At 41.9% G+C, this 144,179-nt stretch overlaps 4 protein-coding genes across 4 annotated transcripts; 2 read left to right on the plus strand and 2 right to left on the minus strand.

Annotated features, from left to right (window-relative positions):
• Window positions 1-3,161: 3,161 nt before the first annotated feature.
• On the plus strand, window positions 3,162-119,919 carry ank1b (ankyrin 1, erythrocytic b; the record flags this gene model as incomplete). Its single annotated transcript, XM_084047218.1, has 42 exons — window positions 3,162-3,287; window positions 52,914-53,015; window positions 56,541-56,639; window positions 57,174-57,272; window positions 58,091-58,189; window positions 59,268-59,453; window positions 60,730-60,828; window positions 61,425-61,523; window positions 61,976-62,074; window positions 63,694-63,891; window positions 64,330-64,428; window positions 66,165-66,263; window positions 66,646-66,744; window positions 67,106-67,303; window positions 67,881-67,979; window positions 68,786-68,884; window positions 71,031-71,228; window positions 71,639-71,737; window positions 72,798-72,896; window positions 74,107-74,205; window positions 76,559-76,651; window positions 77,500-77,572; window positions 78,616-78,636; window positions 81,150-81,273; window positions 81,745-81,808; window positions 82,406-82,518; window positions 86,628-86,852; window positions 87,788-87,942; window positions 88,413-88,624; window positions 92,695-92,899; window positions 94,146-94,242; window positions 94,812-95,040; window positions 96,526-96,654; window positions 100,794-100,913; window positions 101,681-101,765; window positions 104,483-104,557; window positions 105,160-105,291; window positions 106,279-106,425; window positions 107,572-107,643; window positions 115,699-116,380; window positions 116,638-116,953; window positions 119,851-119,919. 42 exons carry the CDS (start codon window positions 3,162-3,164, stop codon window positions 119,917-119,919), a joined length of 5,832 nt encoding a protein of 1,943 aa, XP_083903344.1.
• Window positions 119,920-127,303: 7,384 nt separating this feature from the next.
• Window positions 127,304-132,063, plus strand: LOC311037615 (eukaryotic translation initiation factor 4E-binding protein 2-like). Its single transcript, XM_084046849.1, has 3 exons — window positions 127,304-127,632; window positions 130,041-130,223; window positions 131,631-132,063. Exons 1-3 carry the CDS (start codon window positions 127,491-127,493, stop codon window positions 131,654-131,656), a joined length of 351 nt encoding a protein of 116 aa, XP_083902975.1. The 5' UTR covers window positions 127,304-127,490; the 3' UTR covers window positions 131,657-132,063.
• Window positions 132,064-134,026: 1,963 nt separating this feature from the next.
• LOC311037923 (nodal homolog 2-A-like) lies at window positions 134,027-135,760 on the minus strand (the record flags this gene model as incomplete). Its single annotated transcript, XM_084047219.1, has 3 exons — window positions 134,027-134,179; window positions 134,309-135,063; window positions 135,442-135,760. The coding sequence occupies 3 exons, from the start codon at window positions 135,758-135,760 to the stop codon at window positions 134,027-134,029; spliced, it is 1,227 nt and encodes a 408-aa protein (XP_083903345.1).
• Window positions 135,761-137,889: 2,129 nt separating this feature from the next.
• On the minus strand, window positions 137,890-139,569 carry LOC311037924 (nodal homolog 2-A-like; the record flags this gene model as incomplete). The annotated part of the gene is made up of 3 exons (XM_084047220.1): window positions 137,890-138,042; window positions 138,171-138,934; window positions 139,251-139,569. The coding sequence occupies 3 exons, from the start codon at window positions 139,567-139,569 to the stop codon at window positions 137,890-137,892; spliced, it is 1,236 nt and encodes a 411-aa protein (XP_083903346.1).
• Window positions 139,570-144,179: the final 4,610 nt, after the last annotated feature.

Consider the following 144,179-nt stretch of genomic DNA (forward strand, 5'->3'; position numbering starts at 1 on the left):
TTATCAGAAAACTCTTAGGATTTAGAACAGTGGTTCTCAAAAATAGCAGATATGCAAGCTCACAGCGCGTCACTTCGTGCCGCACTGCGAGCTTGCACATCAGCTATTTTTTTTACATTTTTGAAAATTCTTTTTTTTTCTTATTTAGAGTAGCGAATTATGTTTTTACCCCCGTCCCCAATTTAGTCGTTATGTCAATGAATTCCTCTTTATGTGTTGCCACTGCTGTTGTATCCTACTGACTCATCTGCCAGTGAGGAGCCCCACTGGGAAGACATAGGGCCTTCGTCTTACTCCTCCTGCCCAACACTCCCCGCTGACAGGTGCCGCCCCAGCCTGTAGGATTACATGCAGTGACACATATCACCCTCCCTGCCCGGCTTCCCTCCCGGAACACCCACAACCTCCGTGGTGGTGGGCAGGAACTTTACCACTGCGCCACCCAAGCGCCTAATTTTGCATTTTTTTTAACACAAATCTTCTCTTTTGGGCGTCCCTGACTCCCTGGCAGAAAACATTTTCAGATGGGGGGTCCGTGGCCAAATACATATCATTTTGTGGGTGCTTAATTGGCACGAAAAAGTTTGAGAATTTGTAGAATCGACCTCAGGTCTTAAAGGGCTAGTGGTTAACCACTTTGAACCTGGCATTCATGATTTGGGCATTTAGGGACAAATCTAAGCAATGTTGAAAAATGGTGAAAGTACAGTAGAAGATGTACAAGCTCACAATGCGTCGCCAATGAGTTGTGGGCTGTTAGATCGACTATTTTCTCTATATTTGAAAAACATTTGAAAGTATAAATTGCTGAAGTATTTGGTCTGTTTTGGCCATATTACATCATATTCTGATTATTGGTACCGGACATTATCAGTAATTTCTTTGTATATTTCAGTAATAGAATTTGTATATAATATAACGTTATGGTGTCAGACTGGCAGTCATATCTGCCATGTGCAATGCTTGTGTACAAAGCCTGAAGGCAAACAGAAATGCATTGCTTTTATTCACATGTTCCAATGTTCAATGATCTAATTAAATTAATTGCTATTATTTGTTGACAGTTAATCATCAACTAAAATGTAATGATCGTGACAGCCTTAATCATATTTTGACACAGGTTCCTTTCATGTCCGACGCTGACACAGAGGACAGCCTGCCGCGTACCATGTTGACGTGGACTGATCCTAAACAATTCCCACCCATATCGGTAAGCAAAGCAGACAATGCTGGATCGACAGCTCAATCTAACAGGTCTTCCTCAGCCTCGACGCTGGGGGGGGGGGGGATTATTTGGATGGAAGGTAGATGTTTGTTTTCCCATGTAGGTTTGAATCCGTGGTACATGAGCGGTATAGAACCCTCGGACACTGATTGCACACAGCATGGAAGGAGAAAGTGACAGTGGACAGTGAAATACCAAAAATATTAGGCTAATATTTGCTGAGCAATGACTGAACCTCAAATGTTTTTGTTTTGTTGTCTGGTTTTCCAGACAAACAATATTGTTTAGTAAATTTCACTACAGTGGGGAACTACATATATACAAAATATATTAAATATACCAAATTATAAAAGAAAAACTGTATAATGTACTGTGAAGTGTGTACAAATGTAACCAAACGGACCGGGTCCATTTGGTTCCATTTGTACACATCTTGTAGTTAAATGAACACCAAGGATGTTGTATGTGTATTCTTGTCCATGTTCTGTTCCCTATATTACCAGCGTACAGTACCAGATTGGTAAATGGTCTGAATTTCTATAAAATGCTGCACCAAACACCCATTCATGCTCTCCTCTCGTGGTCTGATGTGAAGGGTTAGAGGGAGAGTGATGGAAAGGGAGAAAAAGAGAGAGAGAGAGAGAGAGAAGGGGGGTTGGATGGCGAGAGAGAGAGATGGAGAGAGATGGAGGGAGGGGGGTGTGGCGGGGAGGGGCATGCAGTTTTTATGAAGCATTCATGTTTGTGATGATGTATTCCTCCTCCTCCTGGCTTGTGACAGTAAAACGTGAGGGAAGCAGGCTGGTGGTTAGGTGGACAGGACATTAACTTGCATGGCCACGTCTCTCCACAATCGTTCTCTGACGACCACAGAAATAACCCGGTGTGGTATGCTAAGATTAGATGCTGCATGTTAGTTAAGATAATAGTCCTCTATTTCTACCAGACACTATTTCTACCCCCTCCATCTCTCCTCTCCCTCTCTCTCTCTCTCTCTCTCTTTTGAGGTTGGGTGGGGTGGGGTAGGGCGCTGAGCCGCGAAAAGAAGCATGCTCGGAAGGGGGGAGAGGGCGTGCAAAAAATAGGCAGTCTGCAGGTGGCTTCATCGATTGGATTGTACTCATATACCAGCTAGCGTTCTGTCGCTCTGACAGCAAGAGGGACCGAGAAGCCAAGAAGGAACGCCGGGGTGCAGAGGACGAGGCACAGAAGCAGGCAGAGAGAGAGAGAGAGAGAGAGAGGGGTATCTCTGCAGCAGGATCCCCCCTGTGCTGAGCACAGGACTGCGTGACTGGTGGGTGTGTGTGTGTGTGTGTGTGTGTGTGTGTGTGTACGTGTGTGTGTGTACGTGTGTGTGTGTGTGTGTGTGTGTGTGTGTGTGTGTGTGTGTGTGTGTGTGTGTGTGTGTGTGTGTGTGTGTGTGTGTGTGTGTGTGTGTGTGTGTGTGTGTGTGTGTGTGTGTGCAGGGAAAGGGAGGAGGAAAGAGGAGAGGGAGGGTGGCAGAAAAGGGGGAGGGGAGGCGGTGCAGCGCGAGCTGACTGGAGGAGTATCATCGGCGGCAGGCAGCGCAGCATCAGGACCATTAGTACCGTAGCATCTCTGTGTAGCTGCCGAGCACTCAGTCACTGTACCGCGTAGCATCCTGCTAATCTAGCTCCCTCTCTCTCTCCCCCCCCCCCCCCCCCACTCCCCCACTCTCTCTTTCCCTCTCACGCACTCACACGCGCGCACCCTCTGCTGCCGTCACCCTCCCTCGCGTGCACTCAAGCAGTGGTGGCCACCAAGGCTAGAGGTGCTACGGCGTTGGTTGGGGGGGTTCCCAGGGAAACAGGAGGGACAGCGAGGGGACCGGCTGGTGCTGTAGGGCCAACAGGAGGCGGGAGGCTGGAGCTACGGCGACCGCAGCAGCAGCAGCAGAGGCAGCAGCAGCGGCATCATGGCGCAAGCTGCCAAGCAGCTCCGCAAGAACCAAGACCTTAAAGAGGCCGCCGCCAAGGAGCAGAGGGACAAGGATGAGGCGAAGGAGAAGAGGAGGAATAAATCCCGGGATCGCAGGCGCAAGGTATGGCTGGCTGCCTCACGGAAGCAGGGGGGGTGTATTTCTTCCATTTGCCTCTATCACGCTTACGCACACACGCGAGCGTTTGTGCCCACACGCGCATGCACACACACACGCACGCACGCATGCACGCACACACACACCTACTGTCCCTTCCAGTCTTTCGCCCTCCATCTGTTGTGGAAGATTTTGGTTAGGCTGCATTCACACAATTATATAGATGAATTTGCAGCTATAGTCTGCGTATGTATGCATTTTGTGTGTGTGTGTGTGTGTGTGTGTGTGTGTGAGAGAGAAACCAATCGTGCACTTATGATCTGGTACAGGTTGTGTTCGCTTGGTCAGACATTTAGCTCTAGGGGAATGATAAGGATGCTCGCGATGACTATGCTTGTGGTGGTGGTGTGGGGGAATCTTAGATGTCCTTTTATGAAGGATTTGTGGCCAGTTTTTGGGGGGGATTTTATCTTTTCTTTATTGTTGTAATTTTTGGGACGTACCACTCACATCCGTCTTGTACGGAGATGTGAGCACTCCCTGCTATTTTCGAATGCCATCCTTGCATTCCAATGACATCCTTGCTAGCATGACCCACACGTTTTTTCCTTCCCCTGGAGGGCATCTTTCTCTTTGCTCTGGTCTTCCCCCTATATGGTGGAGGGGGGGCTGAGGGGGGGTGCAAGGAGAGGTGCACGATTAAAATGGAGGTGTCCATTTCTTCACGTCTGTGTGTTTAGTAGTTTGGAAACCTGGGGAAATCTTTGTATTGCCTTTCTCTCAACAGAACGTGATGATGTTAAATGGAAACTTCGCAGATTTTGAACCTAATTCCCATTGTTTTGATGTGAGATCATGTGTGTGTGTATATATATATATATATATATATATAAGTATGGGGAAAAATACCCTATGTCTGCTGTATTTCTCCTGCAAAATGCGGAAGTGTACGCCCTTTGACGCAAAACAACTCATTTGACGTCATGGGCTAAGGATTATGTCAATGTTAGTGTTAAGAACGTGTTGCATTGATGTTGCTTTGAAAATCAACACGCAGACAATGATGAAAATGCTCCCGGTTATGAGTGCAGTAAGGCAGGGGGACCTGTCATCGTTACAAACATTAAATTCCCTCCTTCTTTCTCCTCCTCTTTTTCGTCATTCTTCATGACAAAGCCAATACCACTCACTGTAAAATATTCTCTTTGTAGTGTATGTATGCCTAAAATGGATGTGTAGACTAAGGAGTATGCTATAGCTACAGCAGTGCATGTACATATGTATACTGTATCTGATGTTGGGAGCTTTAGCTGGTGTCATAATTGACTGGCAGCACTGTCTTTCTGCTATAATATTAATAAGTGATGCACATATTTACATCTTTACAACATGTGTGTGTGTGCGTGCACGCCTGTGTGTGATAAAGAGGGAGAAAGGGACGGGAAGGAGCTACCCAGAAAGAGAGGGAATGTGTGAGAGGGGAACCTAGTTAGAGTTAGTGAGAGCTTCCCTCTAAGTCAATCTCACATGCTTTTCTATTGAGACCTGCTGTTTTGATAACACCAGTCATCTAGAGAATAAAACAATGCATCCAGAAAGATCTGATAAAGACAAATACCTTGGTTCAATACGGTCTGGATCGTATTTTCTGTTTGTTTTACTTGTGTACTTATTTTTTGTGATGACTGCTTTCCCTAACAAGCTGTCTTTGTCTAACGTACAGTATTAGATAGAGACTGTGCAGCTTGGGGGTTAGTATTCATCATTGTAAGAATGATTCATTCACTGTAGTGAATAGGGTGTGGAGTGTGTTTCTTTTCACTGCAAGCCGCAGGCGGGACAATAGATTATGTTTTCACACCTGTCTGTCTGTTTGTGTGTGTGTGTGCGTGATTCCGGAGCTAATATTTATTAGTATTGTCCCAAGGGGGACAATACTGAAGATGTTAAAGGGACACTTTGGCGATTTTGGATTGCCATTTCACGTCATGTGTACGGAATGTACGCAATTAGAAACATTTTACTCCATTGATGCAATTATCTGCATACTGGAATTTACTCTTGGTCTCACAGAGCAAAACTCATGAGTGAAGCCCTACTGTTAGTAGAGTAATCTAGATTTATGGAGGGAAGCAATAGTGTAGGAAAGGCCCGGGTGGAAGTATTCAACCTTAATATAGAAATTTGCTAGGGTCGGTCCTCAAATGTAGCGGCATCAAAAGATGGAGGGTTTTATATTATGATTTTATTCTGTAAGACAGTTGAGGCATTAGAAACAAATACAAATATTTTGTATTTAACAACAGATGGCACTGGCTAACCATAATGATTGACTAATGATGAATCTCCAAGTCTATGAATGGACTATTACATTTGCCTCAGAAACTCAGATTGGAACATTTACATCTTTCTCAAAAGGGGGGCATTCATTTTCTGCCTTTTAAAAAGGGGGCATTTAAAATCCGGTCATTAAGCTATTTCCTCATGAAAAACATGGGTTTCTGTGTCCCATCATGCATCTGCCTCAGCATAGTAAGAATAGGATAATAGCAGACTGAGGAACTGGGACACAGGCACATGTCTGACTGTTTGCAGTGAGAGTGAGTGTCGTGCATTTGTGTTTCAACAATTGGCGAGTCATGGCCACATTGACTATACTGTCTTACTGATTTGCACACCACTGTCCGAGGTTGGTAAATCCACTTCCAATAATGGTCAACCCATTTTCAACATGATGGGGATGTAGCAGCTTCCCATGGAAATTGATTGATGATACTTTATTGTCAGATTTTATTTATCTGAAATTTGTTGTGCATCATCAGTAGCACCATTTGCAACACCGAAGACAAAATGAACCAAACAAAATGCACACATGCATGCCCTTCAACATACCTTTGGTCTGGAATTACGCTCCATATTTAAATGTGACAAATAAAGAAACATTTAGAAAAACCTTGGAACATATAGAATTCTCTTTTATTACATGCCCAAGTTAGGAATGCCAGGTTGTAAGTGGTTAAGCATGAAAGACTGATCTCACAAATGAGGACACTGAAAAAGGCAAGACAAAAATACTGTGCCTGTGACCGCCATGTTTTCACCTCAACAACTACCAGAGACCACCTGTTCTCACTTACCTCTATAAGAAAAGGTTCAGGATGAAATGTATTGTATTTAAAGACACTATACACTGTAAATATAACATTTGTGACAATGACATGTACAATCAAGGGACTTTCATGGGTCCTTTTTTTTTTACTCTTAAAGTTAAACAAACACTCCAGAATTTTACAGTATACATACATTATTTCAGTAGCACAATAGTGCAGTGTACAACACCGGCAGCATTTGTCATTTCCATTATGTTTACTAGTTAAAGCCATGTCTCAGGAGGCCATGTTGAAAAATATTTTTTGGGAACTATTCTGCTTCCCCTTTCTGCTTCATTGATTCTGCCTCCATCTCCCTGTGTGTCTTGGTCCTATCTGTCTGTTTGTATTGTCTCCGACACACTTTCTAGAGATAGAGAGGAGGAGAGGGAGAGGCCATAATGTTCTGGTGATGTTAATTAGCTCCTTTGGATGTAAATCAAACTGTGCTGCACGGCATATCTACAACTCCCTCCTCTCGCTCAAAGGTCATCTACTGCATTTCCAACCGAGATGCTGTCATCACTTCTAGATAGCCCGGAGATTAGGGGGGAGGTATTCTGAAATAGCCTATAAAGAATGATGAATGAGAAGAGCACTCTGTCATGTGTGCATTCTATTTTGTAAAGTTTCACACCAATTATTCAGCTTTGCCCGACAGACACACACACGAATGGATGGACAGAGGCGAAAACATAGTCTCCGGCATTCGGCTGTCCGCCAACGACGAACTGGCCTGGCAGAGACGAGTAATTATGTCGTAAGCGTTGTACTCTCGCCGACTTTCCTTGGAGACCTGATAATGCTTATTGCTACCATAACCAAGTTGTCTTCACATGGAACAAATACTTCATAGAGGCCAATCAAACCAGGCAATGGAGTGACTCATGGCTCACTCAGTTTACACTTGCATTTACACTCAAAGGACCAATGGAAATAAGCTCTCAAGCTTTTTTTGGTCTTATCCCCTTAGTTCATGTATGCATTTTTGGCAATCAAAGTGTCAATCAATCAATCAATAGTGACCACATAACCACATAAGCTCTATTTACTTCATTGTATGGCCAACGGATATTGAAAATGGCCAAACAAATAGTTTACACATTGTCAACAAATATTGACAATCTTTGACACTGTTCATCTATAACAGCATGCCCAAAATAGGGACACCAGGTTGAAAGTGGTCGTATTCAGATTTAGTCTTAGTTGACAAAACATAGATGTGCGGCCTCTGAAACAACATCACTGACATTTCAGAGGCCTAGAATAAGAGTGTGGGAAACATTAACCCTGTTTGGCCAATACATGGCGACCAAAGTGCTCATAGACACAACACAGATAATCAATGAAACGGATACAGTAGCTGATGGTCAGTCAACGCCGCGGTTAAACCTTAACCACAACCTTAACCCTAGTGACCCTATTCTGGGCATGTCATAATAGACGGACATTTGGAAAAGTCATTCGAAAACAGCAGATCTACAAGCTTACAGACCTGCTGTTTTCGCTATTTGATGTTCACCGAAGTACATGCAGGGTTTACTGGTAAGTGGTTAACATGACTCAGTCAGTATCAGTTTCTGTTTTCTCTGTCCTCTGAGACGGGGTAGCAAGGCTGTGGGGAAAGAAATATATATTTATTTTTCGCAATACTTCAACATGAAGCTTTATAGGCATGTACAGTACATTTGCACAGTTTCCTCCAGGCGTGCACTTAATTCAATAGATTCTGAGACCCGCTAATGCATGGCGTGTGTGTGTGTTTGTGTGTGTGTGTGTGTGTGTGTGTGTGCGTGTGCGTGCGTGCGAGAAATAGCATGGCTCCAGGGTATCTCATTCCTCTTTTATGTAACCTCATGGATGGTGACCTCTAATAATGTACTCATTTCAGCACACGAGTGCTGAGGGCTCTTGTATGTTTGCCTCTGTCTGTCTGTCTCTTTACATTTTCTCTCTTTCAGTCTCAATATAGATCAGGGGTTCCCTGCCAAGATGTGGATTTCACGATCCACATGGGAACGTTGTGGCTCAAAAATCATCATGTATGTCTATGCCATATCTATGACTTATGACTCCAAATTTGTTCGTACAAATTAAACAAACATGATGTGAAAAAAACAGTGGTTTACGAGATTAGTTCCACACACAGACATGCAGACACACAGACAGACCCTTATAGATGGCTAGACTCCTGCAGAGCCACACCGTAATAGATAGCTAGATCAGGAAGTGTCACCGCTGTGTGTGTGTGTGTGTGTGTGTGTGTGTGTGTGTGTGTGTGTGTGTGTGTGTGTGTGTGTGTGTGTGTGTGTGTGTGTGTGTGTGTGTGTGTGCGTGTGTGCGCGCGTGTGTGTGTTTTCCCTGTCATCATCAGTGTGCTGCATGAATGAATACAGTGAATTTGAGAAAAATTGCTCTGATGTTTTCGTTGATGTGAGATCCCACTGTTTTCACTGAAACACGCACAGCTGATTAGAGCAGCGAGCTGCAGTGACTGTGAGTGATCACGTGACGTCAAGTACAAGTCCGACTCAAACTAGAAAGATGCGTTCACTTCCCTGGTCTCATGACAAGTACTGTACATCTTTCCCTTTTTTCTTTTTTTTCTTTTTTGAGTAGCCAATTATTTTTACCGCTTTTTTCGTCGTTGTGCCAAATATTTCCTCCCACTGCTTGCCACTGCTGTTGTACTGTACTGTCTCACCTGCCAGCAGTGGTGGAAAGTAACTAAGTACATGTTCTTGTACAATTTTGAGTTACTTTTGACTTTACTAGAGTATTTCCAATTTTCAATACTTTTACTTCTACTCCACTACATCTCAGAGGCAAATATTGTACTTTTACTCCACTACAATTATTTGAAAACTTTAGTTACTAGTTACTTTGTAGATATAAATTACTATTATCATTATAAAACCACTTAAGCCGAAAGCTCACAACGCGTCGCATCGCGACACGTTGTGAGCTTGTAGATCTGCTATTTTCAAACATTTGTACTTGGTACTTTAAGTACATTTTGATGCCAATACGTTTGTACTTTTACAAAAGTAACATTTTGAACACAGGCGTTTAACTTGTAAAAGAGTATTTTTTACATTGTGGTATTGCTACTTTTACTAAAGGAAAATATCTGAGTAGTTCTTCCACCACTGCCTGCCAGTGAGGAGCCCCCACCTGGAGGACGCAGTGCTGATCCGTCCTACTCCTCCCACTCAACATTCCCCACTGACAGGCCACACCCCAGCCCATAGAAGTGCGTGCAGTGACAAAGGTCACCCTCCCCACGCAGCTTCCCTCCCTGAACAGGGCCAATTTTGTTGGTGTAGCACGCTCTGCAAGCTTGATGCACCGCACAGTGATTTGAACCCTTAGCAGTGGTGTACAAAGTACTTATATGTTTTACTTAAGTAAAAGTATCAATACTGCAATATAAAATTACAAATGTATTGGCATCAAAATATATTTAAAGTACCAAAAGTAAAAGTACTCATTATGCAGAATGTCCCATTTCAAGTTTTCAAATGTAGAAATATCATTTGAAAATAGCAGATCTACAAGCTCACAATGTGTCCGCCTCGCGACGCATTGTGAGCTTGTAGATCGGCTATTTTCAAATGGCCTAAATGTATGTAGGGCTGAAGTGGTTAATGTATGTTTTGTAATGATAATCAAAATCTTCAAAGTAACTAGTAACTAGTTTTCAAATAATTGTAGTGGAGTAAAAGTACAATATTTGCCTCTGATATTCAGAGGAGTAGAAGTAAAAATATTGGAAATTGGAAATACGCAAGTAAAGTACAAATACTTGAAAATTGTATTTAAGTACAGTACTTAAATAAATGTACTTAGTTACTTTCCACCACTGACCCGTAGCACTTTACTCCTGTACCCCCGGGGGCGCCTAAGTACATCTTTCCCAAGCCGTTCTTTATTCACCAACTTGTAACAGTGAGCGGTGTTGTTAGCTCTCGTGGGAGTTAACGACGCTCACATGCGCATGTTCATTATTTGCAAACGCTCACTGTTCACAATACATTGTGTACATGTATATTAATGTATAGCACTTTACAATATTTATTGTATTATGCGATTGTATGATGACTCTATTGTGTTGTTCTGCTGACTAATTAGTTACGTGATCTGTGTGTGTCTGTGGGTGTGATACAGTTTGACCTAGCCTTTGTTCGAAACTTTGTCATTCACAATTTACAATTTACTGTAGGCATTTAGCAGAGCGACTTACAGTAGGCAAGATAAACACGATCAAATGCATAGAAATAGTAATCTAGGATAATAGGTAAACCAAGAACCTTTATATCATCAGTCTAAACAATATAATATCAAAAAATAAATAATCTGTACATTAAAAACCCTCTACACGTAAAAAGAGCGAACTAGGTTCGCTCTTTTTCTTCCCTCTGCACCATATCTCCTCACCAAAAATAGCCAATCTACAAGCTCACAACACATTGCATTGCGATGGGTTGTGAGGTACTATTTTCGGCGAATGTTCTCACTAGAATAGGGACGCTAGGGTTCAAGAGGTTAACAGTTATTGGAGCATGTGAGTGTGCCAACACTTGTTATGACAAGATTAAGAGGTCTGCAGATGCTTACAGAAACCACTCGTTGGCGCCTCAGATTTTTGCTATTTAGCTGCTACCCACAAGCAGACAAAATCTTACGCAAGAGAAGGTGAAGCAGTTCAAGTGTGGTCCAGTGAGGAGAAATCCACAGCCTGCCAGACTGTTTGGCCTGCACAGACTGGCAGGTTTTCACCCAGACCAGGACCATTCTCTTGAACAGTCCATCACAGTAGTGACTCCATATGCATCCAATATTGTGAGAGTATGCTAACAAAGACTGTTAAGCGTTGCTCAAACAACAAACCACAGCAATTAGCAATCCAGGCTAAGCACAGAGCCTTCACTTTTTGGCACAGAGTGGAGGAGAGAGCCTCGCAAACAGTATTGAAGAGGGAGATAGCCTAGGCCAAAGGATGCTACAAGGAACAAGTGGAGGCCAACATGAGGCAGGCCTGGCAAGGCCTCTCTGTCTTCACAGGGAAAGCCCCAGCTAAGAGATCCACAGAATGGAAGGAAGGAGAGGAGGGAGCATTTGTCACCGACCTTTTAATTTGACTGTTCTAGGCTAGGCCTACTAGTTTTGCTGTCGCCTTTCCCATTTCTAGAGGGATTATGTTATGCTAGTGCTTATGCTAGCACTTATGTGAGTGCTTATGCTTTTTCCTGTTAAAGTAGCGTAACATGATTGTTCTATTTCACACTTTCATATTTTTGTTATGCTACAAAATGCCTGTTTTTCAAATAGTATTAAGTAATACAACATGCATTTTATATTCTGTAGATAGATAGACCTTTATTCTTTCTATTTCAGGGAAATTCAGGTTCAATGAAAAATCTGCGATCTCTCAGGTAGTCATTTTGATATAGATTAAAAACGATCAATTTATGAAATTTAATTTTAACTTCAAGAATGTAAATATTTGGGCACATTTTTACACTGTCAGAGTTAAATTAACACATTTTACTGTGAAGGAATGCATGAGCTGGTATAGGTACCCAGACCCGTTGTATCCCTCACTTCTAAAACTGTACAAGCATTCCGTGTGCAAAACCCAACCATCGCAGCTCCGACCATGGTGAGCTGTGTGCGTGTGACAGACAGAACCATACATTTGCTGCGTGGCAGTGAGGCCTTGCGGGCATAGAGTGCAGCACTGATTAAAGACATGTATTAATCTCCAAAGAGTACAATCTATGAGGTTCAGTTCCTATTAACAATGAACCGGATGTCAGACTTAAGCAAGTCATTATTGTGCACAGGGTAGTGTGGTCCCAATGTGTGTAAATATCTTGCCCTAGATTCAGAGGAGGGATGAAACAATTGCCTTGTTTCTGTACGTGAGAAGGAGGAAGCGAGGGAATGAGAGAGAGAGCGAGAGTGTGTGAGTGTTTATTTGAGAGGAGACTCTAAAAGAAGTGTCCCAGATTTCAAAGGACCTGTGTGTGTGTGTGTGTGTGTGTGTGTGTGTGTGTGTGTGTGTGTGTGTGTGTGTGTGTGTGTGTGTGTGTGTGTGTGTGTGTGTGTGTGTGTGTGTGTGTGTGTGTGTGTGTGTGTGTGTGTGTGTGTGTGTGTGTGTGTGCGCACGCTGACACGGATGTGCGACAGTATGTCTCTGGGTACACTAGTGTGTTTGAGTGCATACACATGAGTGCACACACAAGCAAGTGTGTGTGTGTGCATATACAGTAGTATCCATGTTTCTGTCTTGTGTGAGTGAATCAAGCATCAATGTGCTTGTAGTATGAGTGTACTTGTATGATTGTGTTTATCATGTTCAATACCTCTGTCTGTGTCACCTCTGCTCAATAAATGACCTTGTGACCTCGTAAATACCTTGTAATTTTGCTACTTTCTGCTGATTGATTTAAACCATGAATATTTACGTGGCGGTTGAATGAGGTTTAGGGGTCCCATGGTATCCAAATGGCCCCGTTGTATCATTTCAAATCAGGTGTGCGTCACTTAAAAGCAGTGGTTCTCAAAGTGATGTCCAGGGACCCCCAGGTTTCTAGGGGGGTAGTGAGCTTGTAGTGCTGCTATTTTTGAAACTATTGGAAAAATCTTGAAGAATTGTGAAAAATTGTTAAACTTTATAACAACACAAGCATTCTCTTATGGGGGTCCCTGGCCCAACATCCTTTCAGATGGAAATGAAAATGTTTGAGAACTACTGCTACTGCTTAATGAAAACATCCATCCCTCTCTAAACACCTTCAAATGCATTTTTGGAGATACACACAAGGAAGTAGCGCAATATCCTGCAATGGCAGCACTTGTTCATCTTTAAGGAGGAGAAAGACGGGCGGTAGAAGGAAGGATGGGCCAAGGTCGAGCAGAGCTGTAAGGTCTACCCGGCCCAGCACTGAGCAGCCACAAGCTATATTTACCACCTAGCATAGGGTTACACTGCATCCCGAGACCAGTGCTTCAGTACCACCCATCTATCTACACGTTGCTGCAGCATGCCAACCGAGCACCTGCTGATACTGTATATCTATCTGCCCCGGATCTGCGCTCGCTGTGCGTACACACAGAACAATTTATTCTGGGGACACTGATGCTTATCAGCTACTGTACCTCTGAGTACTGATCTAGGACTGATCTATGATCTGAAGAACATTGTGATTTTAGGTCAGGGAGGCCTTTGATAAAATTCAGCCAAGGCATTGTACACTCAGAGGATGCAATGGCCAACAGCTACCACTAGAAGCAGTACTGTACAAGCAAGAGAGCGGGTGTGTGCGTCCGTGCGTGCGTCCGTCCGTGCGTGCGTGCGTGCGTGCGAGCGAGTGATGAAATATGTCAGAGAAGGTTCAGATGTCAGAATGATTATGAATGGGCTGGACAGGCGATTGTGAAAAAAGTCACCCCAGAATCCTTGCTGTTGTGTTGTTTAATCTGCAGCTGGCGATAGATCTGTTCCGATTTGAACGCATTCACTTGTTTCTATCTCATTATAGGCCCAGTGTATCTGCGTGCATGCCTTGTGCCGTGTGTGTGTGTGTGTGTGTGTGTGTGTGTGTGTGTGTGTGTGTGTGTGTGTGTGTGTGTGTGTGTGTGTGTGTGTGTGTGTGTGTGTGTGTGTGTGTGTGTGTGTGTGTGTGTGTGTGTGTGTGTGTGTGTGTGCATGTGTGTAATACTTGTAGGCTTGTGTAGGTGTGATTGTATGTTTTCTTTGTATCCAAAGGAAACATTTGTGCATCCTTGTCAGTCACCGTACACATTCTGACTCTGCCTTTCTGTTTATAAATACCAAAAGATGTCCTGGACTAGATAGACACAAGACAGACATGCAGATTACTTATCTAAACACCACTAACACTATCAAGCCATTCATTGAGCTCATCAAATAGCTTCAAAAGAGATGACTTCTGAAATGTGGACACATTTGATTGGAGATGATACATGATACATCCCTTAGGCTTTGTTGAGATTGCAGGAAAATCTGATTTGTGTCTTAAATCTACTCTTTAGTATTGACTGTCCACACTATTATTTGCAAGTGATTAGATCAGATTTGTGTATTCAGACATCGTCCAACTATCTGCATTGGTTGCTGTGGTAACAATATAACAACGTAGGCTACAGAATCTTTCACTTGTACTCTGTTTTACGATGGTGTCACTCGCCAAAAATAGCAGATCTGCAATCTTCTGCGAGCGACACCGTCGTACGACAAAGTATAGAGCAGGCACAGACACAACTGCCCGTGTTCGTGGGTGTGAAGCTGGTAGTGGATTGTGTTCTTTGTCACTGCAGTAGTCACTCCTTTTGGCTGGTCAGGGAACCTGTTCTGCTTCTGCAGGGTGATGATCTGGGGGAGATAGCGTTACGCTCTGCTGGTGAAACTCCTCACTGTCAGGGGAGAAGAAGTGGCTGGTTGTCTCTATCTATATATGTTTAGGAGACGCGTGGTTACACCCTCCCTATACAGTACCGGCAGTGACAGCATTGGCAGCATTCATTCTCCCTGGAGGACGAAGTCGATTGATCTCGGTGACGCCATGACTTCCTCTAGCGTCACCCATAGGTGACAAAAGGTATCTCAAAATGTAACGGGCAGATAACTATGAAACCTGCCGAACATATTCACACTCCTCTGAGGATGAAACCTGACCATTTGGCCTGACTTTGCTGTTGTGCCAAAATGGCAACACTGCCCACAAGGTGTCCCATAAGTCATTACCTTAACAGGCACACTCTACTGATTTTGGTAACCTCATCAACCCTTTGGAAACCCTTCAAAATGAAGGGCTGGGAAAGTTTTACACACATACAGTATACATACATATGTTAAATACAATGAATACTATTAGACAAAAATACTGGTTTTGTATGTGATACAGTTATCACCCACTGTCTCTCATATTATGACATTTACATCATCTGCACATTTTTACTTGGTTTCTTTCCATAATTTACAGTTGCAGACAGTTGTTGGTACTGTACAGCAAACGTATTAAAGTGTTAAATGAACACTGAGGATTTTCCTGTGTGGAATGTAGCCATGTCACCAGACCTGAGAAGTCATTCAGCCAATGGCCCATCTGAGAGATGCCCTGTCACTGAGACCCACACCAATCAAAGCCCTTCTGTCAGCCTGTGCCCCATTCATCAGCCAATCCATCATCTTCGTTAGTGAGGCCAGCGATTCGAGAAGCCCTGGCAAGCAGTGAGAAGTATAACCGCTGTAAATCTAACGGAAGAAATTATTCAGCCCCCAGGTTCATGTGGCAGGTGGTCTGATGACTGATGTTGCCGTGGTGATTACACTGTGACACCATACTGTACGTGCACGGGAGCTCAAGTATGGCAGAGGTGCTGTGTTTCTCAAACAATGGTTCGAGACCCAGTTTTGGTTAGAGTTTTGTGAACCAGTTTTTATGGGTCCCGAGTAAATAAGTGCTTTGTTTTTTGTTTTTGTAAAAACTAATAAATACATAAATCCACACATTTTCACCAAACATTGCATTGCTTGCAACGCATTGTGGGCTTGTTCTTAGCTATAGATCAGCTATTTTAGCAATTTTTTGAGACAGAGTTGCAATGAACCTTAAATTGGCATTCAGGATTTGCACTGCACACCAAGATTCAAAGACTTCTCTCGATGGTGAGCCAGTTTTCGGACATCAGCAAAAAAAAGGGGGAAAGGCACGTCAGAAAACAGTGACAAAATATGAAATTTGAATCTTATTATTGACAGGGTTTCACTGCTCAAGATTCACACTTAAAATCATCTGTTTTGTCGATTTGCCAAGTCTTTGTTGGTCACAGTGGAGGTCGGCTAGATCAGTGTAAAATCCTGATTTGGTTACATTTGTACACCCCCAGAGTGGATTTTATTTCTATTGTACCAGATGAGATCCATGTACAGATGTTATTTAATCCATTGTAATTGTATACACCTGCACACTACATCACAACGGCAAACAAAACTGTGTGTGTGTGTCTGCGTGTGGGTGTCACACACATCTTTACCAAATGCACCTTTATACCCTACCTTGCATAATGCATATCTGACAGAAAAGTTAATTGCAATAGGAAAACATGACTAGAAATTCCCTGTTGCTCTGTGTTAGACTATACCCTTTAATCAGACCATTATGTGTTGATGTATTCGCACAGCTGGTATATATTCCCACCTCGTGTTTGTATCACTGGCTGTCTGTAATGAGACCTGTTCTTCACTACAGTAGCTACCAGCTATACTAACACATTGGCTCATTAACAGGGAGAGAGAGAGGCGGAGAGAGAAAAAGCCAAGGCATGGTGGCACATGTGCGCTTGCTTGCATGCACGCGCGGAGTGCGCACGCACACACAGTCTGGTGTTATGTAATGTAGAATGAGAGCTCCGCAAGGTCTGCCTGTATCATGTGACCACTAATAGAGGAGTCCACTAATGTGCCGAAGCAGCCACCATTGGGCGAGCCCCTTGCCCCCATCATTTTCCTGCTGTAGAATTTACTGCATGTATGTGGCGTGGATGTCTCTGACCTGTAAGTGGTGCATGTTGAGCATGTCTGGTGCTGGTCTTTCGTTCCTCAAACATGGCAGGGGATAATGTACTGTCGGGAGGTCATTATTGGCAAATAAACCCCAACAGGGAGACGCATGACCGATGCCGAGAGTACGTCCTGTTTCTTCCTGGAGGGGGTCATTACGCAGCTTATGAACAAAGTCAATAATTTGACATGCAATACGGATTTATTACTAGAGCATACAAGCTTCACAATCCAAGAGCCAAAGAAACAGCTGCTGTGTTGACCACTAATTTCAGTTTCAAGTAGTTAAACCACTGGAACAGACAAAGTATCACATCTAACAAGAACACCTGCCAAGAACAGCAGCTATTCTTCAGCTCTATTACTTCACATACGGTACTGTATAGAGCCCAACTGATTTTGGCAAAAAGTTGCAAAATCTGCTAATGAATTTGAAAGATGTGATTACTTTCATTATAGAAGTTTTCACACATTTAAAAAGGAAATTCTAAGACTTTATTGAGCGTTTATACGTTGTGAGCTTGTAGATCTGCTATATTTGAAAATGTTTGAATAGGGATTAATTATAAAATCGGGACACAACGGCTACAACATCGGCTACAACTGCCGATACCAATGTCATCAAAAAAGTGAAATAATAACCAATATATTGGCCAGAGCGATATATCGTTGCAACGCAATGCATTTGTAACTTATGTTTTATTTATAGAGCACCTTTCACTGACACAACAGTCACAAAGTGCTTCACGGGTTTAAAAACAAAAGCATTTCAATAAAAAAGTCAATTTCTTTTCGCCAAATGTTTGCCCCAGAATAGGGACACTAGGGTTCATCTGGTTAAGGATTTCCACACATCTCCTAGCAGCGTATAGGCTAGGTGTAATGCGAGCAATCATGTGTAGTGTACTGTATGTCATTATGCCTGCTGTAGTGCATTAACAGCAAGCCTAAAGATACAGGCCAGCAATTCCCTTTACATCCTCAGTACAAAAGGAACCTCCGTCCCCTGCCATCTCTACTATGAGGCACTGAATTGGAAAATCCACACGGCACTCATATAAATTCTTCATTGCCAATTCAATTTTTAACTGCAGATCTGAGAATAAAGTAGAGCAACTGTTTAGTTTTTTTTTCTTTCCTCCATGCCCCCTGCCTCTCTCCATCATCAGCTATCTCTCTCTATCTCTTCCTCCCTTTTCATACTCATTCACCCTCCCACTTTAAAGTCACCTCAGCTATTGTCCGGTGTGAATGCTTGATGTGTTGTTTTTGTTTGTTGTGTCAATTATGCTTCGTCCTGTCGGGGCAGCCTGGATAGTGGTCACACGCCAGCCAGTAGGGCTGGGCAATTTATCAATATATCAATATAGTGATATTGTGAGACTACATATCGTCTGGGATCTTGAAATCGTAATGTTGTGACATGGCATAAGACTTTTGCCATGATGTCTTATCCTGGTTTTAATCACTTTTAATCCATTTTCTCCCTCCAAAAAATGGCATAAAGCTCACGATGCATCATGACATTGCTTTTTTTTGCGATTTTAGAATATAAAAAAGAAAGTCACAATATGATATTAACATCACAATATCAATATGGTGGTACAGTATTTGATCAAAGATATGGGATATTTGACTGTGTCCATATTGCCCAGCCCTACTGTACATGAACACTTTTCCATTAACAATGAGGATTTTACTGTGCAGCACCAACAGTCTGCAGCTGTCAGGTAAAAATAGCATGTGAAAAGAAACCAAGTGAAAAACCATGCAGATGAAGTAAACCTCCGCCTTTTATTGGGAGAGAACAAGGGGCCCTTCATGTTCACAGGACTTTATGTAACCACCTGTCAATATGAGAGTGGGTGATAACTGTATCACATACAAAACCAGTCTTTTTGTATTATCTATTGTATTTACAGTAACATACTATATATTAATGTCATAACCTACTGTATGCTTGCCATATTTTATTAATTCAAAAATAGCAGAAATAGCAACTCTTCACGCTCACAAGGCTACAAGCTCACAATGTAGGTTGGCTATTTTGGACATTTTAGAACATGTTTGACAGATCAAAAAGGAAATTATTAGTTATCGCCACAATACGATATTATCGTCACAATATCAATATTGGTATTTGGTCCGAAATATTGTGACATTCGATTTTGTCCATGTCGCCTATAGCCCTACGAGCCAGAATACGAGTCTTATTCCTCCAGTTCCACCCTGCAGCAGCGCAGCTCCTCTGCGGTCATGAGACCAGCAGTGTCCCTCTTGATCTGGTCTACGTAGGTCAGCCTCCTCCCCTTTGAGGAAGTGCTCCTCTTGTGCTGGTGTGTGTGTGTGTGTGTGGTGCACACACACACACACACACACACACACACACACACACACACACACACACACACACACACACACACACACACACACATGTGCGTGTGTGAGTGTATCAAGAATACCCAAGAAATTAGGGGTTTATTTGTCACTCCCTCATACAGGTATAAGCAGCAAAATATAGGTACAAGCAGCACAACAAACGTGTGTGTGTGTGTGTGTGTGTGTGTGTGTGTGTGTGCGTGTGTGTGTGTGTGTGTGTGTGTGTGTTTGTTGACTGCTAAGCATGCAGCAGCACGTGCATCTCACCATTCCATGTACTGACTGTGTTAATTTCCTGGTTGGTGTGCACATTCTGCCTCATTAACTTGTCATTGACATTTCCTCAGTGTAGAAGTGCACATTACCTGACTACCCCCCCCCCCCCCCCCACCTTATTCTGCTTGACTGACCCCGCCCACCCCAACCCCCCAACCATAACCCTCCCACCCCACCTTCCAATAACGATACTGACCATGGCCCACTGAACCCGCTTAATTGAACGTAATGATTACCTAATTTCCTGCGTGTTTGGTAAACTCCAAAACCTTACATATTTTCATTGACTGAGCTATTTACCCTCCCAATTTTTCCATGGGAAATAGTGTGTAGGGCTGCAACTATCGATCATCGCATCTCGACACGTTGTGAGCTTGTAGATCTGCTATTTTCTCTACTACTACTACTTTGAAAATGTATTATTCTACTTTAGTAACTGTTGCATCCCTAGAGAGAGAGAGTGTGTGTGTGTGTGTGTGTGTGTGTGTGTGTGTGTGTGTGTGTGTGTGTGTGTGTGTGTGTGTGTGTGTGTGTGTGTGTGTGTGTGTGTGTGTGTGTGTGTGTGTGTGTGTGTGTGTGTGTGTGTGTTTATCTATATTTCCTTCACCTTGGGATGTCACTCTGCTTAATCACCCAGCCTCATGTCATTTGAGAAAATTAACACCATAGGCCCCTGTCACCAATTTGAAGGACAGCATGCTCCTACTGTGTGTACTCGCTGGCAGCAACCATTCATTTTCTGTGGTGAGGGAATTATCGCCCAGTGTTCATCACATTCTCCTCTTTTTCTCATTTGATGCCATAATGACTGCACAGCTGAATTTTAGATTGTGTCATCCGTCAGCAGTCAGTCACTTAACCAGTATTGCTAGAAGTTCCACTTTTTGCTGCAATGCCATTACTGAAACTGCTGGTGTTTGACTGTGGTCAAATGGGCCTTGGCGGGTGCTTCATTACTTCAGCCACTGCGTGGGCTAAGACTGCAAACCACTCTGCTGAATAGGCCTTGGTTATCCATCCTGCAGCTAGATAGATTCTTTAGTCCTTACGGCAATTACTTTTGCACCATGCAGCCATCAGGACACAGAAAACACAGAGAGACAGTCAATACATGTTGCACAGTACACATCCATTACAAAAAGCAGGCGACTAGAAAACTATCATGGATAAGCAGCTCATCATTTATGTGCAGAACAGATGTTTTTTTCAGAAGTTGGGACAAAATTATCTGAGCCAGCTAGCATGCAGTTAAATTGGCAAAATGGTGTTATTTCAACTTAAGAGATGAGTTAAGTAAACATACACAGCAACATCTGGAGTGAATGGATGGTTGAAGCCCTAGTGACTAGGCAGCCCAAACTAGTCATTGTCAACCGTGTTTGCTAGCCATCTGAGCGCAGTTAGCGGCTGTACGAGACACTCCGTCACTCACTTTGTGATTTGCCAGAAGGACAAATTTATTCACTTGTGACTCCATCCGCCTTCGCTTAGGCAGTCATAGGCTACCTACACACACACACACACGCATGCATGCATATACAGTATACTACTACAGTGTACGTGTGTACACACACACAAGCTGTGATTTACATGTAAAAAATGCTTTATCATACATAATGAACCAGGAAGTCTGACTTGGCTGTTTTTGAGACGGTGTGGCACAGTGAGAGGTGATGACAGGGAGTGTGTTGCACAGTGGGGGGGGTGGGGGGTGTGTGACTGGGTGTGCGTTCTGCTAGCTTTGACATCGAGGGAGCCCAGTGGAGGGCAAGGTGAAAGGAAGATCATATGCATGCATCAGTGTATGCACGAGTACACAGTACTGTACACACACACACACACACACACACACACACACACACACACACACACACACACACACACACACACACACACACACACACACACACACACACACACACACACACACACACACACACACACACACACAGACACGCACACTACTGTATATGGCTGTCTTTCTCTTCTTTCTTTCACGCATATACTGGAGTGCACTCACAGTCAATGATATTGAAGCGTTCGTGGTTAGAAAATAGACTCCAAAAATGACAGTTTGGCCTTCAGCCCTTCCACATAAGGCGGGACTTACTTCAGTCCAAAGATGGGGTAAATTGGCAGAAAGCAGGAGACTTAAACCCTGACAAAATATTTATAATGTGCGGACAGATTAGCTCTGCTTCGCTTTTCTTGTGATATCTTTTCTGCTGTATTCTCTTCTCTGTCACTTTGTCATTCATCTACTGTATAACGTCAGTACTATGACATCAGTCATCAGTCCATATCTATGCAAAAACTGAGACAGACAGGTTACAAAAACCAAAAAGACAGAGAGGCAGTATGTTCTTAATATGATGGTCCTCCTCTGCCTTAGGTAGGCGTTACATTTTCAACATGTCTGATGCTTTGCTTCGCTAGTGTGTGGACCAGTTACACAACATCCTTGGGCCGGAGGCATCTGAAGACATTGCCCAATATATTTGATCTATTGATAATGCTGATTAGATTGTGGAGTATGTGGGAGAACTTCTCCAGGGAACTGATGGGAAAAATAGGGAATTTATAGATGAGCTCCTGAATCGATTGCAGAGAACTCAAGGCTGCAGATAACCAAGGCCTTTTCCTGTCTAGAGAGTCTAGGCATGGACCAGATTCTTTTGACACTACCAAGGACTCCCAGAAGTCGAAGCGCAAGCGCACAAGGTTATGTCATTAAACCAAGCAGAACCTGAGCTAGAAGTAATCAAAAAACGCCATTGACCTGAAGAAGGCCCAAGAAACGAATACTTCCTCTTCAGCGAAGAAGACTTTTATTTTTGTCAATCCTTATGCTAAAGAGGGACAGGACAAGCTGGCTATAATACTGCCTGGACGCCACTTCTGTGATTGTCTGGCCCAGAAGCAGAGTCTCGTCAATAATTGCCTCAGTTGTGGTCGCATCGTGTGTGAACATGAAGGCTCTGGCCCCTGCCTATTTTGCGGAAGCCTGGTTTGCACCAAAGAGGAGCAAGAGATCCTGCAGCGAGACTCTAATAAAAGCCAGAAACTGCGAAAGAAGCTGATGGGAGAATGCTCATAATAGAGATTATCTCTCACACCAAGAGGCAAGACAAACTGCTAGAATGTGACAAGAATAGTGACATAGAGTACTCAGGTCCTGGATGATGAGTCAGACTACTTTGGCACTGATTCCAATAAATCCAATCAATGGTTGTCGCCCTGTGAGCGTGAAACTCTGAGAGACTGGAGAAGCTCAACATCATTTTAGGACATTTTGCCTGACTCTATGGGCAGAGAGTTGGTTGAGATCATTAGGCAATTCCCATCAAACAAATCTGATTTGAGGTTACTGTAAAGTATGGGTTATGGCCCGCTAAGATACTGTACATTGTGATTATTATTTAAGGCTATAATAGAATATTATTATTTAAGGCTATAATAGAAGGAATCTTTTTATGTCAAGGACCCCCAAATTAATAAGTGTTAGGTCGCAGACCCCCATCTGAAAATGTTTTGTTCCGGGGACCCCCATACAAAATTTGTGACGACCTTCCCCCATCCTGCCCATTTTGTTCTTGTTGGGTCCCTGTCTGTGTTGCGGGATTGGCAGGGTTGGAGCTAGGGAGGATCATCGGGGAGAATGGGGCACACCTAGGCTATAAATATGTATCTGCCTTCATGAATTCTCCTTCACTGCAGGTTATGGTTTATACTTTACAGCAATAATGTTGCACACTCATTTAGCGTAGCATTAGTTCATGTAGGCACAGAAGGCAGGAGGTTACATGCTAGCTCTCTCTCCCCGGACCCCCCCCCCCCCCCCCCCCATTCATTCTAACAAGTTAATTCATACATATTCCCACAAGTCAGTATGTCTCTCCACGTTCAACCTCTCTTCATTCTCATTCGCTACAAGCTATCTGACACACGCCCTCATTCCCTCACTGCAACTCTGGCGGTCCTTTTAAGCAGCTCTCTGTATTCATTCTTAGCTGTCTCAGCTGGTCTTACAGCTGTCAGTGTCCAATTTCCTCCACCTCCCCGGCCTCCTCCCTGTGGCATTTCATTTAATTTTGTTAATGGGATGATCCTGTGTATTGTACTGTGGTTCTATGGATTGTACTATGATATGTGGTAGTTTAAATGAAGGTTCAATGTTATGTTCATGTAATAACTGTATCTTATGCTCTGCTCTGGGGGGGGTTGTGATCTCAGATTCTGTGTCATGCTTGCGCAGGTATTCTGTAATATCACATGTGCAGAGTCATGAGCTGAAGTGTCTAAATTAACTTCAGTTGTGTTGTCTCTATTCAGTATCTGTTGTTAGCGAGTACTGTTTGATGTCAGAGTACTTAGTGCAGTAGCAGTTATCAGAGTACTTGGAGGTCAGTCTACGATGTCATAATGATGAGTCACTCCATATAGTATAGAGTTTTACTCGCTACTGATTGGGTGCAGGTTCTCTCAAAGGGATGTGGTGATGCTAAGAACGTCACATGTTCACGAGCGGTTGACGAGGCTTAGAGACCTCCGTCAGGGTGCGGTGGCTCTGATGTGATTGAATACGTGTGTGTGTGTGTGTGTGTGTGTGTGTGTGTGTGTGTGTGTGTGTGTGTGTGTGTGTGTGTGTGTGTGTGTGTGTGTGTGTGTGTGTGTGTGTGTGTGTGTGTGTGTGTACGTACTGTCTTGTGGTAGCCCGAATATGAGGTGTACATATCACCATGTCACGGATTGGAAAAACATTTGGAAATTGAGTTCCTTGACCCTACTGGCAGCACACACACAAAGTTTGACACTGATCGACACTTGTAATTTGTGAGATTAGCTACACACACACACACACACACACACACACACACACACACACACACACACACACACACACACACACACACACACACGCACAGGGCTGAAGACATAACCGCCTTATAGGTCTGGGTGGAGATAACACTTCCATAAGGCAACCCCCTCTACAGGTGGCGCCCGAGATTGCCTATGCTTATAAATGCCCTTGTCCAAGAGGGAGATTATATAGTCGGGGGTAACAAATGGATTTGTGCACAGGCCTAGGTTAAAAGGGTTGCTGCAGCTTGGAGGTGCAGTTCTAGTGGTTCACTGGCCAACACGTAACCTGCTTTCTTGCTATGCAACCACTGTCACCGGTGCTGATTCTAGTCAGGCCCCCAGGGGTTGGTATGGTTTGTTAACTGTTGCAGTTGCGTACGTGTATACTATGCACTTCCACTAGCACACGAACGCTACATCTTCCCTTGAAGGATTACTATTTAGTTTAACTTGACCCATGTGAAAGCCCAAATGGCCACCAGCACAAAACGGGTAATCCTTTTCATCGTTACTAGGCAGAAATTGGTTGGCACTAACAGCCAAGCTTCCATATCATTGTTTAGCTACTGTCATTCCAATGTTCCTATTGTAACTCTTGTCTTGTTTTGACAATCATTACAGCTACGTGCACTTATATACTGTTATGTACAGTTTCCAACTCATGTCCTGTCGCGAGAAGTGTGCGTAGCACGTGCATGTGCATTCGTGATTCTCAGTGCCATTATCATCATGTTAATGTCCTCTTTGACCCCGGGGTGTTTGGGTGTTTTCACCACCATGTTAATGAGTTTGGCTCATGTAGTATCTCTGTCTCTCTCTCTCCCTCTCTGTACTATGGTGACTCATTTCCGTAATCCCCGCTTTATGCAGAGATGTGTTCCAATCCCTCGAGGGAGACACCGCTTGCCGCAGCCTCAAATTGACATAAAGTGGCATTAACTCCTATTGGACCTTCAGCCTGCGGTCAAACCCTGACATCAGCACTTTATCCCTGTGATGAATGTCTCTTCCTGGGTTAAAACACCCTCCATGAATGCCGTGGAGGGGCAGAATGCTGAATCATAAGGAGCTGGCCTTATTGACATGCCTCAGGGAGTGGTCAATCTCATTAAGTCCAGCAGAGTGACGGAGATGATTCGCGGTGCTGGGTAATACCATAATAATGCTGTTAGGCTGATGTTGATCGTTATCTGCCATATGGTCCATGTATCATCATTGTGGTTGCATTTCTATATCTTCTGTAGACACTTTTGATTTCATCTTTTCAAATTATATTTTTTGAATAAACAAAGAGAGGGATATTTTCTGATAAGTGGAAACAGATGGGCTACGTCGTTAAACCTCATTCCTTTCTATGCAAGAAAGTCCTCCGTTTGTTAATACATTGTTACTGGTCTCCTTGTTCTGTTTATAACCTCCACAAGGCTGAAGGCAACGGGGGGATTATGTTTTTGTTTTTATTTTCATCATAATTGATGCTGGAAGAATTGACTGGGAAAAGACAAAGTAGAAAAAGCAGTCAAAATTTCAAATCAATGGAGGACAAAGTACAGTACTTAATTTCTTTTTATTGGCACACGCCAATAAACGAACGCTTACGTGCTTCGACTATGAGCCTGCAAGCGTTCGTTTAATGGTGTGTGGCAATAAAAAAAAGTGGAAATGTGAGTACTTTGTCCTCCATTGATTTGAAATTGTGGATGTGCTACCTTTTGGGGATTTTTTCAATTCCTACTTTTTATATGTATACTGGATTTGGGGTCTAGCACTCCACTGAGAAAACCCATTGTAACCTCTTTTTCGTATTTAGATAAAGAAGTCCTCTGATCTTGTCCTCTGGGATCATCTTGATCACATCATTGTCCTCTGGGGTCATGGTTTGTCCTCTGTGTCGTTCCCCTCCTCATCCTCAACCCCCCCCGCCCCCCACCCCCACTTCCTTTATCTCCCGGCGTGGTGCTGAGCTGCATCCCACTGAGTGATCAGTGACAACCTGCTGGTACCAACACAGGCGAGAACAGTGTGACCCACTGAAAGCATGCATGACAGGAACATGGACGTGCACAGCACCCCTCTACACACACACACACACAGTGGTGGAAAAAGTTCTCCCATTTTTTACTTAAGTTAAAGTATCAATACTGCAATGCAGAAATACTCTGTTACAAGTAAATGTCCGGAATTCTAAATTTACTTGAGTAAAAGTACAAAGGTATTGGTATCAAAATGTACTTAAAGTAACAAAAGTAGAAAGTACTCATTATGCAGAAGTTTTCAAATGTATAAAATGTATACAAATCCTTTGAAAACAGCAGATCTACAAGCTCACAATGCGTCGCATTTTTCAAATGGCCGAAATCTATATAGTGCTGAAGTGGTTAATTTATGTTTTGTAATAATAATCCAAATCTACAAAGTAACTTGTAACAAAAGTTTTCAAATAATTGTTGTGGAGTAAAAGTACAATATTTGAGATGTATTCTGAGATGTACAGTAGTGGAGTTGAAGTGAAAGTAAAGAAAATTGAAAAAACAAAAATTGTTGCCACATACTGTATGCAGGACATTGAGTGAACCAAAATGAGCACTCCCAAGCTAATTCCGGTGGGAATCGCTTATACGCCTTCTGCCGCCCTCTGTTTCTCCCCCTCTTGCTATCTCTCCTCTCTATCTCTTCACACCCTGCCCTGGTTGAGGATTATCTCTCACTTTTCTGTGATCCTTTCTCAGGAAGAGGTGTGTACCTTGTGTCCCTTGTTTGTGAAGCTGTGAACAAGGCTATTCCTCATCTCGACCTTGGCTGAAAAAGGCTCCCCAAAGGGTCCATTTGGTCCCATTTGCACACTCAAGAGATAAACACTCAGGATTTCACAGTGAAGTGTATAGGGGTGGGTAGGAAGGGGTGAGATGATGACACATCATCGTTGGGTGTGCTGTAGTGCACTCCATCCTGCAGTGCAGAACATATGTCATGTTCTGTACCCGCCTGTTGACAGCATGGCCTGAGATGATGTAGAATGAACGTGCACTGATCATTGGTGTGATACAGTATGTGTGCACGACTCGTGACTTGTGCAAGTACACGTGTGTGTATGTGTAGTATGTGTCGGGGTGGGTTTTGCATGCATGTGTTCATCCTTGGACATACCGTGTGCGTGTGCGTGTGCGTGTGTGTGTGTGTGTGTCTTTGTCTGCAGAGATTGACGTTAAGGCTGAGATCTTTGGGCATGGGGTACAGTATGTGTCCATTTAAAACCAAGCCCCTGTTCCCCCTGTTCTATGTGTGTGACTCACTGTTGCGCGTCCACACATTTGTGTACTCTTGTGTGTGTGTGTGTGTGTGTGTGTGTGTGTGTGTGTGTGTGTGTGTGCATGCATTTGCGCATGTGTGCATTGTAGATCGTGCATCTGTCAACTCTAGCACACTCTGCAGTCCTGATTCCTGACAGGGTTGGTTTGGTCGTCAGTCAGTCAACATCAGTATGATGCAACACAGCTCTCTCTCTCTCTCTCTCTCTCTCTCTCTCTCTCTCTCTCTCTCTCTCTCTCTCTCTCCCTTGCTCTCTCTCTCTCTCTCTCTCTCTCTCTCTGTACATGTAACCAAATGGACCCGGAAGGGTCACTGAGGATGTTGGTGCGTACTGTCTGACCGTGACCTCACCTCACCAACAGTCGTAGGCTTGCCCTGACTGCAGTGTCTTGTTGACTTCCTTGTTGGTTTGCGTTGTCACGTAGGTTCTGCTGCAAAATCCAAGGTGTGGATTTTATCATTCTTACTTCAGAGTTTGATATGTTTTTTTTGTTGGTATTGGTGTTACATAATTATGCAGTCAGACTCGTACTGGAATGCAGCTAATTTATTTCACATTGCTATATAAGACGTTCTCAGTCATGCGTTTCTGTTACTGTGCAAAGTGACTCCTACGGTCTGGGGCAATGCCTGTCAGCAGGGGGTGTTAAACAGGAGTAGAATGGAGGCACTACTACACCCTCCTGGCTGGGGCTTCTCACTGGCAGATGAGCCAGTATAGGCTACCTATACCTATGCCAAGTATACATTGCATACTATATGGAGTTATGCAATATGCACACACTCTCACATACAGAACAAGTCAAATCTACCAGCGATTTGGCAGCTTCAGCATAAGGTGAATGGTTGTACAGTTTGTTTTCTTGTTTGTTGGTGAGATGTGGACCATAATGACATCTGAATTTCCCTTGTGGGATCAATACAGGTCTATCTATCTACTACATTGCTATCTCTTGTCCTATGTTTGCCACTGTGACGGGCTGTATCTATTCTCTCTCTCCTCCTGTCCTACACATTGGTCTAATTGTCTGATTGCTGGTGACTAAAGTGTGTCTGTTTTCCCAGCTGTGTCCAGTTTGGGGCCCGTCAAGGAGATATACAGATACAGATATTCGATATGTGACGAGGGTACACCTCCATGGCTTGGTAGGTCACCGGCTTTGGATGCTGTCAATGCACTGAATGGGACATTATCACGTTTAATCGGGCTATTGATTGGTCTATTGGTAGGTGAGATACTAACATAACCACAGGGCTCAGTAGGTGTTTTGTCGTTATTCTGTGGGTTGATTAAAGTTGGGTCACCCCCAAAACATGATTTACGATTCTGTGCCTTTCGGTACATAACTCGGACGGCACTGAGTCTGCTCAAGCGAACTTCGCAACGTTTGGCATGGCAACTCGCTCGCTTTAGCTCACTCGGTGGAGCCTCTTGTGGCTCAAGTTAGCTTGAGACGGCGCCTCCGACGCAGTCCAAAACTATACTTTATACAAAACACCTACTGAGCCCTGTCGGTAGGTCAGTATCTCTTGATTAGACCAATCAATAGTCTGATTCAATGTGGGTAGGTCAGTATCTCACCTACTTAGACCAATCAATAGTCTGATTAAACGTGATAATGTCCCATTCAGTGCATTGAAGGCATCCGAAATGGGTGGGTAGGTCACCAAATGGGGGCCTGGCCTAGTCCATGGGCTTTATTAGACGTGTGTTTCAATATCCCACCACTGCAGTGCAGGAAGACTAGGGGTGAGTTAGTAAGATTTTGAAAAAATATGGGAACTACGGGTTTAAATAACATTAGGAAGCAAGCCCAAATAAGCAATTACACTTTAAAACAAGCCCAAAGTCACTTATTATAAGCACACATGGCAACGCTGGTAAACAGGAAACTCATTTATATGGGCTCCCCACCCCCCCTACTCCCCTACCTGACCACGCCCATGGTGGGTGTGGTCAGGAATAAGGTGAATAAACGTTGAACTTGAGAAGTTAAAATTGGAGCGTTATAAGTTGGATTTGATGAAGGATGGTAAGTTCCAGAGTGAGTCAGCGACAGTGCCATAAGAGAATTCTGGCCAGTTCACAGTTTGATGTCTCTAGTTACTTGCACTTGATTCCTAATTTTTCAGAGAAGGAGAAGGAAACCTTTTTTGTGTTGGAGAGGCTGGCTAAAAGCAGGAAGTGTAGTGATGCTGAGCAGACACTCCTGGTACAGTGTGTGCTAACTGGGAAGGCTCAGGAGGCCTGCGCTTCTTTGCCTATTAGCAAACAGTGCAAACTATGGTAAAGTAAAGGCTGTTCTTTTAAAGGCATATAAGCTTGTACCAGGGGATTATAGGCAGAAATTCAGGGGTGCAAGGAAACATGAGAGGCAGACTTATGTTGAGTTTGCACTTGAGTTGTCTACTCTCTTTGGTCGGTGGCGGTTATAGCCGATGAGATAAAAACTGTTGACTTGTGTCAACTTCTTTTGTTGGAGCAATGCAAAGAAACACTCCCCGAGCAAGTAACTACATATTTGGATGAGAGGAATCCTAAGGTTTTGACTGAAGCAGCTGTCATAGCCGACGATCTATACCTAACTCACAAAGTACGGGATGCCTATGGATGCAGGGATAGTGATGGTGGTCAACAGGAAAGCTCAGGAAGTGAGGGTGTTCTTTTTGAACCAGAGAGACTGGTGGCAAGTTCGACACAGGTCAGACGTGTAACTATTGCCTTGGTAAAGGCCATTGGAAAGCTGACAGTCCAGTTCTGAGATCAAAACAAAACTCTGAGACCGGCAACTGGCCTGTAAAACCTGTGACCCTCTCTGCTCCTGTACTTTCCAGGTTTTGCCTGGAAAATGCTCATGCGGCAATCAGCACATGCTGTTTGACCAAAGAGGTTGATCCAGGTTATAAGCCGTATGTCACCAGTGGGTTTGTCTCTTTAGCAGGGAGTAATAAAAAAGTTGAGATTTTAATAGACATTGGAGCATTGGATTATTTTATCTTGTCATCAGTTATGCCAGTTTTGTCTGACACCAATACTGGAGGTTTCTGGTTGGCTAGAGGGATGGGCACGACTGTTTTCCCTGTTCCCTTGCATAATGTAGTTATAGATTCAGATCTGGTTAAAGGGGAGGTTGTTTTGGGAGTGCGGCCTGCTTTACCAGTTGATGGGGAGCAGGTAATTCTGGGAAATAATTTGGTTCATGGCAGGGCAGATGGATTACTTCCAGCATTTACCTGCTGTATTAACTCATTTAGTGTCATTAAAAACATCATCTAGTTGCCACAGTGCCAGCGATTCTTTTGTGTTTTCACTCACCTAATATTTTTCTTCCCAGTAATCGACCCACCAATCCTAAAAGATGCACAGGGTCTCATGCACTCGGAGAAAAAAAAATACCTTTATGTTCGAGGCCACCACCCTCCATAGGCTGTTGAAACCAACTGTTCATTTACTTGGTTGACTTGGTTCATTTTTTCATTCTCTTAAATTGCTCAAGGTACCAATAGTTGCTGAGTGGGAATGGTTGGATTGGATGGTGTGACGGGTAAATGGGTGGTTATGGTAACAGACTAAAACTATCTTGACAGTTCTTCGAGTGACACAATATCGGGAATTGTATTTGATTAATGTGAGGATCCTTTCGGCCCTCATCTCTGTGGGAGGGGGTATGAAGGGCCTCTATCTGTCTCCATTCTCTCTCTCTCTCTCTCTCCTCCTATCCTACACATTGAGGTCTGATTGCTGGTGACTAAAGTTTGTCTATTTTACCAGCAGCGTCCAGTTTTGGGCTCGTCTGGGAGATGGGTGCCATCTGAGGAGGGAGTGGCTTTCTGGCCTCCTCCTCTATTTAACCGGCTGCCATTTAATTCTCTCCTTTGTTGCAAGCATTGAGCCATGCATGATCACCACCAACACCATAACCATATTGTATGCATTTTGACCAGTGTGTGAGTTCCCTAAGGCAACGCATTTCAAATCCCCAGCGGCTCAGATGACAAGGCCATTAGCTTTGGTCTATAGATCGTCTAAAAATGGATGAATGACTCATACAGATTCGCCGGATAATGGGGTGATGACCTCGAAAGAGAAGTAATTCAAGAATGTGTTGTCTATGACAGACAGCCTTGCAGAAAAGCTGTGTACAAGTGTTTCTTGTGTATGTGTGTGTGTGCTCGCGCGTGTGTGAGATAGATGCATAAGATTCTGTTAGAAGGTGTGTCGGCAGGTGTTTGTCTGCTTTATTGCAAATTAATTGAGCAGTACAAAAAAATGACTGTTGCGACGACACTGCAGTTATTGATGGTCTGGCATCAAGTGTAGTTTTTCAGCCAACAATTAACTAGATTCAGAAACCAAAGTCGATAACTACTCTAGAGAGATAGATGATTGCACCATCGGGTGGCAATCTGTTGACTAATTGGAGATACAGTACAACCCCCTGCAACGTTCCTTGTCATAGAGACATCCAATCCTTGTATCAGGCATGGACAGTTCTGCACAAACCAGTGGTTCCTTGCCTCTCCTAGTCTGCCCCTATCACTGCATCTCTCTCCCACATCCACACTTGCACCTGACCTCTAAATTCTCCACCGCTGTGGCCCCATAGCTCCTCACTTCCTGTCTGTCATCTTCAGCCCCTCCCATTCTTCCCTCCCCGCCCAATCAGCTCTCTTCTATCGCCCAACCCTCTCTCCCTGTCTGCCCGCACCCCACCCCACCATTGCGCTCCTCTTATTGACTATTCCCCTCAACATTTAACTTTGTTGTCAGACCACAGGTTTAAAAAAAAGTGGGTGAAATTCTTTCCCATCAACCTCCCATCATTTGCCGTTTTCAGGAAGGGGGTAAAGAATAGAGATAGATAGAACACAAGGAAAACTAATATGAGTAGAGTGAATATATAAGGTGCATGGCTAAAAAATGACAATGGGATGAGGCAGTTGAAATAGAAGCAGATATAATAACTGATATATACATAGTTGCATAGATTCCATCTCAGATTCCATCTCCTACTATTCTAATCCCTCTACTTTTCATTTCTTCTCTCTCTCTCGCTTTCCTTGTCTTGCTGTCCTGCTCAATCTCTCTTCTTCACTCTCATTTTCTTTCGCGCATGCTGTCAATGCCCTTGCCTTCTCTCACTCTCCATCTCTCTTTGTCCTCCCATCCTCCCTCATTCCCACCCTCCCGTCATGTGTTGGCCACTCACCCCCTCATGGTGATAGTATATTGTCCCAGAGGGAGTTGGTGGAGTCATTGACTATGCAGCTGAGTGCTTTGTTTTTAGTCGTGCACGCGCGACTCTCAGACACGTCGGCTCCTATCACCTCTATAACCCCCTCCCCCACTCTACCCCTCTCTACCCTCCTCTCTAAAGCATTCAACTTTTTCATAGATTTCAGTCATAGCTTCATAGAATTGTTTGACAGCACTATTGTCCCTCTACAGTCTACATCAAACTACTTTGCCAAAAATAGCCGATCTACAAGCTCACAACGCCTCGCGCTGTGCTTGGAGATCCACTATTTATGTTCTGTTGTATCGTATAACGGTGTCATGCGCCGGAAAAAGACGATCTACAAGCTCACAAGGCGTCGCATCCGTGGCGCCTTGTGAGCTTGTAGATCGGCCATTTAAAATAAAGTGACAAAGTTTAAATCACTTTCTTATTCACCGCAGTAATGGAAACATGAAACCCTTGTAGACACCCTAATTTCTGTCCCCTTTCCACACGATGCTACTGTATAAGACAGCTTCTGATTCGAAGGGAAGAGGAAATAAGCAGACCAAGAGCTCTATGGTGTAAATGTCTCACGTTTGCCCATAAAAATGTATATGTGCGAACCGGAAAAATAATTTACAAGCACAGTAAAGATTACAATTTGCTGGAATCTTTTCAGTTTAGTTTGAAACAATTCAAACATTTTTGGTAGCTGAATCCTATAGTACATAAGTTCTATTATTCTGTATGGACAAATTCACTGCTTAGAGACGCGGGTCAGTTTGTGTGTTCTTGCTGTTGAAGTTGCGCTCTTTCTCTGTGAATCAGTATTCCTTTGGATGTAAATGTTCTGACAGCTTTATTTGGGGTGTGTGTGTGTGTGTGTGTGTGTGTGTGTGTGTGTGTGTGTGTGTGTGTGTGTGTGTGTGTGTGTGTGTGTGTGTGTGTGTGTGTGTGTGTGTGTGTGTGTGTGTGTGTGTGTGTGTACGCGTGCGTGCGTGCGCGTGTAGTCTATTGTTACTTCCTGTATGTCCCTATTTATTTCATCAGTGACATTTTGTGCATTCTTTGCACTTTTCATGAAGTGATCTTCTGTGTTGTCTAAAGTCTGTATTACATAATCTTTTAATATATTTTTGATAATGTTTTGATCACGTAAAAATCCTGCACTAATACACAGTGTATACAGTAACATACAGTAGCATCCTTTTCTCCTTTTTTCTACTTCATATTTGGTTTTCTAATTGCTACTTATTTGATTGTGTTCTTTGATTGGACATAGTGAGTGCCACTTCACAAGTTAACTTGCTCATACTTGACCAATGAGTGATTATTTTTCATTTCAAGGACCCTCAGTTTGATATGCAATAGAATAGAATAGATTTGATATGATTTCTATCTCCGGGACTTCAATCTGCACTGTAAAATCCTCACTCTCATAGTTTCAGAGGACCCCTCAGGGCCCCAGACCCCACGTTGAGAACCAGTGGTGCATGTATGTCCGACCGGGAGGAGACCTGTAGTTCTCAAACTTTTTCATGTCAAGGACCCCCGAAATTATATGTATTTGGCTGACAACATACATTAACCACTTCAGCCCTATACAGTATATATTTCGGCCATATGAGACTTGTAGATCTGCTATTTTCAAAAGATACTTATGAAATGGGACATTCTGCATAATGAGTAGGCTACTTTCTACTTTTGGTACTTTAAGTACATTTTGATACCAACACTTTTGTACTTTTACTCAAGTAAATTTTGAATATTTCTAAATTGCAGTATTGATACTTTTACCTTTAAGTAAAAAAAAATAGTATCCACCACTGACATACATACAGTACATGGGGCATACATGGATTAGGAGGCACGACTTTCCCCACACAATCTGGCAGCTGCGATGACGAGCGACGCTCCAGTGAACAGCTGAGCAGCAGCCAATGAGGTATCCACGTTCATATATCTATGGGCGAGGGAGCTCGGCATAGAGTATCATGTCGGCATGGAGTGATGATGTCACAGGGCCAGCTCTACCCAGCATGCTCCTTGAGTACACTTCTGCAGTGCTCATGAATATTAAAAGGGAGAGAGGGAGAGATGGTGAGGTTGAAAGAAGGGAGAGCAAAGGGAGTGGAGCGGAGGACAGAAGCTGCCTACCTTTGTGAAAACATGAGTCAAGGTCTACAGCACTTCAATCATTCCCATTGTGTCTCCACCATCCTCTCGGAATATCCTGCTTTTCAAAGCAGAAATATCCGCCAATGTACACTCGAGACGCGAGAAGAAGATAAGGTACATTATGGGAAGTCGCAAGGGACATTTACATTGTCAAACATGGAATAGGATTGTCAATCCATGAGGACCTCCATGACATAATTGCTAATAATAATAATAATAATAATAATAATTATTGTTATTATTATAATTATTATATTTATATGTTCCCCGCTCCTTTGGGGTATTTCTTGTCACTGTACATTTGCACATGACACGTGAAATGTGTCCTCTGCATTTAACCCATCCTAACTACAGTATAAGGAGTAGTGGGTGCTATTAACCCATTAAGACCGGGAACACATCTGTGTGGCATTTTTAAATTTCTTTGGCTATTCAAAAATAGCAAATCTTAAAATGACAAATGATGCGTCCCCGGTCTTAAAGGGTTAATACAGTGACTGGAGAGAAGTGACCGGAGAGAAGTGTCCCTGAACAAGTAAGTGTCTTGCTCATGGACACTTTGACACATAGACCGGGGCCGGGGACCTTCTGTTTCACAGACAGCCTCTCTACCCATTCAGCCATGGCGGCCCCGGGTTCATATGAATAATGGGTTGGTTATGGTATCCATAGCAATAAGGATCCATCGCAATAAAGATCATCATACATAAAATGCTGTAAATGGAAGGAATTTTACTGTGGCACCTGCAAAGTTTACGAGGCTTTGAACATGGTAGGGGAGTGTTTATGGCTTATACAATAAATAGAGTCTAGATTAAGTGAAAGGACAGGAAAGATTGAGAAATGATACATATTTTTGCCTGGAAATAGTGTTTTAATTGATGTATGCTTCATATTTAACACACACACACACACACACACACACACACACACACACACACACACACACACACACACACACACACACACAGCACTGTATATACAGTATATAGTGCATAGTGTATGTATAAAAGGTAACTAGTGAGTCTGTGCCCACCAGGGTGCTGCAAACAAGGGAATGACTCATGCACACAAGGTGTGTGTGTGTGTGTGTGTGTGTGTGTGTGTGTGTGTGTGTGTGTGTGTGTGTGTGTGTGTGTGTGTGTGTGTGTGTGTGTGTGTGTGTGTGTGTGTGTGTGTGTGTGTGTGTGGGTGGTGGTGGGGGTGGGTGGGTGGGTGGGTGGGTGGGTGGTGGTGTGTGTGTGTGTGTGTGTGTGTGTGTGGATTTTGTGTGCTGGTGTGCATTTACTTATGCAGTACTTTCATGTATACCCAATCTCCAAGTCCCCAAATTTCTCTGCACTGAAGTACAGTACTGTAGGTGTATGTTTTTATGTGTTCATTATGATTAGACGGAGAGATTGTGCACATGTGGGTGAGCTGGCTGCAGGCAGTTAGACTGCCAGAGATAAAAGTAAGGGAATAAAGTACAGCTTTGATTGTAATGGATTTCAGAGGCAGTGGCCTGACATAAAGTATAAATATTTCAGATGCTCCATTTTAGCACAGGGGCAAGACAACAGGAAGATCCTCATTTTGATGTGTGTCATAATTTTTTCATGGAGGAATTTGGCGCACTGGAAGAAAAAAAAGAATAAGGAATTATATATCACACACACACACACACACACACACACACACACACACACACACACACACACACACACACACACACACACACACACACACACACACACACACGCGCACGCTCTACAAAACTGTGGATATTGCATTCTGGCTATTGATGCCTTCCTCTTCTTCGGAGTCACGTTTGTCCTGGACTGACATGGATTTCTCTGTACTGCATGCGTGGGACTGCGAGAGTGCTTATCCATGGCCACAGGGAATACTCCATTCTGAATGGCCGGAGGATGTGCATTATTTTCAGATAACCGCACATATGTGGTCTCACTGTTGTAAATTAATAAACACCAAATTGCTTTCTTTGCACCCTACTTAAGTGACCGTTTAGCCTGTCGTTTGTTGACTAGGGTTCATGCCATTTACTCTGATTGCACAGTTAAATGCCTAAATTGCATATTGCACTTTATTCACGGTTATTTAAGCAAACATTTAGCCACAAGCTTTCCTTAAAAACACCATGGATTTCAATAGAACTTTAAACCACTTCTTACATACTGTAATACTCACATTTGTTTGTATGTATCTTGCTGTGTATCTTGCTGTGTGAGTGTGTGAACATGCCCCCCCCCCACACCCACGCACACGCGCGCGCGCACACGCACACACGCACACACACAGACTTCTTGTCATCCATCAATATTTGATCAACTCTGAATCTCTGTTGCCTGCTGGAGTTATTGATTTTTCATTCTGCAGCCTGTAACTTCATCTTATCAGCCATGTATGGCCTTGGACTGTTTACCTTGAAAACAATGAGCTCCCTTTTCTAAGAAAAACATATATATATATTTTGATATTATATGCTTTCATTTCTTTGAAGGTTTTAGGATTGTTATTGTTAATGGTCCAGGATTTATTGTCTTAAGGGGAAATGTGTTGTGGACACGTACAGTATGTGCTGTTTAAAATACAATGACAACGTAGTGCATACATACAGAAGGCTACATACAGTACAAATAATAAATACAAATACATTGCAGCACAAATTGCACACTGCCCATTGAAATAAGATTTCAATTTCTCAAGTAATATAAAATCATTATTTGAGACTAGAGTTGACAGTGTTAGCACTGTAGCACTTGTGTTGCCTCCATTTCTAGCAGTATGTTTAGTTGTTCATCATTAGCTAAAATCATCCGTGAAAATCTAAATCTGTCTATTAGTATTAGGAGTAGAGAATCCGATCAAACGGAGACCTGAAATATCAGGTGCTGTCCTGGGACTCCAAAGCCTGTTATCCATTACCTCGTTATCTGCCTCTCTGCCAAGGTGATGTTTTATAATTAGAAACCTCAAGACGAGGAAATTAGAGAACTGCTGAGTGGAAGAAGTGAAGGAACACTGACACCAAATTAACGACAAAAAAAATAGATGTTGCGTTGCCATTGTTAGGAATTGTCTGTTTACTGTCAACGGAAAGTCACCAGATACAGTACACTACCAGTTTTACAGTAAAGTCAGGTTGTCCAGGCATTGTTTTACTGAGCTGTGTGTGTGTGTGCGCGCGTGTTAAGACTGGGAATTTGTAGGTGTGTGTAAATAACCACAGTACGGTGATAGGATCTATACATTACATCGTCGCTGTTGGGTCGAAAGCTTGTATGTCCAAAACAGTTCATTTTTAAAAATATATTTGTTATACATCGAAATTGTGAAAACAACAGATCTACAAGCTATGATACAAAGTAGTGATATGAATTAGGACATTCATTTACGAAAAAACATAAAAAGTTTAAATATGGAGATACAAGGTTTCTGCACGACACCAACAATATGTACATGTAAATGGTAAATAGACATTTATATAGCGTTTTTCTCCAAAGAGCTTTTACAATGTACTTCACAATCACCTACGCATGGTAGTTGGGAAAGTCCCAGAAACAACGCGCTAGCCTGTGATTGGCCAGTAGTCACTTTAAGTGGCAGTTGGGGCAAACGCTCACCCCAAAACATGATTTACAATTCTGTGCCTATCGGTACATAACTCACGCACGGTGACTGGCTCACTTTAGCTCACTTGGCGGTGCCTCTCGTGGCTCAAGTTCGCTTGAGACAGCACGCCTCTATCGCGGTCAAAAAACATACTTTATCGGCGGAAAAAACATTCTGCGGTTGTTGGAAAAATTGTGGTGGAGGTGGGATTTGATCCCAGGAGGTTGGGGCTGGCAGTCTAATGATTAGTGAGGCAAGCCACTGAGGCAGGTGCAGGATGTGGTTTTTGGGCTGTATTAGAATGTGACAACGCCCCCACCGAAGGGGCTTCCCAAGTCCAGTAGTCCTGTAGTGCGCCCTGCGGACGGGTTTCCCATCTCCCGTATAGTTCTATGTATAACACATTCACGGAAGAGCAAACCATGCAAAGCACCAACCTGCTCATCGGGAGCAATTAGGGGTTCTGTGTCTTGCTCAAGGACGCTTCGACACCAACTCTGGGGGAGCCCGGGTTCGAACCGGGAACCTTCCATTTCCCAAGCTGCCACCCTACCTCCTGAGCCACTGCTACCCCCTGCACAGATGTGCATTATATGCACATGTTTGCCTGTATGTGCACTGCAAAGTCCTGAGTGTTAATTGATTTGCAGGAGTGTAAAATAGATCCACACTGGTGTAAATTATTTCCGCTCAGAGTTAAATTAGCACTCAGATTTTTGTTAGAGGGAGTGTGTGCACGGCACGCACAAGTGGGTGTTTTGTTAACCCAAGAGGGCTCATTACTGTGATCCATCTCTCTCCCTACTGGTACCAACACTAATACCACACGACGGCTATTGGGCTATTTTTAGTGTTTGTGCGGTGCGTGCGTGTGTGTCTGCAGGAGCAGGCGTGCATGCATGTGTGTGTGTGTGTATGTATGTGTGCATGTGAATATGCATGTACATCAATGTATTTTTTATGTGTGCATAATTATTAAATTCACAGTGTTTCACTGATTTCTCTTAGGAAACCACCATAATCCTGATGTGAGCCTCTCATGTAATCATCATTTTCATATTTGCAGTCAGATAATCCATTGACTTTTTTTTCGAAATGAATTGAAAGCACGACATTATTTTAACAAAACATGTTATATATTTTTTTTAAATGACTATAATCCTGAGAAAAAAATAATAATAAAGAAATCCTCCGTTGTACAGTGAATACGAATCTGTACTCTTTTCCCATGTCTGGATTTCTTCAGACATGCATGACTTCTGGTTACCACTGACTGGATCCAGAAGTATATTGCCCCCCCCCCCTCTCTCTCTCTCTCTCTCTCTCTCTCTCTCTCTCTCTCTCTCTTTCTGTCTCTCTCTCTCTCTCTCTCTCTCTCTCTCTCTCTCTCTTTCTGTCTCTCTCTCTCTCTCTCTCTCTCTCTATATATATATATATACACATACATACATACATACACACTTCACGTTGTGTTGCGATTTTTTTCCTGCAGTATAATAAACGATAAAACATGCCCAAATTAGGGATGTTGGGTTGAATGTGCATTAAGATAAGAAGCCCTCAAAGCGTTCACAGCAGATGCTACATACGGTATTGTCACATCAATATCCAACTCCAATGTTTGGAACCTCTAAAAGTAATGTTGAACTGGGCGGAAGTTTGTCGAAGCTGAGATGCATTTCTGGTTAAAAAATTGCTGAAATAGCCGACCGATTTTTATAAATAACCAAGCAAGTGCTTGTGACGAGCGGTGCAATGTCCGCTTCTGCTGACTCAGTGACTTCGAGTTGCATAACGATAGGCAGAGAATAGTAAATAATGATCCCTCCTTGTCAGTATGGGACATGAATGTCTGCATCACTGGACGTTATAGGTACAGTATGTTAACCAAGCATCGGTACATGATGACTTGACTTGAGTGCATGAGAATGCATTGAAAGTAGGGACAACCAAAGTAGGTTGAATGTTGTTAAATATTATTCGAGTTATGCGTGTGTAGACATAATTAGCCGTTAACTTACAGTATGCTGTTAGTATTGTTTCAACAAGTCTGTCTCTTTCATTAAAGAGTGTTTTCGTGAAATAAAGTGATTCAAGAGACAATGCCACTTTAATCAGTGCGGTACAGTTTAATCAACAAGGTGAGTTGCATTCGAACAATAGGTAATCCAGTCTTAAGAAAATCCATTTAACACACTCAATGCATGAATCAATGACAAGTCATCATGACTCATGATGGATATTTTTCACAGTGGAGTGATGGTTGTGTTTTGCCGTTGCTGCTTTGATATTTCCTCTTTCAGTTGAACGTCTCGTGGCTTCAGTAGCACTGTGTGTGGGAAGACTGTAGTGTTGATGTGAGGTGGTCGACCAGGTGCTGGTCATGCTCAGTCAGTGATGCATCTCTGTTCCCTAATCCCTACGTCCTCTTGTACTTTCCGTTGTACTACTGTATGGTACTGTGTGTGTGTGTGTGTGTGTGTGTGTGTGTGTGTGTGTGTGTGTGTGTGTGTGTGTGTGTGTGTGTGTGTGTGTGTGTGTGTGTGTGTGTGTGTGTGTGTGTGTGTGTGTGTGTGTGTGTGTGTGTGTGTGAAAGCTGAAGGGCTCTGCTGTTGTCCTAGATGTCCAGTGTACAGTATGTGTTTTTCAGTTGTATGTTGGTCTTTAAAGGTGCTGTAAGTGATATGCTGTATGTTAAAATAAATTGTGATCGTTATGATCATTGCTATAGTGTTTGTTCAATTAATAGGTGTCTCCACATCTCTCCAGCTCCAGAGTAGAAAATACATTTTCTCTCTGATACCAATTTCATCCAATCAGGAGAGAGAACTCATACAGGATACAGGATAAACAAGGGAAATCGGAGGTGGGTTAGGGTTAGGGTTAGGCTAACCCTAACCCTAGCTGTCAAAATTTGAACTGGAACACAAGCTGATACTGTAAATGATCTTTGTGGGCCTCTCACTCCTTATTGGATGAAATTCACCCACTTGAACATTTATTTTTGGTTTACTAACGAGCTGGAGAGATGGGGAGACCCCTGTTACTGAACAAACATTGTAGCAATGCTTACAATCAGAATATAGAACTTTAACCTTTCAACAAAACGTTTTGTTATAACCAAATCACGTATACAGCACCTTTAACACCTGTTTGTGTTGTGTGTGCTGTTGTGTCAGTTGTTACTGTATGCTTTTATAATGTATGAATGCGGTGGTTTGTCCAGGGTTTTTCTTTGTGTGTGCCAGCATCAGCAACAACTCACTCATGGCTTAGATATTCATACTGAGTTACCTTGGGCATTATATTATTATTTGTTGTTCTCCTGACTATTTTTCATATATGAGGCTGACCTCAACAACTTCTGTTGCTGCCTTTGGGTGTGTTGTTTTTAGTTTTACTTAAACAAGTCAGATTTCAGGAACACTAGCATTCCAGTTTTGGCTATTTTGTCATGATAGGTGGAACAATTTAAATGTTATTAAAACAATTTAATTTATTTCTTTTTTTTTAATCTATACGCTTGCAATTAGATTGGCTATTTTAGATTTAATTTTTTGTGGTTAAGGAGAATTGAGCTTTATTTTTTTAAAGGACGAACTGAAATAGGTTTTTGGAAGTGTTCCCTTTTTAGGAAATTTCCCAGTGGGCCTGTGGACACCAACCTATTCTGTAACCAGCGCACGCCTCTGAAGCATCTATTCATCTGTGCCCCATGTGCTTTACCATCCTGTTTATCCATGTCCACACAGATAGGCACATAGATTTCACATTAGATTGTTCCCAATGTCACAGATTGAGCGACTTAATTGAATTTCATGTGAACACACATGCGCACGCACACGCATGCACGCCCGTCGCACACACACACATGCATGCACGCACGCACGCACGCACGCACGCACACACACACGCGCGCACACACTCTGTGTGTTTTTGCAGAGTCTCCCTTTCCATGCAGTGTCTTATTCCTTCAGCTACATTATGTATGCTAATGCTACATTGATGCTACTGGGTTAAACAACATCACATCAATGTGACACAACGGGGACATACTTAATTATTGTTTTCCCAGAAAGTTGACTAATAACATGTTATTATTCATAGAAAGTGTCTGGCAGTGTTGTTGATGCAGATATTTACACATACTGCACACATGGGAGCTGCCTCGTACAATCACTGCCTTTTTATTTTTGTCCACTGAACAGCTGCTCTTAAACAATTGGGACTTACAGTAAGATGTCACGTAAAAAGCTCCTTTAATAGGTCTTCTTCCACCCAAGTTTATTTTCAGAAACAGGAAAACTTGAACTTCAATAAGTGGCAGTTCACACAGGCAAAACAAAATTAGGAACTGAAAACTACAATGGTTGGGTTACACCAAAATTCAAAGCACTGGTTGTGCGCATCCTGGCTATTTCAAAATAGATGCATGATGGGACACAAAACCCCAAAATGTATAAACGTAATGCCCAGATTTACTTATTTTTTAATGCCCAGAATGATAATGGCCCCTTTGACAAATATTTGAGAGTTTCTGAGTCAAAAATCATCCTTAGCCTTGGAATAAATCATTAACCAATGGTTTGCCAGTACTGTACGTTCTGCTGAATGTAAATAACATTGCTTTACTGCCTCAATTTTCATACAGACCGAAATATTAAAGGCCCCTCACTTTTCTGGTGAAAAAACCTGGTAAAGTCCCCCTTCTAGTGCAAAAATTGTTAAATGCTCCCTTTTCCGAAAAAAAGTTGATACACATACAGTACTTATGAGGTCAAATCCTGGCATGCTTCTATATTGAAGAGGAACAGACGTCTCATCAGTGTTGATGAAAGCTTGAGACGAGACATTTTTGTCCCTAAAGCTAAAAGACGATTAGTTATCTTTTAGTGCAGACATCAGGCCACCGCAGCAGCACCCCGTGAGAGACAGGAAGGGATGCAGGAAATATTACAACATGGATAGCAGTTTGCAGTTTCTCTTTTGTTTGCACATGCAGTCTGAACGCAATGAAGCACAGAAACAAGAAGAAAACATAACTAAAAAAATATTGCATGGTGTCTTGACGGCATAATCTCCATGACAGATCACAGATCATGTTCTCGTTCTTTTGTGCTGTATTGGCCCTGGGCTTGGTTGAAAGCATCTTAACAGTAGGATGATGATGCAATACTGAGATGCTTTTAGGAAACCACACCCTGGGCTGTGGGGTTCTTGAAGTGCTATTTGTGTTTTCGTGTTGTATCTTTTCTTTCATCATGCCAGTTCCTGCTTGCCATGTATTTGTAATCCCTTGGTACTAACTCTTACAGTTCCTCCGAGGGAGAGCACACACAACCGTGTCTCCTCCTAGACACATAATGTCAAGACCGCTTCTTTTCACCTGACAGTGAGAAGCTTCACTAGGAGAACGTAATGCATTCAGATGAACATGCTGTTCCTCCTAGTTCCACACCCCATTGAACCTCTAGGAATTTCTAGTACAGTGACAGAGATCACCCTCCCCACCTGTCTATGAACACAACCCATTGTGTTCGAGTGGATGCCTGGCCAAGCCGGATGCAATGCAGGGGATTCGAACCCCTAGAGCCCTGTCGTAACGCCCAGCGATATCCCTTGGCACGATGCGCTTTCCCATAATTGGTCACAAGGCAGCTGGCGCTGCCCCTAAACGATATCATGCGGCAGCCTTACCTGTTAAACATTATGCCCACTGCCTTATTTGCGCCGGGAGGTCTGGCTGATGGGCGTGTTGTTGTGCTATCCGTAATATTGGTATTGTGCCCACACGCGTATGGGAAAGCACATTGCAGGTCTCCAGACCACCCGCTGTCCGTTTGGTTGTTTACAAGAGCGTGCCTGGAAATGGAAATATTGCACGCACATTGCATGCATGCAAGATGGCAGAGCCGATCTGAAAGACTCATATTTCACTCACAATTTAGGTGGCATTTCAAAGACTTATTCCTTCATTAATCCTATGAAATAAAATAAAGGTTTTCTGCTGTCTTCTATGCTGAGAAGTGCGGTCATGGGGCTTTTGGGTTGGTTTTTTTTCTCTCTCTCTCTCTCCCCCCTGCTGCCAAAACATGTCTGATCTACAAGCTCGAGCTTGTAGATCAGATATTTTCAGAGCAGTTCTAGCAGATAGCAAATGCAGAACAATCCCTGTGCTCGAGCATTCTGGAGAGCTTAGGGTTAGGACTGAGTCTGTCACGCTCAATACAGCCTCTGAGGAAGAATAACGCATCTGATAAATATCCTCAAATAGCCTACTGTGATGTCATGAATCCATAGGGTCATTATGCCATGCCTTGTCTGTCTCTGATCACTCCATATATAGTAAACATAATTATACAGATTATAGAGAATGTTATATTATTGCAACCTGTTCTTTATTTCCTGCGCAATGGATTAATGGAACTGAGGTTTGTGGTTTGGAGCGAATGCCACTGCGTGGTAGAAATCATTGTCTTTGAATAGACACAAATATTATATAAACACAATTGACACAAGGAATTGACACTCTCACTTCTGCTTATTATAGGACATTTTTAATCACAGCTATTTGTTGAGAATCAGGTGTGAATGTTGAGTGAGAACACGGCATGGATTAAAGGGACACTTCACCCCAAAAAAAATATTTTTTCAATGGATTAGTCACCCCATGGAGACTTGAATTCATGGATATTTTTTTTTGTTTTTTGTCTCATTCCTAAGACAATAATTTGATGACCGGCAGCGGTTCCGGTAGGAGACACAACGAGTCTCCGTTGTGTCTCCATATCCATGAATTCAAGTCTCCATGGGGTGACTAATCCATTGAAACAACATTTGTTTTTGGGTGAAGTGTCCCTTTAATGACGCTATGGATTAACAACATCACGGTAGGCTATTAGAGAATAATTTATCAGATGCATGAGATTCTTCCTCACAGAGGCTTTATTGAGCATGATAGACTCTGTCCCATACTCTCTAAAATGCGCACGGATTACCTGCATTTCCTATCTGCTACATCTGCTCAGAAAATATCTTATCTACAAGTTCACAACGCATTGCAGCGCGACACGCCATAACCGCACTTCTAGGCAAGAAGACAGCGGTCAACTTGAATTTTATTTCATAGGATTAATGAAGCAATAAGTCTTTGAAATGCCACATAGATTGTGAGTCTTTCAGATCGGCTCTGTGATCTTGCATGCATGCCAAATGTGCACCCGACATTTACATTTCCAGGCACGCTCTTGTAAACAACCAAACAGATTTGGGATAGCGGGTGGTCTGAGGACCCACAATGCGCTATCCCATATGCCATACGCATGTGGACACGATACAGTACCAATTTTGGCGCCTAGAAAAATGGATTTCTAGGCGCAAATAAGGCAGCCTGCATAATGTTTAACAGGTAAGGCTGCCGCATGATATTGTTTAGGGGCAGCACCACCTGCCTTGTCCGTAATTAAGGGATAGCGCATAGTGCCAAGGGATAGCGCGGGACCCTTAAGTCTCCAAGGTGGTGGACAGGAATTTTACTCTTCGCCACCCAAGTCCAGGGTCCTTCAGGGCTCTATTTTTTCGCTCTACACCAAACCTCTTTGCCGAAAATAGCCAATCTACAAGGTCATTGGCTATTTTCATCCTGGATTCAAGTGGTTAACTGCTATTTATCTTTATCCATCTTAACTCCATTGATTGATCCCAGTGATGTAAACCCACTTCCCTGGCCCTGACATTTATGCCAGGCTCTTTTTTCCTACTTAATTCATCCTCACTGGTGTCCAGGATCTGGAAATCCTGAGTGTTTGAGTGTTAGAGAGTACAAAAATGGATGTGTGCACTCTCAGTGGACAGGTGTGTGTGTGTGTGTGTGTGTGTGTGTGTGTGTGTGTGTGTGTGTGTGTGTGTGTGTGTGTGTGTGTGTGTGTGTGTGTGTGTGTGTGTGTGCGTGCGTGCGTGCGTGCGTGCGTGCGTGCGTGCGTGCGTGCGTGCGTGCGCGCGGTGGGAGGGATTTCAAGGGGGAAATGGTTTCAGTCATCCAGCAAGGCAGCACACACTGACATGGAATGAGTTTCCAGTGAGCTATACTGCTTACGATTCGTTCAGAACATGGTGGGTTAACGGGTTCAAAGGCTGGCACGCGTATGTGCACGCACACACACACACAAACGCACAGAAAAGAGGGGGAGCGAGGTAGGCTCCCTCTCCATAACAGAAGATTTATTCTCTGTCTACTCCTGACGCACGCAAAAATGCATTGATCAACTGGGTCTGTCTCTCTTCCAAGCTCCCGTCAGCAAACACATACTGTGGGAGATAAATGCACACAGCAGTCTTCTTTACACACTGCGGCTGTGGCGACACAGGCTTCATGTGGAAACGATGTACTGCACGTATACAGTACATACTGCACACAAACACCTACATACAAACACACACACACACACACACACACACACACACACACACACACACACACACACACACACACACCATTCCGTGCTTAGGAGGAGAATCATTCTATACTGTATGTCAATCATGTGAAATCCAAAATTGAAGGTCACTGAATGAAAAATATATCAAGATGATACATCAACTGAGGTCCATCTCTGAAGCTGCAGTTTCTATATATATATATATATATATATATATATATATATATATATATATATATATATATATATATATATATATATATATATATATATATATATATATATATATATATATATATATATATATATATATATATATATATACACACACATATACAGTATATAGGGATTAAGCGGTTAAAGTACAATAGAATAGAACCACGGTAGACGTATTAGTTGTCTAGTTATCTTGTGAAATCCAAAATATTCACCCCAATGACTTACACTGCATGGCAAAACAGGTCTCAAAGTCACAATGTTATCATACAAATGAGAACAAACAACGCAGATTCGGCCAATGTTTGAAATGACAAAATACCATTTTCTTCCCGTCTGTTTACAATGATTTGGGAAGATACTATCTTCATTACACTGTGATTCAGTCTCAGAAGCACACATACCGGATCTTGTTCCTAATTGAAATTTGTCAAATCAATACCAAGATTTCATTTTTATGTACAAAGAATTCTGAGTTGGGTTTTGTAATTTTATACATTGGAGGAATCTGCTTTGTTTGCGTTTGTTGTGTTCTAAAAGTGTGACTTAGATTGAGACCTGTTTTGCCATGCAATGTACATCAATGGTGAAAATATTTTGGATTGTCCTTTTTTCTTTTTTACGGAGCCCCTAATATATTTATCTTAATATTTGGAGTTGGTAAGGTACTGTAGCTTACAATCCAAACCTCTACCATAGTTTAATTGTCCGTTAGGGCATGGTCCCGCCGCAATTTAGTTTTACCTATGGGGCGGAATCTGCCAATGCTTTTTCAATGAGAATCTTGTGGATTGATGATGATCGCGCACACCTTGCGTTTATGCGCTCTATGCTGCTTTTCCCCCTCTGTCCAATCGGGTGAGTTGAAGGCGGACCGTCCCAAGACTCAGGAAGCGACATGGTGCTTGCGATAGAGCAACTGGTTGTAGGTGTTGCATGGGAGGGTCCTGAAAGTGAGTGACAGGTGCGTCACTGGTCATTGGGACAGAATGCTCTGCAAGCTACGACAAAGCAGAGTATTCACAGCTGCATTTAATTAAATTATTGACCTAATTTAGTTTAGGTATGCCAAAGGACAAGCAATAGTCAATAGTATTGTCAGTGCTTGCCAACTTGTTCTGCTGCTGTATAATCCCTAAGGAAGATACGGTTGTAGCTCGCACTAATTGGCAGTGGTGTAAAGTACATTTACTCAAGTACTGTACTTGATTTTTGGGGTATTTTTTTACTGGAGTATTTCCTGTTTTCAGTACTTTTACTTCTACTCCAATACATCTCAGAAGCAAATATTGTACTTTTACTCCACTACAATTCTTTGAAAACTTTAGTTACTTTTTAGACTTTGACTATTATCGCAAAACACACTAACCACTTCAGCCCTACAGTACATACATTTTGGCCATTTGAAAATGGCAGATCTACAAGCTCAATCTTGTAGATCGGCTATTTTCTAAAGATTTTCATACATTTTAAACTTGTGAAATGGGACATTATGCACAATGAGTACTTTTACTTTTGTACTTTAATACCAATACTTTTGTACTTTTACTCAAGTACATTTTTAATTCCAGACTTTCACTTGTAACAGAGTATTTCTACATTGCAGTATTGATACTTTTACTTAAGTAAAACATGCCAGTACTTTTTCCACCACTGCTAATTGGGTTAGCAGCCATTTAACATACTGCCGATTCGGTAGTTGACCAATCAGCCTCTCTGTCCTTTTATCTCTCCCTCAACCAGGGTGAATACAGGCTGGGTATGTGATGAATCACATGCACAGTGTGAGGAAGAGATGGCTCAGAACGGAAGGCGTGTTGCAGCCATGACTTACTGCTCACAGTGCTAGTTCAGCATAAGGTGGATCTTTAGCTGTGACTGATTCAGCTGCCTTCTGTTTCCTAGGGCAGTGATTTTCAAAAGTGGAGTCCGAGGACCCGGAGAGGTCCTTCAGGGGGTTTATAGGGGGTCCCCAGCAAAATCTGTTTAATCACTTCAAACCTATACATCGGCTATTCGGAAAATAGCAGATCTACAAGATCTACAACGCGAGCTTGTAGATCTGCTATTTTCAAAAAATCTGTAAAAAGTTTGAACATTGTGGAAATATTTTTGAAACATTTTAACACATTGGCCCAAAATATTTTCAGATGGGGGTCCGCAGCCAAATGCATATTCATTTGGGGGTCCTTCACTTGAAAAGGTTTGAGAACTGCCCTAGGGGTTTTATGGCAGCTGATCAATTGATATCTATCTGTTCTGAAAATTTGAGCTTTAGCCGCAGACTTCTTGGGATTAGATTAAGGAATTCACCATGTCACGCATGGATGAAACTATAGGCGGCCAAACACGCCTGCTTCCAACAGAGTGGTAGAATTATCAACTGTGACAATGGATTTTGACGCTCAATTATCTTATCTGGGCACAAAGGGAAAACCGTGACGGACTGTTCAGCATAACTACGTGGTTAGAGTTAGTCTTTTTGGACAGATCTACTGTATATTTGCTATAATCTCTTCTGCAGATTTGGACAGAATACCAATCCAATAAAGACTAATGTTAAGTACATTGATTCATGTTCTAATTATACTGTTCAGTAAGTAAGAAGAAATAATAATTCATGGTTGCATTAATGTTAAGCAATAGAACAAATGATCTTGGTATTTTCCATTGCCAATTCATTCAACTTCGTGGGCTGATGTGTGTGCGCACAATTTTAATTGGTGCTGAACAAATTGTACGCTACAGTATATCATTTATATACTGTGTGTGTGCGTGTGCGTGTGTGTGTGTGTGTGTGCGTGTGCGTGTGATGCGCACGTAGCATTAGACTCCAGCACACATTGTTTAAGAGACATTTTTCAAGTTGACAAGGCTTCGGGCTTATATTGTCCTATATAAGAGTCTTTGCATTGGTCTGTTCTCTCTCACATGTATAACAGGTTGAGTTCAGTCTGGGATGAGTGGTCAAAGCAGACACAATGAACTACTAGTACATGGATCAGATTTCCACTCAGCCTGCCATAGTGGTAAGAGGATAGAGAGAGGCCACAGAAAATGCATTAGTGAGCCATGATAAACACATTATCACCTGAAACTGTGAATGTATGTATGAATGAAAGTGTAATCAAGCCAAACCTTTTAGCTTTGTTCCATTTCTGTTCATAATGCTGTGTAGAAATGTGGAGCTCTGTTTCAAATTTCAACACAGATTTCGTTTCTCCACCACATCACTGACTTGGAGAAAGGCGGAGGTTGAACAAAGTAAAGATGGATGGGGGTGTTCTTTCGTCCAACTGGGAGTTGGCTGAGCAGGAGATCAAAGCTGCTCTTTAGCCGAGGAGAGATAAGACCTGGGAGTGATTCGGGATCAATTCACAGCAGCGGTGTTGCTCTCCCCAAACGCTCCATCAATTGTGCAATGGGGGTTCTGCAGGGAGATAGTGTGAACCTCTTCTGGAAAAATATGCAAAAAAAAAAACAATGTGAAGAGGCAAAAAAAAGAATCTGATTACTCTTTTTGAGCTCGGATAGAGTCTAATTGAGTGGGAAGTTGTCAGACACAAAGTGGGATGAGATCTTGATGCTCCTCCACAGATAGCAAATTATTTGGATCCAGTGAAGGAGGGTGGGTGGGGGTGGTGGGGGGGGGGGTGTCTCAGCCAGGCATTTGTAAAGGGCATGTGTATCTCTCAGCGATTTCCAGTATTATTGAGCCACTTGAGAGTAACACCTCAAATATTTTCATATATTGCCCGTGACAGGCATGAAGGCAGGGTCAAGACCACACTACGCTACAGTCAGTCTGCCCACGGGCTATCGCTAGCATCTCTGTCTGCAAGTCACCTACACAGTGCAATCCTGAGTTCATTTAACTCTGAGAGTGTACACATTGTATACTGTGTATATTAGTAACAGTATATTGGCGTATCGAATTAATGCAGAGGTCGGCACACAGATATAGACACCGCACACACACACACACACACACACACACACACACACACACACACACACACACACACACACACACACACACACACACACACACCCCACAGGAGTTATTCTAGTGTGCTCAGCCATGGATTGCTGCCAAATGTTTTATTTTTAGATTCTTGCTAAAGAACCAACGGGAATACAAGGATCTTATCTGATTTATTAATGGGTAAAATGTGTCTGAAAATAATGTCATGTTGGAGAATAAGAGAAGTCCTTAATATTTTAAATGGTTTTGGCTATTTAGTGTTATTTATAATGCTTTTTTGTTGCTACTGTAACGTAATTTTGTTCTGCTGTGCATCTCTGAAGTAAAGTTATGAATGATAATTAAGAGGAACTTGAATTTGAACTTGACACCAGTGGTTCTAAACTTTTTAATGTCAAGGACCCCTACATTTATATGTATTTGCCCGCAGACCGTCATTTGAAAATATTTTGTGCCAGGGACCCCCATACAAGATTTTTTTAATACTGTATTCCAATTATTCCTAGATTTTTTTAAAATAGCAGATCGCAACATGTGAGCTTGTAGATTTTCTAGTTTCTGTGTGCAACACCCGCTCACACAAATATAGAGTTGAAGGGGTTAACTGATTTTGATGCTAAATTAAATAATTTAGTTGGGGACCCCTGGAAACCCCCCACGTTGAGAACCACCGCCTTACACAGTGGGAGCATTTATTCGTCATGCCCATAACTCTGGAATCGTCCAGGAGCCTGGGGGTCACCAATGCAATGTTTGTGGTTACAAACACAAAGGGCCCTATTTTCGCCAATGCCTTACCCATTATCCCTAAACTTCTTTGCCTTTTTTTTTTACTATTTTTAAAAATATTTTCAAATAGTTCAAATAGCCAATCTACAAGCTCACAACGTGTCAATGTAGATCGTTGAACTATTTGAACATGTTTTTAAAAATAGTAAAAAACGGCAAAGAAGTTTAGGGATAATGGGTATGGCACCGGAGAAAATATTGAGAAAATATGGACTAATAGCCGTAGCAACTATAATTAGCAATACACTTACGCAGATTAGTAAAACAACACACGACTAACTGGTGCAGCCAAAACATGCAGTCACAGTGGAAACAATTCGGATTATGTCTGACCAGCCACTACAATATGTTATTATATAATAATCCCCCCACCGCCTACAGGCAAAATCGTGTCATTTCAGTTTTCCTTTCCTTTCGTTTGTCTCTTTTTTCTTTTTTTTTACCTTGTTGTATGAAGGGATTCATTTTTTATTCTGGTAAATGAGAATCATCGCCAAAAAAGGCAGAATTCCTGTATTTACAATTTTAAATGCTGTTGAGACATTTTGAGTTAAACTTCCCCCTCCTCTCCACTCCCTCTCATCTCCCGCTTTACCATTTCATCCCCTCTCCTTCTCTCAACCAGGCGGATGCAGCCACCAGTTTTCTGCGAGCGGCCCGTTCAGGGAACCTGGACAAGGCTATGGACCACATCAAGAATGGAATCGACATCAACATGTCCAATCAGGTAAGATACAGTATTGTGTGTGTGTGTGTGTGTGTGTGTGTGTGTGTGTGTGTGTGTGTGTGTGTGTGTGTGTGTGTGTGTGTGTGTGTGTGTGTGTGTGTGTGTGTGTGTGTGTGTGTGTGTGTGTGTGTGTGTGTGTGTGCTTATTGTGGCAGCAGGGAGAGCCCAAGTATGTTGTAAAATGGACTCAGTGTTAGATTGTATCAAGATAAGACAGTGTGACGAACCATTTTATAAACCTTACAAATAAAGCTTTCATTTCAGGGGTCACTGTCTTCTGATAGGCTCCAAAATCAGACATAATCATCAGGCCCGCAAATATTTGTGTGTCCTTTAACATACACAGGAGTATAAAATAAGCAAGTTCTTTGGTTGTAAGTCAAATTAAGCCTGGTCCCGTTTTCATAGTCTTTAGTATGCCCCGGCCGGGGAATCGAACCCCGACCTCCCAATCTCACTCTAATAACCACAAGGCCACTGCATGAGCATAGTATATTGCATCATAGCCAACACAAATACAACAAATCTAGGTCGATATAATAACAATAATTTTAACCCCTTGAACCCTAAGCATCCCTATTCTGGGCAAACATTCAGCGAAAATAGCTATTTTCAGCGAAGATATTCAGTGAAAACATGAGGGGGGCCTGGTATTGACTCCTGGGGGGGACTCCAGGCCAACTAAGTATAGGGTTTAAGTGGTTAATTTGTCTTCTTCATGATTAGGTTTTTTTCTATTGTTGTCAGTCAGTTCCCTGTCTGATCTCTTCTATAGCAGATGAAAGTGTTTGACCCATCGCCCAGGAATTCACCAGCTAGGACACAGTACCATCCTCTACTTTGAGTAATGATAGTTGCTGTGGGTGGGAACCGGGAAGTGTCATTTGGTGAATGAATGGATGGGGAATTTCTTTCCCTAATAAAGTCCTGTGAGCAGGCTGGTGCCTTCAGCTGGCGTGAACACCCACTCATTCAGTCGGTTGAAATTACTATTATGACTGAGCTTACAAATCCCAGCCCAGAGTAAACAGACAGACATATAATATGAATATTAGAAAAAGATTTATATACTGTAGTGTAAATAGGGCTTGCATTTTTCAGATTGACATTTTGCAGCCCGCTCTTATTTGCCTCCACCAAGGAGGTCACGTTTTCAACTCGATCCATCTTTCTGTCTGTCTGTCTGTTTGTTGGATATCTTGAGCAGAGCAGTTATGAGCGGATTTGCACAAAACTTGGTGGAAATGTTGGCCCTGGGCCAAGGAAGAACTGATTACATTTTCACATGGTCAGATGGGGGCGCGGCAACGTCGCAAAAATGCACATAACCTTTTAACAGTTTAACATGATACCATAATAATTTGAGAAAAGGTTTATCATGGGCCTAGGAAGAACTGATTAACTGGTCACGTGCATCATGAAGTTCTGTTGGCCAAAAGAAGGATCTCAACACCTTCTAGACAAACCTTGGCGGGGGGTCTGTGCTCTACTGAGCACAATCGATTCCCTGTTAATGAAGATGACAGAGTAGACGGCACAAAACTGTGAATACAACATAAAGTAAAACATTAATGTGATTTTCCCCTTCAAGTTGTGCCGTGTTCTGAATTTATTTATGTAGTCTGTAATCTGTACTAGTGTCTGTGCACAACTTTTACTTATTCAGGGACCACCTTTAGTGGGTCACAGCACCCTGCCTGTAATCTACTGCCATCTTTAACCACTTAAGCCCCAGCATCCATATTGTGGGGAAAACCTTCGCCGAAAATAGCAGCAATTTTCAGCGAAGATATTTAGTGTAGAGCGAAAACTGAAAAGTCACTAGTAGAGAGCCCTGAGGGACTCTGGTCGCACAATGGTGTCGCTAAATGATTTTTGGCGAGCCGACACCATTGTTCGACAGAGTATGAATTAGGCTTCAGGCTTTCATGCTATTTTAAGGGCAGATACAATTCTCCAGTCCCCCTTTTGCTTTCACCCCCCGTTTATATGTATTGTCATAAAACTTAATGACAAGATAAAACTTGAGGGCAGGCTGAGATGGTTTTATTTTGGTGTGATTCATGTGATTGGTATGTTGTGACCCGTGACCCTTCATGCTGCAGTGCTGTCTCTGCACCCCTGGTGTCCTATCTGTTCCAATACCTACAGTATCCAATCATATCTATTCCTCCGTCCGTCCGTCCGTCCGTCCGTCCGTCCGTCCGTCCATCCATCCATCCATCCATCCAACCATCCATCCATCAATCCATAGTATACATTTAGCTCTCTGTCTCTCACACATGCACCTATGCTATCACTGCTTTTGTAGCTGTGTGTGTGTGTGTGTGTGTGTGTGTGTGTGTGTGTGTGTGTGTGTGTGTGTGTGCGGCTGTGCGCAGTCTGTGCACGTGCTTGCGCATAACAGACATATCCCTGTGTGTATCCCCCCCTCCAGTATACTGTATGTTGTTCACGTGTGTCTCCCCCTCATTTGTGCGCATGCTCACAGAGGGAGTGTGGTTACCCATAAGAAATGAGTGACACTGCAGTATGAAACAAGGGCACCAAAGACACCATCGACTCTTAGGAGATCAGTGACGGTGGACGCCTGGTGGACACATGTTGTATTGCAGGCACAATTTAGCACAGACTGTACCCGTATAAAGTGCAGACAAGCCAGGGAGCCAGACAGACAGACAGACAGAAAGTCAAAGAAAAAAATCAATTAAATAAAAACAGAAATAGCCAATCTACAAAAAAAAGAAAGAAAAAACAAAGCTGAAAATAGCTGATACAAGCTCACGACGTGACACAAGATCAGCTATTTTCGGTTGAAAACGACACCGCCGTACGACGGGATATAAATGAAGTCTGTCTGCCTCCCTCCCTGTCCCTGCTCTGTGCTCCTCGGTCTGCAGGCGGTGCAGTTTGTAGCCACCATCCTCTGTTTATTTCCAGCGTGTTATTTTTAGAGACGATGACTAGACTGGTGATGCACTGTATGGTCGGAGGAGAGAGGAGGTGCTTTGGGCACTGTTATTAGTAGGCATAAACTGCATCCCAGCTTGAGAGACTTCCATTTCTTAAACGTTGGCCCCAAATCTCTACTCATCTGGCTGGCAGCCTTTTGTGTTAAGTTGTCTTTTCCAAGCTGTGGTTTGAATGGGAATTATAGGGCGGCAGAATATTATATTGCTTCTCGAGTAATTACTTGATTTATATTAACAGATACAGTTCCAATTGAGCGGGGAAACATAACGAATACAGATGCTTCCATATAGTTGTTCTGCATGATACAATTAAGCGATTAACATCCTGCCATGCTCCGTGGGATGTATAGAAATGCTGAACAGGCCCAGTTGACCTCGATTTCAGATGGCAAGAGAAAAAGATCTAAGTGACTATGAAAGAGTTTTCATTATTGGGGCACGGACGGTATGAGCTTAAAAGTAACAAAGACTGCACAACTATACTATGACCATGATGTATGGTGTATATATGTTTTTAATTATTTCATTACCACCCCCCCCCCCTTTCTCCCAGAATGGTCTCAACGGGTTACATTTGGCGTCTAAAGAAGGTCACGTCAAAATGGTTTTGGAACTACTACACTCTGGCATTGAGCTGGAAACCACCACCAAGGTACTTTTGATGTATTATGTAACTTATTCTTCTACTAAATAAAACGTTATTTTGTCCAGTCTGTATAGTAGAGTATGTTAACTTGATGAAGCCCTACATGGGCGAAACGTTGTTCACTTTTGGTTAAAATAAAAAAGACGGGGGAGCAGTTTATCGTGTGCGACATTCCTTTTTTCCTCACTTGACTATTTTTGGGTTAATACAATATTACTTATAACTGGGGTGGTTGTATTTGGTCTCCCTTCTCCCTCTATAGACATTTAGATCCTGTGTGTGGTTTGACAAAATGTTTTACCTGAAGGTCAAAATTATTTTCATGATGATGTTGAAGTTATAAGTTCTGCATTCATAATGAGTGGTTTTAAGTACAGATTCGGGTTAATAGGCTACACTCCTGTGTGTGTGTGTGTGTGTGTGTGTGTGTGTGTGTGTGTGTGTGTGTGTGTGTGTGTGTGTGTGTGTGTGTGTGTGTGTGTGTGTGTGTGTGTGTGTGTGTGTGTGTGTGTGTGTGTGTGTGTGTGTGTGTACCCCCAGAAAGGGAACACGGCCCTCCATATCGCTGCATTGGCAGGGCAGGAGAGAGTGGTGGCTGAGCTGGCCAACTACGGTGCCAACGTCAATGCACAGTCACAGGTGAGTCATCAAGGTGGGAAATTATAGATCCTGTGCAAGAGAGTACAGCGTCAGCTACCCTACCAAAAATATCATGTAAAAGCCTCCTACCATTGTGTCCTTATTCTGGGGTGAACATTTCTACAAGCAGATCTACACGCTATTTTTGGCAAAGAGATTTGGTGTAGAGTGAAAAAAGGAGGTGACTTAGGATAGACCCCAGGGGGACCAATGTGAACGAAGCATATACATATACTGTACAGGGTGTTAAGTGGTTTCTGTAACTGAGACCATAGAAATGTAACCTAACTAGGTTAAGTTCGACACCTACGCGCCACCGCCGATGTGACTGATATGCCCATATATGGAGATCTGTGTGTCTGTCAGTCCTTCTCTCTTTTATGGCCTCATGGAGATCTCTGTATTTGTCAGTTTATGTCTTATTGAGTGACTGTAAAGAGATAGTAATTGCAAAATGATTCGCCATTTTGGCTAACTCTCGCAAACGGCGTTCCCTTCCGGTGTGGTTCGCTACTGAGCCGAAATATTGCTGAAAGAAAAGAAATATGGCCCAAAGAACGAAACAAAGCCTACAGTACATGCATGCTGGAAGTTGTGGTGACCTGTGTCTGAAAATGTGACGTGTGGTAGAACATAGCTACAATGGAAAGAGGACAGTGATAACAGTACACAATAGCAAGATAGCACCAAGGAAGTCCAAGCACTCTGCAAATGTATAAATAGATGGGTTGGTTACATTTGTACACATTTGTGTGTTTGTGTGTGCAGTACATTTGTGTATTTTTATAAGCATGCACTATGTGTGTTTGCCTTAACAGAAAGGATTCAGTCCTCTCTACATGGCAGCCCAGGAGAATCACTTAGAGGTGGTCAAGTTCCTCCTGGAGAACGGTGCCAACCAGAGTCTTCCAACAGAGGTAAGCATCTGTTCACTGGTAGTGGTCATCTTTTATTACTTATTTTAAAATAAATTGCATGTTTTAAAAGGGGAAACTTGTTTAGCATTTGATTTGTTGTAGAATTGGTAGGCAGGTAGGTGTACTTTATTCATCCCGAGGGGAAGTTAAGGTATGCAAAATAAAAAAGATTTTCTTTTTTTTAAACAAAGGTAAACATCCTCCCCTCTCTCTGTCCGTCAGTTCGTCCTCTGCCGTCATCTCTTCCTCACTCCCTTCTCTCTCCTTCTCTCCTCTCCCCCCATCCTTCGCTTCCTCTGCCCTCTTCCACTCCCTCTCTCTTATCTCACTTTCCTCCAACCGTCTCCATCACTCCATGAACGTAGCTTGTGTTTTGTGCCGGTAGCTATGAAGATTTACAATGAGGCACACTATGGTCACTCTGCTCGGCCAATAGACTAATAATTAGCTCTGAAGTAACATTTACTGTAAAGACACATGGCTGACATGGTTACTGTGTGTATTCTTATGATTTATTTTGTCCTGCATAATACAAGCTCTGTTGAGGGTGTATACTGTTGTATACTGTTGTTCATTATTTACGGTGTTTCTTTCGTGTGTGATGTTTTACCCTGCTGTGTCTACGGTAGGGCTGTCACGATCATTGTCACAGAAATAGTTGCGATCAGTGATTTAATTGTGTTTTTGGCATTGAACATTCGAAAAAATAAATAATAATGTTTTTTCCATTTGGCTTCTAGGCTCATACACAAAAGTTGCACAGGGCAGATATGACAAATAACTTAATTATAACATAGCATAGTGACGTGTTGTGACCTTGTAGATAGGCTATTATTTTTTTATTTATTTTTTTAAATGCATTAACATTTTACGACATGGAAAAGATTATGACGATTACGATAATGCAAAAATAATTGTGATTATCTCAAATAATTGTGATTAGGCGATTAATGTAATAATTGTGACAGGCCTAATATACACACTAGCCTACTTTCTCTTGCCCTGTAACTGTATCGTAACTGCTGTGCTGCCTCTGGCAACTTGGGATCAATAAAGGTCTTATTTTATCTCCTTTCAGGATGGCTTCACGCCCTTGGCCGTAGCCCTGCAGCAGGGCCACGAGAACGTTGTGGCGCTGCTCATAAACTACGGCACCAAAGGCAAGGTCCGCCTCCCGGCGTTGCACATCGCCGCGCGCAACGACGACACGCGCACCGCCGCAGTGCTGCTGCAAAACGACCCCAACGCCGATGTCCTCAGCAAGGTATAAGTCTGCTTACAAAATCATATGTGTGTGTGTGTGGATTACTATACCTATGCGGGCTAGATGTCCCCGCAAGTATATTGGACCTTGAGAACCGTCGACCATGTGAGGACCATTTCTCCGGACCCCACGAGAGAAATGTTGTTTTCATGGTTAACAAAGATCTTTAGAGCTAATCTTACATTTAGGAAAAGATTCAGGTTTGGGTCAGGGTTAGGATTAGGCATATTAGTGGTTACAATTGGGGGTTGATGTTAGGATTAGGGTTAAAAATAAAAACAAAAGTTGCCCTCACAATTATAGTAATACATACGTGTGTGTGTGCGTGTGTGTGGAGTGCATGGGTGTTTGCACACACATGTGTGAATGTGTGTACTGGACATGTTTGTTTGTGCATTTGTGCATTTGTCTGAATGCAAACTTAACACGTTAACATTTATTGGGCTGAAGTCATCAGTCAAAATAACGCCGCACTGCTGACTCAGTGGAAAAAAAGGCTACAGCGTCAGCGGTGCATGTGACTGCTTTACGTGAATCAGCTAAAGGAACCGGCTGACACTGACTCTTGGAAAAACAAGAGCAAGCGGCTGTCAGAGATTTGCCTATGCTGGTGACGATTAAAGAATTTGCATGCTAATTATTGCTAAAGTAAAACATCAATGGAGGGCGTGTTTACATAATCACTCTTATCTTCTGTAACTTTGTCTCTGTCTCTTCATCCATCTCTCTCTCTTTATGTCTGTCTTCATTTGTTTCTCTGTCTCGTCACACTGTCCTTTCTTCCATGCCCGACTCCCTTGTTTAATTTATACTTCGTCATACAACGGTGTTGCATGCCGACAATAACAGATCTACAAGCTAAAATATAGCATAGAAAATGTCACATGACGAAGTATAAATCAGGCCTCTCTCTCTGTCTTTCTTCATTTATATACAGTAAGGTTACTATACTGATGTAGATTGCTGATACTGTAATGACAGTGGCTGTTTTGATGTTTGTTTTTCTTCTCACTGTTTCTGCACAGTACAGATACTGTAACTGCTGTATAACATTGTATATAGTTGAGACTGCTTTTTGATGTTTCTTCACCTTCTTAGTTATCTTGTCGATAACTCTGTATTTACTTTATTTCCTCTGTATGCGTATACTGTACTCTAACAGCTGTACTGCTTCTGACAATTGAAATGTCTCTTTATGTGTCTCTCTCTCTCTCTCTCTCTCTCTCTCTCTCTCTCTCTCTCTCTCTCTCTCTCTGTTCAACCATCTACCTAATAGACTGGTTTTACACCTCTCCATATTGCGGCCCATTATGAGAACCTGAGTGTCGCCCAGCTGCTTCTAAACAGAGGAGCCAATGTCAACTTCACCCCTAAGGTCAGCTCAACTCCAGTGCTATCCGTTAGGCTTAAAGATGACCCCTGTGTGTGCTGCACACGTGCATGCGTGCATGTTTTGCGTCATCATTTTATAGGATCACGTTCAACGAACCCTGTACCTTTTAAATGCAGGTGTTTATATCCCCCAGTGAATGCTGTGCGTGTGTCCGTACGTGCGTGCGTGCGTGCGTGCATCATTTTATAGTATCAACGTCAGTTTAAAAATTAAAAGTGAACCATGTGCAATTGAAATGCAGGTATTTATAGGATATCCTGCAGTGTGTGTGTGTGTGTGTGTGTGTGTGTGTGTGTGTGTGTGTGTGAGAGAGAGAGATAGGGCGTATGTCCATTCTGAAGCTGTTTCAAGAATGGTGTTGAAGATTGAACATGCTTACACATGAAAAAAAATATATATATTTTTTATTTTTATGATTATGTATTCGTCTGTTTGAACTGTGCGGCTGCCTTAATGCTTTGTCTCTTTGTCTCTTGTATCTGACTTCTCTCTTTTGGACGCAGGAGGAAACAACCTTGCATTACTATTTATTATGTTTTCCCCAATGTTTGTTTATTTATGTATATTCTTTTTTGTAGAATGGTATCACCCCACTCCATATAGCCGCCAGGAGGGGTAATGTAATCATGGTGCGACTGCTGCTGGACAGAGGGGCACAGATTGATGCCCAGACTAAGGTATTGAGCCGAACGCTCTGTTTTATGTGTTATGTGTGTTGTAATGTTGTGTTATGTTATTCAGTCACACAGTTTAAATGTGTTGTATTGTGAGTGTTTCTGTTCCATTACGCTATATAATTCATGTGTACACAGTAAAAGTGTTAATTTAACTCTCAGAGTGTACAAACTCATTGAACACTCACACACACACATATACAGACCCTCAAGAGTCCATGTGGTTAAAATTTGTACAGGTCTGTGTATGTCGGCCACGGATCATTATGTGCCAGGACAGCTTGTGAAATGCATCATGGGAATTGTATGAACATAAAGAAAGGACAGAACAGTCTGTTCTGTTAGCCTGCCTACACTAAACTGATAGTATTCACTAGCATAGCATTATAGCGAGCTCGCTAAGCCAACAGTTGACCAAGAAAGTGTCTGGACTTGTCCTTCCCTTCTTCCCCAAGGATGAGCTGACTCCGCTCCACTGTGCAGCCAGGAACGGTCACGTCCGCATCATCGAGTTCCTATTGGACCAGGGTGCGCCCATCCAGGCTAAAACCAAGGTACCACATGTGTTGCACACAGTGTGATGCATAGACCAGAGCCGTGTAATCATAGTGTCGCGACAACTCTGTTCTTTCCAGTGGACCCACAATTTTTTTCATCAATGGTGGTGGATCATGGAGTCTCTCAGTAGTTCCTGGAAGTTAGCTGCAAACGCTAGCAGCACAGTAGAGTTGCAGCAGAGTAGAGTGTTTGTGATGCACTTTCAAAAGGTAAGGCTTAGATTGTATATTGTCATCACATCTTGATCTTAATCAATTTAGCATGTAACTGGAACTATCTGAGGTGAATCACATGATCACATGGTCTAGCATTTTGGATTTCTGTTGTTGCGACTCTTTACGTGGCTCTGGCATAGACTATTCAGCTGTATTGCATACAGTATGTACGTCCTGCTATGTGTGAACCTTGCATTTTCATAAGACAGAGGAGGTGGTTTTAACCCATTGTGTTTCTTAATCAATTCATATCCACTGGATCCCCAGTAACTGTGGTTTTCACCATTGCATCAGAAGAAGAAAATTCGAACAAACTTTGATACTTTTAACACATTTTGGCTAGCATTGAAGTCAGTCAAGAATAATTTATGGCACCACTGTAAAATCCTACGTGTTCATTTATCAATTTGTAACTCTGAGTGCACAAATGCATACTCTGTGTAAGTGATATTTTGTTAAAAGGCTAAAGCTGTGTTCCGTTAACAGGGGTTTTCCCATCTCAGGCTACCAATTTTATCCAATCAGGAGAGAGAACTTTCACAAAGATAATGTAAACAGCTTCAATTGTGTTCAAAAAGTGTTCCAGTTCCAGTTGACTCAGCTTTTTGTTTCTTTGTTTCATCACTTCCAATTTTACTTATTTATCCTGTATACTGTGTGAGTTCTCTGTACTGATTTGATACAATTGGTGTCCCAACCTGAAAATGTTATCTAATCTAAAACGCTGGAAACTGCTATTGAAATATAATAGAGCTATTCAACACTTAAAAATAACAACAACAACAACAAGCAAACTAAAACAAAAGAAACCCCAATTATACCAAATGAACACGTAGGATTTTACTGCATGTTGGCTGCTGACGGCACTGCATAGTTCTCTGGCTCAAGGCCACTAGAGCCCTGAATTTGCAGACTTTGCAGTAAGCTTTGCCAATGTTGCCTAGCCAGCCACCTGTGCCTATCTAGTATCCACAATTTATTAAATATATTGATTCGGTTTGATTTTATTTCCTTTGTGGACTCGTTGTGCTAGTCTCAAAATGAGAATCCACCCAGATCTATAACGTGCAGCAACGTTTGATGCAGAGACATATTTACAATCTTTTCTGTCTCTATGTTCTGCCTTCCCTCCTCTTCTTCTTCGTTTTACTCTGTCCATTTCCCTCTCCTCTTACCACTCCCCTCCATCATCCATCTCATCTTTTCCATCTCTCTTCTACACTCTAACTGCTTGCTATTCCTCCACTTCTCTTTTCTCACCATGTCTTCTTTCACTCTCCTGGCCTTTCGTCACCACCACCACCACCATCTGCATTTTCCATCTCCCTCTCTCTCTCTCTTGCTCTCTCTCTCTACTTTCCTCTCTCCCTTCATCACGCTTGGTTAAATTCTCCTATCAGAATGGTCTGTCCCCAATCCACATGGCAGCTCAGGGGGATCACATGGACTGCGTCAGGCAGTTACTCCAATACAACGCTGAGATCGATGACGTCACCCTGGACCACCTGACCCCTCTGCATGTAGCGGCCCACTGCGGTCACCATCGCATGGCCAAAGTCCTGCTGGACAAGGGGGCGAAGGCCAACGCTCGTGCACTCGTTAGTTACCATTATTCTTATTCTTAATCTTATTCTTATTCTTATTCTTATTCTTATTCTTATTCTTATTGGTGCAAGTCGGGACCAATGCAAGTTGTGAATGCATGCCCTACCCAGTGTACCCTTTATGAGAGTAACCGTCTGTCTGTCTGTCTGTCTGTCTGTCTGTCTGTGTCCCGTTTATGCCCATATAAGAAGATCCCTGATGATCTCCATTTTACTGACAAAATTTTCCATTGTAAAATATTGCCAAATTGCTGACATTTTCCTAGCCTTCTGTAATGAAATCTCCACACTAGCACCTGTGTTAACGTGTTGTTTGCCTCTGTAGCATAAATGAGCTATCATCACATGATCAATCACGCGATATCGGATGGGTGTGTAGACTTGTATACTCATGTACCTCAACAATGTTCTGTGTTTCCTGTATATCTACAGAATGGCTTCACACCTCTCCATATTGCCTGTAAGAAGAACCACATGCGATCCATGGATCTGCTGCTCAAGCACTCTGCTTCCTTGGAAGCTGTCACAGAGGTGAGAGATAAACACACCATGAGATGTTGGAGAACAAAATAATGTTAATAGTAATAATTGTCTTAACGCTTAAACACAAAGAACATAGAAACTTTTGTTTAGACAATTTGGACATATTGTTTTGATGTTGACAGCAAACTTTTTGTTTCTATGCTAAAAAGAGATGAAAGCATTTGGGTATTTTGGCTACAGTCATTTATACAAGAAAGGACTCGTGAACACTGTCTTCTTCACCTGCAATTATAAAGATTTATTGGGAACATTTCGGTACACAGATTTTCTTCAGGGTAACCTGAAGAAGGTCTGTGAATGTCGGCCACGGACCATTATGTGCCAGGACAGCTTGTGAAATGCATCATGGGAATTGTATGAACATAAAGAAAGGACGAAACAGACAGGGTAATTGTTCTATAAAAAGAAAAATACTGGAGCACTCGACTGGGTCTGCACACTTTATTAATATCCTGGGGTGACTGACGTTTCGTCTTCCTCAGAGTCAAACAGTCCTGTTTATATTGAATTTGTCCCACTGTTGAGCACAATTCTACCCACAACTGGCCGAAGTGTGTTGGACTTCTCTTTGTGAGGGTAATTGTTCAGCATAGTGTATATAGTATGTATTGTAAATGTTCTTATTTCTATGGACTAATAACCATCAACAAGAAACTGAAATACACATCAACTACCTGAATTTAGTTAGACACTTCAGATCGGGAATAACCATTTACCGTTTATTGCATTCAGATTGGCGGTGTGACTCTGCTCCTGTGATACCACAGTTTATCTGCGCAAGCATGATACAGAATCTGAGATCACAAACCCCCGAAGCAGAGCCTAAAATACAGTTATTACATGAACATAACATTGAACCTTTCAATGCATAGTTAAGATACCACATATCAGATGTTGGTCTGCTTAAAAAGACCGCCTGAGTTGTTGTTAGCGAATAAATGGTGCATTTATACAGTGGTCTCCGTATACGTAGATATACGCATGGGCATGTTACATTTGTGGCACCCACCCATGGTCCACTCACCGTCCACCCACAAGGCAGCTTTAATACAGTATAGCACTTTTCTCCAAAGCACTGTACAATGTGCACTACATTCGCCCACTCACACACACACACACACACACACACACACACACACACACACACACACACACACACACACACACACACACACACACACACACACAAACACAAACACAAACCACACAAACCGATTGCAGATGAAACCATGCAAGGCACTAACCTGCTCATTGTTAGCAGTTAGGGGTTCAGTCAGTGTCTTGCTCAAGGACACTTTGGCATGAAGCCAGGGAGAGCCGGGGCATGAATGGGGAACCTTCCGCTTCCAAGACGGCTACTCTACCTCCTGAGCCAGTGCTGCTGTCCCATATACATTGATTAAATGACAGAGTTGTACTAACAATTGCATTTCATTGCTCACTTCAAATCTCTGGACGTACAGAATTTTCTAAGGGAATGTGAAGGGAAAATGAATATCTGGCTAGTGGTTAAATTCCTGATGTGTGTCTATATCTGTCCACATTATAAGAGGTTTGGACAACTAATCCTGATAACCTCTCTCCCTGTCACTGTGTGTGTGTGTGTGTGTGTGTGTGTGTGTGTGTGTGTGTGTGTGTGTGTGTGTGTGTGTGTGTGTGTGTGTGTGTGTGTGTGTGTGTGTGTGTGTGTGTGTGTGTGTGTGTGTGTGTGTGTGTGTGTGTAGTCTGGTCTCACTCCTCTCCATGTAGCAGCGTTCATGGGCCACCTGAATATCGTGAAGCAACTTCTTCACCGAGGGGCTTCCCCCAATGCTTCCAATGTGGTGAGAGCTTCTTGTCGACCCATAAATACACTGCTTAAAACGTCTTAAATATAAATAATAATCTGGCTTTACTTAAACTCAAAATGTATTTCTCTTCAATTTACAATTTTGTGTAGTTATGCAGACCCCTTGAATTACTTTTCCTTCTATATTTTCATTATGGAGGTTGCTATACATCTTTGTTGTTCTCATTATCTGTTGGGTGAAACCTCATGCGTCCAAGCTTGTGAGCTTGTAAATTGTCTATTTTGCCACTTTTGTGTGACACTGTATTATGACGATGTAGGGCATTAATTACGGAAAAACAGTTAAAACACGGAGACCAGAGGTTTCCACCCGACAGCAACAAAATGATGTTTTGTGGCCTGTGTATCTCTTATAGAAAGTGGAGACTCCTCTCCACATGGCATCCAGGGCTGGCCACTGTGAGGTCGCTCTCTTCCTGCTCCAGAACACAGCACAAGTGGACGCCAAGGCCAAGGTACAGCACCACTCATTTCCTGGTTGGTAGCTGATTAAGATTTATCTTGTTAGTTTTTTGATTGTATCAACATTTTTGTAATTTGATGATTACATTCATTCTGTAGAAACTGTGTGGGCTTGCTGCAAGCAAATACTGTAACCGAAAAGTTTAAAGAAAACGTCTGATATTTGAAGACAAAAGGTTAAATACTTGATTAAACTGCTGCCAGCATGGGCACTTTAACAAAACAATTTGTTACCATGCACCATCGTGCAAACCATTTTGACGTTTACCCCTCTCTGTCTTATAAGACGACCAGACGACCCTGAACTGTGCGATTTAACATCTCTCCTTCTCTTAACCTCGCTCCTCCTTATAGGATGACCAGACACCCCTGCACTGTGCAGCCCGTATGGGACACAAAGAGCTAGTGAAGCTACTATTGGAACACAAAGCCAACCCAGACTCAACCACCACGGCTGGCCACACCCCTTTACACATCGCAGCGCGTGAGGGGCATATCCACACCATCCGAATCTTACTGGATGAGCATGCACAGCAGACCACGATGACCAAGGTAATGTAGAGAAACCATGGCACTGGAAAACATATTTATTCATCTTGATGAATCATCAATGGTTATTTTAGTTTGGTATGCATTATGCCACAGACTCCCATTTGGTATGATTTCTTATCTCTGGGACCCCAATATATACTGTTAAGTCCTCAGTGTTAAATGAACTCTCTGGTGGAAGAAGTACTCGGATTTATTTTGTAAAAGTAGCAATACCAGAATGTAACTCTGCTACAAGTAAAAGTCCTATATTCCTAATTTTTGTACAACATTATTGTCATTAAAATAATACTTAAAATACCAGACGTAAAAAGGTTAACCATAGGTCTGTAGGACAAAAAGGAAGGTCCAAACTAAGGCACACCAAGGGATCTTTGATGTCAATGGTAGATATCAGAGAAAGAGGTGCCGCACACTGGAACTAGCAAAAAACAAATTTGTTCAACTGAGAAAATTCAGTTGATGTTTCGGTCATAGACCTTCATCAGGACAAACATTGGAATATTCAAGTAAAGTAAAAGTGCTTTGAATTTATATGAGTAAATGTACTTTCCACCACTGTGTTTGTGTGTGTGAGCAGAAAGGCTTCACTCCCCTTCACGTGGCCTCCAAGTACGGCAAGGTAGACGTAGCTGAGCTACTGCTGGAGAGAGGAGCCAATCCAAATGCTGCTGGGAAGGTGAGCCAAGAGTGTTGTACGGATGGATTTGGTTCCATTTTGTATACACTCAAGTTAAATGAACACTAAGGATGCTTAGCGCTGTTTCCTGTGTCACCAAGTAGTGGTTCTTTGTGATGACAGAGAAGAGCTGGTGTGTGTGTGTGTGTGTGTGTGTGTGTGTGTGTGTGTGTGTGTGTGTGTGTGCGTGTGCGTGTGTGCGTGTGTGCATGCGTGCGTGCACACATCAAGTGGGTGACGAATTGGGGCAGGATTTGACCATGAGTCACCCATTTGATGTGACGGGACTCCCCTGTGTCAGACGTTGATGCGATGGGGCTGTCCTGTCCCGACGGACGTTGACGAGGACGGATTATTTACGACTCACCTTCGCCTGTCGGTATGCAACTCGGAACAGAGCAGAGTCAGCAGAAGCGGACATCGCACCGCTTGGCACGGCCACTCGCTTGGTTTAGCGCCTTGCTCTGGGGTGCCACACGGGGCTCAAGTCCGCTTCTGACGGCACGCCTGCCTTGTTTTAAATGTTTCTATGGACACGCCAACCTATTACGAGTTGGGAGTGTGAACGGCTCTTCCGCATTCCAGTGGGCGGTACTACCGGGAACGTTGAAAAGCGACGCGGCATGCGAGTGCGGGTGGCTTTTGCACCAACTCGTCACCACAGTACAACCTGAGAGTCAGAATGTTGGTTGGAGTGATGTTAAAGTATAATCTGTCCACAGAAATGATTTGTGGGTCAGGCGTAGTTTATAGCTTGCCCTAACAGTGGGTATGTCTTTTGTAATGTGTGTGTGTATGTTTAATAGAATGGACTGACACCCCTTCACGTAGCAGTCCATCACAACAACCTGGATGTTGTGAAACTCCTGGTTAGCAAAGGAGGATCTGCACACAGTACTGCCCGAGTAAGACCAATCTGACATGCAATCTATCCAAGTGATTGATTATAGCACAAAACGTTTTGGTAATTTCTAAGGAGAGAATGGTTGAATTAAGTCCTTGGAAGGAGCACTTCCATTACAACTTAGAGATTTTGAATAATTAAATGCAGTTAATGATTTAACGAATATTTAGCGGTTGGGAAATGAATGTGTCATTTCACTTCATTGTGCAATCCCCTTCCACCGAACAGTTGACATGAACTGATTAATTCCCACCACCAATTCAACACTTGAATAAAACGACACCTACAGTATAGCCTGTGGACTGACATGACTTCTATAAGTGTGTTTTTGTGTCTGCGTTTTTCTTGATGGCTGTTCTTGTTCCTGCCTAATGTATACGCCCTGTCTGTGTGTCTGTGTGTCTGCATGTTTGTCTGACTGATTGTGTTTGTTTGCTTGTTTGTTTGTCTGTCTGTCTAACTGTAAATTTCTGTCTGTCTGTCTGTCTGTCTGTCTGTCTGTCTGTCTGTCTGTCTGTTTGTATATTTGTGTCTGTATATTTGTGTCTGTATATGTCTGTCTGTCTGTCTGTCTGTCTGTCTGTCTGTCTGTCTGTCTGTCTGTCTGTCTGACTGACTGACTGACTGACTGACTGACTGTTTGTCTGTATGACTGTATGCATCTTTTTCTATGTGATGTTTAAATGATCTGTATGTTTGTTTGTTTGACTTTACGTTTTGTCTGACTGCATGTATGTTTATCTGTCTGTGTGTTTCTTTGTATGACTGTATGTTTGTCTATATGGACTGTATGTATACGTATATGTCTGTATGTTTATCTGTCTGTCTGACTTTTTCCACCTATCCCTCTTTTGTCTTACATTCACTGGCGCAAAACACTGGTGATGACCTATGAGGCTATCAAGGGCATGGCGCCCCCTTACCTTCAGTACATGATCCACTTCTAACCCCCCCCTTCTTGCACACTTAGATCGGCTAACACAGGACGTCGGTTTGACCCTTCCATTTAAACACTATGGCCAATGCTCCAAGCGTCCTAAACTCTTCTCCCTCCTGACTCCCAAGCTGTGGAACAAATCCCTCAGGACTGCAGACTCACTCCCCATTTTCCATCTGAAAACTCACCTCTTCAGAATCTAAATCAGTGGTTCTCAAACTTTTTCATGTCAAGGATCCCCAAAATGACAATAATGTATTTGGCCACGGACCCCCATCTCAAAAAAGTTGTTCCAGGGACCCCCAGAAGCAAAGATTTGAGTTAAAAATGTTCGCTTTAAAAAATGTATATGTATTCAAAGATTTGCACACATTTTCACGATTTTTCAAAAATAGCAGATCTACAAGCTCATAGCGCAGCACTTGGTGCGCGCTATGAGCTTGTATGATCTTGTATGATCTGCTATTTTTGAATAGCTAAAGTATCAAATAATAGTTATAGTGGTTAAAATGATTGTGAGTTTGTGACGCTATATTATTTTGCTGTGGACCCCCCTGGGGGTCCCCGGACCCCACTTTGAGAGCCACTGATCTAAATCACCCCCTAGCACTCCTCATTCCTTTGTATCCCTTCTTGTTGTGGTTGTTTTGACAGATACTAGTTATACTGTACAGATGTTTGTTGGTTACTTGTTCGCATTATGTCATCTTATTTAGAGATGGATAGAATAAATAGATATACCACAATTAGATTAGCATGTGGGTTATTCAGATGCTAGGTTTGATGTTTACCTCGTATCCTAGTTACTTTGTAGCACTTTATGGATTTCTTTGCACTCTGCTTATGTAACCATTTACCCTGTTGTAGGTTGACTAGTGTTCATGCCTTTTAACTCTGCACTTTGTATGTCGCTCTGGATAAGAGCATCTACTAAATGCCTTAATTATAAATTATACTTTTTGTCTGTCTGTCTGTCTGTCTGTCTGTCTGTCTGTCTGTCTGTCTGTCTGTCTGTCTGTCTGTCTGTCTGTACGCTTGTCTGTCTGTCTGTGTGACTGTACGCTTGTCTGTCTGTCTGTCTGTCTGTCTGTCTGTCTGTCTGTCTGTCTGTCTGTCTGTCTGTCTGTCTGTCTGTCTGTCTGTCTGTCTGTCTGTCTGTCTGCCTGCCTGCCTGTCTGTGCATGTGCCCGTGTCCCTCTCTGTCTTGTAGAATGGCTACACCCCCTTGCACATAGCGGCCAAGCAGAACCAGATGGAGGTGGCCAGTTGTCTGCTGCAGAATGGGGCGTCAGCCAACGCCGAGTCCCTCCAGGGTATTACACCCCTCCACCTGGCCTCTCAGGAGGGACGACCCGACATCGCGGCACTGCTCATCTCCAAGCAGGCCAATGTCAATGTGGGGAACAAGGTATCACATCACATTTGAATAACTCCTTGGGTCCCAGTGGAGGAATTAGATTTGTAGGCCAGCGTGTTGTCACTGTCGGACCAACATAGCTTCAAGTTATAATTATCTGACTGAAAACCATCCATGGATTAACTTTTGTCTCGGGTTCTTATTAATTATCACTAGTCCTATGAGCATTAGATTAATTCCGTCATTAAAAGACTGTGTAAACTTTCTGTATAATGAAATTATATTAATAAGACCCCTGCTGCACAATTGGAATTATGACCTTTAAAAATCGTTATATGGTGGAGGAGTGCAGCTGCCCAGCGCCCCCCTCCACTATACCCCTGGTGAGTGAGCAGTGGTGTCGGTTTAATTTCACAGAACCATTTCCTGTGTCTAATCTCTATTCCCTCCTTGTACCCCAGAATGGACTGACTCCTCTACATCTGGTAGCCCAGGAGGGTCATGTGGGAATCGCAGATACATTGGTCAAGCAAGGTGCCTCTGTGTACGCCGCTTCACGGGTAAGCTTTGTCGTAATATCTTAACCACTTAAGGGCTATATAATTTGTTGTATGGTGAAAGGCGAAAATGTAAATTTGTTGACAAATTTTTCCCCATTTTTTTGGCTAGAGACATTTCCCAAAATAGGGACGGTGGGTTGAATTAATTCTTCTTTATTTGAATTTCTGTTTTCCACAAGCTCACAACGTGTTGCGTCGCCAGGGTTGAAGTGGTTAAGACAATAAGCTTTGAGAAAACAAGCGCTTATTTTATTACATGTTTTGTTCAGCAAGATAATCTCAACAATTCAACACACTTAATGATTTTATTTGATGTTTTGTTTTTTTACCACACAAATTACATACATTTAAAACGGCATCATGAGGGCAAGTTTGAAAAGTGATTATACAGCTTTGTCTGTAGGTTTTATAAATATTTAATATTTAACCAATTAAATTGGTTAACCACAGTTTGTGACTCAATAATAATTACGTTGAATCCACTGGAACATGTGTTCTTTTTCCCAATTCCTGAAAATCAACTGTTTTGGACATACAGTATAAGGTTTCTTCCCGACAGAAACCTCAAACCTGCGCTGCCACCACTGTTTCAATAAAGGAAAACAATATTTAGGGGGAAAAACACAATAGGTAGTCATAATCCAGCAGGCTCTTTGGAAACAATACACATTCAAAGGAAAGCATTTTAACTCTGCTAGGGGATAATCTGCATCAAAGCACCAGGGCAAGCTGCCAATTATGACTATTCTGAATGCATTTTGTTTACACAAGTTCTTTCCATGAGATTTACAACCTCTATGTAACCACTTAAGCCCTAGTATGCTTCGGCATGTGACGAATAGCGAAAACAGACGATACAGTACAAGCTCATAACGCATCGGGATGTGACTTTTGTCATTTTTGAAAATTACTTTTTTTGTTTTTTTGTTTTAACACATTTGGGAAAATGTTATAAAATGTTTGCCTATACTGTACTAACATGCCCAAAATAGGGTGGGCAGGGTCAATGGGGCTAATGAGGTGATAACGCGATGATAACTTGTTTCCCACTCTGTGTTAGATGGGCTACACACCTCTTCACGTGGCCTGTCACTATGGCAACATCAAGATGGTGAAGTTTCTCCTACAGCAGCAGGCTCATGTGAACTGCAAGACCAGGGTAATGTCTCTCTCTGTCTGTCTGTCTGTCTGTCTGTCTGTCTGTCTGTCTGTCTGTCTGTCTGTCTGTCTGTCTGTCTGTCTGTCTATCTCTCTCTGTGTTTCTGTGTCCCTCTCTGTCTCTCTCTCTCTCGTGAACTCTCATTCACATACACACACGCGTGCATGCACGCACGCACGCACACACACACACACACACACACACACACACACACACACACACACACACACACACACACACACACACACACACACCTTTTGCCTTTGTTTCTCTCTTGCGTATACTGTTGTCCCTGTGTGCCTACTGTAATCTGCACACATTGTTTGATACGCATGGATTGCATTAAACAATTAATCTCTCAAGACATTGTCTGTTTCCAACATTGTCTGTTTCTGTTCAGCTCATACTGTACACCGTAAAATCCTCAGTGTTCATTTATCCATTTGTACTCTCTATGAGTTAAATCAACACTGAGGACTTTACTGTGTATGGTTGTTTGTCAGTGTCAGATAAACAATGCAGGTTCACTGTATACGTATACCTCTCTCTCCCTTTCTCTTTCTCTTTTTCTTTGTTTCTCTCCAAAATACTGCACTCTCTCTGACCTCTCTGTCCATCTTTACCTTTTTTATATATTTATATGAATTTCTTCTCTATTATAATGTGTCTGAGAGAAATGCACCAAGTCAAAATCCCTGGTATCTGAAAATACTTCAACAGTAAACAGAGAAATGTGACTGACATCTTTCCTTTGCGCTAACGGCAGGGATCTCCATAATCTGGGCACACACCCACGGGCAGGGACACAGTAAGACTCGCATTGGTCCAATTAGCTTTTAGGCCCCCCGCCCCACCAGAAAGCCCACTACCCAGAACGGGTGTTGGGTGGACACTTAAAAACTGCTCTGGTTGTGAAGCATGTGTGGATCAAATGAGCACCTGTAGACGTTTTATTGGACAGGATTTGATATAGTGTATGTAATATTTATATGGCATCAAATATTATATCCCATTTTCTATGGAAGGGTTCCTAACAACAATTCATACTTTATGATCTGTGTCTATTGCTTCTGTGTCCCCATCTCTCATTCCTTCTCTTCCTCTCTCCCTGCATGTCTCTGTCCTTCTCTTCCTCTCCCACCGTCCCTTAATCTCTCCATTCTTCTCTTTCTCTCTCTCCCTCCCTGCATGTCTCTGTCTGTCCCTCTAGGTGGGTTATACCCCTCTCCACCAGGCAGCACAACAGGGTCATACTGACATTGTGACCCTTTTGCTGAAGAGCGGTGCTCAGCCCAATGAGATTACCTCGGTGAGACACTTCTTAAAACACATCTTGCAACAGGGCATCTGGTGGGCATAGAGGTAAAACACAAAGCTCTGATTCCTGGCATATAGGTAAAGCACCCAGGTTTGATTCCCTGCATAGAGGTAAAACACCCGGGTTCGATTCCCTGCGTAGAGGTAAAACACCTGTGTTCGATATCCTGCATAGAGGTAAAACACCCGGGTTTGAGTCTCTGCGTAGAGGTAAAACACCCAGGTTCGATACTCTGCGTAGAGGTAAAACACCTGGGTTTGATTCCCGGCATTAGGGATGGGACGATAATCGTTAATATCATTCATTTGCAATAGAAAACGCTCACAATAATCATATCGCAGAGATTCATTGTGAAATACATTGGACCTGTACTGGGACCACTTTTTTTTACACCAACTCTCTTTGTCAATTAGTAGCTCTGCAAGCTCACAACCTGTCGCGTTGTGATGCATTGTGAGCTTGTACATCTGTTATTTTTGGCTAATGTTCCCCCCAGCCCAGAATGTGGATGCTGGGGTGCAAGTGATTAACAAAAGTGGCATTTTAAGAGTTTCAAGCATATTTTGATCATCGTGATAATATCGTAAATCGCAATTATTTTGGCCACAATAATCGTGACATGAAATTTCCATATCGTCCAATATCTACCCGGCATAGAGGTAAAACACCTGGGTTCGATTCCCAGCATAGAGGTAAAACACCCGGCTTTTGATTCTTGGCATAGAGGTAAAACACCTGCACTTGATTCCTGGCATGAAGGTAAAACACCTGGATTCGATTCCTGGCATGAAGGTAAAACACCTGGAATTGATTCCTGGCATGAAGGTAAAACCCCTGGGTTTGAGTCCTCGCTCAGCACCGCGGAGGCCTTGGTTCGATTCCGGGCAGCGGTGCCTCCGGCTCCCTGACGAACACAGCTGGCCTTGTTCACGGGTGGGAAGCTGGTAGGGGATTGTGTTCTCTGTTGCTGCATTAGCGACTCCTACTGGTTGGTCAGTGAAACTCCTCACTGTCAGGTGAGAAGAAGTGGATGGTGACTGCATGTGTATCAGAGGGGTCACGTGGTTGTCTACAACTCCCCAGGACAACAGTGGAGATTCGCGCTGACACATGGGGAATTGGCGACCACTAAATTGGGAGAAAATGGAAAGAATAAAAAAAAACAATTTGAATTCCCCCTTTCATCGTCATACCCTACCATTTTCGCCAACCTTTACCTGTACCTTGACTTGAAACATCATGAAAAGATGTATCCTAATTGCACTATGTGTAATATGGTGATTGAATGAATTATAAAAACAACACGAAACAAACATTTACAGTACTTTACTTAAAGAAGTCTCCCAGTCTGCTTGCCTCCCTCTTTTAGAATCTCTCGTCATCCAACTCTTAAGCCTACTTCAGACCAAGGATTTGTGACGACTCAAAACCGTTTTAAGCCTGATTTATATTTTGTTGTACAACAGTGTCGTGCACCCTAAATAGCCTACCTACAAGCTCGCCACGCATTGTGGAGCTTTTAGATTGGCTGTTTTGGACGGATGACACAGTCATACGACGGAGCATAAATGAAACATTGGAATGTTGTGGAGAAAAATCGTAGCGGTCTGAATTTCCCCTTAAGCCTCAATCTTTCTTAGCTGTGAGTCAGAGTTCTCACTTTCTGGTCAAGCTGAAAAGCCCCCCCCCTCCCCCCACACACACACACACCCCAAAAAATAAATAATCCTAATAATCCCATCTTTGAAAATGTAATTGAATCATTAAATTGGCTTACGATTTGACATTTGCAATAACTATACTGGTGCACAGGATAAGGTTCCTGGAAGGTTGGTATTTTCATGGAAAAATATTGCCCTCCAGCCTTGAAGCTTGTCCCGAAAGTAACAACACTGTATTTCATTTGTATGATGTTTGATTCCAAAATCCAACAATTTGTTATCTAGTAAAGGGAAAATAGTATATATGTACATGGCATGAGAGTACATGTATGATGCAGAACTGAAATTGCTTTAACATCTAAAGGGTCCCAGCCCTCTGGTGACACTGCCTGGCATTTTGGAGGACACAACCGTCTTCATGTTTAACCACTTTAGCCCTGACGTCCCTATTTTGGGTGAAAATATGCGATAATAAAATTAAAAACATTATAAAAAATTGAATGAAAGTTTTGAAAATCAAAATTTTCAAAACTTTAAGAAAATAAGATAGCAGATTTATAATCATCTAGACCGGCTATTTTAGCCATTCATCGTACGACGATATAGGGCTTAAGTGGTTATAACATGGCATTGAATCTTGCTGGATAACGGGTGCGATAAACATCTGATTTTTCTTTGTGTAGAATGGGACATCTCCCCTGGGCATTGCTAAGCGGCTTGGCTACATCTCTGTAATTGATGTGTTGAAACTGGTCACAGAGGAGTCGGTGTCTGCTGTGAGTAACACAGGAAATTCACACATGATTGTCATGTCTTCACGCAAGGCAGCATGCAACCTTGACGCTAACAGTATGACTGGTATTTTCAAACGATGGATTCTGCTACAAAACATTTATCATGTTTTCAGTGTCTCACGTAGAGCCCGGCCGATTTTATCCTCCGATATTGGATTATCTGACAGATATATCTGTATCGGCAATATTTTTTAACTTCATCCAGAGGGGGGGGGGGGGGGGGGGGGGGGTCCAGGGGGTCCCTAGCATTATGTCCTTTTGAAAATAGCTGATCCTAAGCTCACAAAATGCCTCACACATGAGCTTTTACTGTAGATCTGGTATTTTTAAATTATTTTGACAAATGTTCAAATACAATACAATACATATCAATTTTGGGGTCCTTGACATGAAAATGTTTGAGAACTACTTATTTAGAAATGTTTCCATTTATTTATTTGCATTTATAATGATTAAATTCCCCAGTCAAGTTTACTGTTTCAGTGCACTGATTTCATTTTGGACAATACAGTTAATAAATAATTAGTTAAACTGTAAAATATCCTGCCTCCATTTCATATTTGTCACAACTGTTTGACAACCACATTTGACAATCTGTGCAAAAACATTTTTATACGTATATAAATATATCGGCCGATATATCTCTTTCAGAATATCGGCATCGGCCGGTATCGGCCTGGCTCTACACTCATGCTTGTGGAGAAAAGAAATCACGTTTGTCATTTTCACCCTCCGTCTGTCCTCTCATGTCTATTTTTTCCTCTCTGTCGCTGTCTATCTATCTGTCTCTCTTTCTGTCTCTGTCTATCTGTCTGTCTCTCTCTCTGCAGATCACAACAGAGAAGCATCGGATGAGTTTTCCTGAGACAGTGGATGAGATTTTGGATGTTTCAGAGGATGAGGGTAGGCTGGCAAATTTGGCTGCAGATGAAGCACTTTATACCACAGTTAATTCCAACCTCGCTGTTTGATTTGGCTGAGAGGCATTCTAATAAACGCCTATATTCCCCAGTAACACAAGCACACAGAGCACTAAAACTGATGACCAGCCTGCACCAAAAATATCCCAAATGGGCTGAATAAAATGGTTTATCCCTGTTCAAAACGATGACCTGGATGCGCTAGAAAGGAATGATGGAACTATTCTTCTTTGTGGAATCAACTTTCATAATAAGTTTGTGTCATCATTGTCTTGACATCCAATCATAAATCTTGATAATGAAACTGTGGTATATTCACATTCACAATAATACACTGAAGTTTGTGCAGGACCATAATGTTGGCACTGGTGTGCTGTGGTTATAGACACACCAGTAACAATATTTGATGGTATAGCAGAAACTTAAACCCTACATACGACATTTACCAGGGTCCCCCAGGGGTCTAATACTTGGCCCCCTCCTTTTTTCCCTCTCCACCAAAACGTTTCGGCGAAAAGAACTGATCTAAAAGTTCACAATGGGTCACGTTGCGAGATTGTAGATGTTTGCCAACTCGTTCACCCCACAACAGTTTGTGTGGTCAAGTGTATTATTGCTTAAATCTATTGCTCTATTTTGATCAGTCATTTTCAGCTATGACTCTGTGTCATGGTGAAAGAAGACTGTTTGTGCTATTAAACACGTGACCTTACCACCAAGAGTTTAATTATTAATATAGATGGTTTCAGGCTATAAGCAATAACACAGTGCCCCTGAACAGTCTTTGTGAACATTCGGTTAGTAACTGTTGCCCTGGGAAATGAAATCTGGTTAGGTTAATCTGGCAAGCAGCTAACCTGCATACAAATGCCCATTTTTTGTATCCATTCTTACCAGTTGTGGTAATTTTCCTTGACCCTAAACCCTAAACAGTCGATGGAATGTTACAAAGACTCCTAGCAACAATAGACTGTTGAAACCGTCTATATGACTCTACATAATGACCTGTTTCCATTTGTTTTGTAGGGGTTGCCCAGCTAACGTTAGGTAGGACTGTGTCTGTACTGCACCTGTCTGTTTTGTCGGTTGTCCGGTGGCTCGTCGTGAACTTGTGCCTCACATTGCAATTGCACTTTCTCATTTTCTCGATCTGTGTGTTGCTGATTGTTTTTTTTCCAGTCCGTTCCTCTGACTCCCATCTTCTCATACAGCATTCTAATCTTTTCTCTGTCTCTCTCTCTCTCTCTCTCTCTCTCTCTCTCTCTCTCTGTCTCTCTCTCTCTCTCTCTCTCTCTCTCTCTCTCTCTCTCTCTCTCTCTCTCTCTCTCTCTCTCTCTCTCTCTCTTTCTCTCTCTCTCTTTCTCTGTTTTCATCTGTCTCTGTCTTTTCCCCTTCTCTTTCACTCTCTCTTTCTCACTCTAGGGTGGGGTTGCTCTCTCTAGTTTTAGGGTCTCTGTCTCTCTCTCTTTTTAGCTTTCTCTAGGGATAGGGGTACACTATTAATCTCCAGAGTTAAGGTTATTCTCTCTCTCTCTCTCTCTCTCTCTCTCTCTCTCTCTCTCTCTCTCACTCACTGTCTCTCTCTGGTTAAGGTTGCTAGCCCTTTCCCCTTTCCCTCTCTTTTCTTCATGTCTACCCCTACTCTCTCCTCTCTCTCTCTCCACTGTGTTACTGTCTTTGTCAAAGCTTAATGTGAAAACACCATCAGTCGTTCATTGGCATGTGACCGTGACATTTTCCTTTTACCAGCATTCAGTCTACATCTGTCCTCCGACTCATGTTAACATGCAGGACTACAGAATTTCACGATTAGAGGAAAATCCGATCCCAAATTTGTTGCTGCTGCTGCTGTTTCTCCTGAACATTAGAGCTCATGTAGCTTAATTGATCCATAACCTAATTACACAGTCGAGAAACTGCTCAGCAAACAGCACGAACGCAATGGCTGTTTACACACCCCCGTCTCTTGTGTGTGTAGCATAATTAGAAAAACAAATAAAACCAGAAAAAGTTATTGTAGGCCAGCAATGTTCGAAATTCACTAATTAGGATGGAATATGCTAAATTGTCCGTCTTGATCACATGACTATAGAGATAATGTGTACCGATTTGTGTGATGTTTGGACGATATCTGTAGGAGTAATATAAAAAAAACATTTAGCAAATCTGACTCCTTTTGGCGGTATAAAAGAAAAGGGTGGCATGTCTTCCTGGGCCTTGTGGGAATATGTTCGGACGCTGCATTTATGATTGAGGCATTTTGTTCAAAACAAGCCACTCCTGCAAACTTTAATTGCCAATCTTAGCCAATCAGGATGGAATATGAAAAATTTGACAGATTTGTGTTGATCACATGACTATAGAGATACAGTGTACCGATTTGCGTGATGTTTGTAGAAATCTGTAGGAGTAATATCCAAAAATGTGTTTCACCCCCTGGTGGCCTTATAACAGGCCCATGTGAAAAATGTGGGGCAGATATTCTGCTCTGGCATGCAGGGAGTGTGTGTGCACAGTTTCACGTTGTATGGACCAGCGGTGCCAGAGATTAGCCACACACGGACAGCCGGACAGGGTGCAAAACATAGTTTCGGCCTGGCGGAGACAATCGTCAAATCAGTGTCTCTTTTTTAGTGTTTTTTAGTGTTTGTTATTGGTTTACTTTTGTTATTGAGATATTTGTATCTGTTCTGAATAGTGCACCATTAGTCTATTATTATTATTATCATCATCATCATCATCATTAGTCATTTGAAAATATCCCTCCCTATATAACCAAGTTATTCTCTCCTAAACAGAAACAACCATCACTCCATGTGATATCATCTCTAATGGGCATGCTCAGTAACATGCTGTTAGCAGGTGCCTTGCAGTTTGCCGTCCATGCAGTGTGTCTAATCACGTCAAGATTCACTGTTTTACCTAGCTTCTTTTTTCACTCCATTGGTCTCCGTCGGCTCTACTTGTTGTTCGGTTTGACTCCATCGCTTTTCTGGGATCATGAAGGGACGGGAAGGAAGATGCTGTGATGAATAAGACAATTAACCCTGTGCTCCGCTCATTACACTGCAAAAAATGTCCATCTGAACAACTCATTTAATCTCGTATTCACTATCAACATGCTATTGTTCTGAAATCACGGGGAAATAATTTGCTTATAGGAGTAATCATTTTGTTTCAAGCTTATTCCCCCAACGGGGAGACACCATCAGTTAGAGAATGTTCTCTAGACGATGCCCGAAGTGATTCTTAAGCCGGATTTATACTTTTGTAAGATGGTGTCGTTCACCAAAAATAGCTTACTTGACATCGTTGTACAACAGAGTATATAGATTAAGCATGAGTCATTCTTGGAGCAAATCTAGATGCACTGGGGGGAAAAATATGAGTCAAGTTAAGTCAACTTTGAAGGCAGATTAAGTTAAGACTGTTAAGATTGATACTTTCTGCAGTGTATTCTCTTGTTGTTTTCTTGTTGTTTTTTGTCTGTGCTCTGTGATTTGTTCTCTGTCTGTCCTCCATCCGCCTCCAGCCGTCTTACATGCGTGTGTTGCTTGCAGGAGATGAGTTGCTGGGGATGGACGGAGGTCGCTACTTGAAACTCGATGACCTCAAGGACCAGGATGATGACTTCCTGTCACCTAAGAAGACCCTCCGAGAGTTTGAGGGTGGCCTGGGTACCACGTAAGTTTGCGACTGGAATGTTGCACTGTGCAGCTATTTTCAAAATAAGCTATTCTAAAGGAACGAGTAATGGAGGTTTTCTAATAATTGTAGTGGAGTAAAAAGTATAATATTTGCCTCTGAGATGTAGGCCTAGTGGAGTCGAAGTATACATTATCAAAACATTTTAATTACTCAAGTAAAGTAAAAGTACGTCAAAAATACAGTACTTGAGTAAATGCACTTAGTTAGTTGCCTTCCAGCACTTCTGTGTGTGTGTGTGTGTGTGTGTGTGTGTGTGTGTGTGTGTGTGTGTGTGTGTGTGCGTGCGTGCGTGCGTGCGTGCGTGCGCACACGTGTCATAGTGATCACTATGAGATAGCATGAGACATGACATGATAATGTACTTTAACAATAATCAAAGTGAAACTGCATCTCAGTAGTCTTACATCTTTGACCCTAATACCTCTATTCTCATTCCATGTGCCTTAGGCCCTACTCTCCTGCGATTCCCAGAATTCCTTGTGTTTCTCCAGAGACAGTTCTACTGGATCAGGTATGCGTACTGCTGTTACATATTATGAACATACTGCATTATGGTCAGAGGATGTATTGCGTTTTGTAAGCCTGGGTCTCTTCATGCTTGCTCAATACGAGTTGAATGAATATCGGAATATTAAGTTGTTGTTCCATTTCTTGTCTGAAATGCCTCACACACTCTGCATACAGTACATCACATGTTTTGTTTTCCTGTTATAATTTTTGTCTCTCAACATAATTTCAAACAATAATTTCATAATTAGTGTTAATTAAAAACAGTTGAATTGCTAATACTGTACAGCATTAACAATGTATATTATCAGCTGAGTTAGAATGTATTATTTATGCATTGTGTATAGATTCAGCATGCTACAGTCAGTCAGTGCATTCATCTGATGTCTTATTAATTATGAATATACTGCATAGTGTGTCCCTTCTATTCTATTTTAGATTTATATCTCTATTTCTTTGATTGTGTTTTTGTTTGATCATAACCCACCAAACTTGAATTGCTTCCTGTCTGTGTGCATGCGTGTTTGCGTGCGTGCGTGCGTGACATATGAGCATGTGTGAACGTACTCGGCCAATAAACTGATTCTGGATCTGTCTTCAGCACACTCCGACCCCCTTACCAAAGGACTATGACGAGGACTCTCTGATCCCCAGCAGTCCTGCTACAGAGACGTCCGACAACGTCAGCCCAGTGGCCAGCCCCATTCATACCGGGTAAGATGACATTTGTATTGAACTGACTTACTTTCACTTTGATTTTTAGATGCTGTGTAATGTCCATTCTGCATAGTTAAATCCTGAGTGTTAATTTTACTCTGAGAGTACACACATGTAACCAAATGGACCCTTCTGGGTCCATTTGGTTACATTTGTAAACTCTCAGAGTTACTGTACATGTGGATAAATTAACACTGATTATTACACGGCTTGGTAAATTCTGATTGGTCAATCCCGGCATTAAGCGGTCTGTTATTTCTTGCTGTAGACGGAGAGTGTGCACCTGAATCAATCCATTAATCAGACGGTTAATCCGCTTGTTTTTTTCCATATTCAACATGGCAGCCATTATAAATAATCACACAATGTCATTTTACGTCTAAACATTACACTAAGAAAGTGTCTGAAAACATTTGAGACGGGAAATAGGCAATGCTGTAAAAATAATATTGATTCATATTTGAGCAATACTTCCTACCGGAGTTTTGCGAGCAGACCGCGTTGCACTCGACGCACCTGGCATAATTGAATCAGCTATTTTCTTTACCATAATCGTTTTGTTGTTACATTTTGGGTCATGATATTAATTGCCTTATTAAATAGCCATGTAATAAGCAGGATAATGAATGGTGCGCGCAGCACCCGGTCATTGTTGAGAAATAAAACCCTTCACGGTGATAAAGACCTAATCAGGGTTTATTTCTCAACAATGACCGGCTCACCATTCACTATCCTTTGTGGATTTTACTGTGTATTGCTGTGTTGTCTGCAACTTCTGTATTTGTCTTGAATGCTGGTCAGGGTTCTCTTGAGAGGGGGATGATTTTATTTTATTTTTGATATATATTCAAAGGTGACTTGAGAAACAGCAACTGCAACTGCTTCCCTAACTAGTATATTTTGAGTTTTTATTGTCTGTTTTCTGTGCTTTTAATGTTTTATGTTATTTGCTACACTGTAATGTGTTGCTTTTATTGTCTTGTTTTTTATGTTGTTGTTTTTATATGTTGCAACTTTTTGTACAGCTGCTACGTTGGACAGGGCTACTTCTAATATTGTATCTCAACGGGATTTGCCCATATAAATAAAGGTCTAATAAAATGCAGTTCTGTGGCAGTGGGCAAGGACGTTGGATTTGGTATAAATCATGAAGAACACTTTGTCCCAGAGGCACAGCTGTAGCTGGACTCTTTTTAGTAACAGGTTACAGGTCATTAGTTATGCAAATGTTATTGATAATGGTTGCACTCAGAATGGGTTGCTGGACATGGTGACACTTACGAATCCCATGAATCAAGAATCAAGTGGGGTTTATTTTGTCCCTCATTCATACAGGTACAAGCAGCGAAATGTTATGTGGGACATCTTCCGCAAAGACTGTACTCACACAACGATACAATATAACAACAAGATAATGAAATACAAATACTAAAAGAAACAAAAATAAGAAAAATATAGATAAAATAACGTTAAAAGTACAGGTATGATGAACCTCTTAAGGCAGGTGTGATATTTTTAGCAGCAATGGAGAATTTCTAAGAAGGCAGAAGACATCAAATTCACCTGTCTAGTTCACTTGGCTATGTACGGTACATTGTACATTTTGAGTAGCTGCTCTGGATTCTTACAGTATGCATTTAGTTTTTGTTTGATTTATAGATTTATTGTATTTTCTTTCTATTATTATATATTATTTTACCTACCAATTACCTTTACCTTTCCTCAATCAGGGCTCTGACAGCTGCAGGGAACTCTTTCTGGAATGTTGTTTGTCCTTTATAATCCTTTTTGTCCTACTCAAGCACCTGCTGCCGTATGTGTCCTGCAGGGACGGGTGGTGTGCTCAGGCAACCTCACCACCTTCGGCAGCACTTGCAGATCCTGGGAAGAGCCATTTCCATACCATAGAGATGGCCCGAAGTACAGTACTTGAAGCTGTTCACCCTCTCCATTGGTACCATGTTGATTAGGCGGGGCATGTAAGACCTCTGCCTCTGTTTACAGAAGTCCACGATCATCCCCTTGGTCTTTTGGACATTTAGAAAGAGGCTGTTTTCCTGGCACCACTGCGAGAGGCCAGCCAGCTCCTCCAGATAGGTCCCCTCGTTTTCGTTTGAGATAGGGCCACCACTGTGTCGTCAGCAAACTTTACAATGGTGTTTGAGCTGTGTCTGGCCACACAGTCGTGGGTGTACAAGGAGTTCAGCAGAGGACTCAGTACGCAACCCTGGGGGCTCCAGTTTTTAGGGGGAGGGTGGTAGAGGTGTGACTGCTCACCCTGACCACTTGGGATCTGGCAGTTGTGTGTCACACACACACACCACCGGGTACTACAGTCCCAGGACAGCCAGCTTGCTAGCCAGCCTGGTTGGGACTACGGCGTTAAAGGCAGGGCTGTATCAATGAATAACAGCCTAACATAGCCCCCCCCCCCCTCTTTGTTGTTGTCAAGGTGGGAGAGGGTGGCGTGTAGAATCTGGGAGATGGCGTCGTCGGTGGATCTTTTTGGATGGTAGGCAAATTGCAGTGCGGGTTCCAAGGTGCTGGGGAGAGCGGAGCAGATGTGATCCTATAGCCTCTCAAAACGCTTCATGACCGCTACCAGGCGGTAGTCGTCCAGGCCGGCTGGGGAGGCATTCTTGGGTACAGGGACAATGATGGGCCTCTTGAAGCATGTGGGGACCACGGACTGGGCCTGGGAGAGGTTGAATATGGTGGTGAATACAGGCGCCAGGAGATCAGCACAGGTTGTGATGACCCGGCCCCGGAGATGCCGTTTGCCTGGGCTAGCTGCTTTCCTGGTGTTCACCCTTTTCAACACACTCCTCGCGTCCTGTTCAGAGAAGACGAGCGTGTTCTCTGCTGCGAGGGAGGAGCACTCCCTTCCGTCATTGTCCGTAGTATAGGACTAACCCTGCCAGCTGCCAGGCTAGCGCTAGCATTTTAGCCTTGAACCTTATGTAGAAGCCATTCAGATCGTTCGCCAGTGTAGCATCAGCACTCTCGATCGACTGGTGCTTGCCCCTAACTGAGCTGTTTATTATGAGATGTTTATAATGTATTATAAACATGCCTCTAATGCGTTCTAATTTGCTTATAATACTGTATAATTGTATTATATCTATGACAATTATGATACAATATGATCCTGGTCAAGAGGAAACGTCTGTGAGTGACCAGTAATTAAGAAGTATTCGGATACTTGACCTTATAAGTCATTACAAAAAACTTTATGATGTGTTATGATTGCATTATGAGTGCTTATAGCTGAAAGTATATAGTGATGTAAGCAGATTACAATGAATAATGCTTGACCTTATAAGTCATTATACAATGTTTTATAATGTGTTATGATTATTGTTATAAAGCATTGTGAGTATTTATGCTTATAACTATAATTAAGGATATGGGAAGGGGCTTAGTAATGGCGATTGAGGTCTATTTGGCTCCACTTGTCACGCAATGCATGCTGGGTATTGTTCTGCTAACCTATCCATTCTAATGCCTACCGACTGGTAATGGATATAAGGCTGTATGCTTGTGACCACTTTGATAATAATAGATTTGTAAATGTATTATGTACTGGAGTTAACAGTTGACTGTTGTACTGTACTAGTTTGGAGGATTACCATACCAGTCCAACCCCATCAGCTAAACAATCCACAAACATTTTCTGCAGTCCTGAAAAAAGAAAAATACGTATACTGTATTTACCCACTAATGGATAAGATACATTGTGATTTATTCCTTTTTTTGTGAGCATCATTTTTAACCACAACCAACAGTACTTAAGACGGAAACCCTGTCATCTTAATAACAACAGTTGAATATCTGAAACCTTCTGGCTCAAGATGTCGAAATCAATAAGTGTATCTCGAGCAACATGAGCAGAGTATATGATTTAACCACTTGCTGTAAGCCCTATTTTATTCTTATAGATCTGCTATTTTAGCAATTTTGGAAAATGTAGCAATTTTGGAAAGGTTTGAAACATTTAGAAAATTGTGGGGAAAAAATTGTGAGTCACCGAACGCCGGGTTTAATGTGGTTAAGACTGTACTTGCATCATTGGACCTCATTCTACTATTTTGTTTTGGGACTCTCAGCTTTCTGGTGAGTTTCATGGTGGACGCTCGGGGAGGCTCTATGCGAGGCAGCAGACATCACGGCCTGCGAGTCATCATCCCTCCTCGCACCTGCGCCGCGCCCACGCGCATCACCTGCCGGCTGGTCAAACCCCAGAAACTGACCACTCCCCCTCCGCTGGTGGAGGGGGAGGGGCTGGCCAGCCGCATCATCTCGTTGGGTCCGTCCAGTATGCAGTTTCTCGGGTGAGTCGTTTAGTTTGAAAAAGAAACGTGTATGAAACGTGTCGTTGCTGTAGGGCAGAAACCTTGAATCTCCATATTTTCCATATTTTTATGTTTTTCATAAATGAATGCCCCATTTTATACTTCATGTACCTTTCCATTATTATATTAATTTTCATAACTGTTTCTGCAAAACAATATTAAATGATAACTTTGCCCCCAAAATAAATTGGTTTTCCTCACATAAAAGAAGATATCAGATGTTAGAGATGTTGTAGGACACAGTGTGTACACAGATCACTTGGCTACAAGAGAGAAGGGATATGTTTCTTTGTGTTCACTGAACATCACTGACTGAATTATTTATTTCCAAGGATATTTTGATACTTTGATAATAGAATATCAAGTTTTTTTCCACTTTGGTGGAGGAGAGATCCAGTCATTTTAGTTGTTTGCTTTGATGTGGAGCTAATCACTCACCAACATACCAGGGGCAGTTGACTTTTTTCATAGAAGCCCCTGTTGTCCATTGTGGAGACCCCTTCCACTGGCCTAATGGAGTAATGTGTATAAACGAAAATCGCCTATTTTAGCAGCTCCAAAGTTCGTTTTTTTCCCACTAATCCTCATTATGCAGTGTCCTGACACTCAAACATGCACTGAATGTCCCTTATGAGCTGCCGTTCATGCAGAACGACATGGAGCTGGTTGTTTGTTTCTCTCACAGAATCTGGCAACACCAAGGACTAGCTTTTAAAATCAATTTACACATGACTTGAATGGGTTCGATTTGCGCCGAAATTGATATTATTAAAGGAGATCTAATGAGCAAAACATTAACTTTTTTAACAATTATCCAGAAGTGAGCCACCCATCCATCCATCCATCGTCAGAAAAGACGCATCATGTCATCTGATTGCAGTCATATGCTTATAACGTATTGTCATATTCCACAGCCCAGTGATTGTGGAAATACCCCATTTTGCTGCTCTGGGCCGAGGGGACCGTGAGCTGGTGGTGCTCCGCAGTGAGAACGGCTCCGTATGGAAGGAGCATCGCAACCGCTATGGTGACGAAGTGCTGGAAACCATTCTGAATGGCATGGATGAAGGTCAGTGTTATGGAGATGGATAGAGCTGCTGGGGGGCGAAATTGTCCTCTAATGACAGCTTCTATTTACTGTACCATTGCATGTGCACACCTTTCCCTTTACACACACACAAACAAACACACACATACACACACACACACACACACACAAACAGAGAAGGTCAGGGAGAGAGAGATGAGGATATTAATAGACCGAAACACTGAGAGAAAGAGGGAGAGAGAGAACAGAGAAAGACAGAAACAGTCTTAGAGAAAGTCAGTGCAAAACGCTGATGTGGTCTTGATTCTGTAAAGTCTATACCGTGCATCCCTACTTGGACAATAGTTGATATCTTTCTTATTTCTCATGATTATTTTCTCCTTTTCCATCTTCGATTTTTTGATCTTTGTACTTGACCAATAAACGGATTCGGATTCCGTCCTTTCTTCCTCTCTGCCTCGTTCCCCTCCCCATCCCTTTCGCCTCTGTAGACCTGGAGAGCCAAGAGGAGCTCGAGAAGAAGAGAATCCGCCGCATCATCTCCACCGACTTCCCGCTCTACTTCGCCGTGGTCTCCCGCGTCCAGCAGGAGAGCGACCTGATTGGCCCGGAGGGCGGCCGGCTGAGCACCAAGCTGGTGCCCCATGTGGAGGCCATCTTCCCTGAGACGGCGGTCACCAAGAGAGTACGACTGGGACTTCAGGTGAGGAGGAGAACGCTGGGAGAGACAAGGGGGTGAAAAGGGAGAAGGAGATGCATATTGCGGCGCCGATAGCCGAGAGGTTAAGGCGCGCACCACTTAGGCTCTGATGCCTGACAGCAAGTCCCAGGTTCAATTCCGGACTCTCCCTGTTTCCTGTCTCGCTCCACTGTACTATTGAATGAAGGCAGAAAAGCAGCCAAAATGTCTTTTTAAAAACAAGAAATGACATAAAGTCATAATATCCCCGCTTGCGGCAGTCTTTTTTTTTTTTCATTGACCTGGTTGCTTATTTCTCTCTCAAAAATCTGGCAACCGTATCATTATTTGGACCAACGAAGAAGAAAATGCGGAAGCGATCCTCTTTTGCAAGGCCCGTGTAAAGGACATTATGTTGCGAAAATATGAAGTCATTACAGCACCATAACATGGTTAATACATTTTATTTTGGGATGTACAATACATGAAAATTACGGGATTAATAACGCAACTTGCGTCGATAACTAATGGAGACCGCGTTTGGCTAAAAACAGTTAGTTAGTAACATCATACAAGCTAACTATTAGCCAAATTCGGCTAGCGCTCAGAATCCACTGAGAGAGGCGTGTCTAGTCCCATAGCTTGGGAGGACGAGGCCGCCCGTTCAGAGTATGGAAAGTATTCCCATTGGCTTAAGCGACAGCCAATCACGCAAAAAATCTGTCGAATACATGTCGGAAATCTGTCGACTAGTAGGTCAGTCTGTAAATAGACCCGCAGCTCTGAAAGCGGGTAAAAATAAAGGGGAGAAGGAGATGAGAGAAAGGAGGAGAAGGAGGAGAGAGAGACTTAAGGCCCTGACATACAGATTAACGTTTCTAGAATGGTCAAACCAGTCAAAACAAACATACATAGTATGCACTGCAATACAAGTTTGAAATAAAAAGAGGTTAGCTTTCTGCATTGTAACAGATTTTGGATGGTCTGTGCAGCGCATCAACGCTCCAATTCCAAAATAGAAACGATCTCTGAAAGATGCGTCAACACATTGATGCATCCAGTGGCTACAGCCGTTGTAAACAATGACGTCTGACAATTTCGGAGTCTTTCACAGCATTTATGGAGAAGGGAAAGAAGGAGGGAGGATGCCGAATCAGTGGAGGAAGGAGAGATAAATGAAGGTCACATTGTGACAAATTAATACAGCCAGTCCACATTATGGACTTGCTGTAAAAGTTAAATGAACTGTAACTGCTGATCATTTGGTGCGTTGGAATGCAATTGGAAACAGGTTTTCACTGGAGACAGATGTTTAGTTAGTTTAACAGCTGACTGTTTTCCTCTGTCCATGAACCTGTGCCAACATACATACCTGTGCCAGTCACCTCAATTCTGTGTTGCCCATTTCAATCATGCTGTGTTCACATCACAGAAGTAAAAGTATCAATACTGCAATAAAAATACAAAAGTGTTGGCATCAAAATATACTTTAAGTACCAAAAGTAAAAGTACTAACATGTTTGAAAATAGCAGATCTACAAGCTCACAACGCGTCACGTTGTGAGCTTGTAGATCGGCTATTTTCAAATATCCTATGTATAAAATAGGGATAAAGTGGTTAATGTATTTTTTATAATATCATAATTTATATCTGAAAAGTAACTAAAGTTGTCAAATAATTGTAGTGGAGTAAAAGTACTATATTGCCTCTGAGATGTAGTGGAGTAGAAGTAAAAGTACTGAAAACTGGAAATACTCAAGTAAAGTAAAAATACGTCAAAATTGTACTTAAGTACAGTACTTGAGTAAATGTACTTAGTTACTTTACACCACTCCACACAAGCCACAATATATGCAATGTTTACTTTATGAATTGGCTGTCATTGTTATTCAGATGACCACATGAACACTAGCGGCGCCCTTTTGTGGAAAATAGCAATACAAGCTCAAAGCTTGTGAGCCTGTCGATTGGCTATTTTTGGCCAAGAGATTTCATGTAGAAGGAAAAAAGGATGGGAACACCAATAGAACCCTGGGGGACCCCTGGTTACTAAGTATATACGATTTAAGAGGTTATGGTGGCAAATAGCCTGCTAATAGTCTCATTAATCTTTATTGTATGTTTTGGGGATTTTTGTTTTAAATTCATTTCCAAGTAAACTTGGAAAGTAACAAGTGGATAATCCATCTTCATCCCAAAGTTAACCCTGGAGATCAAAGCTTAGGGCTTGTAACTCTAATTGATCATACAGTGTGACATATTTTAATTAGCTTATTACATCCGGATTGCTTTACATCCATATAAATAAGTATGGAACAGACTTTCAATTCTGCATCAAACATTGCCATTTTGCTTTTCCTATGGTAAGAGGAACGCTCCTTTTCCCCAAGGTTTGACAACAAATGCATTACTTAAATACTCCGTTACCACTCGGTACCTCCATGCATTTGTACAGCAACTTCCTTGTTTGTGCAGGCGGTCACAGGGACTACTTTCTTGCAGAAATCATTCTTGTAGTGAAATTTATATTAAAATCTGTTTTAATTGGGATATGATTACGATTTTCACATTGCCCTATTTGGTAAGTGTTTTAGAAAAATAGGGTCAGTCAGGCCTCTTAGCTGTTCTAAAATCCACCGAAAACCACACCCTATTGTGGCTTATTGCTTTAATTTATGGTATGATAGCAGTATGTATGCAGATTTTTACAGAATCAAATTGAAGACCCTGTTTGCTAAACTCTGGATGTGGTTTATCAAAGAGGAGCATCTCAGCCTTTCATGTTGTCACTCCCCATTCCTAAATGAGTTCAGGGAAATAAGTGTTGTCTGTCGTGTCAAGTAAGAGCTTTTGGCAGCACCGTGGCGATAGTCTTTCATCAAGACTACCATCCTGATTCCCCATCCTGACAAAAAGGATGACGCAATGGAATTTTGGTTTGTGTGTTTTGTTTCAAAGCGATTTTCTTTCCTTTTTTCATTGCTTGTCATAGCACTGATCTTTTTTTTATCTTGAACCAAAAATTGCATGTGTCAATTAGGTTTTTGGTGTTGACTTATGTTGTTCTTTTATCCAGCCATTCATCTTCAGTTCCCTGATTTAAGTTGTGAGACACACTGACATATACCCCATTGCACAACAGTGTCTCTTGCCGACAAGAACGGCTCTTCAAGCTAAGAACTTGTCGCATTGTGACTACTCTAAAGTGTGTTGTTATCCATTCTCTGTTTTCAGTCCAGCCTCACTGTATTCCTAGTTCTGCCTACAATCCTTCTCTATTACATAGACTTATAGTAGTATGATTGTGCTCATGTGCAGAGGCGGCCTTAAGAACCTCGGGCCCGTTTCGCTCCAGCTATCCATGTGGGCACGGTGTGCATTTGACTTCTCATGTGAGTCGATCCCACATTCCAAAACCTCTGCAAGTGAGACTTTGACTTCGCTTGCCAAAATATGGTGCAGCAGAAACAGAAGACTAAAACAGATGCGAGTACAATGCTGCTGAATAATTCAATTGTTGTTTGTCATTCGTGGACCCCCCGGAGGGCAGGGCCTGTTTCAATTGAAACGGGTGAAACATAAGTAAGGTCACCTCTGTCGATCATGTGCTCTGCATCTAAATGTGAACATAAAAAGCCCAATCATCTTAATTGAAATTGACCTTAAATTTACTTGCATTCATGCCTATAGATTTATTTCTATTCCTTCTTTTTATACAGGGTATTCTTTGTCCTTTGTTCAGGGTTGGTGGTCTCAAAAACATAAAGGAGAACTGGCAGAAAAAGGTTCTAGGATCTTCGTCAGTGTTATATGAGGATCTCATAATAGCACTGACGAAGGACCTAGGACCGAAACGTTTGCTACTTTTTTGCATCCCTCACTTTGAGCACAGAGCACTTTATGAGCATGTTAAAATAAAATAAATACTATTTTCTTAGTCTCTGTCTAAGGAGTCTTCCTAATAATAGTGTATGCAGAGAGCGAGTCTTTTTCTGCCAGTATTCCTTCTTTTTAAAATGTTGTTTAACTCTCTACTCTCTTATCTCACTCTTTATCTTCCGCTCTCTTTATCCCTGTGCCCCTCCCACCTCAGGCTCAGCCAATCCCCGATGAAATGTTGACTCGACAACTTGGTAACCAGGCAACCTTCAGCCCTGTAGTCACCGTAGAGCCGCGCCGACGCAAGTTCCACCGTCCAATTGGCTTGCGCATCCCACTGCCTCCGTCCTGGCGGGAGAGTACACGTGATGCTGGGGAGGGAGACACCACTAGCTTGCGCCTCCTTTGCAGTGTCATTGGTACGGTCCAGTCTGAATTTAAGAGATTTTTGTTTTTCTTTGAAGCACTACCCCTCTCTACTGGTGTGGTACCAGCTGTTCATGATTAAGTCTAATCGGCTCATGTGCACATTACATTGTCAGGATAACGTTTTTTGGACCCAAAAGTGAACAGAGTTTCCAGGAGTTTTTAAGTACAGATTCACAGAAAACTGATTAATCAAGTCCTTGGACGTAATCCATAAGAGAAAACCCCTGGTGAACTAATCCAACAAACGGCAGGCGTTAAACGAGTCAGAGACGAGACAGAATATTAACAGCAGCCAACGGGTGCAATAATGGCAAAGCTAAGTAATTGGTTTAAATAATCAGGCTGAAAAGTTACTGACTGGTGAGCAGAGAACACATGCAAAGACAGGCACAGAGACACACATGGTGATACAACCTGGCAGAGAGCACGGAGCACAGAGACAAACAGGGTTTAAATAGGAGCAAATGTGATTAGGAGAATGAAATGCAGTCCACTCTGACTGGTTGATTTGGAATAAGCTGATGAGTGATCAAGAGATTTACAATTAGGCGGGGCAAAGAACAAACAGGGAATCAAAGACACAAAACACACAACTGGGCAGTACAGTAGGAGAGTTTTAATTGTATCTTAATTGGTGGTCATTTGTAGAATGGATGTTATTGTTGTTTTAAAGTCATACTGTGTAACTTTTTTTATATATAACTTTTCACTGGCATACTTTTCCACAATAACCATTCCACATACTAAATGTGTTGTGACCACTTCTCTAAATATACAATTTAGGCATTTAGCAGATGCTCTTAATCCAGAGCGATTTACAGTAAGCAAGGTAAACATTAACCTGACCCTGCCAGATGGTGGAGCAAGCTTCTTGGATCTGGTAGCGTCAGGTTAGGTAAACATGAGGTAATACATCAAATGCCTGCATAGTAATCTAGGATCATAGGTAAACCTGGAACCTAAGTCTAAACAGTAAATCATTCTAAACAGTATAATATAAAAATAAAAAATAATCTGTAGATTGAAACTATACAAACTATATAACTATGCCTCTGGTCAACAAATGAACCTGGCATCTGTCTACATAACATGCATCTAGATTACATTACAAATAGTCTATTAATAATTTTAGTCAAGTGTCTCAGTCACCAAAACAAAGCTAAGTTACACCGTATGACTTTAAAGTGTAAATATGGAGTCAATACTAACTTGATTACTGTGGTTGGTGTTGTCCAGGTGGTACAGCACCGGCCCAGTGGGAAGACATCACTGGGACCACCAAGCTCATGTACACCAACAACTGTGCCAACTTCACCACCAATGTTTCTGCAAGGTGAGGAATCTGACTCTTACCAACTTGACGTTACACAGTAAAAATCTCACTCTTAATTTGAAAGGAGCAATAGACAGCATTCAGCCTTTAGATACAGTATGTCACACTTTCACAACACCTCTGTTGCTTGGGTTTTACTATTTCCCTGTCACCTCTATAAGGCAGCAATCACGTAGTCTGCAACATTGTAACACTGTTGCTAACTTACTAGAATATATTTAGGGTAAAAAGTACAAAGAGGTAAATAATTCTGGAGTTTTGCCGGACTGACAAAATTACCAAAATGATTATTTCACTATCATACTAATTGTTCTGGGGAAAAGCAATCATTTTATACCACACCTTTTTGAAAGCTACTGTATTGTGGATGTATTATTTTCTTTTTATTATTATTATTTATTACTTTATTTGTCTTTTCCCAGAAAATAATTATACATATAATATATCTCTCACAGTTACAAATGGATACATGAACACATGACACACAAGGAAAACACAACAGAGGCCCATGTAAACATGTAGGTCACGTTACTACATACAGTATTGATGAAGTCTGTCCATCTATCCAGGTTCTGGCTGGCAGATTGTCCACGTACAGCTGAAGCGGTGACCTTTGCCAACCTGCTGTACAAGGAGCTGATGTCAGTCCCCTATATGGCCAAATTTGTGGTGTTCGCCAAGATGAACGAGGCGCGTGAGGGACGCCTGCGCTGTTACTGCATGACAGACGACAAGATGGACAAAACCCTGGAGCTGCATGAGAACTTCACGGAGGTGGCTCGGAGCCGAGACATTGAGGTCAGCACTAGTTAGCGGATGAAGTTATAGTTAAAGTGAATTGGATAAAAAAAACAATATAAAACTTAACATCACAAGCTTATGTGATGCTCAATGATGTGAACCTTGTCAACAACCTGTATAATAATGTACTTTTATTAGAGGGATAAGAGATGCATTATCACGTTTTCGAGGGGGGTCCTTATCATAAATACACAAAGATTACAATAAACAGAACAATACAACAAATACAGTACATCCGTGCATACACAGACAAAAGACAAAATACAAGACCACAGCTCTGCTGTAACTACCCGCTCGCACCCCACATAATCACCCACAAAATGACAAACCTCATGCAATGACATGACATACCCATGTAAAAGCTATATGAACAGAAATACAGACCGATACAGACATGTGACATGCAACAACAAGATGCCTCCTAGAGATCTCCTCAGGGTCCGCTATACAGTACTCGTGTAGGCTATGCTATGTTTATACGTATGCATGTCCATGCAGCAGCCATTTTTTGTGTCCGTCTGCACGCGACACCAGAACGCAACTAAGTGTTATTTGGTGAACATTAATTGTGCTCATGACTTGGACTTTACACAGAGAAAAGATTCTCATAGGACCAGTGCCAGACGTAACTGTATTTGCTATATCCTACCAAGATAACTTCACTCTTTGTGACTGATGACACTTTGTCTGTAGATGTGAAAGAGGGTGTCAGTAAGTCTTTTCAAAGTCTTCTAGTGTATGGCACTAGGGCAGGCAATAGGCATTTAGTTGAATTCTAGAGAGTTTAGTGTGTCCAAGCTAATGTAGTGTCATGTCGCCCTCTGGTGGTGGCAGTATAGCTCCGTGAGAAAGGCTAGACCTCAATATTGAGATTCTTTTCAAAGAAGATTCTGTTAAAGGATGCACTAAATTAAATACAAAAAAAGATCTATTCACATGATAGAAAAAAAGGTTTAATGATTGTAATTTATTTTTGGTTCAACCAACGGCCATCCAGGACCTCATTGGATTGTTGCCGTGTTGTTTTGGAATGAGCTTTGTTAAAGATTATCGCGTATTCTCTAACTGCAGCAACTGAAGCTTAGGCTGTCAGTTGTTAATGATTCATTATTATTTTACAGGAAAATTGCCATTTTCTCGGGAATTAATCCAACCAGCAGGGGAGCTTTTAGTCACACACACACACACACACACACACACACACACACACACACACACACACACACACACACACAAAAGCTCATATGCAACTAAAATCCCTAGAGGAATTCCCACATCTGCCAAACAACTGCCAATGATCACACATACAGTATGACCCTGGGTTTACGACACGAGTGTCTCTGTTGGCCACCTGCCACCTTCATTTGATTGCATTGCCACACCGCAAAATCCTCAGTGCTAATGGAACGTGCCATGAATGTGCATTTGGAACCGAATGGACCCGCACCACCACCTTTTTAAAACTCCTTCTGCTTCTCTCAGGTGATGGAGGGCATGCCGTTGTTCCTGGAGTGTTCCGGGAACCTGGTGCCTGTGCGGAAAGCCACTCAACAACCGCGGAGCTTCAGCTTCCAGGCTTTCAAAGATAACCGGCTTCCCGTGTCTGTCAAGGTCTGTCACCCTGTCTGCTCCTCTATATGTACCTGTCTTGTCTTCCGATTACTCACATCTACAGTTGTGAATTTGTCAGATCATATCGTGGTTATGTTGTATATTCACTGTATGTCGAGTTTTTAGAGCCTGATTTATATATTATAGTTTTGCACCTGTGTCCCACGGCGAAAATAACTGATCTACAGTACAAGCTCTGAAGAGACACGTATTTCAGCTTGCAGATCTGCTATTTTTCGGCATGCGACACCGGAACGCAATTAAGTAAGAATTACACATACTATGAACAAGTATTTGCTATAATATCTTAGCAGTGCAGTATCACAGCAGAAATACATAAAACTAAACCATATTAATTGATTCCAACTATTTTTTAACAGTTTTCCCTTCAAACTGAACACCTAATATGTGGTAAATTATTCAGAATAATTTATTATCATTATAAAATAGGAAATAGGAAATAGGAAATTGGAAGACTTCAGCAGGCAAGGTCACAGAACGTCTTAAAACAATTGAAATGGAAAAATACCTTTACAGAGAAAACACTCATTTGATTTTATCTTATTATCTTGATCAAATACAAAATACAGAAAACTCCATACTCCATACATCATCAACACAATAACAAAGCACAACCATTTTTGTTCAAGAAGGGGCAGAGAGAAGCAAAAGCTTATTTTGTCTGGCCCCCTTCTTACCTTGTCATATAACAATATATTGTTAATAATATATTTTTTTAAAACAATAAACAGTATGTTATAATAGTTTATATTATACCCTAAAAAAATACATTCAGTAAATGTAAATCAATCATAATATTAGTAATAAAAAATCAAAATCATAAAGAATCAGTCAATATAAAATCAACTGTGCAACTGTACAAATTTCACTTGATACATCTTCTAGTCTTTGTAAACAATCTGTGTTTGTGTATATGTATTACTGCACATAGATATGTATATAAATCCACATAATAGAGTTGACAGGAAATTAGAAACCCACAAGGTCCCCTTCAAATACAGTGGACGCATATTGATATTTAGACATCACAGAAAAAAAGGAAAAGAAAATGCAATAGAAGAGAAATTATGTCACATTCATATTTCAACAAATCGTTGTGAAGGATTTCTGTAAGTAGGGTTGTCAGTTATGTTCTGTGTGTTCGTATGGGTGTGTCTGTTGACAGTCCATTCATAATGGGTATTGTTGTTATATTGTTGATTTTGCATCATGTATTCATTCATAACTTACATACAAATTACATGAATCCGTATGTAACTATTGTGTGTGTATATACATATAATAGGGGTGTAATAGTACACTTATTTATACTCAAATGTTTCGGCACAGGACGTTCAGTGTACCGATCCGAGTGCAAAAAAAACTGTAAAATCCGAGTTTCCACATGAACTTATTAAGGGAGTGCACCATACAGGGCTACACAGTCACTACGCTTAAAACCTAAACCCTGTCCATCATGTCGGCAGCCGAGATGGAAGAGTTTGAAGACCTCTCCGTTATCATTAAGATCTCCTGTGTATTTGGGAACACTTTGGTTTCTCTATGAAGTACAACAACGGGGAAAACAAGTGGATAGGATGAAAGCAGTGTAGCAGCATTGTTTAGTAGCGCTCGAGTACGCTGCTGGCAACACATCAAACATGTTAGCTTGTTTAAAACAGCACCGTGCAAATGTGAATATCATTCATGAATAAGCAAAAGCTGCTGTTGTCCATGTTTCATATTGTACAAACTTACCATTTATGAACACACTTGCACAAATCTGGCTGTGGGGTTGTGACACTTACTGTGCCATCTCTTGCTGTGGTAGTAAATTAACTCGCTGTGATTAGAGTGGTGTTTGGTCCTGACACTTAAATTTGCAAGTGCAATGGAAAAGGTTGTTTGTTATGTTTTTGTTTTTTGTTTTTTTATGGGGGGGTTACCCCTTTGAGAGGAAGTTCAGTTCTTAAAACATATATTTTTTTGTTTAATTAACGTATTATATTTTTCATTCGATTATTTCTTGGAGCAGTTAGTTTGTTGCAGTAATAGCAGTAGGTTTGTATACATTTTGGTGCACTGTTACACCCTGAAGATATGTATATTTTCATTTCATTCAAAGTGTATAATTGTACGAACTTAAAGAGTTTCTTCTTTAAGTAATATGATTGTTTGGTTTGGCAGTACATTTTTCTGCACTTTTCAGCATTCAAACCTCTATTAAACATGAGCAGCAGTCCTCTGACATTAGTTGCTCTTGAAAATGACATACTGTATGACAGGACTGCCGCTAAGTGTCTTGTTGCTAGGACATGTGAAAACCCATGTCAACATCCAGTTGGATGTTTACACCACTAGAAAGCGGTTCGTAAAACAAAACATTTAATAGAATATTGTAATAGCAGCTCGTATAGTGTATGTTGTTTCCCAGTGCAATAGTTACAAAATGGGTGTTTACAAAGTTGGGAAGCTTGTTTGTAGCCCAAAACTGTATAGTATTATGGCAGTTGTGGAATATTTAAAGGTACACTTCCCATTGTTAAAGGGATAGTTCACCCCTAAAATTACTTTTTTCTATCGATTAGACACCCCATGGAGACTTGAATTCATGGATTTTTTTTTTGTTTTTGTCGCATTTCTAAGCCCATAATTTGATGACCGGCAGCGGTTCAGGTAGGAGACACAAAGAGTCTCCTTTGTGTCTCCTACCGGAACTGCTGCCTACCGGTCCGCTGGTCATCAAATTATTGGCTTAGGAATGCGGCAAAAACAGGTTTAGTAATTTTGAACAAGATTTCAAACTTTTTGCCAGCTTGTGTGAAGTGCAAGCTGGTCTCTATATTCAGAGCTGGAGAGATGGGGAGATCCCTGTTCCTGAACAAATACTCTGGAAATATAGAGCTATCTTTAACACTTATTTTAACAGAATAATACCACTTACAGCATCTTTAACGTCCTACTAGAAAAATAAAGGTTGAAGATTGTTTATTTTCCACCCCCTTCTTGTTTATGTTTGTGTGTCACACCCTGAACTCATTTCTTTTCTTTTTTTTCTTTCGTTATTTGTTTGCTCTTGCCTCATTGTTTTTCTAGAATGGCTTATTTTTTTTGGAAATCAATTTGCGTACATCTGTATGTTTGTGTGTCCGTTTGTCAGTGTCTGGCTTGACTTATACTCCGTCGTGCGACAGAGTCGCGCAACGAACATAGCCGAACTACAAGCTCAGAACGCGTCGCATCGCACGCCCTGTGAGCTTGTACTGTAGATCGGCTATGTTTGTCGCGCAACTCCGAAGCACGACAAATTATGAATCAGCCGTACATCGTCTATTTGTTATTATATCTGTGGTCATTGGTCCCTTCGTTTACCTCTCAGTGTGTCTATCCCTGCAGTCCAGACCTCGTCCGTCTATGTGACGTAGCCTGTTCTTCCATTGCAGCCAGATGAATGGCTTGTACAGTACTGTGTCTCCACGACATAACACAGCCTACCTGTGCCTACCTATACCTACCTACCTGCCTATCTACGTGCTCTCTTGTCGAACCGTGTGCACGTCCTATATGTGACTTCTCTCACTTTCTTTGCCTGCCTGCTTTATCTTTGCGGCCTCGCCTGTCTGTATGTCTGTCTCACTGTCTCTCTTTCTCTCTCTCACGGTCACTGTGTAACTGTCTGGTCTGACAGACGTCCAGGTAAAAAGTGCAGGTAAATCTCTCTCTCTCGCCTGCCTGTGGACTGCTTCCATCCCTGTACCCCCCCCTCCTCCTCCTTCTCCTCCTCCTTGCTCCTTGACCTGTGTTACTGCTCCGCGCACCCCCGACACTACAGAGAGTTCTAATACCAGATTTGTTCTTCTTTTTCTTCTCCTTCTTCTCTCTGCCTTCCATTCTCTTCATCTCTCTCTGATGTTCTCCGTCTTGCTGTGCGCTCTCCATCTACGTTTTCCATTTCTCCTCTCCTCTATTTTACTCCCTTTCTGTTTTTTTGCATTCTCTCCACCCCCCCTCTCTCTCTCTCTCTCTCTCTTTTTCTCCCTCTCTGCCCCCCCCCCCCCCCCCATGTCATCCTCTATCTCTGTCTCTCTCTCCTTCTATCTCCCTCTCTGCCTCTCGCACTCTCCAATTGTCGCTCTCAGGTCAGAGACAGCAACAAAGATGCCACTGGGTTCTTGTCCTTCATGCGAAAGTCCACCAAATACGAGGAAGCACAGCACGTACTGTGTAATCTCAACATCGCCATGCCGCCGTGTGTTAAGGTAAGTGCACACAGGCACATGCACATACACACGCACATGCACGCGCACACGTACACAAACATATTACTACTGCTTGTGAAGATATCAAAAGTTCAGGACGATAAATTTATAAATGCATTTTTCCTCTCTTAACCCTACCCATAACGCCTGAGTTATACTTAGTTGTGCGGCGGTGTTGCACACCGAAAATAGCAGATCTACACACCCACCATTTTGGTACTTGTAGATTAGATATTTTCGGTGTGCGACACCAGCATGCAACTTAAGTATACGTATATCAGGCTCAATCATGCTCCCAGTGTAAGGACTTTTAACTCTGATTTAACCATGAAACAACCTTTTCTCTTGTGAGGACGAGGAAAATTGTCCTCACAATATCTATTTCTCAAATGCAACTCTACCTGTGCATGGGGACATTTAGGGGGGACATCTTTCTGCGGGACGTGTTGTCTAATCTATGAACGTTCCTCGATGGGTTTGCAGAATTATTGATTGTGGTTTTTAAGGGCTAAATAAACACTGAAATTACCATTTTAAAGTTAGATTGATGGGGTAATTCAAGCCAAAAAGTGTCCGTGCTGCCATATCCATGTCTATTTCTAAAACGTTTCCACGTTTCTCCCGCCCAACACTCCCTGCTGACAGGTGGCAGGGACTTTACCACTGCGCCAGCCGAGCGCTAACACAAATCTTCTTAACTGCGGTGTAAATATCTCAAAACACAGATTTGAAAGAATGAATAATTTTCACTTTTGTGACCATCTTAGGTTGCTGGGAGTGAAGAGCGTCGGAGAACATTGACCCCTCTTGCCTTGAGAGAACGTTACAGTGCACTGAATGAGCCTGTCCTGGGTGAGTGTCCCTTTGCCTGACCGTGGGTCCTCTCCCAGTATATCCATGAAGGAGAAGGACCCTGAATGTTGCATTGACCCTCTGCCCACACCCCTCCGCTTCCCTCTCCACCCTCTCTATTTCCACCTCTCTCGTGTGCACGCATGGCACAAAGACTTGAGCCTTGGATGCAACGCACTGCTGCACTACATCAGAGTTTTCTGCAGTGCAGTTAGAGGAATTGAATGTATGCCCAAAGATGGGGTAGCCTTGCCTAACAGAAACCAAAACAGCTCCATGGCAAATGGCTAACTAGCCTTTTTTTCTTTCTTTATGACTGTCCTGGTAGCCATGGTGACTGATGAATGGTTTTGCATGGCGCTGGTCTCTCCACTGCGATTTCCAATGGCATGGCAGCAGATATTGTTAGCATTTTACCATAGCTTAGCACTGAGAATGTGCAGGACCTCGCAGTGGAGGTACCGTAGACAGAGGAGCCTTCCAATTGGTCGGCGGCAAATCAGCCAAGAGTCAGGAGTGGTGGTCTGGTTGGTTTGAATAACGATGATGCAAAGGAGAAAGGCCTTTTCTGTCTAACAAATACACAGCACTGCTACATTGCACCTCAGTCCCACTATGATATATTGAATGCTACATTAGTAGATGGGACTCTAGCATCTGAATGATACTCTTATCTAACCACCCCCTATTTTAACCTACACTTCCACTGACCATGGTCTGCCAACCCTGAGGTTCGTATGGACAAAAACTCTATATTTTGTGGGTAATGCCTATTCCCGTCAACAGAACAGTGCTTTTGTTGAGGTAAGTATTGCTATTGTATTTTAACAGCAACTTAGCTACAGTACATGAACACTAGAGTTCTGCAGAAATAGGTGAACATTCTGCAAAAATTGTAGATCTCCAAGTCGCAACATGACGTGTTGTGAGCTTGTAGATCATGTATTATGATTCTAATAGTTGGATTTTTTATTTATTTAGTATCTCTTAACAATTTTGTAAGCAACAAATGACCACTTAGTGACGTACAGTGACATAATGACAGTGTGCAGTTTAATAGTTATTATAACAGCAATAAAGCATTATAAAGTAATTATGATGCAAGTATGAGAATTAACATGGGATGCATAGGAAGTGTTAACAAATATTATTACAAGTATTATAGTACTTGATTCATTATAAAAGGCATTATAATGTGTTATGATTGCAATCAATCAATCAATTGAATTGATTGAATTGTCACAACACAGATGAGGTTAAATTCTTAATTATGCAGCAGATTTTCACTCTTGCAGTTTAAATTGCGAGTAGCTGCTTATGAGTGTTTATAACTGTAATTATCCAGTGTTATAATCAGATTATAATCCATTATAAGTATATTTATAACTCATTATATGCATGGGGTGCATAGCAATTGTTACCCAATGGGATTTGTGCTTTTGTAATAACATGCATTAAAAACAGCTTGGTTGGTTGCTGAACTGTAACTGTTACGGTGTGTTCAGATCGGACCCAAAGATATTTGTTTGAGTGGCGCGATTCCATACAAAGTCAATGCAAAATGACTTGGCACGACCAAGGCATTTCATCACACAGTGTCTTTGCTCCAGGTAGAAAATTCCAACTGAGACGGCGTTCGCTTCCCCTCATTTCACCCTCCGCGTCTCGACAGCCAATCGGCGTTGATGTTGTTCTGTATGATTGTTTGATTGATTATGTTGTTACGCTTGCCTGAGGTCAGCCAGTTGACTCCTTGATTCTTCCAGTTCCAAACCACCGGGTACACAGCAATGCAAGAAAGACACCACACGGGTCCATTTGGTTCCATTTGTACACTCCCAGAGTTAAATGAACACTGGTGAATTTAACACTGTAGGGGTCCCTGTGTACATGTTTTATGTGACTGCAAACAAAACAAGCCCTCTGCATTTGAGTCAACAAACTGCGTTCTATTTACTCCCAAAATGACATCTGCTCTGTCATCCCGGGCAGTATAGCTGCCAGCTGGGAAGGAGGAAAAACACACGCTTGGTGTGTGTTTTTCACAGCTTGATGGTTAACAATCTATATATTTTAGTCATGAAATAGAACATGTACTTGCTCAATCTTTCTTATTTTCACACATACAACTAACTGCTAGATCAAAACATTGTCATTAGAATTCGGTACTGTTTCCAAAGTGTGTACAGTTATTGTCACTGACAGTATACATATACTGTAGAGACGATTAGTTAAATGAACACTTATGTTGCAGCGCAACAGCCAGCGACCAAAATGACGCGGTTCAAGCCATTAGAAAGATATTTTCGCATCTGGTCTGAACACACCTTTAGAGGAAATCCAAGCATGGTTTCTTCTACAATCTCTGTTACAAACCCAGGTGTGCCTTAGGTACGTACTACTGTGTACGAGTACTTTGTGCACACCCAATACAGAGGCAAACTCTTTAACCTAAAGAAATATATTTTAACCACCTGGTGTCCCGATTTTGGGCAAGCCATTATAGGCAAACATTTAAACATTTTCTTTACATTTTCTAAATCAAATAAAAAAGCTTGCATCCCGATGTGTTGCTAAGCTGTTGATAGACTTTTTCTGTATGAATGCAGGTGTGCCTTGAGATTGCCAAATGGTGTGCCTTGGGCACAAAACGTTTGAAAACCACTGCTCTGCAGTCTTGTGTGTGTGTGTCTGAGTGGAGTGTTGTTTCTATTCAGCTACAGTGAATGCCATGGAGAGGACGGAAATCAAGATCAGCCTCATAGCTGAACAGCTGGGTTTGAGCTGGGCAGGTCAGTTCTGTAGGAGCTGCATGCAGGAACAAACGTTTTCCAGTGGTGGAAATTAACTAAGTACATGTACTTAAGTACAATTTTGAGGCATTTGTACTTTACTTGAGTATTTCCAATTTTCAGTACTTTTACTTCTACTCCACGGCATCTCGGATCCAAATATTGTACTTTTATTCCACTACAATTATTTAAAAACTTTAGTTACCAGTTACTTTGTAGATTTTGTTTATTATTACAAAACATACAGTAACCTCTTCAGCCCTATATACATTTCGGCCATTTGAAAATAGCCGATCTACAAGCTCACAATGCGTCGCATTGCGACGCATTGTGAGCTTGTAGATCGGCTATTTTCAAAAGATTTGTATACATTTGAAAACTTGAAATGGGACATTCTGCACAATGAGTACTTGTACTTTTGCTCAAGTACATTTTTAATACCAGATTTGTATTTGAGTATTTCTACAGTGCAGTATTGATACTTTCACTTAAGTAAAAATGTGAGTACTTTTTCCACCACTGATGTTTTCTGAAAAATGGCCGTGCTTCTTCCCTTTGACCGCCTGTGTATGTGCTTGTCTGTGCCTCCGTCCTTCTGTCAGAACTGGCACGGGAGCTCCAGTTTGGTGTGGATGACATTAACAGGATCCGTGTGGAGAACCCTAACTCCTTACTGGACCAGAGCTCTGTCCTGCTTAACCTGTGGGCCAGCAGAGAGGGCAAGAGGGCCAAGAGTAAGTCTGACACACCTTCTGCTGTTGAGCAGAAACCTTGTATCTCCATACTTCAGCTCTGTTTGCACCTGAATATAAATATACATACCGTATGAGATTAAGTACTGTTATATTGCATTGTACTTCAGCACTGCTGTAATTCTGTCATACCCAAAGATAACCTCAAGCATGATGAAGCTTTTATACAACAATACTACGAACAATTTATCAAGTAGGAGAAAACAGCAGATTCTTTTCCCACCAACAAATAGAGCTCTATCAACAAAAATATTATTAAGCAACATATAAACTCAGCACCAGTTCAGTGGGTAAATAACAGGCTAATGTTATCAGGCAGCATAGTGATACTGTACAGCTGATTCATGGAAGTAGTCTGATTTGTAATTGGCGACACCTGTTGACAAAAATATGTTACTGCAGATACATGAATTGAATGAAAGAGAACCATGGGAGATGTTTCTAATGGATCATTTAACATTGATGGTCATTATGGACACTTTACAAGTTAACTGTGGTATAAGCTGGATAATGCACTGTTAGCAAGTCAGTTATGAGAAAATAAGTGCGTGATGCGGGGATAAACAGCCCTCCACTTTGCATCAGGCCACTGACTTGCACACGGGGCATCATCCTGCTTATACCACACTTAACTTGTAAAGTATCCATAATATTGCTAAAAGAAAATACAATAGAATGTTTCATTAGAAAAGTATACATTTAATGTAGCTGCAGTACCAGTTTGTCACCAGTTGTTGCTAATTATAGTATGTACCGGAATACATAGAAGTATAAATAGAAGTATGTGCACATTCAAATACTACTATTGTTCTATCTGTTCTCATTGAAAGTGTTACAGAGAATTGGCTCCGTCAGAATGGCATAGCTCTCTCTCTCGTTTTTCACCTCTGTGTTTACACTGTGTGTGTGTGTGTGTGTGTGTGTGTGTGTGTGTGTGTGTGTGTGTGCGTGTGCGTGTGGGTGTGTCAGTGGAGAGTCTATATGGTGCTCTGAGGAACATTGACCGTTCAGACATTGTGAGTTCACTGGAAGGCCAGGCTCCTCAGCCAGTGCCTGGTTCCTCAGAGGAGGGGGCCTGCCGACTGTCCTGCGACTCTTCCCTACTCTCAATCAATGGTAAGACACATAAACTCACACACAGACACGCTTAAAGTCTGAAAAACGATCAGCAGCATCTGCTTTTCTAATAAAATTAAAGACAGATCAGCTAAGATAGGTTACGATCAAATAAGTTAACTTAATGTTAAGACTTAACTTAATTCAATGGTTTCATTAGGCAAATGTCTTAGTATACAGCTCAACTATGATAAAACACAGGGCAGAATATTTTAGCATCTTACTACTACTCTTAGTAATTTAAAAAAAACATTTTCTTGGGTGTCTGGGTGGTGCAGGGGTAAAGTACATGCCAGAGGCATGGTACGTGGTAAGCTGACTGGGGATTGTGTTATTCGTCGCTACACTATCAACTCCCACAGGTCGGTCGGGCACTTGTGCAGCAGGCAGCAGAACTGGGAGGGATAGCGTGTTCCTCCACATGCGTTACGCCCTCGCGGTGAAACTCCCTGCTGTCAGGTGAAAAGAAGTGGCTGTTGACTCCATGAGTCTCAGAGGAGACACATGGTTGTCTACAGACTCCACAGACCAACAGAGGAGGTTGGCAGAAAAATAGTTCATTGATCAAGTGCAATTGGCATAATGGCTACATTAGGGGGGGGGGATAATACAAAAGACAAAAGTGTATTTTATATATATTGCCATTGGGGTTTAAAAACATTTACTAAGTCACTCTTAAGAAGAGTAGTTAATGGAGAAATTAGCTCATGCACAATTAACCTCTCTGTCTTCCATAAATAATATTATTTGACTTAAACATTTGGAGTTGTACTTGGAAATAACTAGAGTACTGTAGCTGTACACAACATTTAATGCTGCAATCCTTCAGATTCATGTCCTTGCGCTTTGAGCATCGGGCAATGTGATCTAAATATCTCAATAGAAGAGCAGAGAGACCATACATATACATATTGATCAAAATAACAAAAGATATTCAGATTGCAGCTTTAAAAGCAAACACCCTTGGAAGATGTGTAAACATTCATAGCAGCACCCTATACAGTAGGTAAAAGAAAAAACAGATATGTTAGAAGGTTACTTGAAGTTTGATGGTGAAGTCAGTGACGTTCCACCTCTGCTATAAGCTTCCTGCTCCTCTAGTGTCCAGGTAACAGCTAATTTACCTTGTCTCTGTTGCTCCACAAGAGGTCACGGACACAAGGTCACCGCGCCTAGTCCACAAGCCACGTGTTATTAGACCGCCGTTTTTCAGAAAGGGTAAGTTGAAGGGCACTCGCGCTGCATGGACGTATGCTGCTCATGATGATGCTGCCGATGTTGATGAATTATCTGAGTGACCCGAACAATATTTTCGAGTGACGTTGCCGCGCTGGGGAATGGTGTGATCCCTCCCACCATACACCCAGGCGCGGTTCCCAGCATGCGTGTAACACCATCGCACTGCGTTCCCCTGGCGAAGGTGGCACAGATCATTCTTTTAGTTGCAATTCCTCACACCTCATGCCTCCTTTTAGCCCTAAACATGATGGTTCAACCGCAGCCTCAATATGAGAAACGAGGATATTATTACCCTCATGCAGGATAGCTCAGACTTTACAGACAGTAAAGACTAATAACATCCACTAGACAAGCAAACGCACATGATGAAGGACATGCAGTATACAGCAAATAGCTTTCAAGAAATTATTTTAGAGGGTTGAGTTTCATATTTAGGTTGACAATATATCTGGTGTTAAAATTAAATGCATTTGTGTACGCGTGTACGCGAGTGTGTGTGTGTGTGTGTGTGTGTGTGTGTGTGTGTGTGTGTGTGTGTGTGTGTGTGTGTGTGTGTGTGTGTGTGTGTGTGTGTGTGTGTGTGTGTGTGTGTGTGTGTGTGTGTGTGTGTGTGTGTGTGCGTGCGTGCGTGTGTCTGGGATGGATACACTAGTATACGGTGGTAATAGTACACATATAGTGTGCACTGGGCCTTCATACCTTGTTTCTACTCTCTCTCTCTCTCTCTCTCTCTCTCTCTCTCTCTCTCCCATTCTCATTCCCTACTCGACATATTTTGAAGCTTCATCAGGCACCTGTGGCATCTCTATACAGATAATTTTTATGAAAATGTGAACTATGTTGAGTTGTTGACTCTGCGCTGTCTGTGGCAGTCATAAACGTAACCCTAAGCCAAACCCTTACACCAACCTTCACCCTACACCAAGCACTTCCCTTGACCTTAACCCTACACCAAATCCCTACCCTAACCATAACCCTACACCAAATCCCTACCCTAACCATAACCCTACACCAAATCCCTACCCTAACCATAACCCTACACCAAATCCCTACCCTAACCATAGCCCTATACCAAATCCCTACCCTAACCATAACCCTACACCAAATCCCTACCCTAACCATAGCCCTATACCAAATCCCTACCCTAACAATAACCCTACACCAAATCCCTATCCTAACCATAGCCCTACACCAAATCCCTACCCTAACCATAAACCTACACCAAATCCCTACCCTAACCATAACACTACACCAAATCCCTACCCTAACCATAACCCTACACCAAATCCCTACCCTAACCATAACCCTACCTTTACCAACCAAAATAACGGTACTGCCTAACCTTATTGTCACAACTGCATTGAGTCAACATAGTCGACATTCATTCGTCGACTCAGCATCAGTGGACGCCAGTGGTGCCTGATGAAATATCAAACTATTACCAGTAGATAATGGGTTTCTCTCTCTCTCTCGCTCTCTCTCTCTCTCTCTCTCTGTACCTATAACATGTCATATCTGCTGCCGAGCCGCCCTACTCTTCTTCCTCCCTCTCCTCCTCCTCCTCCTACTCCTCACAGCTCTTCCTGTTCGACCTCTGACCTCATATGACCTCATGTTGACCTCTGGGCCTCCTCTCTCCTGTCATCTTATTTTTTTCCGTGCTCCTCCCTCGTTCAGTCGAGCGGGGACTTTCTCCTCCTCTCTCGATCCAGCTCTGTGTGTGTGTGTTCTAACCTTTATGCATGTGCATGCTGCATGTCCTATGTGTGTGTGTGTGTGTGTGTGTGTGTGTGTGTGTGTGTGTGTGTGTGTGTGTGTGTGTGTGTGTGTGTGTGTGTAGGGCTGAATAGTAGTTGAATGTGTATTTGAAGGGGGAAAAATAGGCACATTTGGCTTTGCTTATCGTGACATAATTGGGTGCGTATTAGTACACATGTACTAATGCTACACATGCTAACCATTGATATCATATATTTTATTATTTAAAGCTCTGTAAGCGATAAACATTTTTAGAAGGTTAACCAAGCCCAGCTTGGTATTAAAAAAGATGTATGTTTTCAAATACATTTTCAAATACATTCAGCCTTGAGTGGATTGTTCGAATTAATCAAAAACCATTCAATGATATTGTTGTTTTTGATTACATCTTTACGTGCATGGCATGCTTTCTAAGTTTTTAATTATCCTGTAAATTGTTTCTCTGTTCACTGGGTGTTTATCAATTTTGTTTTCAAATGTATTAACAAATCAAATGTGTTGTTTTTTTCTGTGAATTTAATGGTGTCTTTAAATTCTAAGCAATAACCCACGGTCAGCTGCAAAGCGCATAATGTCCATGTACAGTAAGATGTAACAGTGACATGCTGATGTCTCTTGGCTGTGGGCAAAATGACCAGTCAGTTAATTAGTAGTTAGTAATTAGTTAGTTAACATGTATCATCTGTGGATCATTAAAATGTGATTGAAATATGTCATATCTGGTTTACTTTCCAAAACAACAGGTGTTTGTTTGGTATTAACCACTTTTAACCTGTTTTGAGAATGTCATTATAGGTGACATTTTTTTCAAAGACTTCCCAAATAAAATAAATATATAAATAATAGCAAAACTAGCAGATCTACAACTACTCACATCCACTCACAACACATTGCAAGTGTAGGGCTTAAGTTGTTAATGTCTCCTGTACAGGAAAGCAACCCAAGAAAAAAATAAGTATACATTTAAACAACATTTAAATATTTAAACAATTTTGCCCATGTCAGATGACTATCGCACTGTCACTGCAGCACTGTTTGAACATTATGTGCCATAAGAGATAATAATATTTAATATTGTGTGAAGTGTTTTCATGTAGTGTTGTGGGTGTGCGTGACAATATCTGAGCACATCTAATCAGTGACCTCACCTGTGACACAATAGTGTGTATCATCTGTATGTCTGTGTCTGTGTATGTCCGTGTCTGTGTATGTCCGTGTGTGTGTGTGTGTGTGTGTGTGTGTGTGTGTGTGTGTGTGTGTGTGTGTGTGTGTGTGTGTGTGTGTGTGTGTGCGTGTGCGCGCACGCGTGCGTGCGTGCGTGTGCGTGCATGTGTATGGATATAGTAAGTGAGTAGTGTGCCGTGCAGTTATTGTGCTGTGTTATTCGTTTGTGCCATGACAATCTATGTGGTGTTTATATGTGCATCACCACGTACAGTATTGTGTACAGTAGTATAATTTACTGTGTGCCTTTTTACACCTGTGTGTATGTGTTCATATAAAATATAAGTACAGGGAAGGATAACCCAGATCCATCTAATTCATTCTAACTCATTCTAATCCTGATTCACATTGATTTCACTCCACCTCATTTTCACTTTACACATTTTGATCACCCTCCATCATCTTCCATCCTTCCATCATCCTGTGGCCCTTTACCATCCCAGAAATACACACACATGCTCATAACTGTCGTCCATTCACATAATCCACTTATAATAAGATTACAACAACATCATAAAACCTGTCGCTCTGATCAAATTAAAGAACTATTTCACCCATTAATACTTGACCTATATACCTTAAATGATATCTAATCTACGATATCTATGATATCACACAGCCATATTTTGTAAAAATTGATTTGAATGGCAATCACAATTGTACAAAGCTAGATCATACAATGCAACACAATATTCACATAATTAAAAAACTCAACCTTTTAGAAATTGGATCTGCCTTTGATTGAGTTCCAAGTATGGTTTTTGGTATATTACACTATTTCAGCCACTGCTATTCTACTTAAAGCAGGATTACAGCCATTAATTATTCTTAGGTATGTATGGTTCAGGCTTAATGTTCATTAGGCTATGCATTTTCTGCTCAACTGTAGTAATGTTAAACCATAATATTAACTTGTTAAGTACGTCTTAGTTTTTTCTTCTTAGTTTAGTTTTTTGGAAAAGGATTGTTATAAAAACTGGAACGGGAGTTATTGTTTATGGTAGCTTGATGATTTTCTTTTTTCTTGAACCCATTTAGACCTGAGGCCGATTCTAAAAATGTCTTCTAAATTTTGACAGTTGTCTGAAAAACATATGTTGCTATATAAATATATATAGCTAAAATCTAAAATGACACAGATGCTTTCCGGATTGAATGGGTTAAGTGCAAAATTCAACATTTGTACACACATGCTGGTATCACAAGTAATTCCTAAAAATCATGTATTGATAAATATGCAACAAGACATTACATGTACCAAATAGTTTATTGTTTAGAAACTAAAATATCATCAATGATGATTTGGGTGAAGTATAGTCCTTTAATTGTTCTTTTCCGCCTAGAATACTCATCAGAACTCATTGGTCCAGCAACATGTGAACTGCATTGTCTAGAAAGCATGGTTCATTTACACAAACAAAACCCCCCAACTCATGTTTAGCTGTTACATGTTATCAGCACTCACATCATGAGCTCAGGAATTAAAATAAAATAAGAATAAATGTCTCAAATTTGCCCCAAATAAGGACACCAGGTAGCCTGGCTCCAGCTCCTAAATCGCTAGTCGTGGCCATAAAAAAAAACAATTCTTTGTTACAATTCAAGGGTCTGAAGATTCTGTCGTTTGCAAGGTTTTCTTTCTTTCCAGGCCAATCAACGTACTTTGAATAAGACATTTCAACGCCAGTCAGACATTTCAAAACGACGGTAGCTTTATCTGATTGTATCAATGGACTGTAACTATTCAAGCTGTAATGAATAGAATAACAGGAATAACAAATATAAAGGGTGTATGTACTAATTATCCCTTGATTCATAAAATGTACTTACACAGGTTTTTGCTCAACTGTCTGACATACATTAACCGTATCTAGCCAGTTAGTTAGCAAGCTAACTGACCAGTGTCGCTTGCTTGACAACGTCACTCCCTCTTCGGCAACACCCATCTCAGAAAATGGCTGCAATGGGAGCACTTTCAGATTAATAATTCATAATTGCAGAATTAAATTCACATTAATTCAGGCTGAATGTCAGGCTAGACGCCAGGGTTAATGTGTGTACTTAAGTGTTAAGTGGACCATTATAATACACCATTAAAAGTTAAATTAACACTAAGAATGCTACTGTGTCGCATAGGAAGGAAAACGTAAGATTTTTTAGTGCCAAAAAGCACAGAAAATAAATGAACAAAATGTAAAATAAAGATAAAAATGTTAAAGAACAACAAATCTCAAAACCATTGTGTTCACAACGCTGCTATTTCACACACTATGAACAGGCCTATATTTGCTTATTAGTATTATGTCTGGAATAGATAGTAGAATAGATGCTACAGACAAATATGGTTCTGTATTTTATCTTAAATTTAGACTTTGTGAATGATACATGCAATGTAGAGGATATTAAACTAGCCAGCATGAGCGTTGCCAATGTCAATGTTTATATGACTGTGATTGTCTGTGTGTTTCTGACTGTATGTTGTATGGCTCAGAACATTAAGAGTGTAATCTAGAATCAGCCTTTTATGAAACATCCCGAATCTGTAAAGTTCATGTAATCAAGGGAATGAACAATGTTATCAGACAGAGCATCTAACAGAAATAAAAAAAATAATCATCATCACAAATTGTTATCATTTTCCTCTAAACTGTAGTTCCCAGGCCATCATGTAAAAACGAATAGAAAATCATATCTTTGATGAGAGTTTAATATGATTGCAGTTTATTGTCTATTTGGCTGCTTTCTGTGGGCGCCATGGGATATAGAAATAGGCCGAATCTCTAGATCACTGTGCGTCTGCAACGCAGCACACACAACACAGAGCCATGCTGCACACATGAGCAGTGTGGCCTCCCCTGTTCATTTCAGGACAGGAACCCCGATTTGTAACTATACCTTTCAAGACGGGAACCCCTTTTGGGATTGTTGTTGCTATGTACAGTATATAGCAACATACATTTTTTGTAATTTTTTAATAAATATTTGTTAAGTTTTTCAGAAAACTTAGGTCAGGATTTAGAATCGGCCTCAGGTCTAAATGGGTTAAATGACAACAGGAAAGGAAAGGAAAAGCTAAACATTCTGTATTCCGCGACTCACACACACTGCAGACCTGCAGTGTATTTTGTCCGTTAAGGAAACCAAATGACACCCCCTGACCACACAGTTTCAATCGGGTGTTAATGACATTCCTGGAGGTGCGGGAAGAAACACTTTGTGTGTTCTTGCATACATTTTATTATATATTTTTCACTTTACTTAAAACACCCAATGACTAAATAGTCACTTATAATCACATTATAATGCATTATAAACATTTTCATATAATGTATTACAACAATATACTGTACGTATATCTATAAAATACATTATTGTACAGTATTACTCAACTCTTCAGTTCAATCTTCAGTTAGGTCAATTCTTATAGCAGTCATCCTGCAAACTTCCTGACAAAGGCATTGTCCACGTACAGTAGGCGTGCGTGTGTGTGAGCATGTGCGTGTGCATGCGCGTGTGTGTGTGTGTGTGTGTGTGTGTGTGTGTGCGCACGTGTGCGTGCGTGCGTACGCGCGTGTGTGTGTGTGTGTGGGTGCATAGACAATATTTTGGGGGATTTTTGGGCGGATACATTATGCATGTTTTCACTGGCAAGTATAACTGCAAGTGCAACAGCAACTTGCTGTTTCTTTTGCAGTGACTGCAAGATGCTGCTCACCCACACCTACGATTTGTGACTAGGGTTGGAACGATAGTACAGTAACTGTGATTTGCTGGTATTATGTTTACTTAAACATATATCTAAAAACAATCACTTCATCTACATGTCTTGAACAGTTTGTAGCCTACAGCACCTTGCCTCTTCCTTGATTGGTTGTCACTAAGAGTGAAATACGATTAGAAATGGATCCAAATACTTACCCTGTGATGGCCATAAAAAGTGTTGGATTATGTGGATAAAGATTATGTGTTTATGGACATTGTTTTGCTGTATTGAGCCAGCACCTCAAAACTACACGTGTACATGAAACTATACTCTTACTGGTCCATGGGCCATTATCATGTCACATGGAAAACTAAACTACGGTACCAAAACTCCCAATTCAATAACGAACTCATCTGGCACACAAGATTTTTGGATACCTATTTCATGTTTCTGTAGTTCATTTCTATACATTGTCAGAAATGAGCACATGTAACAAATGTGAATTGATTTGTAGGTGATTTACTTATGAACAATGAAAAATATCCACTATACCATACTTATGTGGGTTGGATATCTGGTACCATTACTTTGATGTCTGAATACTAAATATCGTACCAACCCCACTTGCAACACCTAACACTAGATACACTTCTTCTCTCCTCCTGTTAAGGAACACAGCGTAACTGTCACTACAGTATGTAACTTTCGTATTTATTAAGAAACTTGTCAAAGCCATGCAGCCATCGCCTTATAAGCTCCTTTAACCCCTTTACCACAATTTCGCTGTGTCCCAATGTTGGTTAAACAGACTGCTTCCTTTACCAAACAACTAAAATGAGTCCATCCATTAGAGTCCCTCGATGTTGCTTTAAAACCAACCAAACAAGTCAACATTGAACAAGGTAAAGGAAGCTCAAGGAAAGAAAGACTATGTTTTTACTACTTCCAGTAAGGTTCTGGGCACTGTTCAGTTTATTTCGATAATGTGTACCACCTTTTAATCTGAAAGTAATGTAAAAACATACCGGGTTGGAATTATTTATCAAGGGTAGTCGAGTGGTGCTGATTTAAGATCAGTCTGTCTTTCACACTTGCACGCTGAGCCAGCTGCATAAGGCCCTCATAGGTCAGTGGTCCTAAATCATCAACCTCACTCACAAAGCACTTGATAAAAGAAAAACTAAACAAGAAAACCCTGCGGTTTCTTTCCTGGTGTATATTGGGACACGGCCGAGTTGCACTGTTTCGCCAGGTCAGAGAAACAGTCACCCCCAGCGTTCCCCCCCCCGTCCTCCTGCAGGGCTTGCTGGGTGTTCTATCTCTCGTCTCCCCCCTTGTCTTCCCTCCAGGTTATGGGCTGGTGCAGGAGGAGCTGCTGTCCCCAGCCTCCCTGCAGTACAGCCTGCCTTCTCCGCTGGGCATCGAGCCCTACTGGCAGGAGGTCTCCAGCCTGGAGTGCGCCCCCATCGCCACCACCGAGGAGGACACGCTGATGGAGATGTCGGACGTGCAGGTGTGGCCGGCGGGGGTCAGCCCCTCGCTGGCGGTGGAGGACTCCTCCCTGGACGGCAGCAGCCGGGCGGACGACTCGGAGGGCGCCACGCTCTCCCTGCCCTACAGTCTGGGGCGCCCCAGCAGCGGAGCGAGCGGGGCGGGCAGCTCCATCATGGAGCTGGAGGAGGAGGAGGAGGAGGAGGAGGAGGTGGAGGGCGACGGGGAGGGGGAGGGCGAGGAAGGGGAGGCGCCGCCGGAGCCCGCCGGCGCGCCGGCGGACAGGGACAGGGTGAGAGCCAGTGGCGCCGTGCCCAAGGTCAACTCAAATGGCCAGCTCGGAGGTCAGAGGTCGGATCTGTGGAGGGGAGAGGCCGCGGCGGCAGGTGGAGGAGGAGGAGGAGGAGGAGGAATGGTGGGAAGAGGAGGTGTAGGGATGGGTTCAGCGGGGCTTTCTGTTGTTGCAGGCCAGGAGGTTTACGCTCAGCTCTGTGAGATGTCAGGACTGAGCCGCTCTGCCGAGCATAACGGAGACAACAGGTAAACGAATATCACACTTATACAGTGCGCGTGTGCGTGTGTGTGAATCAGTGAGTGAGTGAGTGGCCCTATAGCACACTCAAAGTGTGGTCCGGGAAAAAAATTATAATAATCTTGACAAATCTTGTCTTATGGGGTCCACAGCTACATTCATTTGGTCTCTTATCTATCGCCATTCCCAGCTTCACTTCAACTACATCTTTCTCTTATTCCTCCCCTATCTCTCTCTCTCTCTCTCTCTCTCTCTCTCCATTCAGGGTGGTGGGAGGTGGGGCGTTCCAGCCCTACCTACCACCAGACAAGGACTCTCTGCAGGGCTGGGTGGCCGGCTCCCACCAGACCAGGACGTCATCGTCGTCGTCATCGGGACACGACGGCAGCAGCAGCGGCATTCCGGGGTTGCGCGTGGCCCAGGAGACCCTGCTGACTCCGGTGTGTGACACGGGTTACTCACATGTGCTGCGTGCAGGGCGCCTCCTAACGGGCGCGCAGCCGTTTGAACAGGGGCTGGCCTTCTCCCACCGGGAGGCGGCGGGGCTACATGCTTGGGGACAGGAGCAGAGGCGGGAAAAGGTCAGGTTGTCAACTTGTCACGCCGACCACCCGCTCGCCTCCTGTGCCTGGAGGACAGACTTCCGGGTGTCCATGCCTGATCTCATTCCTTCATGTTTATTCATTTATTTGTGACGATGAATACAAACGACGGCATTCAATTTGAATTCATCCTCAGCCATCGACGATTTCAATGCAGCCAAATATCGCACATCAGAATTGCTGATTTCGATTATGTCATCAGAGGAATGTGTTGTGTGGTTTGGTGCAACACAAGATTTGCCATATCCAGTAGCCAAAATTTTGTTTTTTGTTCACATTCATTGATTAAAGAACCGTTCAATTCATTCCTAATCTAAGTAATGTGAGACATTAATTTCAATTCATTCCTAATCTAAGTAATGAGAGATATTAATTATGCATTAATGTTTTGACAGAGTGGAGAGAAAGTTGACTATGCAGCTGTGGAGCATTTTGTTGATGAACATGGAAGTGAACTCCCAAGGAAGGTGGGTAGTAGCTGTTAGGGCTGGGCGATATGGACAAAATGTCACAATTTATTTGACCAAATACCTTGATATCGACATTGTAATGATAATATAATTGTGACAATATTTTTTACAAAATTACAAAAAATAACAAAAATAGCAGAACTACAGTACAAGCTCACAACGAGCTTGTTTGCTTGTAAATTTCTTTATCGGCTATTTTTTTGCAATTTAAAAAATAGATAAAATAGGGCTTAAGTTATTAAAACCATGAAAAGAAAAACGTGTGTCATATCATAATATTCTTCTTTCGGCTGATTCCCGTTAGGGATTGCCACAGCCGCACAGCGGTTCTGAATCTTCCTCCTCGGTCACTCCAGCCACCTGCATGTCCTCTCTCACAGCATCCATAAAGCCTTCCTCTTTTCCTCTTGCGTGGCACCTCCATCTTCAGCATCTGTGTCCCAGTATAGACATCATCCGTTTCAAACCATCTCAACCTCGCCTCGATTACTTAATCCCCAAACCTTCCAAATCAGGGTGTCCCTCTAATATACTTATTCATTCCTGATCCTGTCCATCCTCGTCACCCCCGATGAAAAAGCTTGCCTTATCTTCAGTTCTGCCACTTCTAGCCTGTGTTTTTGTCAGTGCCACCGTCTCCAAACCGTACAGCATAGCTGGTCTTATACACCTTCCCTTTCACTCTTGCTGGTTAGGTACCCTTCTATCGCAAATCACTCCTGACATTTATATTGCCATATCGCAATATTACGATATCCAAAATCCCAGACGATATCTAGTCTCATATCACAATATTGATATAATATCGATATTGCCCAGCCCTAGAAGTTGTTTTTACATTATTTACATTCAGCCATATTCATATAGACACAGAGACATAGCCAGTGCAAGAAGACGTTTACTGTACGTACGTACAGTTAACGCTTACACAAGTGGTGGGAAATTAATACCATTACCAGCCACCACCCAAAGGATTTTACATTTTGGTTGTGGCTGGTAAATGTGTCCACACTACCAGCCACTTTGACAGCTAATAAAATTGGATTTGGAGGTTAAGTTATGTATTACGAATGGCAGGGTTTACTTCCAAAATAAGACCATGTGAAAAAAAATGTAATGAGTGCAAGCCCCAAATTAACAATGTAAACTTTGTAAAGTATCATTTTAGGAATAATAAAGTATTAAAATGAAAATTGTTTTAAAAAACAGTCTTTTCAAGATGTTGAACTATGAATTTCAGACAATTATGATGAGCCTTTTCCAAAACGGAAGAGCATGGAGGATGTCTGGGTGGGGTAGAGGTAAATCCGCCCACCACTGCAGAGGTCTGGGTGCGCTTCCCTGCCAGGCACACACAGACATCAAAGGGGGCTTCAGCCCCTGCCCTTGTACCCGTCTGTAAAAAGTGCCCTCTCCAGACCACCAATTCAGCATTTTCTACGGTGAAAGAAATGCAAATGCCCCCTTTCCATGCCGTACCCAAAGGCAGGATTCAAGAAAATTGCCTTTTCCAAACTCTCCTGAACTTGAATGCAGCATTTCATGTTGAAAGAATTGCTCTCTGTGTCTTGCGGCACATGGATGCCCTCCAGTGGCAGTGACAGGAATCACAGTACACATGAGGTATTGACAACAACTAAATAGGCTCTATGCACAGCAGTCATAGTATCACTTCCTTCACAGGTGTTACCAATGATACTAATGAAGGCTCTGTTCCATTTAGAGTAGCACAGTGGTTCTCAGACTTTTACATTTCAAAGACCCGCATAACTCAGAGTTACACACACGTAAGAGGCCATTTGGAACCCCCTCAAGGAACCATGAGGGTCCCTGAACCCCAATTTTAGACCCACTGGTGTAGCAGAGTGTTTCCAGTGAGCCAACATGCACAACATCAGCACCCTGACTCTGTTTGACCAGAATGGAACATAGCCTTCATTAGTATCATTGGCAACACCTGTGAATTTCTTCACAATATGGCTGCTGTGCATAGAGCCTATAAGGTAGGCCAACGTGTCGTCACCACGGGGGGCGTGGCATAGTAGCTGCAGACATACTGGTGGGGGGCAATGTTAAGTCAACCCGTTCATACCCCACAAAGATGTCCGCCGCTACCAAATGACACTTGTTGACGCCCCCTTCAGGATTTTTGGCACGCATTATAGGGAAGACCATGTCTATGGGGAAGACAATGTAAATATGAAGGGGAAGAAAAAAAGAATACAAACAGTGCTGAACATGTACTTTTCAAATCTAGTTTGGCTGGAGAAATTCCAAAATCAAAAAGCTGTGGCTGGCAGGTGGACAAAAAACGGTTTCCAGCCCTGCTTGCGTGTCGAGGATTCCTACAGTAGTTAACTGGTCCGAGTCTTGTCTCCTTCCCTCCTTCCTCCCTCCTTGCTCCAGGTGAGGGTGGAGGTGAGAAAGAGCGCTCAGTCAGTGAAGCGTGCCAGTCTGCGGAGAGTAAAACACTGAAACACTTACTACCCAGTCCTCCAGGTACGGGACATACTGTACAGCAAGCACTTGAGCATCCCAGTGCTTGGGCACATGACTCTATAGGTGGATTTATTGGATTCTTGTCCCAAGACCTTAATAGTATGGATGTGCAGCGCCCAACTTTCACCAGGCATGCTTCAGCTTATATGCACTGGACATGGCAGTTGGCATTTATACAACTAGATGCTCATTTTTCTTTTTTTTTTCTTTAATGTTTCATACCTCCTAACCCTTGTTAACCACATGAACCCTAGCGTCCCTATTCTGGGCATGTCAAAATAGGCAAACATTTGTCCAAAACAGGTGAACATTCAGAAATAATAGCAGCTCTAAAAGGTCACATTGTATGCAACACATAGTGACCTTGTGGATCTACTACGTTCGCTATTTGACTTACAACAAAGTACATAGGGTTTAAGTGGTTACGGTTGGGACAGTGCTGTCACATAACGCTCATATAAGTGTATTTTGTGCTTTGGCAAAGATGTGTTGTGTGGCGTGTCACATGAATCAACTGAAGCAAGACTAAGAGAGTAAATCCCCATTAGCAGCCACTAGACGTCATGCTGCACCAAATTGCATGGCAATCTGCCCTTTCGATTTTTTAGATATCTTGTGTGCAAGTGGACATTTTGGCCCATGGGTGGTGCTACGGGAAATCCCATGGGCACAGCAATATCATTAGAGTTCATCCTCTCGGGAGCATGGAGCAGGAACAGGCGGTCAAAAAAGTAAACAGTGGGTCTCGAAATGCCACTACTCTGTTACTTAGTCATCTGGAAACACATGAGACATTTTAAAGACCTCAATTTGAGCTTTAAATAAAGTCATTCATATAAATATTGTGCCTCGTTAGGCTATCGCAGCATATCAGTGTTATTGCTTGTACATGTCAATTACTGTGAATTATTGTACATAATGTTTGAACACGTTTTTGTACAGTAGGTATATAATAGCCTAAAAGATGTGATTTGTATAAAGGCTAATATGCTAATAAAAATTAGGCCCAAGTTATTATTTATCTATCTTTCTATTTATCATGTATCTTCTTATGTTTAAATGCAGAGGAAGATAACATGATTTACAGGTATGAATCTGTTTACTAACAGTGAGCAGCAGTAGGCCCAGCCTACTGTTTCTCTGTCCATGGTGCTGAAATTGTCCAAATCCCTTCATGTCGCTGGCTTCCATTGAAAATGAATGGTAGACTGTGGCTTTGTATCTGCCGGTGTGAACAAAGCATTACAGCAGTTGTAGATGTGGGTGAACCTAAGGGGTCGGTTGAGAATATGGCATTTTTGTCGATAGACATGTCGGCACTTTTGTGCCGAAGCATAAATGATCCTTTTTTGTTTTTAATGATGTCTCTCCATCTTTTTAGGAACGGACATCCACTGCCAAAGCATCCTCCGCAAAAACACAACCGGGACGGAGAGGAAAATGAGGGGAAAGAAATGAGAGAACGGGAGAGGACGACTGACACAAAGACTAAGAAATGCAAGCTACAAAATTACAAATAAAATCATCTTCAAAAAGAACATGGAACCCTACAAATGAGAAGAGGCGGGAAAAAAGAGGAATGGAGTTCTACTTGTAGTTTTGTAACATTTTTAAAGAAAAAAATATCAACTAGACTAGGGCATGATAACTTTTGTATTAAAACAAAAGAAACGTGAGAAAAAAACAAACAAAAAAAAAAGCAACAAAAAGTGCTTCCTGTCAACTGTAATCGCATGATGACTGCTGGTGCATGCCATTTGACCTTTGAACTGTCATTATCTACAGACTGAAGGGGTACAAGGTTATGGGCCCGTCCAAGGGCCACGTTTTGGACCTTAAACCCCCTCCCCTCCCCCAAATGGAGTGGTTTGTGTCTGCAAGTTGAGACTGACAACACTACAGCCAAAAAAGCAACAGTCTTTATTCTCCCTCAATGGATTGCTATGTATACAGATACGCTTACGCTGAGCCTACCAATGCATCGTTCACCGTCACTGGACCCTTTCTCCTATTATTCTCTATGTGATATATGCACTCTATGCTACGTGGAAAGTGTGTCGGTGTGCGTATGTGTGCGTATGTGCGTGTATACTTCTCTACCTACCTACCGCATGTGTTTCTTGCTTCCGGCTTGGCTCTGAGCCCGTCCCTATGATTGGTCCGTGCCCCCTGTGATGTCATGGCGTGCTCAGGGCTGGAATGAGAAAGCCGCTCGTGAGTGTTAACGTCTGTGTGTATGTGTGTGTGTGTGTGCTGATGTCTTTCCTTTGTGAACGCTTTGTGCTTTCCTCTATTGTTTCTTTGGAACCTGTCCACCTTCAGTTTGTGTTTGAGTTTGGTGAATATCTTTGTTCCTTGGGGGGTGGGGGCAAGTGTGATTTTCAGATACTTAGGTTGTTTTATCTGGAAAGGGGGTTGGTTGCTCGATAGCATTGTGTGGCAGCCAATGGAATCTGTAACAAGTGTCTACACTTTTATTTTCCTAAGATGGCAGATAGGTCATCATGTGCTTTCTTGTTGTTTAACCTGGTTGGCACGCAGTATGTTTATCCATGATCTTGACCTGCTTCTTCGGTAGCCTAAATGGCTCATTTGTACTGCGTAGAATGACCACGTCGTGCGACCAAAAATCTTACGCTTTTGTCGTGCAACAGTCCTTGGACGAAGTGCAAATGAGCCTCACGTCAGTATGCAGTGAACTCAACACTCCTTTCCATCGCCATCTGTAGCGCCGACATCGAACGTTTCAAACTTGGTGTGCTCTTTCTACTTCTGTGTTGCAATGGCTGTAGCGCCTCACTCGTTCCTGAGATGGTTCAGGTTTTGGTATAGAAGAGGAAATATGAACAGCCTTCTTTGTGGGGATCTGGTTATTTGCCTGTGTAAATTCTAGCAGTGTAAATTCTAGCGACTAGCGTTGTGGTGCCGTGAAGACAGACAGATTGACAGCACTGTGATTGTTAACACTTAACACTGACCCCAGACTCGTGAACTGTGGAGACACGCATACACAGACACACACGTATGCACACACACACACACACACACACACACACACACACACACACACACACACACACACACACACACACACACACACACACACACACACACACACAGAAGTACAGAGGATAACACACATACTTTCAATCTCTCTCACACATGCACAGACAATATACTGTACATATACACTGACTATACATGTAGACAGTATGTAATTAATGCCTGGTCTGAATGCCATTGCCATATTGTCTATGGTATCTACCACAGCAATAATCCCACAGCTGAGTATGTGGGCGCAACCCACATACTCAGCTGTGCTGCCCACAAATGCATGTTCTTTCCATGCAACAGTATAAAAGTTATTGCCAAAAATGTTCTTATAACAGAAACATTATCTACCAAACACAAATTTCCATACATACATACAGTATACTGTATACATACAAACTTACATACATATATAAAACGTGTGTGTGTGCTTGCATGCGTGTGTTTGAGTGTGTGCAAACTGATTATTCCTCTGTATTTGTCAGTGAGCGGTTGTGCTGGATGTTTGATTCCACTGACCAAAACATCGATGAAGTGGAGAGATGACACATTGAAGTGATGAGACTGTCTGATGACGACCATGTTGTTGTAGCAGGGTGGATGAGGAAGGACCAGAGTAAGATGGGTTTGTTGTTCAGCACGTAACGTAGCAGCATATAAGCCAGGACATGTTCACTTCACACACTGTCTGACAACTATGAATGAGTCTATCGCTGCTGATGGGTAAAAAACACGTAACTGACTGCAGTCATCTTCTCGTGTCAGTGTCAAGGCTCGACCCATCTTACGATGGAGTAACCATACGTCTTGTGACTGTCAGGACATTGAAATCTGGAAAAAAAACAATCCATTGTATATTTTCTATAACTTGGGTATCACTGAATAGATTAGCAGTGTTCTCATTTCTAAACAAAATGAATGTTACTTGTTTGCAGTTGCATGGCTTTTGTCCACCAGCAGTACTATGAATGAATCCTATCATAGTAGCATACATTTCCTGGATATATAAACACCATATTTATCACATGAGCACTGTATATATTACTCATATTATTCATTCACCGTAACTTGAATGAGTAAGACAACGAATGAATGAATGAATGAATTAGCCTATAGTTGCACATCTCAGGCACAGATTCATTCGCACATATTCCTCGCCCTGTACATGAGAGCCTCATCTGTGATCTCACACATTACATATCACCTGTTTTCCACTCTCAACTTCACTCAGGTTTTCAGTTTTGCTCTTTCAGGATCCAAGCTTTGCCCTTTTTTATTTATTTATTTAAATGTTCTTCATTTCGAGCCATGCTCTTGAAAAGTAACGGGGGCCCAACATGAGTGCTTCAGAAAAATGGGATGGGGATACACAGGGGACAGAAAGGTTATCATATGAAGTGTGCGTGTGCGTGCATGCATTCATGTGGTGAAAAGCTGGTGGAAGTACAACCAAAAAGGGAAGCCGTTTTCTCTGGAAGCCCATTTCTGCCGCTGAGAAAAGGTTATGAATTATGAGTTTGTTTTCTTGCCATTCTCACTTTATATCTCACGATTCAGATTTGTCTCGCAATCGCATATCTGACATTTGTGTGCGGAAACAAAATAAGGTATAGAGTTAGTTGCCAGAATAAAACTTTTAACCACTTAAACCCTACTGTATATACTTAGTTGACCGGGGTGCCCCAGGGGCCTAACTTAGGCCCCCTTCTTTTTCCCTCTACAACAAATTTCTTTCCCGAAAATAGCTGATCTACAAGCTCACAACATGTTGCCTTGTGTGATTTTTGCTAAAATGTTCACCTATTATGACATGCCCATGTTTTTTTTTATTTGATGCAGGGGCGGTAATGGGCTTCCATCTGCTCAGTAGTTGAGTGGGATGCTTTGTAGAGAACTGCAAAGGAGGGCTGGAACAATTAGCACCCCTTCTCATTGTGCTATGAAAGTATGAAATACAACGAACAAATTAACTGCATGAGTTCTTATTCAACAGACAATGTGAACTATAACCAAAAAATACAGTTCATTGCAATAAATTGTTTCAAACATTGTATTGCAATGAATGCTGTTGTGCTTAATTCTTTGTACAGAAGTATCTAATATTGTCATATATTCCACGTGAAGTAATCAACACTTTTATTCTGAGATTTGAGTACAACAGATATAATTAGTATCAAACACTAAGGGATAGTTGGATTCATTTACTTTAATGGAATAATTCATATGAGAGAAACTCTCAAGCACCTACCCCATTCACACCCCACAGTTTCTATTATTTCATTCGCTCCTTAAAAAAGACAATGAAAATGATTTAGGCACATGCAATAAACGCTTTGTGTAATCCAATGCAATCTGGATTAAAAAATTAGTATGTAACCATGTTAGAACTGGTTAAGTATATAAGTATATACCCTGCACAGAAAATGTCAAATCTTGATCATGAATTTATCATAATTTTGGATTTAAAAAATATCCATCGGGAGCAGACGTTTGGCTTGCTTAATAAAAAAAATGCATATTTGTGTGGCTTATTGGTGAACTGTTCCAGTCGGAACAATCTGTTATTGCTTGTCCGAAGCTCTGTACTGTGACAAATACAGACTCAATCTCTGTGTGTGTGTGTGTGTGTGTGTGTGTGTGTGTGTGTGTGTGTGTGTGTGTGTGTGTGTGTGTGTGTGTGTGTGTGTGTGTGTGTGTGTGTGTGTGTGTGTGTGAGAGCGCGTGCGTGTGGTTCAGGATTTTGAAACAGGGAGTCAAAGTGGACATGTGATACGAAAGGATATTTAACCCAATGAAGATGTATTTTAAAAAAGAGCATTGTAAAATGTAAAAACTGTTGCGACGAATAGAGATCACCTATACTCCTTTAGAATGGATACATGACAATGTAAACGCAATATCATATTACTCTATCCTAAGGAATGCAACTGCGCACATGCACAAGAAGAAAAAAAACATGTTTTTATGAAAATATATGTATAAATATATGACAAAATCTATTTAATTAGAATGCTATGCACCCTCATAGAGTTGTTATGGATGTTCTTTAAGCATTATGTAGACTAACGTTAGGCAAGTGCCCACATCATGGGGAATGTAGGGGCTTTGTAGCTATTATCACTCGTTTTCTTTCCTTTTGTATCGTCCTGGAGAGAGAAAAACAAACGTGAATAATGTATACAAGCCTTTCAATCATCAGTCATTCTGACGTGAAGATATGTATAGATCATCTTACCCTGTACACCAGCTCAAAACCATTTACACAAATTAATAAACAAACATGTGACATACTGTACTACTTGTTGTCGTGAATGATGTGTATTTTACCAAATAACCTTCTGCCAGTAATACAAGTAGCTGATAGGTGTTTGCATAAAATGTTACATAGCAATAATAGGTTTTTTAGGTTCATGCATACCGTATTAGTAATAGCATATATCCAATTATTTAAATTCCCCCAAATAATAACCACTATAGCAGCCTATGCCATTTAACCAATTAAGCCCTAGTTTGTTGTACAGGAATAGCGAAAATAAAATGTGAAATAAATGATTATTAATGTTTGAGAAATTCTACATAGCATGCTCAGGGCTAATGTCAGTGGTGGGAAAAGTACTAAAAATGTTAGTACTTTTTCCAGGTACATTTAATGTTTTACTTAAGTAAAAGTATCAATACTGCAAAGTAGAAATACTCTGTTACAAGTAAATGTCCGAAATTCAAAATTGACTTGAGTAAAAGCTACAAAAGTATTGGTATCAAAATGTACTTAAAGTACCAAAAGTTGAATGTGCCATTTCACAACTTTTCAAATGTATATAAAATGTATAAAAATCTTTGAGAATAGCAGATCTACACCATTGTGAGCTTGGGCTATTTTTAAATGGCCTAGGTATAACATAGGGCCGAAGTGGTTACTGTATGTGTTGTAATAATAATCAAAATCTACAAAGTAACTAGTAACTAAAATGTTCAAATAATTGTAGAGGAGTAAAAGTACAATATTTGCCTCTGAGATGTAATGGAGTAGAAGTAAAAGTATTGAAAATTGGAAATACTCCAGTAACTAAGGTAAAAGTACCTCAAGTTTTACAAAATTGTACTCAAAGTGCAGCACTCGAGTACATATTGTTCGTTACATTCCACAGGGCTCGGCTGGTGTGTGGTTAACGTAAAGTGGGTCAGTGTTAAGTGTGTACAGTTAGTGTACAGTGTGAATGACGACGCGCCCTCTCTCTCAGCCAATCAGAGGCCGGTCCGTCCCTCGGATCACGCTGTTTACACGGAAGCCTGTGAGGTTGTTTTGGAGTCCGTGCGAACACGTGGTCGCTCAATGGAACGCGAGTGACAGCAGGATTCGGGACGTCAGGATCAGATCTCCAAGTTAAAGATTCCCACAGACAGCCTCGTCTACGTGGTAGCGTGTTTACTGAGGCTTAGCACAGTCGGTTTGGGACGGTACAGTGCTGTTGTTGTTTGTTGCTGTTATAACAGACATGTCAACGCGAGGAGCTCCGATCACCACTACGAGTCAGGCCATTCCAGCCACCAGACGAGTTCTCATCCACGATGCGGCTCTGATGCCCCAGGATTACTCCACTACCCCCGGAGGAACTCTGTTCAGCACCACCCCGGGAGGTAAGCCCAGCATGGGCCATGGGGAGAATAGCCTAATAATATGTATTTTCTTTATTTAAACCGTTAATAATGAAATTATTACCAGTGGTGGAAAGTAACTAAGTACATTTACTCAAGTACTGTACTTAAGTAAAATATTGAGGTATTATTTACTTTACTTCTACTCCACTACATCTCAGATCCAAATATTGTACTTTTATTCCACTCCACATGTATTTGAAAACTTTAGTTACTAGATGCTTTGTAGATTTTGATTGTTATTACAAAACATACATTACCCACTTCAACCCTATATATTTCGGCCATTGAAAAATAGCAGATCTATGCATTGTGAGCTTGTAGATATGCTATTTTCAAAAGATTTGTATACATTTGAAAAGTTGTGAAATGGGGCATTACTTTTACTTTTGGTACTTTTAGTACATTTTGATGCCAGTACTTTTGTACATTTACTCAAGTACTTTTACTTAAGTAAAATATGTGCGTACTTCTTCCACCACTGCTTATCACTAGTGTTTTGAACGCAAGGACAGGAAATATGCTTATACAAGAGTAGCCTAATAGTGAATGTCAGAATTCAGAGGACCAAAAGTCGAGGCAGACCACATATGTTTAATGTAGACTAGTATTTGTCGTAAGACGACGTTTCTGTAGTTGCTCCTGTTGTAGCTACATCATATTAACATGTACATAAACACTTTTAGAAACTTTTAACAAGTGACATATTAAGTGCATTCAGGTGTTGCCTGTTTGCCAGACCAAGGGTTCACTGTCACTGACTATTACAGTTTTTCATATTAGGATGAACTCAAGTTATTGAAGGCAACGCCTAAAAGGACGCCTGGCTAATAAGCCTTATATGCCTTAATACATTAGAATTTCCCTCTATAACAAAATAATGATAAAAATACCTTAATTTTTTCACTTATTTTATAAATAGTTTTTACTCAAGGCCCGGGGGACAACAACAGTTGCAAGTTGATGATGTCATTTGTCCATGTGTGGTCCAGCAATAAACAATCTTACGTAAAAAATAAACATAACTAAAAAACAACTTAACACTTAAAGGTTGATATGAGCATCAAAACAATACGTTAAATACGTTTTATGAGCACATGCATTCCATACATTCCATAGGGCTGGACCACAGCACATGGACAAATTACATAATCAACCTGCCACAGGCGTTGAACTTGTCCCCCTTGAGTATAAGATGAAGTATTTCTTCATTTTACTTATAGAGGGCAATTATAATGTATTAAGGCATATAAGGCTTATTAGCCAGGGATCCTTTTAACGTATAACGCAGGTCATTCACACTTTAATTTAGCTAATTACTGTGTTTTCTTCTGGTATAGCTTGAGTCACACACTGCTGTTGAGCAATTCAAAGTGGTCACGTGCTACTGTATCTTGTCCCTATATAACCTAAGCCAGGTCAGTTCACATATTGTTTTGAAATGTGTCCATCTCCAAAACATCTCACATTTTCCTCACTGAATGGTTTCCTTTATATTACTGCTAAGAAACTGATGGCAGGAAAAGTTGTGTTATTCATGTTCATATGCGCTCCATTCTATATTGAAGAAAATGTATACAAATTAGTTTAAAGGTATTTTCAAGAGACCACCAGTATTTTAAACAGCTGTGTATAGCCAATACCTGGGGTATTTGAAACAGTTGGTCATGGCATTAAATTTGCAAAGAGGTGCCACAATCCTCTGAAACTAAATCTTTGATGTTATTTACTTATTATGAAATCTTAAAGAGGAATTATTACTTTTAACCCATTAAGACTGGGAACGCATCTGTGTCATTTTAGATTTTTACATTTATTTTATTCTTTGGCTATTCAAAAATAGCAGATGTACAAGCTCATAGCACGGCACCGAGTGCCGCGCTATGAGCTTGTAGATTTGCAATTTTTTTTATCATGAAATCTTGTGCAAATCCTTCAATATATATATATTTTTTAAACTACATTTTTACAAAAAATCTTTGCTTTTGGGGGTCCCTGGAACAAAACTTTTTCATGTCAAGGACCCCCAAAATTATATATATTTGGCCGCGGACCCCCATCTCAAAATGTGTTGTTCCAGGGCCCCCCCAGGGGGAATATGTAAAATATACATATTCAAAGATTTGCACACATTTTCGCAATTATTCAAAAACAGATCTATAAGCTCATAGCACAGCACTCTGTGCCACGCTATGAGCTTGTAGGTCTGCTATTTTTGAATAGCCAAAGAAATCTAAAATGACACACATGCGTTCCCTTCACGGTCTTAATGGGTTAAGTGCCTGGTGAAACTGGTGTCAAAAATAAAAATTAAAGTCTCATAAATATCTTCCATTTTATTTCTGCCCCTATGTGAATCCTGCATACGACTGAACTTCCTGCAACCCCAGGAACCAGAATCATCTATGACAGGAAGTTCCTCCTGCAGTGTCGAACATCTCCCCTGGCGTCTACTCCCCCCATCCTGCCTGATATCCCAGGGGTCACCAGGCCACTTAAACCTGACTGCCCCGTACTGCCAGAAACAGTCCACAATGATTCAAACCACAGCCCCCTGCTAGATGAAAGTACAGGTACAGTCATTTCTCACTGCACTATATACTGTATTTATGCATATCATTTTTTATTCTGTTGCTGATTTTATTTCATATTATTTATTTAATTTTAGGTAGGGTAAGTGAGATTTTGGTTTTGTTAAAAGGTTAGAGCACTATATTCTGATAGTAATCATTGCTATCCACAAGTTCCCAGCGGAGTGTGGGCGTCAGTTCCGGTTGTAGGCTATACATGTGCAATGCCTCCGGATATGTCCCCCACCAGGCCTATGCATAGGGCCTGTGCCCCAGTAAATTCCCGCGGAAACAGGTGGATAGAGTGTTTTTTAGTAACAGGAATCTCCCCCCATCTCTCCATTTTCAGGTGGGTTGCAAAATTTCAACCTATCAGGAGAGAGTACCCATTTATCAGCTTAATTTTTATAGCATTCCAGTTTGTGTCATCACTTCCAGTTGCACTTGTTTAATCTATATCCGGTCTGGGTTCTCTATCCCGATTGGAGAAAATTGGTATCCCGACCTATTTTTCTGTTTAATAAAGAGCTGGAGAGACATGGAGACTCCCGTTACTGAACAAACACTCTATAGCAATGAGTACTATCAGAATACAGAGCTATTTAACACTTATTTTAACCAAAGAAAACCAATTATCCTACCTTTAAAGCACTTTGTAACCTTGTTTTAATAAGCGCTTTATAAATAAAGTTTACTTTTAACTACTATTTTCCATTATTTGAAAAAAATTGTTAAAGGACAACTTTGTTTTTTTACAACCAAGGTTTATGTTTTAGGTTGTAATTAAAGTAAATAAAAGATGTGTGTTATTTTCTTTTAATTTACTGCTTTCTATAGTTTTAGCAATTTTCGCCATATTTTTTAGAGTGGGCGGGGGCATTCTGTCCGGTGGCTAAATATGTATTTTTTTACACAATAACCCAGCGTTTTCTTTATTATTATTTATAGTAGCTCTTCTATCCCCCAATAACTCACATCTGACCATCAAAGACCACAGGACCTTTTTTATTGTGTAAAAAATACATATTTAGCTACCGACAGAATGCCCCGGCCCACTGTAAAAAAGATCATGAAAATTGCTAAAACTATAGAAAGCAGTAAATGAAAAAAAAAAATAACAGTCACCTTTTATTTACTTTAATCACAAGCTAAAATATAAACCGTGGTTGTAAAAAAACAAAGTTGTCCTTTAATTCAATGTATTAAAAAAGCCTGTATTGAAATGTATTTAATTGTACCAAAATGATCAAATCATGGTGACATTTTAGATTTTATGATGCATTGAATTGCTTACCAAAGAATCGTAATCGAATCTAATCGTTGTGATGTCGTGTTGTGAATGTACTGTAACAGTACATGTGTGCATGCATTTGTGTTTACTAAATTGCAGCATTTGTGTTTTTTTTTCAGATGCCCAGTTTGAAATGGATATTTGAAGAATCAGCTACAACATGCCTTGCTAAGCCAGTGAACACAGTACTTCCTACTGTTGTTATTGTGTGTGTGTCATGGACGCATGCAAGAAAATTACAAACAGCTCAAGCTGTTTTATTTTGTGCTGTCAGATGCATTAGTGTTTGAAATATCTGTATTTTGTAATAGTACAAAACAATTTGTATTTATCAATATGTGTTCACATTTGTCTAGTAGTGGAATCGAAGCATGAAACTAAATCAACATAGTCTGTGCCAATTTAACGAGCGCTTAACTTCCAACTGTGACTATTTTTGTCAAGGAAGTGACCAAGGGTTGAACATAACAGTTGAAAATTACTTGTACAGTATTTTTATTTATGTATGGAATGATTTATTAAGCATAAATAAAATCAGTGACGGAGTCCCAATAGAGTCAGAGATGTGTTTCCACGCTGATTGATGATGTGAAGGAGTTGTGAGTAATAAACTGGCAGGAGACAATGTAAAACAGAAGAGTTTTCAGAAAAGTAGAAAGACATCCATTTCTATTGATATGAACACATTTTGAAAGGCGGTGTCCTGCGCCAAAAATAGCAGATCTAAGGCGGTGTCCTGCGCCGAAAATAGCAGCTCTAATAATGCACAAGATGTATTTTCTTGATCAGGTATAATTCCGTTGCTTCAGCTAGATATTTGCCTTTCTCTACACATGTCGATATCATGACCGAAGTTGTGACTTGTATCTTTAAAGCAGTGAGTTGTTTCCGAGGAGTGAGGACTGAAGTAGAAGAGATGAACAAGCTGCACAGTACTTCTGCACATAAAAACAGCTATAAAAAGTACCACATCCCCTTACATCTAACCTTTTGTGAGGTTAACACAACCACAATAAGTATGGAGATGCTATGCCTGCATTGTAAATAATGTTTGTTTTTGTATACTGTGTGTTTGTGTTTGTGGTTAACCATAAGCAGTGGTGTAAAGTAACTGAGTGCATTTACTCAAGCACTGTACTTTTGAGGTATTTTTACTTAGTGGAGTATTTCCCATTTTCAATACTTTTACTTCTACTCCACTACATCTCAGAGGCAAATGTTGTACTTTTACTCCAGTACAATTATTTGAAAGCTTTAGTTACTAGTTACTTTGTAGATTTTGATTATTATTACAAAACATACATTATCCACTTCAGCCCTATATACATTTCGGCCGTCTGAAAATACTTTTTCCACCACTGACCACAAGTCCATATTCTCCTTTCCCTCAACAAGGTTTAGTTCCTGAGGGAACAGCTGTGTCAGAGACAAGGACAGAGAGAAATAGCTGAGAAGTTCTGTCCACGTGTGTGCTTATTTCATTTCACCTAATTGAATTTTGGTTTTATAAACATTTTGCAGTCAGTGCTGGCTCTTTTGCATAATTATTCATCTATCATAGCAGGGCAGCAGTGACTCAGGAGCGGCCGCTTGGGTTCCCGGTTCGATCCCCAGATCTGCCTGGCTTAGTGTCGAAGCGTCCTTGAGCAAGACACTTACCCCTAAGTGCTCTCGATGAGCACTGCAAGCGTGAGAATGGATGGATGTAATGCACATTGTTGAAAGGCACTATATAAATGCACCATTCACCATTTTATGTGTGAGTGTGTGTGGTTTATGATTTATGATTTCTCGTTTAAGTGAACTAACCCCAACTTGCAATCAAGACACATTATACATCAATATAATAAATAATTTATTTCATGCTCAAAATTGCATTACATTGCAGAAGAGATAAAGCGCTTGTTATATTACAATTGTTCATTCACATTTACATAAGTCATTGGCATGTCTTCAAACCTTATGGAGACACGCACAAAAATGTACAGGAGTCTGGTCATTTTGACCACAGCTTTCCTTTAGTCTGTTTAGTGCATCTTGTCTTGTTGGTGTCTGTATCTATCACCTTAAGGGTCGCTTTCTGACGCCTCGAACATCATCTTAATATTTGACCAAGTTTGACCTGATCAAAACCCAGAAGAATCCTAAGGAGCAGTGTTATCTAACATGGCATAAATACATTCAGTGGGAGAGCTGCACATAAGTCTAAGTAGTATGTGTTTGTTGCTGCTATATCCTGAATCCAAAGCCCAGTGTCCAGCATAGGGTCATCCTGCCCTGTTGCAGACAGTGATCAGTTCTAGCCTGGTGTCACACTGGCCATCTTTGTAAAGTGCATGTACTTCCATGTTGGGCCCTGAGTGGCTCAGTGACTCCCAAGCTCCATAAGCCTGCAGACTGAAGCATGTGGCTTCAGACCACAATCAGGCCATGGGTTAGCTGGCAGACACAGTTCTCTGTAGACCTATAGGTATTAGGCCTAGTTAGTGGTTTTACAAGGGCATAAGATCCCTTCTCAATGACAGCCACACTCTTGCACCACCATGCCCTCGTGGTGCCTCATCACCATCTTTCCGTTCTCAAAGTACAGCATGGACAGTGATTCCAGGCGGGTTGGCACACAGGATGGGCATGGGACCTTGTCTGGATGATGAAGCTTCAGAAGACTCTGGAGAGAGAGAAAGAGAGAAAGAAACTGGGTTACAATCAACATCCACATTATATAGATTATGGTATAAAATAATTACAGTGAACCAAAAGTTTAAAACAACAACATTGCACTCTTCAACAATCTTACCTGCATGTATGCGTGGTTAGTCGGTGTGAAGGTCTCATCGACTGGTGAAGGACAGCTGCCCTCACAGCGGTAGGCGTTGTAGCGCTTGGGATAGACGATCCACTCGCTCCAGCCCAGTTGGTCAAAGTCCACCCACATGTCCACTTTCCTGCAGAGAGGTCCCTCGCTCTTTTCCTTCTCTGCAGGGGATTCTACAGGAGCTGCGCCGGCTACTCTTTCTTTTTCCTGGCTGTGGTGGCCGTGCCTCTTGGTTCTCCGAGGCCCAAGCTTTGCCTCAGATCCAGCCCCCGCCTCCCTGTCCTGGGTGACGTATTTGGACTGCTCCGCCGTGTGGATGAGGGTGGTGGCTCGCTGACCTCTCATGCTCTGGCTCTCCTTCGAGAAGACTACCATCATGACCCGGTCGGCTGTGAGGTGCTCCTGAACCCCCTCCTCGTCTTCTCTCTCCTCCGGGACGCCCTCTTGTGGTCTGGGCGCGGGGTTACCCTGTCCCAGCCAGCCGAGGAGCAGCCCGGTGACGTCGATCACCTTCCAGGAGGAAGGGGAGGTCATGGAGCTGGGTTTGGCGATGGAGCGGCCCAGGAACTGCCTCTGCTCTTGGCCTCTCTGGGAGTGGTAGATATCCACGGTGGCGTGGGCGGAATGGCTGAAGGCGGGCAGGCGGATGCGAAGCTCAGACAGCTGGACCGCCTCGCCGGCGGCGATGGTAGACATGTCAAAGGTGACTGACCATCTCTCGCCATTCTGTTGACAACCTTATGAAGAGAAGAAGAATAAATTAGTCTGCTGCCCATATTTATGAACTCAAAATTATATCATATTAATTATATTAAAATGATATTATATTTGCACCATAACGAGATAGGCTACATCAATGTGATGATGAGCAAATTGATGAGTGATTCAGGCCTAATATTGTCTCAGGGTGGGTGGATTGCTCCTCTAGGCCAAGATTCATAAAATGAATGCAGTACAAGTGTTGGTCAATAAAAATAAACGTTTGCCTAAAACATTCGCACATAAAGTCAACCGTTCCTTCCGTTAAATTAAACTCAATTTAAGGACCCTATATATGCTCAAAACAATTCTAAACAAGACACCTGTGAATACATTAATATTAATAATTGACTTACTTTCAGCAACGAGGCTGATCACGGAGTCAGCGTGATGCAGACGCGGGTTATCCTCGCTTCTCGTCCGGCTGGCGCTGGTGGCAGAGGCCCTGTCGTCTTGCAGCAGGGTCCGGTAGAGCTGCATCATGTACATGGGCAGGCCGCCCTGAGACTGGTGCTGCTGCACGGGCCGTCTGGCGGCGCCGGGCCGAGAGAGGCCCCGCATCCTGTGGAGAAGGGCGTCCTGCTGGCTCCTCGGGAAGGTCTCTGTGCCGGGAGGAAGACACACCAGAGCCACCAGAAGCACACAGAGGAAAGCCCATGAAGTCGCTCCTGCCATTATTCCAAATAGTAGTAGTTAGATCCAAATAGTAGTCTAGGCACAAGCAATGATCCAAAGTATTCCCAATTCCTTCTTGCGGTTGTCAAGAGAAGCTGGTTGAAATGGAAGAGAGAGAGAGAGAGGTCCTTGCCTTGTCTCTGTCTGGTCTGGACTGATGCTTTGTGCTGGATTCATAGAGGTGTACCCTACCTTATATAAGCCCATCACTTTGGGACTTCTGTCAAAGCCACGGGCCTTTGAAGTGTCCGTGTGATCCGTGGGGCGCAGATAGACCTCAAAGGGTCGTTCGTATTGAAACCAATCGGCCATCGGAGATGTGAGAAAACTCTAATAATGCGCTGATTGTTGTTGTTGTGTATATTAGGGATCCCTTTGATAAGGACACATGACAATAATATTAGATAAACAGATTATACCTGGAATTAGATAAGCAGATTATACCTGGACACAAGGCACTGATTAATTGGGGACCAACCCAGGAGTTAATCATGAATTTGGAAAACCAATTCCTCCTGAACTAATTATACGAGCCCATTTGCTAATGCAACAAAATAGATGTTGACTTTTCTAATGCGGGACTAATAATTGACATAATTTTTTCACAGCATCTTCTCTCGTGGGATTATTAGTTTTTTCGCCCATTACCATGTTTATGAGACTTTCTTTTCGCCTTATCATTGTAACTATATCATTTTATCATTATATCATAATGGGCGGAATGAATGAATGAATGATTTATTTTCGTGTCCGGCTGCCTTTCACAGCCCATCCCTTACGGGATTATTCAGACACATTAAACATTTTTTCCAGTGCCAACATGCTGACACTAAAAATAAATAAAATAAAATAATAAATAATACATAAACAATAAACAAAATCAATAATTACCACACTGTATACATAACTCTGATCAGAGAGAGAGAGAGAGAGAGAGAGAGAGAGAGAGACATTGAGAGAGAGAAACATTGAGAGAGAGAAAAGAACACCAAGAAAATGAACAGAAGACAGACTTGAATGTTTAGCTTGGACAATACTGTGAACTCAAATATAGTATTTTCAATACAAAGAACTCAAGGATTAGGGGTGAGAACACGTTGGTATGATCCATCACAGTGTAAATATGCATAAGTTGCATGTTTTCTTCAGTTCCAGGCTTTATGGATACAATTTGAAATTGTGAATGTATGGTTATCAAATAAATATTTAACTAAATTATTATCCAGGGACAGACCTACATGTACTTTGTCAAATAGATGTTTTCTTAAATCATGATAATATGGGCAGTACAATAGAAAGTGGGTTTTCAAGTGGATGTAATGCACATTGTTGAAAGGCACTAAATGCACCATTTACCATTTTATGTGTGAGTGTGTGTGGTTTATGATTTAGGATTTCTTGTTTAAGTGAACTAACCCCGACTTGCAATCAAGACACATTACACACCAATATAAGAAATAATTTATTTCATGGTTAAAATTGCATTACATTAAAGAAAATATAAAGCGCTTGTTATATTACAATTGTTCATTCACATTTACATAAGTCATTGGCATGTCTTAAAACCTTAAGGAAACACGCACAAAAATGTACAGGAGTCTGGTCATTTTGACCACAGCTTTCCTTTAGTGCATCTTGTCTTGTTGGTGTCTGTATCTATCACCTTAGGGGTCGCTTCCTGACGCCATCATCTTAATATTTGACCATGTTTGACCTGATCAAAACCCAGAAGAATCCTAAGGAGCAGTGTTATCTAAAATGGCATAAATACATTCAGTGGGAGAACTGCCCATAAGTATTATTTGTTTGTTGTCACAATTTAACACCGGTGATATTTGTTCCCTGCTATATCCTGAATCCAAAGCCCAGTGTCCAGCATAGGGTTCATCCTGCCCTGTTGTAGACAGTGATCAGTTCTAGCCTGGTGTCACGCTGGCCATCTTTGTAAAGTGCATGTACTTCCATGTTGGGCCCGAGTGGCTCAGTGACTCCCAAGCTCCATAAGCCTGCAGCCTGAAGCATGCATGCTTCAGACCACAATCAGGCTATGGGTTAGCTGGCAGACACAGTTGTCTGTAGACCTATAGGTATAGGCCTAGTTAGTGGCTTTACAAGGGTAAGATCCCTTCTCAATGACAGCCACACTCTTGCACCACCATGCCCTCGTGTTGCCTCATCACCATCTTTCCGTTCTCAAAGTACAGCATGGACAGTGATTCCAGGCGGGTTGGCACACAGGATGGGCATGGGACCTTGTCTGGATGATGAAGCTTCAGAAGACTCTGGAGAGGGAGAAAGAGAGGAAAAAACTGGGTTACAATCAACATCCACATTATATAGATTATGGTAGAAATAATTACAGTGAACCAAAAGTTTAAAACAGCAACATTGCACTCTTCAACAATCTTACCTGCATGTATGCGTGGTTAGTCGGTGTGAAGGTCTCATCGACTGGTGAAGGACAGCTGCCCTCACATCGGTAGGCGTTGTAGCGCTTGGGATAGACGATCCACTCGCTCCAGCCCAGTTGGTCAAAGTCCACCCACATGTCCACTTTCCTGCAGAGAGGTCCCTCGCTCTTTTCCTTCTCTGCAGGGGATTCTACAGGAGCTGCACCGGCTACTCTTTCTTTTTCCTGGCTGTGGTGGCCGTGCCTCTTGGTTCTCCGAGGCCCAAGCTTTGCCTCAGATCCAGCCCCCGCCTCCCTGTCCAGGGTGACGTATTTGGACTGCTCCGCCGTGTGGATGAGGGTGGTGGCTCGCTGACCTCTCAGGCTCTGGCTCTCCTTCGAGAAGACTACCATCATGACCCGGTCGGCTGTGAGGTGCTCCACCTCTTCCTGAACCCCCTCCTCGTCTTCTCTCTCCTCTTGGGCGCTCTCTTGTGGTCTGGGCGCAGGGTTACCCTGCCCCAGCCAGCCGAGGAGCAGCCCGGTGACGTCGATCACCTTCCAGGAGGAAGGGGAGGTCATGGAGCTGGGTTTGGCGATGGAGCGGCCCAGGAACTGCCTCTGCTCCTGGCCTCTCTGGGAGTGGTAGATGTCCACGGTGGCGTGGGCGGAATGGCTGAAGGCGGGCAGGCGGATGCGAAGCTCAGACAGCTGGACCGCCTCGCTGGTGGCGATGGTAGACATGTCAAAGGTGACTGACCATCTCTCGCCATTCTGCTGACAACCTTATGATGAAGAGAAGAAGAATAAATGAGTCTGCTGCCCATATTTATGAACTAAAAATTATAGCAAATTATCATTTTCACCATAAAGAGGCCTAATATTGTCTCAGAGTGGATTGTTCCACTTTAAAGTAGGCTAAGATTCGTAAAATGAATGAAATAACGTACAGTTATTGCATATTGCAGTACAAGTGTTGGTCATTAAAAAACATAAAGTCAACCGTTCCTTCCGTTAAATTAAACTAAATTATAAGGACCTATATAATATATGCTCAAAACAATTCTAAACATGACCTGAACATATTAATTATTTACTTACTTTCAGCAACGAGGCTGATCACAGAGTCGGCGTGATGCAGACGCGGGTTATCCTCGCTTCTCGTCCGGCTGGCGCTGGCGGCAGAGGCCCTGTCGTCTTGCAGCAGGGTCCGGTAGAGCTGCATCATGTACATGGGCAGGCCGCCCTGGGACTGGTGCTGCTGCACGGGCCGTCTGGCGGCGCCGGGCCGAGAGAGGCCCCGCATCCTGTGGAGAAGGGCGTCCTGCTGGCTCCTCGGGAAGGTCTCTGTGCCGGGAGGAAGACACACCAGAGCCACCAGAAGCACACAGAGGAAAGCCCATGAAGTTGGTCCTGCCATTATTCCAAATTGTAGTAGTTAGATCCAAATAGTAGTGTAGGCACAAGCAATGATCCAAAGTATTCCCAATTCCTTCTTGCGGTTGTCAAGTGAAGCTGGTTGAAGTGGAAGAGAGAGAGAGAGAGAGAGGTCCTTGCCTTGTCTCTGTCTGGTCTGGACTGATGCTGTGTGCTGGATTCATAGAGGTGTACCCTACCTTATATAAGCCCATCACTTTGGGACTTCTGTCAAAGCCACGGGCCTTTGAAGTGGCCGTGTGATCCGTGGGGCGCAGATAGACCTCAAAGGGTCGTTCGTATCGAAACCAATCGGCCATTGGAGATGTGTGAAAACTCTAATACTGCGCTGATTTTTGTTGTTGTGTATATTAGGGATCCCTTTGATAAGGACACATGACAATAATATTAGTTAAGCAGATTATAGCTGGACACAAGGCACTGATTAATTGGGGACCAACCCAGGAGTTAATCATGAATTTGGAAAACCAATTCCTCCTGAACTAATTATACGAGCCCATTTGCTAATGCAACAAAATAGATGTTGACTTTTCTAATGGGACTAATAATTGACATCATTTTTCACAGCATCTTCTCTCGTGGGATTATTTATTTTTCGCCAATTAACATTTTATGAGACTTTCTTTTTGCCTTATCATTGTAGCTATATCATTTTATCATTATATCATAACCATAATGCAGACTAGTCGTAAAAAGATCTCAATCTTCATATTGTAGGATGTTCGCTTTCAGTTTTCTCAAGCTTATTCACTTAGGCAAGTCATGGCATGTTTTAAAGTTTAAACTGTCCAGGCTTAGATTTGATTGGAAATATCTGATAGGAAACTGCACATGTTTAATAATTGTCAAGCGTTTGTGTGTGGAAACTAGAATAAGCATTAATGTAATAACTTGTTTCACTGATTCAGAATTTCATATTGTTTTAACAGGCAACAACTGAAAGGAAAACTCTGATATTATGTTAAAGTCAAAGGCTGTGTTCTTATGACTTGACTCGTGGACAGAATTATATTCTGCGCAAACTACAAAGACTGATGATACCTTTTGATGTACCTTTTGATTTTGATGAGGTGTGAAAATATCAAAAAGGTGAGTTAAAATGTGCAATACAGTGCATTGTGTGAATAGGGATCAGTCAACTGTCCATTAAAAGATCTTTAGTTTTGCAACATCAAACGGACTTTGTTATATTTGAACTCTAACTTTGTGGTCTAATTGGTTTTGTTTGATTAGGATGAAAGAATATAGGCTCTTACATATAGCTTAATAGATTAAAGTGGATGAAACTGGACTAGCAATTGATCAATCAATTTATAACCATTATCTTATCATTTTGATATCCAATAAATGTCATTTAATTATATAGCCTATAGAGAAAACGAGTGCTTTCGTTGATTATGGACTGTCACATTTGCACTCATTAAAGGTATAAGCCTATAGTTTTATCCTTGTATTGTTGGTTCAGCAATTATTACATTTTAATAATTGGAATGAATTGGATTACATGGATTACAATACGTTATGTAGGATATTGACAATTTTAGTTGTGTGGACAATATTTCATAGAATTGTTGAGTAAGGCAGACTATTTGTGTGTCTTTGCCAGCTACATACGCCTACAGCAGTGGTTCTCAAACATTTTCATGTAGGCCAAAGAACTCTCAAATTAATTTGGCCGCGGACCCTCATCTAAAAATATTTGTTTTGCCAGGGGCCCTCACAAGATAAGTTTACATGGGGTCTACCTGTTTTATGTGCCTGTGTGCTTTTAATGTTATATTGAATCTCTTTCTCTCTCTAAAATAAGATGTGTCTAAATCTGGCACAGAGTCAGACGTTAATTCAGTATGACCGTGCCAAATAGGCCACATTAAAACAGTCTGTGGAATAGCACAGTGTCACTTAAAGAAATGGGCTAGATCCCGTTCCGTGACTTAAATTGGTTCATGTTTTATGCTATTTTATTCCCATGGTCTTTTCAAGTTCAAGGTTCGAGGTTGTTATTGTCACAAATTTAGGCTGGCAACAGCACCACCAGTAGCCATGAACTTCAAGCTTCTCAACAGTGTGTGCAATATCCCAGTGAGTCATTGTGACAGTTAGTAAAATAAATGGCATCTGCACTACAACAAATGTGAACGGAATCTGCATGGGCAGCACCTGTTGTTACAATTTGTATGAGTCTAGTCTAGTGTGCTGGCTGAGAATAGGATCTGTCAGAGCTGAGCTGACAGTTGCGACACACACACACACACACACACGTCCACACGCACACACACACACACACACACACACACACACACACACACACACACACACACACACACACACACACACACACACACACACACACACACACACACACACACACACGCATAATATATAGCCTAAATTACAGCATATAATGTATTCACATATTCATTCATTAATATTAACATATTGATGTAATAAAATAAACACATTGAAATAGGCTAATATTGTTCACTTCCAAATCAGAATGATATTTTGAACGCAAACTACAAAGACGTGTTCCTTTTTGATGTAGCCTACCTTTTGATGAGGTGTGAAAATATCAATAAAGGTGAGGTAATGTGCAATGCCATACAGTGCATTGTGTGAATGAGGATCAGTCAACTGTCCATTAAAAGTTCTTGTGTTGCAAGTTGCAACATCAAACGGACTTGTTATATTTGAACCCTAACTTTGTCAGAAGTCAGAACTGTCCATTAAAAGTGTGTAGTTCCAACACCCATCATAGGACTAATGGGCGTTGATCATGATGTTGATGAAGCACGCGCGATATATGAACCACGTGATAAGATCAATCTATTCATGAGACGAGTGAGCAGCCCATTGAGTACTGAGTAAGTCGGGTTACTCTATTCCCTTTAGTAGGCCTACTCCTCTGGGTGCTGCATGGCTGGTAGCTCAGTGCTGGTGATGTGCGCGTGCTGTGTTGTTTTTTTTAATCCATTTTAAATTACAACTTTAAACCACCATCCCTAGGTCATGAGGCCTAGTTCCATACCAGGCTTTTATTGTTTAGTTTTGCTAGGCAGGCAGTGACACAGCTGGTAGAAATTGCCCATAGTCTCTGACTGGAGTCCATGTCCATGAGCACCGCTTTGAGGACGGCATGCTCGCATGATGTGACCACCAGCCCATGTCCTCGCTTCATGTGTGAACTCAAAAGGAACTCGAAGCTGCTGTGAGTGGAATACATTTCAAACAATAATAATCTGTTTTGAAGAGACTAAGCGTGTTTTGCTATTGTTCACCCACAAGGCTAAACTGGCTCATGGCTAAACTGGGTAACAGCCTAACAGGATAGGTGGGCACTATAGGGACATATGGGCACCCCAAAGTAAAATTGGCTATTTTTTTTCCAAAATGTAAAAAAAAATATATATATTTGGGGGGAAAAATCTGTATCATTTTGGGGCATAAACAATAAGTTGAAGGATAAAATGAAGTCTCATAATGATGAACCGTGCATGTTCACATCATGTATAGGCTACTTTACTTTACTTAAGACCTTTTTTATTTATTTATTTTTACATTTTGGACTAATTACATCAAGGTGCCCAAATGTCCCTAGTGCCCACCTATCTGAAGTAGCTTATTATGTTTATCCACTGACTGTCGCTGTTGTATCATAGTTGCCTTTCATTCATTGTATCATGACCACTGTAAACACAGAATATAATCCCATTCATCCAGCAGGGGGCAGTATAATTCAACCATCTGTTAGGCGAAGACTAGATGAGAACAGCACCTTATCTCTGACAGTTCAGTGTTTACACTCTTAGACACTTGATGTATTAGTGATCTAACACAGGGCTCTGTCTTTGATCAATGCACTACTTACAAGCTCTTATGTGTTAATTTCACTTTGAGGGTGTAGAAGCAAAAACCTCCACACACTCTTCGGATATTAGTTTGACTTTCATCAGGGATTAATTTGTAAACTCTGAAGGTGTTCAAATGTAACCAAATGGACATGTAAATGATACATTTGGTTATGTTTGTACAGTCTCAAATTGGTGGATATTAATAATGTTGATCTTCATAATGTTGATCATCTAGAAAACGCTTCACCGATTGCTTTGGCTTAGATCAGTGATTCTCAACCTTTTTCATTTCAAGGACCCCCAGTTTGATATACTTTTTTTAATCACTGGGACCCCAGTTAGATACTTATGGGTTCCAAATGAACCATAGGGTCCATTTGGTTCCTATTAAAGGTAGAGTAAGTGATATATTTTGGTTAAAACAAAAGTTTCTTTTTTTGCTAAAAGGTTAAAGCACTACATTCTGATAGTAATTGCTATAGAGTGTTTGTTCAGTAACAGGAGTCTCCCTGTCACTCCAGCTCTTTAATAAACAGAAAATACATTTTCAGGTAGGTGACAAAATGTCAGCCAATCAGGAGAGAGTACCCATTTATCAGCTTCATTTTTATAGTGTTCCAGTTCCAGTTTTATCCTGATTGGATAAAATTGGTATCCTGACCTGAAAATGCATTTTCTGTTTAATAAAGAGCTGGAGAGACATTTCAGTCAGACAACTCTTGGATTGAATTTAGAATATGTT

Source organism: Gymnoscopelus microlampas (assembly GCF_963454915.1).
Source record: "Gymnoscopelus microlampas genome assembly, chromosome: 21".
NCBI lineage: Eukaryota > Metazoa > Chordata > Actinopteri > Myctophiformes > Myctophidae > Gymnoscopelus > Gymnoscopelus microlampas.

Excerpts from the sequence above, each read along its gene's own strand:
- LOC311037615 (XM_084046849.1), top strand. The coding sequence starts at position 127,491 with ATGTCAACGCGAGGAGCTCCGATCACCACTACGAGTCAGGCCATTCCA. Across the intron at positions 127,633-130,040 it reads GTTCAGCACCACCCCGGGAG|GAACCAGAATCATCTATGAC; the intron begins GTAAGCCCAGCA and ends CTGCAACCCCAG. Across the intron at positions 130,224-131,630 it reads CCTGCTAGATGAAAGTACAG|ATGCCCAGTTTGAAATGGAT; the intron begins GTACAGTCATTT and ends TTTTTTTTTCAG.